Here is a 136,252-nt window from a genome sequence, read left to right on the forward strand (position 1 = left end):
ATCTGCCGCAGAAACCGCGCGCGATTTTTGATGCGGTGCCAGGAGGCGAGAAAAAACGCACACACCCACAGATCCACTCACGCACATTCGAGTATATAGCCACGATTTATAGTATACGTTATACGTTAGCTTGTTTGTGCAATGATTTGTTTGTTTTGATTTCCTGGGCCAGATGGCTTTGGAGTCGGAGCTCCATAAAAGTTAATACCAACACTCCGGTAAATTACAAATTGAAATCGCGTTGCTCCACGGAGGGGCGGACAAATCCACAGTTCCCGACGTTCAGATAACGACTGGTACACGGGATCTCGAATGGATTTCAGTCGCAGGCAGATGCGCCCGCCGGAAATGTTGAGAGCACTGGGCCAACGCGTTACATTGCCAACAAATGTTGCGATCCACAAGAGAGTATCACGTCTATTAGCAACATGTTGCCAGCAACATTTGGCGGAACCAAGAAAAAGGAAAATTATGACAAAATCTATTACCAATCCCGGCTGATCAGCCTGGAAATTCGTTAGCTTAACCAGTTTAAAGAGCAGAATTTAATTTCAGTTGGACATTGTGCATGTAGCATCATAAAATAAAATGTCAGCAATCTCCCACACAATCTTCTTCGGGAAAATTGTACACAGAGGGAAAAATTAGATAGAAATTAATAGGAAATAAAATTATTTTGAAATGATGATTATTTTTTACTGATTGCCAAGTATGAATTATAAAAATAAATAAGAAAAATAAACTTCAAACATAAAGGAAATAAAGTTTAAAATTGATTTTAGGATAAATTCAAGTTTAACCCCAACATTAAGTACTAAAGAAGTTTTTCTCCTAGTGTAACAATCATCTTCATCTCAAACCACATCAACAGCTTTGGCTTTACGCCCATGTCTGTTAGGTTCCTGCTGACTGGCTGAGAACTTCTTCTCAAGTTCTTAAAATCCCAAGATTGTTGTGCGTTGGCTGCTGAGTTTTGCCGCCCGTGTGGGCAGTGGCACCCAGACCTCAGACAGCCATTACACAATAATAATAACGAGACGGTGTTTTATTTCCACCTTCGAGACGCATCTTCTGTTTGTTTTACCGAACCACAGAATGTGCGATTTCCCGGAAAACTAGACAGACTTTAATATCCTTCAGAGCATCGGTAATTGAACAAATTTTCCAACTAATTGCCATTAAACGAAATGTATATAAAAAAAAAAAAAAACGAAAACGAAAAAGGTTTCCACCCGTGAGTCACCGCTTTTAGAAGAGGGAAAACTTCTTAGCATGATCATAAAAAAAGTGGCCCCTCCTAAGACTGATCGATGATAAAAGATAAACGGCGAAAGAAGGGTTGCGGCCCGAAATGAAGTCTTAAAGAACATTTTATTATTATTCTTCTAACCAATTTTTCTTTCCGGAAAATTGATTTTCCTTGCTGGGCGTGCAAATAGGATTTGTCAGGCGATCATTAAAAAAAAAAGATTTTCTAAGTTTCCCACTAAATCACAGATGCCTAAGATAGCTGATTATGGTGAATTATGGACAGCCTTAGTTAATTTCCTTCTATAACTTCTTTCTAAGAGTTCTCTTTAATATTATTAGCATTCCCTTCCTTTGTGATCTTTAGTTTTCCCCCTGCCTTTTTTTGTTATGGCCTTTCTTGTTTGATTTTCCTAAGCTCCAAGGCAAACAAGTTTCGTTTTCTTTCGTTTGAAGATTGTAAAGATTGTTATATCATTGCTGGGCCTGTGTGTGTGGGTCTTGGGGTGAGTTTCGGTAGGTGATAAGCTATAAAGCTAGATGTGCTGGCTGTGCTCATAAAAAGTATTATTATTATGTGTTGAATTTTACGCTCGATTTGAGTTTTCTTTTGGTTTGAAACACTTAAGAAATGCCAAAAAGGCAAGCTGACGTTTGTAGGCAAATGAAATTTCCTTTCTTATAAGACAAAGGGGTTTGAATCTGAGGAAAAACGAGGAAAAATATATGGAAAAATTACTAAAAAATCACAATTCCATCAAGTAGGAAAAACATAATCCATCGAACTCTTTCCTTAACCTGCTTGGATATTCATGAATTTTCCGTTAATCGTTTATATTTTTCATACGTACTTCAACTTCCTGCAACTTTTGCCACACAATTAAGTGGCCTATGAAACTCATATGCAATTATGCTAAAGATTTTCCGAAACATCCTCGGGCCACACGTAAGCCAGCGCTCATGGCCCCCCGTCCTCGGGCCAAAAACCCTAAGCCAAGTTAAGCCAACTAATTTGCAACATTCTCAACTTCTCAACAAGTTTTCAACGATGCCGCCCCAAAACCGAAATTCACGCTGCAGCAGGAGGCAATTTAATAATCATGAGGCAATTTACACTGCACTCCACTCCAGTTCAGACATTTCCCATTTTCCAACCCTTTTCCCAGGGCTAATGAAATCATTGCCAGTGCTCGATAAAGCGTTAAAAAATCATCAAGTTGCTAATTAGGTTGACTAAAACGCTTCAGCAAACGCGACACAAACTTTGTGGCGGGGCGTTAGCGGGTTAAGGCATTAAAAAGCCAACCTCTTTCCCCTTTAACCCAAGCAAAAGTTTCCTAACCCGGCAGCTTTTCCCAGTGTTTTCTTTTTAACTTTTCTTAATTGTTGCCCAAGAAGTTTTTCAAGCTGAAAAGGGAACAAAAAATATATTTTAAATTAATTTGACCGACATCGGGAAGGTAAATAAATAAATCACCAAGAACTGCAAAATAAATTAAATTAATTTAAGAACTAAAATATAATTTAAGTTGAGAGGATTAAATGAAAAGCTTTTATTGATAAACAAATGCTCTTTATTAATCAAATTATCATTAAATTCAATTTCAATAAAAAACGTCGTTCATTTGGCAAATCAATAAATTTTTTGATTTTTTGTCAGTAATTAATTTATTTTTGCCTTTTTATTGAATTTCATATAAAACTATAAATGAAAACAGAAATCTATTTCCCCAGCGGCAACTTTTCATTTGCACTTTTTAGCTAGCGACAAAATTATAAAAATTTAATCGCATTTTCCGCCAAAGGGAGAAAATTCATTGCCCTTTGGGGGCCAGACAGTAATTAGCATTTCCCGATCGACCTAATCAATCAGGCAGCGGGGCGGGGCTGCAGGTTAAATGCCAATAAAGTTCCTGGAAAAACAATAATAGAGCAAAAAAACAAAAAAAAAGACAGCAAAGTCAAGAGCGATAAACAAAGTGGAGCAAAGGCATGGGAAATGGCGGGGCTGTGTGGGTGTGGCAACTTTTGGCTCAAATTGTTTTTCCAGCTGTAGTTGCTGTTATCCTTGTTGTTGTTGTTGCTGTGATTGTAATGGATGAATTTCCTTGGCTTAGCTGCTGGGCAATCTATAAGATACAAAGATACAAAGCTGTGAGTCGGTCGGGCCATGGCGAACATGGAGTTATTTTCTTTTGGGGGCGTCGTGTGTTCGGGGGCGTGTCTCCAGCAATTTTCTAGTTGATATCTTCACCAAGTGGGCCAACGTGTGCAGGAATCCGGCAAAGGAGCGTCATGAACAAACAGACTAAGTAAGCGATTGCCAGGGGAATAAATGGCCAAGAAACTAAAAAGGCAACTAAATTGGGCCAAAACGGCAATAGCTAGGCAAAGGGGGGTAACAAAATACTTTGTGCTTCAGCTAACTGGGTAAACTAAAAAGGAATTTGTAAGTTAGAGTGGCCACCTAAATGACTTTAGTTTGGGTAGATGTTCTTGCTTTTTTTTGGGGTATTTTTTTAAGATATTTTTAGTGAGAAATACAAATAATAGAAATAGTATTATTAGTCATTTGATATTACTATCTCAAATCCTTCTTCCTCAAGACCTTAATTAAGCTTCAAAAATAGTTGACAGTCTTTGCTAGAGGCATGCAAAATGCTGCCTTAAATAACAACTGTTATGATTTATAGCAGCACTTTTTCGTTTTCCTCTTTTCACCTCATTCCGTCACCAAACCGCAATATAATTTGTTCTTGTTTCTTCCTGGATCATCCTCGAACTCCTTGCTATTCCACTAACACTTTTTCGTATTCAACTTTCCACCTCATTCCGTCACCAACCGCAATATAATTTGTTCTTGTTTCTTCCTGGATCATCCTCGAACTCCTTGCTATTCCCCTAAGACTTTTCGTGGTCCGTTTTCCGCCTCATTCCGTCGCCTTGTTTTTTCTTGTTTCTTCCTCGATCATCCTCGGACACTTGCACTGGAATTCATTCCTTATAACTTCTGTTTGCACTTTGAAGTTTCTTTCTTATTTGGCGAGTCAGTAAAATGATGAATGATGAATTGGTAAGCAAAAGAAAGAGTGCAAACCAACACCAAAAATGTCACTAAATATGTGCACGTTTTCTTTGTATTTCTGTTAGTAAATGCTCCGCCGTAAGACGAATTTGAGCTTCCCTGATTTAAAGAAAAACCCCATTCATTGTCTTAACTTCCTTAGCTTCCTTTCGTTCACTTTTAGTCGGCTATCAGTCTTCACCTGGCACACTTTGTAGCTACTTTTATGACAAATATAACCCCAAAAGAATGCCAAAGCGCACAAAGTTGCCTCAAACGAACAACAGCCACGCCCTTTAGCACCGCCCACATGCGTCAAGGAACTTGGTAAATATGTATGTATGTACATATGTACATATGTATGTATATATATGTATATTCCTACTAGGAGATAGCCCGAGACAAATGCCTTTGCCATTGAAGACGAGTTGCCATCATCGGCGGTGTCGGTGTCGGTGTCGGTGTCCCTCTTGTCTCCTTTTGCCTCGTTAAAATCTGTGAAAAAATATGTCTGGCTTTCCGTTATACAGGGCGATATCTGTAGGGTTACAATTTCCTTTCTTTTTTTAGTGCCACTGCTGCAGCGCCTTTAGTTGTTGTTCTCGACGTCGTCGTCGTTGTTGTTGTTGGCTTGTTAACAACACCAGGAGGCAGACACTTCCTTCAGCTTCCGCAGCTCCTTCTGAGACACTAAGAAAAATATGCAATTCTAAGAAATCAAACCTGAAAAGCCTGTTCAAAAATAAAATAAAAATGTTACCCAAACCACAAATTTTGTATTTCTCAATCATTAAAAGTTTAACAAAAGTTAATATGCATAAAAAAAAAGAATAAAGTCTGAAAAGGATTTAGAATCATTCCAGATTTTGTCTTACCAAAATTACCCTTAATTTCGAATATATACATAACATATTTAAAATCAAAGCTTAAAAGTTTATAAAATCAAATCTTGAGATAATTTTTCCTGATTACAAACTATTTTCCATGACCCATCGATTACAAATCCGTTCTTATCACGATTCCTTGCACTTGTTCTTGATTTTATCAGTAATTTTTCGCAGCGTAAGTTTAACGCGTTTTCCGTTTTTTCCCCATTGTCTTGTCGCGTGTTTTGACCCTATCCCCCTCCCCTGGCCATGTTCTATTACCATTCTTTTTTTTGCGTTACTTTCTGGGTTATAGGCCCCCCTTTTGTTTGGCCAGAAAAGAAGGCGCCGCTTTGTGTCTGCTAAAATGTTTTCCTCTTTTTATCCCCTGGCTTTAGCTGAAATGTTTAACGCTAGTGGAGGCGGCTAGAATAGAGAATAGACCGTACAATATGCTGCCATTGATGATGATGATGATGGGACCGATGAATGGAGATGAGGTAGGTGCTCTCTGAGCCGAGCGGAAATGCTGGCCACGAAGGCAAACATTTCTGCACTCTTTAAGCGGGTCTTGAAAGGGCCTAGTAACGGGCCCTGGGAAACCCAAAGAACAGCTCAAATATTATCTGTTGACCTCTGGCTATGAGTCATAAGGGTAGCCAGCCATAAAAATGGTTATTAAGAAGTGTAAATGTCCATGGGAAAAAAGGAAATACGAAGAAAAACCAAGACAAGGCAGGGATCTCTTTGAAATAAGCCATAAATTAACAATTTAAAGTAGTTAGAAATGCATTTCTTAGCTTAAAACTTTAACTAACTTAAAGTGTTTTTGAAACTTTTTCAACTCTCTGAAGAAACCCCTCAATGACAATTTCTGCCAAATCATACTTTGTAAGCTTTTAAGCCGAAAACTTTGGGAGGGCGTATCGCAGAGCCTTGAAGTGAATGCTCGAGACTTGCCATGGCAACTTTGAAGTTGGACTTGGACACACTTGTTGCCACATAAAGATAGTCAAAGTCAGGGGGGGGGGGCAGGCAATCAGGAGGCAGGCCTAGTCACGTAGGTGGCAACAAATAACCGCCAGCTATAAACGACCCAAAAAAGTGGAAGAACATAATAAAAACCGAAGAAATCGCTCGAATGGACTCAGAGTCCTCACATCTTAAAGGAATATTAAAACAATGGAGAGGTGGACGGAGAAGGAGAAGGAGGAAAAGGATAGAGCTCCGAAAAGTCAGGATGTTGCCTCAGCTGTTTGCCATAGCTCAAGGTCAGAATACATACAACCACCCATCCAATGGTTGGGCAGAAGGAGTCAAAGGTGGGTTATAAAAAAAAGAGGTGGATAACGGCAAGCCGGTTCGGCTTTTCCTGGCCTTTTCGCTTGTTTGTGCATGCAAATAAATATAAAAATTTTATGAATGAACACGTATGATGAAAGAGCAACGAAGCCCATGGACGACCCAGCACACTCGACCTACAATGGGAATAATAAACAGAGGCAACTGGTTGTTCGAAACTATTTTCGTACATCCAGGGCAATATTTTCCATGTTGCACAAACACCAAAAGAACTTAAAAGGAGATCAGAGAGACAGAGTCATACAGTTTCCCAATACTCACTTTGTATTTTGACTTATTGTTTATCGGAATTTTTTAGATTGAGGGCTTTGAATAGTTTTCCAATTGCTTCTGAATATTTTCTTCAATTTCCTTCAATTAAATATCCTTCGATTTCACCCACAGTACGTTATCCTGTTTTACAGGAAAGCCCCCCACAACACCCCTTTTGGCTGCCCAACAGCCCAACTGCCTCCCTGGAGGCCACCTCAGCACTGACATGGTTTCGTTTAACCAGGCCAGAACAGAAAATCTGTTAAAGGTAAAAGCCGAAACCAAACCAAGCCGAAACTGAAACTGAAACGAAAGCAGGGGCGGCGCCCAAAGGGGGTGAAAAGGCTATTGCAAATACTTGTACAAGTTGGCATGTTCTCTCGGTGCTCGCGTTTCCACAGTAAAATGTTTCTATTTTTATCACCATTACGAGATGGAAAACACCACCCCGACATTCCACCATCCCCAGCACCGATTTCCCAGCTCGATCTTCCCCCCGCCACTGCCTGTCCCGCCCTTTGACTGCATTTGCATGTGAAACAAGCAGATAAATTCAGACATGCAAACGCCATAAATTTCTGTGAGGCGAGCAGGCGAGTAGCAGAGTAGCAGAGTAGCAGTAGTAACACAGTAGCAGTAACACACTAAAGCGGTAGGGTACTCAAGAGAAAATTCCATAAATATGTTAGTCTCTTGAAAATTTAATAGATCTACATAAGCTAGCTAAGGAATAAATTGATAAAGTAGTAGCTGTAGTTTTTATAAATTTAAAAACGCAAATTCGTGTCAAGAACATAAAAATAACTTTAAAAATATACAGAAAAGTTATTTATAAAAAGTAAAAGTTGGGTAGTAAATCTGGAATTATGTAGAAACTAAAAATAATAACAAAATATTAATATATTTCCTATAAACTATGTTAAGTTTAGTTCAAAGAAATTAACATTTTAAGGCCTAAAAAGTGCTTTTTATAATTTTCGAATTTTAAACACCGTTTAATCATCTTAAGAAAATACAGACTAAGGCTTTTATGGTTTAATTTTGATACAAAAATCTTAATTTTTACCCCATGATTTTTTCCATACAGTTTTTCTGTCAGTGTAGCGGCAAGGCATGAGCAAGGGACCGCAGCAGCGTCGTCATTTAAAATCGAAAATTTCACATATTTTTGCATGAAATTTGCATGGCGCAGCGCCCGGAGGAAACAGGAAGAGGTTGGAGATGCGGCAGCCAAGATGCAGCTTCAGATGCATCCAAACCCATTTTTCGTGTCCACATTGCGATACAGTTTCAGATACATATAGAGTCGGCATTATGTAGATGGCAATGCCATACATCTTGTTTCTTAAAATGATGGCTTAAATTTTTGGCCAGCGAGAACTTTTCAACTTTTTGCCAGAAAATTGAAAAAGTTTCTGTGACCAAAAAAATGGGGGGCGTATGAAAACAAAATTCCTAGACGGGATAACAGCATGACAGCATGTGGCAAGGAAGGAGATAGCAGGCCAAAACCAAAAGGAAGGTGGTGCCCTGAGGGGCAGCTGATGCCTGTGATTAGACCCGAGGCACGTTCCCCTGGAAAATACAGCAGCAGACCGCCAACGTGGACAAGATTTATGGCCTGCGATTGGGTTCCAGTTATTAGCAAAAGAAGCTGTAGCTGTGGAAGTAGTTCAACTCCAAAGAGTTGCCGTTGCATAAATCAAATTCATTTGCCAACTGTTTTCTCGAAGCCGAATCTGCTGGATTGCAGCCACCGCTCAGAAGCCTTGGCAAATGGAGCAGTCAAGTGATTAGCAATCATCATCGTCGGCCAACAGGTACCAGGTAACCACTGCAACTGCAACTGCAACTGCCTTGATTGAAATGTCCAGCTGCCAACTGGTCGTCATGGTGATTCTCTCACTTTTCCCCCTTTTCTATTAGCCGCAGATACTGGACAGACAGTTTTGGCTGGCTGTTGAGTCTGGGTGTAAGCAGCTCATCAAGGAGTCTCCAAAGAGCAGGCATGGAGGTATGCAGATTTGGTTGCCTTCAAACTGTTGAATTTCTCTTTAAATTGACTTAAGCTTGTCAATGTCAGAACAGGAATATTATTTACGAATTTTAATGAGGGAATCAATAACATAGATTTTCTTAACGAGATGTGTGTTTGTCTAATGTCTAGTAACTTATTTGCAATTAAGTTTTATCATAAACTTCATCTTATATGATATTAAAGTAAGAGATAGCTTTGTCTTTATGTCCCCAAGTAAACCCTTCTACAGATCCATCATATAGTATTTCTTTCTTAAATAAAATCCTGACTCTTCCTAGGTCAGTTAACCAGATTGAGTCATCAAACAAGCAAGCCAAGAAAGACCATTAGCCACCATTAGACAAGAGTTTTATGTTACCAGTCGACGAGAGCTGAAAGCATTTCAATCTGGTTAAAATAGAAAAGCGAAGGAAAAGCCAAACTGAACCTGCCCCAATGCGGTGCTTGAGCGAAATGCAAATGAAACCACAAAGGAAGGAAAATATAAAAAAAGAAAACCAAGATGAAATTGAAAATGGAAATGAAAATGAAAATGAAAAGGCAAAAGGAAATGCGATTGAGATTTGCCATCTGGGAGGCGGTGGCCTATCGAAATCGGTAGGCATTTGAATAATTGAAGTGTTGGGCATAGCACAAAGGACCCACAAGATACCAGATACAAAGATACATTTCCAGATACTCAACAAGTTTTTCCCTCTTGTTTGGAGAATTGCCAATTGCCAATTGCCTTTGACATAGCCAGCCCATGGAAAAGCGTGACAAATTGTTTGTGTCTTTCGAAAAGGCAAGGGAACAAAAGACCGCAAGAAAAATAGAGCAGGGAAACTCAGCAGAATAGTCATAAATATCTAGGCAAAGAAATTTATCAGACTTAGCCCTGGCCAATTGATTTTATCACTGCCCTCTTTCGCCAAAACCAATTGACCAACAACAAGGCGGAAAACATATAAAAATTCCTATAGGAAATCGAATCAGAAACTTACGAAATTTGTTCTTTCTCCTCTCCTTTCCATTCTTACGGGAAAAGTTCCAGAAGACGATTTTCACAGCGGCCCTAACAAGGTAAATAAACAAGCGGCAGCTGCAAAACAAACAAACCTGCAAGTATCTAGAAAAAAGCTGCAGCCAAAGCGCATCCCACAGATACAATTCGCCTCCTCATCGCACCAGCACTTCCACTTGTTTGCTTATCTAAGGTAACTTTAAATACTCTCGACCGACTGACTGCCTGCCAAAAATAAGGTGAGAATTCTATGTTGCCACAAAATAGTTCCAAGCCGAAACTTTACTTTCTATCTGCCAGTTGCAACTCCAAGTTGTGCGAACTGTCGCACATCATTTCCCATTGCAGCATGGTGATGTGGAGGGATTAAAGGTAGGGAAAGATGCACTCGGAATACCCTTCATAACATTTTAGCTTTATAAATATAAAGTTTACTAATAGAAATAGTAATCTTAATAATACCAGCAGAATTTAAACCTTACTTATGGCACTTTGAGGTAAAAAGTTTATTCTCTTAAGAAGCTTTTGTTAAATCCTCTTTTATGAGGTACTAGGTGTAGGTGATTAACTGATCGTGCTGTTCGCTTCTTTTGCCCAAAACAAACTTTTCCTTCTTCCTTTATCTTATTCTATCCTTACCTATTTTCTACATGTGTTGGTGACATTTGCTGATCGTGCGAACAGGACGCACAGAGTGTTCGATAGCATGATCTTTATGCAAAAGTAAGGGAGAGGTATACATTGTACTTACAACTAACTGTGTATAGAAAGGTTAGTGTAACTGTTTTGTTACACATGCCAAAGTGACCGCCTGCTACATAAATACATATGTACATAGAAAGATGTTTTAAGCCAACGTTGGTATTAAATATGTTAGGTTTTTAGCTTTTTTAATAAACATATAAGAGTGAGATGCTTTAGTACTACCTAGGCCTTTATTACAACACATATTACACATATATAAATATTTAACTACTTATCCTAGTCAAACCAATAATTACACAAAGTTAATCATCAATTCACGTTACCCCAATGAAAATCGAACTCCTACAACGCTGAGTATTTTCCTTTATCGACAGCAAATAAAAAGAAAATCCAATGCTAATAAATCAAGCAAATATTTGGGTCACGCTTCCGCGGCTTTGTGGCATACTGTCGGGTCTGCAGAGTGCGCACTGTACTGCGGCGGGGGTTGGAGAGGTGCAAATGGACATGGACAGTGTCTAGTAAAAAGAAAAATATTTGCTTGAAAATTGCCTGTAAATATTTGAGTCGCTCGTGTGTGTGGGGCACAGATCAATGTGCCTCGAAATGATTTTGGTTCTCTTTTTCGGTTGATTTATGCGCGGTCAGCCACACTTGACCCACACTTGGGATGTGGCCAAGAGCCGGGGTTCTGTGGGCCAGACTGATTCCACATGCTTACGCACACATATCTTGGCCATAATTCAATGAAAGTGTCAACAGGGCAGCAAAAAAAGCTAAACGAATCAACTCCAACTCAATCAATTCCGGCCAAATAATAATAAACAATTTTCCAAGCCAAACAAATATCGCCCAAGTTTATCTTCTATTTTTGTCTCTTGCGAGACTACGTGACTTGTTTGGAGAGTGAAAAATATCACTGAAACTTTCGGTTGTTTAACTTTTGAAATGTAAAAACATATTTAAATCATGTTTTTGACTTAATTTATAAAATTACAGTCATCCAGTTCATTCTTTTAGGAGTAAGAAAGGAAAAAACTAATCTAAAATCCATCTAATATTCAGTTTTAGATTTTTAAATTAAAACTTTACCACTAACAAACCCTGCCACTTAAGTCTTACCTACTGAAGTATATATATTTAACCCTTTTAAACTTCATTTTAAAACTAAGTTAAACTTAATTAAGTAATTTCAAGCACAAAACTAGTTCCACTGCAGGCCAAAACTTAACCATTCCGTCCAAGCACACGTTAACCTGACTTTAAGCAGGCTTTTAAAGTCGCTGAATGTCAACTTGTGGGTGGCAAAATGGCGAAATGGGAAATGCACTTTTCCACAAACACACACACACAGAGAGAGAGAGAGAGAAAGAGAGACCAAGAGAGTGAGATAGGCAGATACATCCGGTGGCCATTTGTCGGAATGAACTGGCAGGATTGCGGGCAGGGTCACGACACATGGCGGCCCAAACCGATTTGACCGGGGCCAAGACCAAGCCGCCAGACAAACAACTGTGAAATGCATTTCGACATGTCCAAAGCAAAAGGAAAAAGCCAGGGAAAAACAACCTACCATCAAGGGGACCAAGGGAACTTTCCTTGCCCAGCACTGCCGTAAAACTAAATGGAACATGTACGAGTGTCTTTCTATACACCTAAAAACAAATGCACATGGGGAAATAAAGTTAAAATAAAGTATATTTTTATATTTAAAATTATGTTTTCTTTATAATTATGATTCACCTATCTCCATATCATGGGAGTATTTCAGTAAGTAAGTAAGATTCTCTTCTTCTCAGTTAAGTTTGCAAATTATCAATCAATAAACTTATCGATCGATGCTTAGTGTTAAGTTATAAATATATGTTGAAATATCAATAAATCTTTACACATTTTTAAAGAAATGCTGATAAATATTCAAACTTAAAAGTTATTTTCGTCTAAGAAAGAATTCCCAAAAGATCTGTTTCAAAAAGAGTTATTTTTACTTCTTTTTTCTTTACCAAACTTCCATTTAAATAAATTCTAAAAAAATCTAAAAAATTTCATATTTATTTTCCGGTGTACCAATAAGTGTGTATTTTTGAAATGGCCAACAACTGCTGCAAACTGTCAGCTGCTAACTTTAAAAGCTAAAATGTTTATAGAAAACTCGTTACACAAATCGAATAGAAATTTCCTCGTCTCTCCTTTGCAGCAACCTCATTTCACGAGGGGCAGTAGTACGTACCGATGACCCTGACAACCCTGGGGAAACTCACTAATTTCCCATCGTAAAAACTTCAATTTATGTTGTCGATGGAGGAGGTGTAATTTCAAAATTCCATAGTAGATGGGGTTAAGGGGCGAAGGAAAACGTTGTTGATGGACTTGCAACATAAAGAGGGAAGTTTAAGTCCAGCAGTTGCAACCTGTAGTTGCTGAACTTTAATTTCAAAACAGGAAAACATAAAATGGAGTTTGGGAAATATCTAACTAAGTATCATTTGTAAGCATTTCAATTTATTTTTTAAATATTTTTGCTAAACTCTGCACTTAACCAACTGTCTTAAAATTTTTTTTATGGAGATTATAAACTTTGCTTTTTACTCGTTAGGTAATTCATAAGGCTATGAATTTGATTTATGTCCCTAAAAATTATGAAACATTTCCTTAACTTTCTTACTTCCATCTTAACCTTATGTACTCATTGTGCGTCAAACCTTATCTAACTTTCTGTAAAAACCAAGTCCAAAATCCATCAAAAACCTCAAAAAGTTATCCAACGACTTTTTCCTTAAATCATAACCCTTTTGAACAAGTAAAAAACTTGCCAAACAATTTGGTTAAGCCTCTTAGCGATGGCCCCTTAAAGAGCCACCCAGAACCCAAATCATCTGCAATTTAACCGTCTTTAGCCCATCCATTTTCAGCAAGGCCTTGTCCAAAGTATTTACCACAATCCGTAAGCCATTTACCAGGAAAAGCAGACACTTCGACTTTGACTCCTCTCCTCTATTTGTCTAGCAATTAAAAAAGTATAAGACCAGCAAATTAAACGCGCCAACTGTTGGACAAAGTTGCTTTATTTTTTCCAAATTCTATTTTCAGAGCAAAATTTTTTTTTTTCAGCTTCCTTGGCCAACTTTTTGCTGGCTGAAAAACAAAAAAAAAACACACACAAAAAACAAACCAACAGGCGTCGCGTCGCCGCACTTAATTAAATTAGAAGGAGTTTTCCCTGTCCGCCGCACAGTGGCACCAAAACGATGCGAAAAGTCAACAATAATAGACCGGGGAACAAGAGGAAAATTGAGGAAAATGTTCGCCAAACAGACGGCGACAGTCGCGGGAAATCAGCAAAACTAATGCTGAAAGTTTTTTTTGGGAAGGGAAGGAGTTCGGAGGTTTTCCGCCCTAAAAAGAAGGCGGTGGCGGTAGTGGGTGGTGGCTGCCTTCGGTCGACGACCAAGTCGAGTGGGCGTGGCCCGTCACCGAGCTCACTGGGCCGTGAAATGGCCGACAACTTTCATCTGCCAAGCGGAATACAGTTTGTGGGATCTGTTCCGGTTTTCACATCCGGAGACGATTCAATATTTCCCTTCTAGGTTTAGAGGTTTAAAACGATTTTTAGTGGCTTTTATAAGAACAGTCGGATAGTATTTTATAACTACTTTAATCTACTATAAATCTAAAAATAAATAAATAATATGTTATAAATTTTTTGATCAAATTTCTTAACTAAGTGAAATTTTACAAAAAATATAAGAAATTTTCCTCTACTCAGCCATTCAAAGTACATCCTTAAATATCTTTACCTTACAACCCAATTAAAATTCGTAAAAAATTACAAATTGAAACCCGGAACTAAGCCTTGGATTTCCTTTAAAGCCAACGCTGCTTTTTTTTGCAAGTGGGCGGCGGAAAGTTTATCAACTTAATTAGAGGCTTGATTACGATGACTGTCGTCCATCTCCATGGGCATTAAAATTAAACGCGACGGGAATGGTTAAAGAGGCCAAAGGGGAGGACCGGAGACGCAGGCGGATATCCGGAGACAGAATCCGGATACGTTGGCTGGCACTTTGACATTTTAAAGCCGCCACCAGACGGCGTGGCTCTTATCGCAGCACCTACATAGCCACCCACCCTCTGCAAACCCCATTTCCACCCCCCCCACTCTTAACACAGTCTGTTATCAGCTTATGGCTCCCATTTGGTTAGCAGCCCTTTAACTGCTTGCCATTTATCGTAGATTTGATTTATGGCGCAATTAAAAACTGCCCCAGATGAAAAGTGGGGGGCGGGGGGTTTTACTGTGAGGCTGAAAAGGATGAAGGGTTTTGGGGCGGCAGAAGCTCACAGTTAAGGCGTGGCCAGTGGCTCACACGTCCTCCTTCTGCGGAACCTCGCCAACGGCAGCATCGAAGCGAAGCCAAATTTATGGCAACAAATTTATTGGCAAAAAGCAGCGACAAGCAAAAAGAAAACGAACACGAAAATTTAAATAGAATTTTCGCTTGCTTAAAAGTGACAAACGGTGAAGAGAAAAGCGGAAAATATCCGAGATGCTAAGTCCCACGAAGCCGCGATGCTAAAAATGGCAAGGCATGGGGGATCCTGAGAAGTTTTTGATAGTAAAATTCAGTTAAGAAGTTATAGAAGTTCGTTAAAAAATGATGCGTAAATAAAGTGTTAGTGTGATAAAAACTTTCTTTGAATTCGATAATGTTAAAAAGATATTTCTATAAAAGCCAAAAACTTGACCTAATAAACAATATTAGCTCCCCTCGCTCCCTGGCCGTGTCAACTGGAATGTGTCGACTTGTCCTCCTTCTCCTTGCAAGCTCAGCTTCCGTTTTCCATCATCCGCCTTGGTCTCCTGGCGTTTGCCTTCATCTACCAGCTGTTTGCCTGCACTTTCAGTTATGCATTGTCGGCCGATTTGGCCTTTTGGACTCGTGTCAAACATATATACCTAGACAATCCGAATACATATAGATAGAGTCTGGAATATGGGCAGAAGTCAGTGCAACATGTTGCCACTGCCATGAAATGTAAATAAATTTCTCATGCGGCCTGGCATGTCGTAAAACACGAGGTTAATGTGGTAAAAGCCGGCTAGACATCTGATTCATGGGAGTGGGTAGGAGGAAGAGGAGGGGGTGCTAAAAGGAGGGTATGAAAGGAGTTACCAACAGAGGGCAACATATTGTTGCCTAAGCAAACTATTAGGGACAGTAAGTGGCATTTAATGGGGTTTACTCGTGGATGGGAAATGCAGTCACATATTTCATTGCCAACTTTGGATGCGCACGAGAATTGTTATGGTTTCGAGGAAAGTGGAAAGAAAACAGGCCAGAGGAAGCTACAAATCTGGAAAAGTTAGACAGGAAAATACAGTAGAACTAGTCTAGGAAAAACCCTAATCAAGAGACTTAATAATAAATATTAAAAAAGAGGAATAAAAACACAAGGCAGACAGATTTTAACTTTGAAATATTTTTAAATTTAAGATTAGAAAATATTCTATTATCTCTCAGTTTGCCTTACATAAGCCATTTTGAACTTAAGTCCTAACTAAATTCCCTGCTTAAATCCAACGCGAGAATTATTTGCCCTCAAGGCGCCCTTAAGTATGCAGCATTTGTTGAGGATTACTGCGGTCGTGTCTGAGATTTACTTTTGGCACTCCCCAACCTCTTGACCTAACCCTTCACGCCACCCAGCCCAGCAGCAAAGAGCAGGTCACGCAGTCAATTATTATAAACTGACAAAACTGCTAAGGTAACAAATTTCGAAGTTCTGGATGAAAACCCCTTTTTCGCCTGTCTATTTAATTAACACGCACGCACACACAGACAGCCCAAAAAATTGAGTTAAAACTTTTTTTTGTTGCGGCCAAAAAAGGGTGGAGGTTGGTGGAAAATTAATTTGGCGCCCTCGTGCCCGCCGCTCTAACTCGCACATAAACTTCTAATTGGCAGCACATTCCGCATACGCCGCGTTGGCCCATGGAAAAAAACTTTTGCACCCAGCCTGCCCGGGGATGAGCCCTAAAAACGAGAGCCGAAAACTTTGACGTTTTGTGTGCGCAAAAGTTATAATAGATTTTTAGTTTCACTCATTTAGTCGAAATATTTTCAGAGGGCCCTAGAGGAGGAGGAGAATCCGCCCTCTAGACCAGAAAAACTAATCATTTGCAGTTATGGACCAAGTTGACTTTCCCCCCACAAAAATTCACAGATTGAATTGAATTGTTTTGTGGAAGGCAAAAAGGTCACTCGATTTGCCTTCAATGGGAGTTGAGTAAATAGTTGTCGAGTTTATTGTGGTCAAGTATCGAGTTAATGAGGAATGTCAAAAGCTTTTCAACAGGCAAATTGTTGGTTACTTTTCACTCAACAAATTCATTTAACTTTTTTGTATTATATAAATATAATAATAAGTTTTGCATACTATTTCAATTTCCTAAAAGAAATTTAAAGTTAAAAAAGCCTTAAATATCACAAACACAATCACATTCAATTGTAATTTAAATTTATTTTCCATCATTCATTTGCCTTATCACTATAATCTTCTTTGAGTTCCGGCGGCTAAAACTCAATTATATTTGTTTATTCATTCCCAAAACTAATCCCTCTGTTTAATGTGCTCAACTTGGCCAGCAAACGCATCTATCTTGGCCTAAACTCCAACCAAGAAAACTTTGTTGTTCTTCTTTGAGTCTTGGGTCTCTTGGCTTTTCCGCCCATTCCGCTTTTCTCGCCTCCTCGCCTGTCTCGGAAAACTTTCCCCTGGGCGTCATGCTGTCTGTGCTTGTGGCTTTACGCTGCCAGTTTTATGGTCAACATTTAACCACCCCCGCAGCTCTTGTGCTCTCTTGTCTCTTGTCTCTCTCTTTAATTTTTTATGCCCGCCGTTATGTCAGCACATTTGCCATAGCATACTTTTCAGCAGCCACAAAACTTGAGTTGCTGTCATTAGCGGGAAAGATTCTAAGGATGTTGCACTGTAAGAAAATAGGGGCCAGAAACTATACAAAATGCTTCTTAACTTATAAAGCTTTTATTTTTATTTTTAGGAAAATAGTTTTCTTCTAAGACTTTTTGACTTAAATTTGAAATTATGTAAATTATTTAAAAATTCTTGAAATTTCAAAATATTTTGAAAAGTCTAGCCTGCTCCAGGTGTAGTTTCTTGGCTTTTATTTGTTTGTGTTGACTGTTTTGTGGGCCATAACTGGGTCAACAATGGGAGCTCTTTGAGGTTCTTCCCTTCTCGAGGCTGCCTCCTCATCTCTCCTCGTCTATCCTCTTAGCCATCCTCCTCCTCCTTTGTGGTTATTCTGGTTTGTTGCTTTTGCCATTGTTGGGGCCATTGCCCGTTTGCAAGTCAAGTGGCACGCATAACACCAAAAAATTGTGTAACGAAAACAATTTATTTTGCTGTAGAACTTGACGTTTTACTGCTGCTTTCCCTGGCATTCACTCCCCCTCCTGTCATTGTCAGCTGGCCAGATTTGACAGCCAGATTCCCAATTTTTTATGTTTTATTCAACGCATTTTTGCATTGCTATTTTAAATTTATTTTGTCATTGCGGCATTTAAATGTCAATTTTCCTTTAGTTTATTTATATTTAATTTGATGGGTAAATTAAATTCAATTCAGTTTTCCCTGCTGTAGAAATATTAAAAAACTGATAGACAAGAAATATATGTAGACAGGCATTTAGTGTTTGACACTCCCATCAAAAGGCCAAAGTATTTGCTATTAAATATTTAGTTTATAGTGAAAATCAAATATTTACGGGTCACTGCTCCTTTTGAGTGAGCAATTTTCGTGGGGTTTGGGGTAAATTTTATATTTTGTGGCCCAACTCAAGGGTTTTAAAGAGAAAGTCCGTTAGATATTGATAATATATTTATTTTTAATGTTTATGTTTATGTTTAATGTTTATGTTTATGTTTAATGTCTCATAATTCATTTTTATTGTTAATAAGTTGATGTACAATATTGCATTTCTTAATAAATTTTATTAAGTATTTTTACTACCTAAAAGTATGGGATAAAAGCTTCTAAGCCTTTGATTAAAATCAGTAAAATTACAACAGCGGTGCTAAAAATCGTCTAACGGCAGAGTATTTACTAACACAAATACAAGAAAGCACGCATATTTTTAGTGTCGCTTTTGTGTTGGTTTGTAACTGTGCACTGAAAAAAAATACCCTTTCTTTTGCTAACCATTCATCACTCATTTTACTGACTCGCCAAATGCGAAAGAAACTTCAAAGTGCACACAGAAGTTATAAGGAATGAATTCCAGTGCAAGTGTCCGAGGATGATCAAGGAAGAAACAAGAAACAACAAGGCGACGGAATAAGGTGGAAAGAGGACAACGAAAAATTGTTAGTGGAATAGCAAGGAGTTTGAGGATGATCCAGAAAGAAGCAATAACAAATTGTATGGCAGATGGCGACGAAATGAGGCGGAAAGAGGAATTCAAAAAAGTGTTAGTGGAATAGCAAGGAGTCCGAGGGTGATCCAGGAAGAAACAATAACAAATTGTATGGCGGTTGGAGATGTATAGAGCAGAAAGAGGAAAACGAAAAATTGTTAGTGGAATAGCGCCGCGATTGCTCAAAGCTTATGGAAGAGCAGGGCCATATGCTTCGAGCATTTACAAAAACAAATGAGCAATCCAGGGCATAGGCGTTAAGCACTCCTGCTTTAAATTCATAATCTATAATCTGCTAAGACTTAAATTCTGTTGGACTTAAGTTCTGCTGGTATTTAACTTAGAAAAATCTAATAATTTGATTACAATAAGAATAACAAATGGTTTACATTTTAAATTTAATTTTTAAATAATTTATTTTTAAATTATTTTAATTTTAAATAATTCTTATATCCATATCCATAGAAATATATATTAATTTTCTCTTCTTTTCTTCTGTTCAATTTTCCCAAAAGTATTAATCTTAACTAGGACAAATACATACATCAAAAGGTTGAAAAATTCTTCAATCTTACATACAAACTCAAACTAGAGCTTTCCACATTTTTGTATTTGTGATATCCTACTATCCAACATCAAAAAATCCTAAAATTTCAAAAATATCAACGTACCCAACAAGTTTGAAAATTTAATAATTTCGTAAGAAAGCATAATTTTGAAAATGTAGAAAATTCGATAATTTATCTTTATTTTAAGCCTTACGTTAGTAAGTTTATAGATGCATTTACCGAAAGTTTATGAGCCTTAGACATGATGCCAAGTGCATCTGGCAAACATTTTACTCCAACGACCGCCTGACCCAAACGTGACAATTTTGGCCAAACGCCAAACGCAAAGGCAAACATTGCAGCCACTCAGAGTTGGCCAAAAGCACTTGGCCATGTGTGCGAAGCCAGCTGCTGCTGCTGCTGCTCACTTATTGTCATTGGGTTGGCTTACAACGGCTGATGCCGCAGCTTAGTATTTGCATAAAGATTCGATTCAGCGGAAAAATAGCGCAAAGCTGTTAGAAAAATCAAGAAAATGCAAACAAGTGCAAAGTGCCAAAGGCAGAATACATATTTAATTCCTAATCTCAACATAACCAAATATATTTGTAGAAAACTGTGGAGTTTGTATGGGAAAATGTGTTGGAAAAGGATAAAATATTATCTTATAACTTTGAGATAAACATAAGAAGATCTACTAATAATATAAACTAATAATAATAATATAGTTTTCAGGTTGATAGCTTGGAAAATGTAGATCAAAAGTGAAGTCTATAAAACATAACAAAAATGACAAATGTTTGACTAAAATGTTGATTTTTGGATAAAAAACAATAAAAACTAAATAATCAAATTTAAAAAAATTGACTTTTATATAACAAACACCTTTCGATTGTGCCAAGCACTTAGGGCAATTAAAAAGCCAACAAAATATGCAAACAGAAACTGCGGAAACTGCTCTGGCCAGACTAATGAAACTATGTGAAAAACTTGCTCGAATCAGCGTGGAAAACTGAAAGGCCAAATGAACTGAGTGCAAGAGATAAGCCTAATGAAGATTGCAATTGGCCAATTGTTGTTTCAGCCACAGCAGCTGAGATTTGAGTTTTTTTTGTGCCTTTTAGGCAATGCTGAGAATTAGCAGCAATTAAAGGAAATTTGCAACGAAATGCGATAAGTGCGGCCGAGATATAAATGTGTTTGAAGTTTCGCATTTTGGGGGTAAGGTGAAGTCAAAGTCGATTCCGACTTGGCTGTCGTTATGGTCTGGAAAATTGGCCAATGAAATGCCCAGCCATTGGTAAAAGTGGCCATAAGTGGGTCAAATTGATTCTGATAAATGGCCAAATGCCTGACTTAGCTGCTTAAAGAACTTTATGCCAATCTGTTTCCTTATTGGACTTTCTTTTAAATGCTTTTTCCATTGGTTTATTTGTGAGTTTGAATGCAATTTTCTTGGCTCTTACTTGCCACATTGCAATGGCTTGCATTCTTTTTGTGCATTTTGTGGTTTTCTATGTTTTTCCAGTGAATATTTTATGAAGAGAATATTTTCAGAAACATAATAAACAATTTCTATTAAAATATAAATACTTTATTGGCTCTTAACTTAGGCTGATTGATTTTTGTGGATTTTATTTAATAAGCTTAAAAATCTATACAAATTCTTGAAAACTGTCAATAGATAAGAAAATTTCTTAATATTTTTCCCTGAAAATCACATAAAGCAACCCCAATTAAAGTCCCATCATGCCCACACTCGCTCTATAAAGATGTACGTACATCATTTCAAAATATTTTGACAACTTGCTGTCAGGCCTGAGATAATCATGGGCCCCTAATGAGATGCAAGACGAATGGGGGCCGCGTTTTTTTGATAAATTGATAAGGTCTTCGGAAGGTACAAATTACAGGCCAGCAAAAGGTTGCCCTCCCTCCCCAGTACTCTGCCCAATTAAATCCGTATATGCCTATGCATAATCAGAAATCAAAAAATCTATAAAAAATCAGTAAAAAAATGTAAACTTGTTGTGCATCTTGTGAATGAGCATTCGATCCGAAGCTGAATCGAAGCAGAAAATTCAACAGAAGCAGTCGCATCTTCAAGGGCATTCGATACACGCTAAACTGGTTTCGAAACCATCTGGAAAAATGGGCTACCGAGGGGCGTAGTGGGTGTCAAAGGCATCTGCATTTCGATGAGTCAGTTTTGTTGTGGCTCTGCCTTGCCAGTCAATGGTCAAGGTCAATAAGCAGCGCACGATCTGACAAATTGAGTTAATTTAAATATTTGGAGTAAGGGTAGATAGAGGCTGCTATTAATGTTAGTCGCCCACATGACATGTTTTTCATTTTCATTCAAGCCACTTAAAAATAGCTACGGAAGTGGAGCATTTTTGGCTTATAAGGTTAAAAGACCTTTGTAGCACTTTAAAGTCAATCTAGATGGTTAGCAAGGGCCTCTAAGATTTTTTAATATAGTTTTTTTAAAGTATTTTTATACGACTTAGTAGACTATAAATCATAGTTACTATCAAAGAAATATATTTTAAGCATTAATAAATATTTTTTCAAATTATACCCCATTGAACTTTTCCTTTGGCCATCCTCAATTAAGCACTTTCCCTTGGCCAGCCCACATAAGTCCCCGCAAATGCATGTCAGCTCGTAAATATGAAAATAAATAAATTTAAAAAAATATGTACGATTTATAAAAAGTAAATGCATTAATTGCCATAATATTGTATATATAGGCGTACGCATTGTGTGCAATCTGCAACAATGTTGCAATTGCCATCAATTAAATGAAAAGCCTCAACAATTTGCATGGCCATGCAAATTATGCTCGGCAGGCGGGAAAAAAAAGCTGATGGCAATGGAGATGGAACCAGAGAGGAAAACCAAAATGAAAACATGTAAACCGAAATAAAATGAAAACTTTAGTTGCATAAAAATTGACGTAACTTGCATTTAATTTGCCGGCGAAAGGTTTTATGGAAAACAGACGTTCAGTCACTTTCTAAAAACGAAATGGAAAGTTGTCAGTGTGATAAAAAGGAAATCACTTCTCCTCCTTAATATGCAGTTCAAGTTTTTTTTTTATTAATTTAATAGTTCCTTTTAAAATTTGCACATCAAAATTTTTAAAAAAAAATTACTTTTTTAATCCTTTTTATTCAATTATATTAAATGCTATTTTTTATTTTTAGTAAAAGTTATAAAGTTTTTTAAGCCTTTCTTTGATATTATTTCATGGCTTGCCGACTAATTTATGTTTACATTTTTTTGCTAACTCACTTTAGTTAAACGTTTCCTAGTCTCTCTGTAAAATTTCGGTCACGAGGCTTTTTTATGGTAAAATAAATTTCTTTTCCACTCCGAAAGTTCTTCACCTGTTTGTAGTCCTTTTGTAGATTTGAATAGATTCAGAATGACATTTTTGCCGTAAATAGATTACCTTTGACTAAGGAATGATTTACCGCAAGCAACAACCTGTCAATACGAAGAATTTAATTCAGAACCTAACCTAACCTTCACAATTCAGAGCTTCTCAAAGCCTATGCTCTAGGTGCTCATTTATTTTTGTAAAAGTTATGTGGACTTGCTCGGTCATAAGCTTTGAGCGCTCGCGCCGTTATTCCCTTTCCTCTTTCCTCTTTCCACCTTATTCCGTCATCAACCGCAATATAATTTGTTCTTGTTTCTTCCTCGATCATCCTCAAACTCCTTTCTATTCCCCTAACACTTTTTCGTGTTCCGTTTTCCGCCTCATTCCGTCGCCTTGTTGTTTTTTGTTTCTTCCTCGATCATCCTCGGACACTGGCACTGGAATTCATTCCTTATTCATACAGTCGGCACATAATTTATTCGTACGCACATGAGTTGGAAGGTTATTCCTTAATATCTCGAAATTAAAATGTAATATCAAAAATGAAAGATATAAATATAAATAAAGATATATAATATAAATATATTCTCGAAATGTGTATCTTTCATTTGAGATATTACATTTTACTTTCCGTTACGTATTTCTCGAGATATTAGGCAATAAACTTGCAACTCATGGGTGTACGAATACATTATGTGCAGACTGTATGTAACTTCTGTTTGCACTTTGAAGTTACTTTTGCTGTGTTCCATCGCCGTGAGTGGTAAAATAAGTAATGAATGGCACAGCTACAAATCAACACAAAAGCTTCACTGAATATGTGGATGTTTTCTTGTATTTGTGGTAGTAAATGATCTGCCGTAAGACGAAACTGAGCCCTTCCTTACTAAATTCTAACCACTCTAATAAAATCTCTTACGGAATGACGGTATAACTTAAAAGACTGTCGTTTCGTAATGAAAAATAACCTTTAGTGAACATCCAGAAATTAACTTTTCCTACTTTTATCTACATATCTATATAAAGACCAGATGTATGTACATATAAAATAAACTTTACAGGGAGGTTCAGATTTTTCCTTACTTTAAAGTGGATTATGATCGCTAGACCTATAAAAACCTGCGAATTTAACGATTAGTGACCTTAAGCCTCACAGTTTTCATCCCAGAAAACTAAAAGAGAATGAAATATTAATGAAATCCCCAAACAGAAGAAGAAGAATACCTTGTTCCCTGGCTTAAAACAGACACCAAGGAGAGGAGAGTACTGCCCTGGGCCTGGTTCGCCAAGGGCAAGTAATCGCTTTCCAAAGAATAGCCCCCTCTGGCTCTGTTTTTCCCATTCACTCAACAACCGATTCATTGGGAGTCAAGTGCGTTCAATTTCCTTCGGCAGAACAACACAAGGGTTCAGCTTCAGGACGATCTCATCAATATAAATCACAACAAAGGGCTCTTGGCCAACTGGCTTTTGACATTGTTTACCTCATCAGTTCGGGAGAGCTCTGAAAGCCTGGAACCGTCACATCTTTTTTTGAGTGATGTTCACTGGCTTGTACTGTGGTTTGTACTGTATGTCTTGGCCAGGCTTTTGTTTTTTGGCCCAGTAGGAAAGCTTCTGTTCCTGCTTTTTGATGGATGCGTTGCAGCAGCTGTTTGTGGGCTAACAATGAAGCCGGATGGAGCGGAATATGGCCAGTGATGCATTATCTAAATGGACACTCAAGTTCATATTTCCGGGTTTTATCAAGTTGGCAAGTCAAGGAGTTTAAAGTTTATTGGTTAAGTCTAGTAGATTTATTTTACATGAACTTCTTACTTAATTATAGTCTAAAAACTTGTTCTATGTTGTAAAAATCTTTAATAATAATTGAATAAATTCTAAGATTAGATAAATGACTATATTGTTAATAATTAGTATAACTGCCAAATCTTGCCACACTTCACTCCACAGATCCGTTGCCGTGCGCTGTGACATTAAGCTCAATTTCTGATTTGAGCTTATCGGATTTTCTATATCTTGTTCGCAGCTCTGCATCGCGAGAATGGAAAATCCATTGAGGTTGGTCATTTGCATTGCAAAACGAATACGAAACTCGGGCTTATCTCAAAGCATTTATCTCGACAGTAGCGGACCATGCAAATATTGTCCAACCTATAAACACCATTTATCTATCAGTTTGTATCTGATTCAGTATCTACGTGGCTGTCTGACATCCATTCTCTGGCCAAAACAGCTGCAGGCTAAACACAAAAATATGCAATCTATGCTGCCGCAGCTTATAGTATTTGCAAATAATTATTGCATTATTACTCACAGATTGTTAATTGCCTGTGAGCTGATTGCAAATTTAAGAATCTTTTATTTTCTTTAATTTTCTTTGGAAATATAATTACGATATAAATTAAGCGATTGATTTACGTACGCTTTGGGGCTTAACACCATAAACATTATTTGGGAAGCAGATTAATTGGTTTGTAAAATTAGAAAGATATTCAGTTAAAGCATTAACTTAAAGTTAATGCAATAATATTATGTAATTATTATTATAGTGGAAATGGTTAATAAAAACATTCAAAAGTCCATTGACGGCGAATCACCAGAAACGGAGAGATAGAGAGCGGCCGCCATCTGACAAGGGAGATGGAAACGACGTGGACAATGAAGACGAAAACAAGAAGAAGATTGAAGCGAACGACGAGAGGAACGAGCAATGTTAGAGAAGAGTGGACGACGATAGAACGTGCTCAAGAGGAGCCAAAAAGACGCGACGACGATTCTAAACATAAATAAATAATGTAACATAAACATAAGTGTAATTTAAATAAAACCCCACATTATTAATAATTGGCTATATACAATTATAAAGAATTATGATATATATACTTTGTATAATCGGCTTCCTTCTCTGTTACTTACGTTACGTTACGTTACGTTACGTTATCTACGACTAACGGGTATACTCGTAAAGACCAAACACGAATTTAGAAAAAAATTCATTACCCAACTAGTAAAAGTTTCTTAAAATTTATTTTATAGAAAGGATAAGTGTTATACAACGCTTAAGCATATTAAAGATCTTAAGCCAACGCCAAACACTTTAAGAACCATTTTAAAGTCTCATTCAATATCAACAGCCTTAAATTTTACTTAAATCTTAAAGCGAACTTTATAAAATCTCTTTCCTTCCTTTGAAACACATGTTTTTTCTCACGAGTTCGTTTACCATCATCGATTTACAAATAATAGAGTGAGTTTTTCGTGGCGCGGCCAATGAAAGGACAATCAGGCAATAACCCGATGGGTTCCCTGATTTCCACCGTTTTCGCATTTTGTTTGACAGGAACAATGGCGTTGCTGCTGCACACACATTCCTTTAGTCATCATATAATTTTCAGTGCCCCCCCTCCCCACCCACCAGTGCAGTTAGCCTTTTTCTCTGCGCGCAAACCGTTTTCCTTTTATTGTTTTTGTTTTCTGATTTTTCATTCGACTTTTTCCCCCTCCATTTTTTTTAAGTCCCGCTCACTGAAACCAACAACAATGCCTGGGCAATCCAAAAGCGAGCATCCATTTTCGATTTTTCATCATCAATGGCGGAGCACTTCTTCTCTCTGCTGGCTTGACTTATTTCTTTGGCGCTCTTTTTTTATGTTTTTTATTCGGCTCTTTTCGTTATTGTTCGCTGCATTTTTATTGGAACGCTTTTGGCTGTTTTCGTGGGGAGGGGAAGCGGAAGGGGAAGAGGGAAACGTGGTCCTTTTTCGTTGGGTCGCCGGCCATTGTTAACTTCCGCTTCCGGTCAAAAAAAAAAACAGGGGACAGGCGTTGGAGTTTCAGGGGGTTTGGCATATGCAAATATTTTCAGCGTGATTGCATTTTTCTCTCTTTTGATTCCTTGCCTTTGAGAAATTTTATTGTTAATCGAATTGATAAAATTAAAAATATATAGATATTCCATCCAGGTCGTGGCAAAATTAAGGCTCAAAAGGGGAATTTGATTTAAAGGGGAAAACTTTACCCCGCTTATAGCACTTTCCCAAGGCACATGGCAGGGAAAAGATTTGCCTAAAAGTAATTAAATAAATTTGTTTGTTTTACAAAATGAGCTTGGCACTTTTCGCACGCTTTAAAAGCGAATTTCAAAATATTTTTTGTGCGCCGTTGCGTGGCCTAATTAAGTAAAAACATTTACCCAAGCCACATGTCCTCAAACCACCTTAACTTTGCCTTCTGCAACGCCCTCTAAATGCTCCTCCGCTCCTGCTCTCGGCTGATTTTCATTTAATATCGTGTAAATACAAATTAAAAAGCGCTCACTTTCTGCCTCCGCGTTTTTCTTTTTTGTTTGGGCAAAACTTTTAAGTGACTCTTTGCGGCGCGTGTTGAATTTTTAAAGACTTTGCCTTGGCGGTTTAGGCTTTGGGAGCTAATGGCTTGGAGAGTGTAAAGCTGTAAATTAATTTTATGTTTATGTTATTTACTTGCTTAGGAAATCTTTGTAAATGAGATATAAAACTTGAAGTTACAAGTTGCTTAAGGTATTTAAAGAGATATTAAAGATTTGTTATAACGAAAAGACTTATTTGAAGTGCTAAATGTGTGTAGCAGGCGGTCACACTAGCATGTGTAACAAACAGTTAGTTGTAAACACAATGTATTCCTCTCCCTTACTCTTCCATAAAGATAATGCTTACGAACACTCTGTGTGTCCTGTTCGCACGATCAGCAAATGTCACCAATACATGTAGCCATTAAGCTACGGTAGAATAAGATAAAGGAAGACCACAGAAGAGAACAGCACGTTCATTAAGATGCCTGCCTACATTTGTAAGAAATAAGTTTTAGTACTTACTAATTTATTACTAAATTAATGATTATTACTTTAAGGTTTTTTAGCTACTAAACTAAGAACGCCTCCCAATAAAAGTAAAATACTAACTCAGCCATAAAATTCTTACCCCCACCGATCAAATGTTGTTTGGCTGTCGAATAAAGTTGGATCATGCATCCGACTAAGTGACAGCTGCAAATCGCTACGAATTGGACATGAAACAAACTAATCATGTATGCCAGAGAAAAAAGAGCTTATAAATGGGAAAGCAAGCAATCAATAAATGCATGTGCAGGGAAAACTGCAAAAGTTGGAAATTTAACGGTAAAACAAGGACAAAGAACTGGCAGTAGTCAAGGTAAAGGTAAAGGCTAAAACCAATAATAAAGGGACAGGAGAGGACACTCGAACGAAAAGGGATAACTAGAGGGAATGGCCAGGTAAGTTGACTTACTCCCAATTGGTATTGGCATATTGGCCAAAGTTTTCAAACGCCAAAGTGGATTGGCTCTTGATTAATTAAAACCTCTTTGATGCTCCTCTTTCTGCGTGTGTGAGCGAGTGTGCACCTGAATATCCACTAGTATATATCCTCCTTTATCCCCTTTATATCAACCCCACTTCATGCCCTCCAATACTCATCCATTTTGCTCCTTTTTAGCTATGTGTGGGTGGGTCTGCTATTGACAAAAGTCTTAGCTGCAGTCAAGGACTGCTGATTTGAGTGACAATTGTGGTTAAGATAGTAATGCTGAAACTATGTATTCTATATCTATATTATATTACTGTTGATATCAAGGACTGCTGATTTGAGTGACAATTGTGGTTAAGATAGTAATGATGAAACTATGTATTCTATATCTATATTATATTACTTTATTTAGGTAACAATATTAATCAATTTTATAGTCTTGAATGTTAATAAATTAAAAGAGAAACTAAAGCGTAAACTGAATAATTTTAAAGGAATTACTATGCATACTCACTATCCCATCTTCTTATATTGTGAAATACTACCAGAAACGCCTACATTCTTGACCTCAGCTGTACACCTATAAGGCTGACGAACCCCCACAAAGTGTCCTCTAAGTCCTATGCAAAATGTGTGCCAATTTGTGTGTTTGTACTTGGAGTCCTTTGCTAATGGTTTGTCTGCTGTTTCTCCGCCCTTAGAACTTGCACAGCAAAGCGTAAATCAATTGCCTGCCAAAAGGAGCAAAGGATTGGGCCAAAAGATCGCTTTCAGCGCAGAAAAACAACTAAAGCTAATTGCTAAAACGTTATCCCACCAACTCGAGTTTTCATTTACTAAATGGGAAAATCAAGAAACTAACCTTTAACTAAATTCAAGCTTATAATGATCTTAAGGCCAAGAAAACCCGACCAAAATAAAGCAATAAAAATAAGGCCTACTTACTAACATATGCTATGAGATGGCGTGACTAAATCTTGCATTAGAATCTATATCAACACGAACATTAATGGAATCCAAAGTGGGCTTACAGCGAGCTTTGAACATGGATTGACCAACATGGTTGTAACGGTGGACGAGCAGAAACATAAACCAAACTCTGTTTATATCTTTATTTAAATCGACTTAACAAGCAAGAAAAGCAGAAATAAGTTTTGATAATAAGAAACAAATACTCTTTACTTGCTTTTTAGTTAATTTATCAAAAAAGAAACTACTTTTCTTACTAACTAATAGTAATAAGATTGAAATATTATTTTAAAGAATAATCTTAGATTTGACGCCTATTTACTCCCTTTTTACCTCTATTTAGCATTAAAATCGAAATAAAACAAAATCACTGGCGCATACAAAGTTCCTTTGGCCAACCCACTTAAAGTTCTAGGGAGACACTTTAAATGACCAACTCATTTCAGCCACTATCAACTCAAGACATTCCCCAACCAAAACAAAAGCCTCCACGCACAGTCCGCGCCATCATTAACATGAGCAAAGTCGACGACTAGATATAAAGACCTGTTGTCTGCTCGAAAAGCACTGAAAACGAATAAGTTCTAATTGTAAATATTTAATTTACATATTTATTTAAAACTCTTGGCTTAGAGTTTAAGTTAAAAGAAGGTGAAGGAGAATAGCTTTAGCTACATAGGCTTTAGGCCAGCTTAAAGTGCTCTTATAAGTTAAATATGTTTAACCCTTACTATTTTTATCTTACTAATATATTTAATTTAAATTTAGTTATTAAGTAATATATATTTTTATCTCAGTGTACTCTCACAGAATTGTGGAAATTGCAAACCGGTTAACAGGCTGGCAAAACTGGCCGCTAGGACTGGCAGATATCGAGGCCTAATGGCGCCAACGACGATTACTGAAAACATAGACATTAAATGCAGAGGAAGTGACATTAATTGCATTGATTTAGCAGGCCCTACAGACCGGCTAACTGATAAAAGTTGGCCCAGACTGGGTCTCCATTATTGGGATGCCTCCAAAGGACAATCGACAAACAATTTCCGGGCCATGGGATGTAGGGAAAGGAAGGCTGAGCTGGCTGGAAAATGAGCATCATTACGCACTCATTGCGTATGCACTTCCAATTATTTGAAATTGTTGCTAATGAGAAATTAATTTGCAAAATGCTAATCAAGCGGTGGCAGTTGGTTGTCGGTCGCTGGTCAGATCTCCATTCCAATTCCAACAAATTGCAAATGAAGCATGGCCAACGGATCGAAGTGATTCAATTAAGACGGCCAGCCAGTCGCACGAGTTTCGGAATTTTAGCATCGTTTCGATTCTGGCTCTAATGCTAATGCCAATTTAATTGTTTCAACTCGGACCGGGTAATTTAAAAATCGAATTGTAATTAAAGTGAATCAGAAAAAACCTTGACTGAGTTTTGCGCTTAAACCATAGAAATGGGCAATAAATACATAGCTAATAGAGTAATAAATAGTAATATGGTTAAAAGGCTTTAAAAATGTATATTTTACATTTTCAATTTTACCTAAATATAAACATAAAATATAATCAGCACCGATTAGAGATAAGCATCTTGTCTTTGATAAAGTCCCACGATAGAATTAAAGATGTTTAACATTTTTTTAAATGATCATTTTGAATTACTACTTTTAAAGTTTAGTTAATTTGGAATTTGGAATTTTCCTTTTTCGGTTCTTATTTTTGAAATATTGGCATATTATATGAATTTTTTTTTTAATATCAGGACGTAACAAATCTAACATTTTTTAACCATCCATAATCATTGCTTTTGAACATAAGAATACCCCTAACAGACTAGCATAAAGGAAGTTGCAGCATGTTGATACAAACATTATTACAATATACATAAATCTCTCAATAAATACGTCAGCGAATCAGACAATTGGGGCGTGTGGCACATTAATCAAAACTTCAGGTTAATGAAAACTCACCTGCTGCACTGAGCCACCACCCACTTTCTTCCGCCTTCTTTTCTTCTCCCCCTTTCACTTGTGTTGCATTCGGAATTTCAATTTTTCACTCCACGCGGCGGCCAATGCAACGGTACTCCTCACTCCCAGCAAGCGTGTGTGTAATTACATTGGCTGATTGATAAATTTTGATTGATTAATGGCGTTTAAAGTGCGTGCGTGCCGGCAATCAGCTGTCATTTAGCCGGTAAAATACGGAGGTGCGATTCTGTAAGATAAACATTGGCGGCGAATACAAAGCGCGAATTTTGTAAAGCAAACACTTTTCGCGCCTTTTCTTTTGGTGAGACAAACTATGAGTGACAGCTGGACAAAAGCATAATGTCACAGGACGTGCTCTTTTAAATGTGCCCAGCTGAGGTGCTTTTTAGCTGACAAAAGTTGTACGCATAAAATTGTTTAAGATAATGAAGATAATAACAAAATTATAAGTAAATCAATAATTAATTTATATACCAACTACAATAAATAAATTTGTTTTATCTTAATTTGTTGATAGCCTCATGAGGACAAGCTTGTAGCCTTTCATGAATGTTAAGGAACGGAAGGAGACCAACGGTAATTAAGACAAATCATTTCTATGCTGAGAAAAAGTTTTATTTTTCATAATTTTGTACCATCAAATTCCACATCCTCCACAATACATTTGAAATTAACGTTATTTACAACATGTGGACAAATGGTGCTTGCTATACAGCGTATACCGACAAAACACCAATTTATTTGACATTACATGAATTTTTGACATCATGGTTGGATATCCAAGGCTTGTACTACGAATTTATACCAAAAAGCTCTTCAATGTACTGAAAATCCACTGATTTCAAACATAAACAAAGTCTTTGAGCACCTGCCAATATTGGTATTATCGCAGTTTATGTATACGGTAACACTAAGAATTTTGGCCAAAAAATGCGCATGAAAACAAGTAAATCTTTTTGAGAACTTTAAAAACAAACGAAACAATATAACAAAAATGTCTGTGCTGCGATTCCTGGTGACCCGCCAGGCGTTGGCTGCCTTATCAAGGCCAAGGACTTTCAACATAGTCCCTAATCCAGCGCAAATCGCCTTGGCCTCCACTTTGTACAACCATAATACCAATAAAATTGCTCAGGATCTGACCAAATCGAGTGCCAATTTAAATTTGATGCAAACTAGGGGGCATAAGCGGTTTGGCCATCAAGAGGAAAAGACTCCCAATGTCACAAAATACTTCCACATGTTTATACTGAGTTTGTTCCTCATTTCGGTAATGGACTGGGGCAAGTGAGTAAAATAACCAACAAAGTAAAATTCGCCACTAATATAATTTTTTGGAATCTATTTATAGAGTAAAGCGTATGCTTTTGCCAAAAGTAGACGCCGATGCTGGACAACGTCCCTCTTCAGCGGCCGGCGTTAATGGCGGGGATAAATCATCGGAATCCGAATCGGAGGATAGCGAGGAGGAGGATGGAGGCTCTCAATCTGCACCTCCACGAGGGCAAGAAGATCCGGGAGAAAGTTGGTTTCCGCGAGAGGAAGGTATAAAGCTGATTGATGACGCTATCTAACTCTGCTTTTATAACTTTATAAAATTGTTATATTTTTCAAGTTTTTTTTCCGGTTTTCACAGTCTTAATATTAGCCAGAAATCTTTAAAGAAGAAGAAGAAATCTTTTTAAAGATGTTGAACATTTTTAAAGTCCCTTAACATATATACGAAACGATTTAGTTATACGTTTCAGGTTCAAGTTCCTAGTTTTTATTATAAAAAGGTTTTCTAAACAAAATTTAAATTCTTCAAAATGTTGGAAAGCCAAAGTAATCAACAATAATTTAAAGCTGTGAAAACTTGAGTAAAACTATTTAAACTTATTTTAATATAAATTTTAAATTTGTTATTTTACGTTGGACAAAAATCTTTGTTTCTTTTACTTTTATGTTTGTGCCGTCTTGTTTTTGACCCGCCATCAAACACGAAAAACACACAACATACAACTTCAAAGATCATTGAGTATGAGAACCGTATAAGGCAGTTTTCCACTCCGGACAAGATTTTCCGGTACTTTGCCACCGTGCGATTACAAGATGCCACTCAGACGATTGTCTGCATGACTCCCGAGGATTTCCTACGCTCCATATATCCGGGAATCAAACAGCCTGATGGTAATTCACTCATCCAGATGCCCATGTCAAGAATTATATTTAGTTTGTGGAGAAATTTGAGTTAGCTTTACTTTTTTATAAATTTCTTATCCTCAGTTTAGTGAAGTTAATTAGTTTTTCATATTCATTGCCTTTTTCGTAAGCTAAAGTCATGTCCTTTGCCTTAGATAATTGAGTACGAGAACCGTATCCGGCAGTTCTCCACGCCGGACAAAGTGTTCCGCTACTTTGCCACCATCCAGGTGCCCGTGGCCGATGATCGTCACGAAGTCTACATGACTCCGACAGATTTTTTAACCAGTATGACGCCTGGTATGAAGCAACCAGATGGTATGTGCCAGAAAAAAGTATAGGGAGATCTAGAGAGTTGTTAGTTGTCACTAACTTAGAATATGTTTTGAGAATTATAGGCCTTCACTAATGGTTATCTATTTCAGGCTTGGGTCTGGACCAGTATCGTCGCTATGATCCTAAGGTAAGACCTTTATTCGTCTTGTTGAAAACTTCTATGTAATCTTTAAAAAATATATTGATTTTTCAGTCTGTTGGCGAGCAGCTTAACCTCCACCTGGAGAAGAACAGCATTTTTTACAAGCTTGGCTCCTTTGGACTGATCACATTTTCCGATTACATTTTCCTGCTCACAGTGCTCTCAAGTAAGTGCAAAGTCTTACACATGGATGATAACTAATTACCACTTTTCTTTTGCAGTATCCCGCCGGCACTTTGAGATTGCCTTCCGCATGTTTGATTTGAATGGAGACGGTGATGTGGACTGCGAGGAATTCGAAATGGTGGCCACTTTGGTGAGACAGCAAACCAGCATGGGAACCCGGCATCGTGATCATGCCAATACAGGAAACACCTTCAAGGTAATAAGACTCAGTTTGCCTAGATAAATATAAGAAGAGAGTACCTCGAGCCGTACTAAAAACGATTCCTTTTTGTATATTTGTATATTCTCTGTCTTTTGGCTTTGTCCCTAATATATTGAACGCGTGTCTAAACTGTGTACATAACAAATCTTAACTTCCCTCTGTTTTTGACGTACTTACAGTCCTTGAAGGTACTTTGTGTGAAAATGCTTATTGACTTATTTTGCCTTTTCAAATATTTTTTGAAACATCTAAACACAATCTCGCACCTAACTATAACTAAATCACATTTTATGTAGGAAATTCACTGACGCACCTGCTGCCAAGCACACAAGTTAAATCTTTTGATGTTTAAAATACGTCAATCAATATGAAATATTAATTGCCTATTTTGTAAACTTTTCCCTAGGGAGTGAATTCGGCTTTAATTACATATTTCTTTGGGCCTAATATGGATGAAAAGCTGACCATTGAAAAGTTTCTGGACTTCCAAGAGCAACTGCAAAAGGAGATTTTGTCCCTCGAATTTGAAAGGAAGGAACCCAATGATGAGGGAAATATAACAGAAGCTGATTTCGCCGAACTCCTTCTGGCCTACGCAGGCTATCCTTTGAAGAAGAAGCAAAAGAAACTGAAGAGGGTAAAGAGAAGGTTTAGGGATCACGGCAAAGGTATCTCCAAACAGGACTATCTGGACTTCTTTCACTTTCTGAACAACATTAACGACGTGGATACTGCCCTGACTTTCTATCACATTGCCGGTGCCTCGATTGATCAGCAAACACTGCAGCACGTGGCCAAAACGGTAGCCATGGTCAACCTTTCAGATCATGTGGTGGATGTGGTCTTTACCATCTTTGACGAGAACAGTAAGTTTTTGATGTCAAATACTTAATATTATATTTCAAAATATTTTCTTTTTAGATGACAACCAGCTCAGCAACAAGGAGTTTATCTCGGTGATGAAGAATCGCGTGCAGCGTGGACTGGAGAAGCCCAAAGACACTGGCTTTCTGAAGATGATGCGATCTGTGTTCAAGTGCGCCAAAGAAACCAAGCCCGTGCTGTTGGACATCTAAGGAACGTTACTCTGTGGATTCTCCCGCTCCAAGCGCCCCAATCTTAGTCATTTTTTCCTACGCTTACGCTTCTACTATTTATTTTCTGTAGTTAACGTTTACATAAATCGATTTTAACTCAATCTCTTTAAATGTTTGACACCCAAGCAGGTTTTTCGAAAACAATAACTTGCTTTTGTATATTTCACCGACTTTTGTGCACTTAATACGTTTATTTTTTAATAAAAACATATATCATAATATTTATAAATAAATAAAATTGATATGGCCCTGTTTATTAGGAGCTTATCGTTCAGTTCTGTAAGTTTTTATAAAATTAAAAGTCGTATAATAACGCAGATTATTAAAGAAGATTGAAGAAATCAAATGCTTCGTTTACATAATTATTGTTAAAGCAGTTAAATAATTAATTTAAAAATGGTTGTGAATGGTTTAAAAGGTTTTTAAACGTGAAAATCACTTCCTTTAGTGACTACTTTTTAAGGAAGGTTTTTATGATGCTTAAAACTATATTTAGAATATGTTCAAAATAATATAAAATTCACACTTTCTTCATCGTCGGAATTCATAATTCTCACATAATTAAATCAATATACTGTTCCCTTATCTAAGCCACATCTACGTCATGCTCGTCGTCCGCCACATCGTCCACACTCATGCCGTACAATTCCAAGTCGTGCTTTTTGAGATGTGCCGTATAAGCATCTAACTCTGTAAATCTCTGCTGGCACTCGCAGCATTCCAGGCATTCTTCTACAGAACTCTCGCCATCATCGTCACTTTCGTAAGTGGACGACTTGTGACTACTAAGCAGGTCTAAATGAATGGATTTGTGATCAGTGTACTCCAGATAGTCTCTGAATTTGGAGGGACACCTAAGGCACTTATACCATCGGTCCCTGACATGAGTGACCATGTGTTTTTTGAGGGTGGAGCATTCCCTAAAGGGTTTCCTGCATTTGGAGCAACTGAAAGGCTTTTCTCCAGTGTGGATCATATAGTGGCGTTTAAGGTTATGACGAGTTCCGAAAGGGCGATGACATAAAGGACAGGGATAAGATCTGCGACTGCGGTTAATGGGCTTCCCAGATACATTTCCATCGTTGCTTAAGGACGATGAGGAGTTGGCACTGCTGCAACTGCGAGGAAGAGGCGGTCGACTTGGCTGGGTTTCTTGGGGAACCTTTTCTGGTGGAGATTGAATGGGTGGTATTAAGGTAACCAGCAGAGTGGATGGTCCAAATGAGTTGTGCCTGTTCATCCTCTTCAATTTCATCCTCTTCCTCCATTTCTTCCTCATCTTCTTCCATCTGCTCTTCTCGTTCCTCGACAATTTTATCACTTAATTCCTCCGGCTGAGGCTTTACCATGAGATTCTTGCTCTCACATTCCGCACACCTCGTAGAATCCTGCTCTAGAGGTTGTCCCAAGTGACAGATCATGCAGATGAATCGAGGATCATGCGAGTGCCTTCGACGATGCTTCTTAAGATCACTAAACTCCCGAAAACGACGTTCGCATAGATCACACGGGAATGGTCGTTCACCTAGAATAAACGAAATGATAATAGATTATTTGACATATTTAATCAGGTTATGGTATATTTATTACCTGTATGTATCATCATATGACGTCTTAGATTGTAATTGGATTGCACTTTCTTCCCGCAGTTCGGACATTCGTACAGGTGACGTCCTCTTCTGTTGACATACGGACGTCTTTTTGCTGATCTCCTCGAGTTAGAGAACTTCTTCCTGATTACATGTTCTTGCTGCTGTTCCTCTTCTAGGTCGGAGTTCAAAATGATCACCTGCACTTGAGGATTCTGATCCTCGTTCGCCTTCTGTTCCTGCCCGTTTAGGACGCAACGAACAGTATCTGAAGGAAGATTCACCTCTTCCTCTCCTTCGCTATCCTGATCACTATCGCTTAGCTCGATTTCTGCAACAATTCTGTGCTGTGGTTTGGGTATGAGTTCAATATCTGGGGATATTCTTTTTATGGAAGAATTCCAATGAGCTAAACTCCTCGCTGCGCTGATGATAAGACCCTTAGCTGAATGGACCTCATCTTCATCCAGTTCGATTACATTTTGGCAAATTCTTTCCTCAGCCTCCCTCCGTATCTTCTCCCTTTTCTCCTGATCCTTTTTCTTTTCCTTTCCTTTTCCAATTCTTGTTGCTGCTGGCCAATTCTCAAGAGGAATCCCTTGATTTTTGGATCATCTATTGAGACAAAGTTCTCCTCGGGTTCCTGGGTTTCGTATCTGACAGGATCGGGGGGAATTAATCCGCAGCTAGCCTTGCAGCTAGCGTCGCAGCAGGCAGCGGAAGAACAGCAGGGCAGAAGTGTGCAGTCGTTGCAACAGTCCACGCAGGACGATGACTTGTTCAGAGCCAGCTCCATCAGATCTGCAAGGTCGCTGTAATAATTTAAAATCTTTGTTAATATCGGGTTTCTTTCTAGTTGAAAAAATTTTTATATAGAGATAATCATATATGTACCTCGATAATCATATAGATTGTTACTCAACGATCATAATGCTACCACAAATAATTCGTGTTGCATATATCTAGGCGTAATAGACCTGCCTGGGTGAATCATCATTATACCATATATCTATAAACTTCTAACCTGATGGAAAGTTTCATATTGTCGATCGGAAATGACATATATGTACATACGTATACGTATGTAAATATATGGTAAGTGCCTTTAAAAGCAAAAAAGTTAAATAAATGCGAAATTTATTTCGACAATAGATTTTACCCATTAACCTTCATAAGCTCGAAAGATAAGATTGATTACTGCCCTTCCATAAGTACTCCACTATTCAAACAATGAGCTTACGTGATTTAGGAATATCATATTTGAAGAAAATCAACATGCCTTTATTATAAATCTTATTCAAATATCATAAAAAAGAAAATGTCAGATCATATTAATTTTTCCCTGTGTACTTTTAAGAAAGATTTAGTAAGCTTACTGATCGTTCGATCTAACGATCCTTTTAAGTCGCATACGCACCATATGATCAGCAAGGAGATTTCGATTGAATGAATTTTTCTACTAAACTGCAAGCTCCCCTCTTCCTGAAGCTTCACTCCTTTTCTTTTTTTATCCGCAATTTCTGCGCTCGGCGATGGCGATTGAGCTGCGTCTGCCGTGCGAAGAAGTGAAGAAGAAACTGGATTCGCGATTCGCGATTTGCGGCTTGCCGAGCAGCAACCTCTCGGCAAAAACAACAAATCGCCGCAAAAGTCGAGCTTCGGCCGCCGTCGACGCTGGCTGCGCTGCCGCAGCGCTGTTTGGGCTGTGAATCAGCGAAGCGAGCAGAGCACCAACAACAACGACAATTTGAGCTGCGCTTAAGGCATTTTTTCTGTACACGAGCGTGAGCCTTAAACCCCCCACTACCCTACCGACCATTTTTGCGTGTTAACTTGATTTTTCTTCGGGCCACGCAAAAGCGAAATACGAAAAACAAAGAAAATGCCCCAACAACAAAGGCCAAAAACAAAAACAATTACAGTCAGAGCAACAGGCGCAGCAACAACAACAGCAAAAGCTCACGATTTTCAAGATTGCTCAAAAAACCATGGACGTAGGGAGGATTTAATTGAGGGATTGAGGAGCCCAGGACTAATATCAAATTGGAATAAAAAGAATATTATTTAAAATTAAAAAATAAGACAAATATTTAAGAAACCAATTAAGTAATAATCTTTTTATCAACCTAATCTAAATTTAAGCAAAAAAACAATATGAAGGGGACCACTGACCCTTCACAAATGAAACTACCTACGCCTATTGAGAGGAGCGAAAAGAGAGCTAGCAAGGTTTAGGGAAAGGGGGTGGCAAAGAGAGGAGTAGGCGAGTGGGAGTACGGAAGCATGATGAGAGCGGGATGGTAGGGGTGGAGGAGCAGCGAAAAGGGAGCAGCGTGACCAAAGCGTAAAAGCAACAAAAATAGCAGCGACGCCAACGTTGACGTCGACGCAAAAAAAAAACATTTATTGACGTCCGAGCGGCAGCGCTAAAGTAAAACCGTGCGCCTTTATTTTTCGTTCGTTGTTACTTTTCTTCTTATATGTAGCTTTGTTATTGGTTTCCTTTTTATATATGTATGTATGCACATCCATACATATGTACATAATTTGTAGTAATTGACTTAATTATTGACCGTATTTTTGTTATTCTCCATTTTCACGCTGATCTTCGTAAAAGTATTGAGTGAATTTCCTAAGGGGTCTTATAATTGATTTTCCATGGAGTATTGGAAAGTTTTTCCATATTTTTGTTTTTACCATTTTCTTTTTTAAGTAAAAATTAATACATTTGTTTTTTTTTTAAAATTTTTGTTTTTTTTAGGGAGGTAAAGCAATTGAAAAAATATCACAATATTTGTTTTTCTTTTCCCATTAATCCTGTTTTTATTGAATTGGTGAAAGTTTAATTTATAAAAATTATTAAAGTTGAATTCATGGAACTATAAAAATTTAAAAACAAAAATTTTTTTTAATATTGAATGTAAAGTAATTGGTTTGAAACATAAAATATCCGTAAAGAAATTATATTTTTAAGCTGAGACAAGAGAAGAATGTGTTGTTATGAGGTCACGATGCCCTTTTATCAAGAATATGTAATTAAGAAGTTTAATTGTTTTTAGTGTAAACAATATGATATTTTTCAATATTTTTTTAATTAAAAATAAATACTGTATTTGAGAGACAACAAACTGAATCATCCTACTCCCTTTGTTCTTCCATGTGCATTAGTTCTCGTAGTATTTAAAAAACATTTCAACATTGTAATCAAAGTTTCTAGCAATAAACCCTGGACTTAAGTGTCACTTCGAGGGCTAGGATAGCGTGTTTTCAGCTAATTAGTATTCCATGGGCGTGGGCAGTTGCGTTCTGTCCCCCGTGCCAGCAAGCTATCAAGCCATTAAGCCAGATCCCCAGATCCGCTTGGAATGCTTGGCTAGGCTCCCGTTTGGTGTCTCCGTCTCGGTCTCGGAATATTGGCGATCGTGACTGCAGCGCACACACTTATCTTTTTGCTATAAAACTCGTTTGGATCGGATCCCCAGACACGTCCAGTCGCTTGGAGTCAACAGCAGACGCCCACTCGACTTGGTCCGTGTGGAATCGGTTTATCGGTCTCGGTCTCGGTATCTGGCTTTCGGACCTCGATGTCGGCCTGGGGGATTGGCGGCCGTGTTCGAGGTGCGAATGTCTACCCATGCACATTATATCCTCTCTCCAAGCATGGAACCAGTATGCTTGTATGTCTGCGATTGGGGAGCAATGCTCGGCACCTCGGCGCTGCCTCAGTCCCCAGGTGTTCGAACTTTTCAGTGCCTGTGTATGCACATGAGTATGAGTATGTACGAGTATATGTATATGGGATACCTACTCTTTACGGCAGGTGCTTTATATGGCTGGGATATGCTGACACGATATCGTGCTCGGTGAAGTTAATGTACAATTTATGGTCTCTTTTATTAGGCGATCGTTGCAATACAAAACTAGTGTCAATTTAGTTCGATTTGAAGAATGAGTGAATTTTCATATTCGTTATTGGTAGAGTAAGAAGGAACAAGGTATTCTTGGAAAAGTAATTGTAATAGATAGAAGGAAGCTTCTCCAACCTTATAGGAGTACATATACTCTCTTGACGTGTCCATGTGTCCGTACTATAAAGTTGGAAGCCTCCAAAAAGCTCAAAAGTTCAGTACCTAGCGACCTTCAAAACTGTTTTCCACAACACTCAGTCATTTCAGAAGTTTCCTGTTGACTGAGTTTGCGAGGTTGAGACATATGGCTTTGTAAAAGGGGTTACCAACAGATGCTGTAGCAGAAAAATAATATAATCATTTTAAAAAATTATTAACAGAATAAGATGTGTCGTGACACTCGTATGCAGCTTTTCTTTTAAATAAGTTTTATATTCCGTAATTGGGACATTACATTTGCAAGGAAAGGTGAAAAATCAATACTTTAAGAAACACTATAAAGGTAACTAAGTAAAACTTATTCCTCATAGTCGTTAGTTAAACAAAGATATCGACATACATTCTTCAAATCGGTTGTACATCGTAAACCATAGCCATGTTTTCATAAAAATCAATATCTGTAAATGATAATAATAGATAAAAACTGTTTGATCCCAGCAAGATTCTATACTTAAAACAGATTCAAATAATCAAAGTTTCCGCTTTCCGATTTTTTTTTTATTGATTATATAAATGAGTCAGTGTTGTGGATGATCAGCTTTTTGGTGTCGGTCTGTCGAGTGCCCTTGAATGACGACATTACTGACATCATATGCTTGTGTTGAAGGTTTCACGATCTGCCAAAATCATGTTTATTTCATGGCGTCATCAGTAAACTTTAAGAAAGTTTCCTTTTTTCTTACTTTTGCATTTTGGTTTTCCTTACAATATAGTGAAGACTTTCATTCCTGATCTCAGACACCGAAACTACAGTTATAAGCTAGAGTTATGAGCTACAATTTCCTACTCTTACCAGCTGCGAAAAGCCATCTGAAATAATAATAAAGTAGAGTTAATAATTTATCAGATTTTTGCGATTCTTTGTATGAGGCCTACTTTGGGCTTTTCAAGATATAAGTTTTTTCATTTCATTTTTCCGTATATTTACTTACTTTTTTATCAACAAATAAAATCAGAAGATTAAAATCTATTGAAAAATCTTTTAATAGGCATTTCTTTTGTTTTGGATCCTTTCTAAGTATAACTCATTCCTGAAACTACGTAAATTCGCTTACCATAATTAGAATCGAATGGTAACCTATATAATATGCGTATATATATATATATATCGATCAGTTTGTTTCTAGGGATACGCGCAGATATCCGCGATTAATTGGATCACATTATAGGCAATATAATGCTGGTTTACATTTAAGCATAGAGGAAACATATTTGGCAAAATTGGGGTTTTGGTAGCTTAATTCTAGGGTGAGGTGGCGACTACTAACGATACTACAGTAACGCTAGTTAAATAAACTTTTTAACTTAACTAAAAAAAAACGAGTGTTAAATTTAAACATTGGAAATGAAGAACACTACTATAACACAAAGATGGGGCAAAATAACTCTGGCTATATATATATATATAAAGATCTTATTCTAACATATTAAAAACGAATGTTTGCTAGTTATGAAAGGGTGTGCGAGTGTGTTTTGCGATAAATGATATGCAAGATGGTTTCGAACTTCAGACAAACAACTTAACTATGTACAACAAAGCTACGATCTAGTATTTAGCAAGTCAGGGGATCGCTTCTAAACCCCTTGACTAAAGCGTGTTATTGGTTATTATTTGGGTCGATTTCTGATCTCTGTTACAAACTTCAAAGTACCTCTAGTTTATCTTTGGTCTTTTAATGGAAATTTGCTTTGAATGTAAATAGAAGTTGAAATTTAAAATGTTTCTTTAATTAATTTATAAAAAGCAAGTTAAGTACCCTTTAGGGTTAGACATTTACAGTTTATATTACTTATGGGTTAAAATGAGCAAATTAAAAAGATGTTTTTAAGAAGTTTCTGGGAAGACAAGATAAACCTGGCTTTTTCTTTATAAAATTCTGAAAGAAATTCAAAGCAAATGACTTAAAATTAACCAAAGAATAATTTTTGGCGCCTGAGATTATTTAATTTAGCATTTAGCATCCCTAAAATCGACCCCTAAGCTAAGCTAATCTGAGTGTGATTCCACACGCTCCTCTTAAAGCTTTTGCGGCACATCTTTGCTGGCGGCGCCGGTTCTTTCTCGTGGTTAACGACAAACTTCTTGGCGCCGGACAATCCCTGCTTGTTGATATAAAAGCTCTTCTGGGCCAGAGGGGAACCACCGCCATCCGAATCCACCACGAGGCGGTTAAGGAAGGTGGCAGCTGTTTTGGCACCACTGTCGCAGGAGGATGACTCTATGCTAATGGTGGAGCACCCACCGATCGAGGAAGTCTCGCTTTTGGCATCGTCCATTAGAGTGGCATCGTCCACCAGATCGTTGACCAGCACCTGAGTGCTGGACGATGCAGTGGACAGTATGGAGGAGGTGCGACTGCGGCAAGAGCTGTGTGTCTCCGACTCAGGTATCGAGATGCCCTCGTCGATACTTTGGCTCTGGCTTCCGCCCGAAACGAGGCACATGGCAGCCTCTAGATTTGGCCCACTTCCCACTCCACCGGGCGAAGCGGAGACGGGAGACGGACAGCCCGAGCTGCTACTATTGTTATTTAAGCCACCTCCACTCATCGTATTGTTGGTGCACAGTTTCGAGATGAACAACTTGGGCGTAATCCGGCCATCAAAGGTTCCGGAATCAGGACTGGGACACACCGACGAGGGCGATTGGCACACCGGCGAGGAGCCGCGACTGTAAAATAGGGAAAAAACGAGATTAGTTTAAGTTTAGTTATAGATTTTCACAGATATTTGAAGGCATTTAAAAGGCTTAGATAACAGGGAAAGGGTTGAAGGTAAAGCATTATAAGTTCTCAGACATCACTTAATATATATCCGCATAGATTATTTGGCATTTCGCATATCATGTTAGCCGTGTAAATATTCAACAAGTTGCACATTTGCTCGAACATGCACTATTGCCTGTCTAAAATAAACTTAATTGGTGCTACTCGTGCAAAAAAAGAATGTATATAATTTATTTTTAGACTGTTTCGGCGTCACCCAAATTAAAAACAATGTAACTTAGCCGAAGAGAATCTAAATTTAGTTTCTACAAAAGGAGGGAGTTCCATTTAAGGCTTCTGAAAAAACTTCTAGGAGCTAAATATGTTATACTAACTTTATAGACCTTATAGAGAGACAATAACTATATCTGATATTTGGTGACATGGTATGGTAACATTGTTAAATGACAGAAGATATCAAAAATAAAATGTCCGATAAGGGTTCACTGACAAAGATTAAGTGATTATAGGGCCTCCCCAAAAATAAGTTGGAAAGAGTATTAACAGCTTTAACCCTTTGAAAGTATGAATCGAAAATAAAGTTGGTTATCTTATTTTTTATAGAAACCGGATCCGCAACTTTTGTAAAAAAATGATACAATTACCAAAAGTGAAACTATAAAATATTTTAGTAAATGAAAAGATTTAAAAAATACAAATAATATTAATGCAAAAAGGTTAGGCATTTGCTAGAGTACCAATTTGACTTACCTTTCCGTGAAGATTTTCTTCAATGGCGGAGGAGAGTACACGCTCCAGTTACTGCCCTGCATGGGATTATCGTCCAGCTCGAATTTCCTCTTTACGGGTCCCAGTTGAGATGGCCGCATGGCAATGGGAGACATCGATCTCCTGGTGGCAAAAGTGCGCCTTGTGGGCGACGGTGAATAAGGTAATCTCATGCCCGCACGATTATTTGTGGGACTGGGGCTGGAGCAACTGGTGGTGCCCGTTGGGGGCAGGCTGACCTGTAGGGGATTCGAGAACTCGTCTGATTTACAGGACCAGTTTTCGGCCACCAATGTCAGATCCTCCCAGCTCTGGGAGATCTGTATTTCCCGATGAACCTCCCGCTCATGATTCACCTCCCGGCTGTTCAAGTCTGCGCACTCCTCTTGCCTCAGCTGGGACACTCGGGGTGTTAGGCAAAGAGTGGCTCCATTGGCGGCCGTGGTCAGTGGGCTATAGCTAGCCGAATACCTTCTGGCTCGTGGAGTGAATATATTGAAGACGGGAGCTGGGGAAACCTCCCGGGAATTGGGCTGGGATCGTATGTGTATGTTCTTGCCGAAGCAATCGATGGATGGGACATTTGGCATCTGGATGTCCAGCACCTGTTGGCTCTTCTTAGGCGTCTGTTCGTGCTCCTTGGCCGCCAGAGCAGCTGCTGCGGCTGCGCGTGTCGTCATTGGAGTTTTTCCCGACTTTCCCGACGGCGGTGTCCGGATGATGGGCACGCTTAGACAGCGTTTAAGAGTCTTAGAGCTGGCACTCGGTGGTGGTGGGTCTAGAGTGTCCATGGGCACTGCACAGGGGTTTTCCTGCTGCTTCTCCTCCTCGCCGCTGGCTTTCGTCTCCGATTCCATTTCCGTCAATCTAAAAATAGCAAATGTTTACTTCTCTTAATTCCCAGGGTTATTTTTATACCCTTGCAGAGGGTATGGCTATATTGGGTAGCAGCTGTAATGCAGTATCAAGTGTTTACTTGGTGCCTCTGCCGTTGGATATCTTTGATCTTTTGCTATCCTACTTGAGCTAGGTTACTAGGAGATCTGACATATAAGGCATATGTGCTTTCTTTTTGATTTATATTGTCTTTATGTAGTCTCTACAGGTATCTAACTATAGTTATTAGTTAGAAGCTTAGAAATATCAAACTATGAATGTTTTTAGACATTTTCATTTATAGTTAAGTCTATTACTTCTAAAAATCAGTCTTTCATATATTATATCTGACGTACAAGCTGGCAGTTTCTTTCAAGAAAGTACTGTTCCCAACTTAGAAGACGACTTTATTAACCTTTATAACCCTTTACGAACTTGGTTTAATGAGACCATATGATGATGCGATATATTTACCTATTCTTCTATTCCATTATATTCCATCCATTTTGGGAATAATAATGTTTTGCTTTTGTGATAGTCCAAATTATGTTTTCGAAATTTGTTATAAGCATTATGATGTATGGCATTAATTTTAATATTATATCTGCCTGTTAAGTTAAAAAATTGAAACTCAAAAGGCGGTGATCAAATTATAACGTCACAGCTTGGTTGATTTTAAAGATAACTAAATCGAATATATTGAGTGTCTTTTTCAAAAGGTTTTCCAGTTATTCCTCAGATAAAATCTGAAATTGCCAAACTATATCCTTTAGCTTCTATAGAAACGATCGATTATCTTGCAGAACTCCAAGATCCGGCGTGACCAGACAACATTCCCTTTTCGTTTTACAGCCCATTTCTATGATTTTTCACCGACCATGGTGGCTGAGAATTTTCCGATTTTCCACAGGACTTCGGCTTGCAGTAGCAGCGCAGGCGGCGTCTATTTTTTCTCACGAACAAACTGCGTTTGCAACTTTTGACAGCCACTTTTCACGCCCTAAATGCCTTTAGCCCTTTGAAATAACTGCTGATTTAGCTTGGCCAAATCGTGAAGAACACTTGGCACTACCTTAAGTTGGCTCAAAACACGGGCAATTGCCCTAAAATACTTACAAAATTGTGTCCTGTGATTGTAATTTTTAGCTACCCGTTTAGTTTTTTTCTAGTGTTGGCAAGCGACTAAATGCGAGTGACCGCATACACGAGCAGGCCGTATGACGTACCGGGAATGGCTTAAAAAATAAGCAAAATTAGCTTTTATCTTAGTTTGGGGAAAAAAACACAGTAAACAGTAAATGTATTATTTAAAGAAAATTCAGTTTCACTATAATATAGCTTAAAATGACTGGCTTCTTCTGCAATCAGCTGATATTTTGCCTGCGGCATTTTTCTATCTCATGCGGCACACATCATGCAGCTCTGTGTGTAAAGGCTTACCAACACTATGGGCGCGAAATTCAATTTCACTCGCTGCTGAGGCAAATGTTTTTACATTTTAAAACTACATTTTTATAAAAACAACTTAATTTCACGGGAGAAATTGCTTGATGACAAGCTATTTATTGAGTAAATCAATTTTTATATGAATAATATTTAAGGGAACACACAAAATTGTTATATTTTAAAAACAAATCTATGAAGTGTTTGTTCCTATTTTTATAATTAAGAAAAATACACATACACTTTTAGATACAATTTTAAAAACAAGAAATTTAAAACAAAACATAAGTTTCTTCATAATCAGAGCTCCGAAGTGCGTTTCTTATCATGAATTATAACCCCATCAAAATAAAAATTATTAATTTATTTTTTCTTAAACTTTCTTAGAATTGGTGTCCCTGGGGGCTTTTTCAGAAATTGACGAAACTGTTTCGTTTTTTTTGGTGATGCTAACGTCTTAAAAAAAACTAGCTTGGGATTTCTGATAAGCAATAAAATAAAAATATATGAGTCACGAAAGAAATTGATTTATAAACAAAAGAAAATTTAAATACAAAAACCTAAAATACTAATCTTAGAATACCTTCATTTAAAATGCGATCATAGACACATGTTAAATTTATTTATTATGCGGAACCTAAGGAGAAATAGCAAATTATGAGGAACACACATGTTTACAAGCTGATTTTGTAATTTGGTTTCTTCATGGTTTGTTAAACTTTAACAAAAATCACAACAAATTATAATAACACAGTCGAATCAAAGATATCAGACCAATTGATTCTGTAAACCTTTCGTAAATTAAACTTAGGTGCTAGGCGAGTGAAAACGGTATTCGAAAATGGCTTTTCATCGTTCTTTTTTTTTTTTTTTTTTTAGTTCATCTCTGTTCAACTAATAATACTTAATTATCCAGTTTGTATTCGGCGAAATTTCCGTTTTACTGATGACTGACTACGATCTAGAGTTACACTTTAAGCTAATTTGTTGCTTGACGCGCGGGTTTTTTCTTTGTATCCTCCCTTCGATTTTCTTCTCGTTCCAAAACTTCCTTCCTGTTGCGTTTTTGGATGGTTTGCAATTGAAATCGTTCGTTACTTCACTAAGTAGATGAAACGCATCGAGAGATAGATGGTTAGGTGGTTTGATGGATTACTATGAGCGAGACTTTTGCTGGGTGGCTGAATATTAAATTGCATTGGTTGGTTGGGTTGGCAAACGCAGAGCATCTGAGCTGGGTTCCTTGTGCACCTTTTAACCATCAGACAGGGCGGGCGTCACCCATCCGTATTTCTCGTGCGTCTTCACCAGCGAACGGAACGACTCCTCAGCCTGGCGACTGCAGGAGAATATGATTAGTTCTTTCTTAAGTTACATACAAAATCAATCTTCTTACCGACTAAACTCCTTTGTACTCTTTGGCTTGCGCGTTATCCTGCCCTGACCCTTGACCACGCTGGCGGCAAACTGCATGATGACCGCCTCCACCGTATAGGCACTGGCCCAGCCGCGTGGCGTTAGCAGTTCCATGCAGATGGCGCCGCCCTCCATCACGTAGCCCTTCTCGATGCGCGGTTCCACCACGCGCATGAACGGCGGAGCAAAGGGAAAGTTGTCGGGGAAACTTAGATGCAACAGGATGGCCGACACACCCATCTCGACCATATCATCGGCCAGTGGCGAATCAGGATCAATCACGTGCAGGCGTACGTGCCATTCGAAAAGGCTGTCGTTGACGAGTTCCACCTGTAATAAAGATTAGAAAGCTATTAGTAATCAGTTGAATCATTCGATTCATTTAACTATCATTAGTGTAAACCGGTAATGTAGTTATTTGTTGAACAACTTCAAGAGTTCAACTTTTAATCCAGATAATCAGAGGTATTCAATTAGAAGTTCCATTTCAAAGAAGTCAACTTATAAGCCAACACTCACCGTGAAAACAGAATCGTTCTTGCACTGCAGTCGCTCCATTTCGCGGTACTCCTTCATGAGGCGGCGCGATCGAAGCGACTGATCCGGCGCCGCCATCAGCGGGCGTCCCTTAGTCGGCGCCACCCTGCAAGTTGGAAAGTTTGAGGATTAGCTTAGCTCTCCCACACAGATTGAAGGTGGTGTATGATTTTTACGGAGTTTGCCGAAAAAAATTTGATTTTTTTTTAGCTCATTTTAAATATAAATACTCACTTGTGATCTTGTCGTCGCCGCTTGCCTGGAGAGTCCCACACAGCCTGCTCGGCTGCCATTCGAACCACGGCGTTCTTGGCTGCAGCACTGGCAGATGATCCCGATGATCCACCGCCCACTGCTCCGCCCATTGCTCCTCCGGCTGCTGAAGAGGCGGCAGATGCTCCTGCCTCATGATTGTTATTATTATTGTTGTTGTTGTTTTTATTCGGACTGCTGCCAGTGGCGCCATCGACCTTGTCATTTTTGTTATTATTTATATTATTATTATGGTTATTGTTGCTATTGTTGTTGTTGTTGTTATTATTGCTAGACTTGTGGAAGATTTTGCGGAATGCAGTGACAACTCTCTCCTTGGAACGCGACGACATCTTGGCGTGGATTGGCTTTGGTCTCTTGGTCTCTGGCAAATGGATTACGTTTTTTTGTTTGTTTTTTTTTGTTTGGTATTTCTGAGTTATTTGAGCGGTGGCTTTTGATTTACTAGTTAACGAGTAGAGTGTGTGGGCGTGGTGGTTCAGTCTTCTTCTTTAAATTGTTCCTGGTGCAATGTGTGGGCGTGTGTAATGGTGCTGCAAATGTATGAAAGAAGAATGTTCTTGGTTAGAAATGGTATACATATATAAGCCTTTTTAGTGAAGATTTTTTAAAGTTATTTTGTATAGAAAACTTTTTCCAATGCAAGATTAAAGTCCATATGTAAATGAAAACCCAACGTTTGGCTGTAAAAAACGAAAGTTAAGCGAAATTAAACGCCCAACTGTAATTATTAAACATCAAAGTTTTTAATATTTTGCCCTCTTGTACATGGCATGTGTATTAAAACAAAAGAAAATGCCTACATTAACGTTTTTCGGGGTTCGGGGGCTTAAAAATTAACATACTTGTGCATGCTAAGGATGCCATTACTTGGAATTTGATTCTCTCCGAGCAATTTTCATATTTTAGTATAACCTACTCCACCCCTCTACCCCTCTACAGCAACAACACAATTATGCGACCTTGAACTAGCGCCCGCTTTTCAAAAGCAACACCACACAACAATAACCGGAGATACTTTACCATGTCTAGCAGTCATAAGCACAAACACACATCCTCTGAGGACTTTTCCAAGTGAATAACAAGACCGCCAGCGAAATATGTTAAACACTCGACCCAGCGTAAGCAAAACGACCCATAAAGACGGCTCCTCTAAAGGGGAACGACATAAAAACTTATTTCGTCGCAGCTAGAGGATTTCTTAGAGCTTGGAGGAGGACTGGCTTAAGGGAAGGTCAGATCAAGATACACTCGGGGAAAATATGGTTATGAGCTGGGATAGAAATCTTATTTGTGACATCATCAGTTAATAAGAAAACGAGATATTTATGCCGAAATGAAATTCTTTACTTTCTTTTTCGATATGACTCTTGAGTATAAAATGCTTTTAAATGCCTTAAAGAACTCCAAGTTTCTCTCATCCTCTCGAGAGGAGCTTCCTCGACACATTGCTTTTTCTCCGAACTCTCACCAAGGAAACATCGACTGCTCCACTTTTACCACCCTCTCGAGGTGTTGACCATGGTCTCGCCAAATTGTTTGCCTTTCGCATAATTAGCTTTGAACCCAGTGCTCGTGTCCTCAAAGGGGATTTTAGGGGTCACTCCCAGCCTTCTGGACAGAAGCCAAGACCTGAACTCGGTGGCCAAGGACAACAGTTGTGGGGGTGTTACGTTTTTATTGGATGTGGGCGGTCGGCCAAGGGACAACTGTTATTATAATAATGGCTCAGATAAGAGTGAGCTAAGCTGAGAGCCAGGAGATCAGATAAAACACCTACAAAAGAACATACGCTGAAAGTTGCCAAATGTTTGAAATTAATGCATTCAGGTTGTTTAGATGCAATGTATAACTTTATGGGTATTTATTTATCGAATTTTTCTATCATTTTTATTGAGTTAAGAAACTGTAAGTATAGGAAAAGAAATTTGATTATTTTTATTTTAGTTCCCGAGAATTTTATGAGAAATACTGATTTGTATAAAAAATCAATATCCATTAACTTGTATTGAATAATATAGGTCAATGGCTATTTATTTCCTTTACTGCTTACATTAATTTGGAAAAATGACCAATTTAATCATTACAATTACCATTAACTAATAAAGTATTACCAAAAATGATGCTACAAATTATGTTTTTTGGTATTTCAAAAACAGAAAAACAATGTTTTAAACTTTGGTTTGAATAGATACTTCCTTTTTGTTAACTTTTCAAAGTAAAAGCTTTATATTTCCTCGTAATTTTCTTCTCAAAGTGCTGCCTTCTTTCGGTGCTCATTTTTTATTCATATGCCAGTCAGAGGAAAGAACTTTCTTTACCAACAAATTTATTACACTTTTGTCTAGGCTTAATAACTTGTTTCATAACTCCAGTGAGCTTACAAAGTATGAATGATTGATTGAATAATGACCCTGACTTAATTCAGTCCCTGAAACTGACCCAAAGCCTCATTAAGAGTTCATCAAGGCTCAAACTAAAGATTCCATGTTTTCCCTTTTCCTTTCCCCTTTTCCACCAAATTATAAAGCATTTCCTTCCAGCAACTCTTGTGTGCCCAACTAAAAGTATTTTTAGAGAAAACTTTTTGCACTTTTCCTTTCAGCCAGGGACACTAAGAGGAAAAATAAAAACTGACCGAGGCCGAAACAAAGGCGCCACAGGAATCTTCCAAAAAAAAAAAAAGACCAATCCAAACAAGTTTCAAATATTTTTAGGGGAAGGGGAAAAAGGAGCGTTGAAGTCACGTTGATGGCCCAAAAGAGAATGTTATCTAGTTGCCCACGGCACACATTTCTGCAGTTCTTTCGCCGTTTATTTAACCAAATAAATGTCAACAATGTTTGACATATTTTTTTATCCTTAGGAACAGACACACTTTTTTAATACCCATAAAATTAGGGTAAATCAACTAGTCTGTAGATGCAGATTAAAGAACTAAGTTTGGCATATAATAAAGATAGATTACTGTAGAATATAAATATTGAATAATATTAAAGCATAAATATGAACAATACTAAGATTAAAATTATCTAAAAGTATAAAAATAAATTATAAAATTTTTTAAATAAATAAACAATTAAATGCAACTAATGTCCTCTCAACTATTACTATCTTATAAAAAATTAAATTGAAATTCCAATTTACACTTAGTGAAACACCCTAATATTATATACACAGATTGGGCGACAAATTGACTGCCCTCGTTGAAATTACAGTAGTCACACAAAAATATATCTTATCTGGCGCCATGAAAATCGATACGGAAAAGGCAAAGGCAAAGGCAATAACCCCCTCTATAAAACCGCTTTTCCTTCTTTTTTACCCCATTTTAACCCACTCTATAACTGACCTGCCCCACGCGGATATTTAATAATAGCTTTCGGACCGACTAGCTGACTGGCTATCTCAATCAATGCTATTTGCAGATCCCAAAATAGATAGCAGGGAAATGTCGTTAAATCAAGTGGACACTCTTTCTAGTTCGACTGATGGGTTTTTAATTGAGTTACCCAAAGGAGAAGGCAGGGGTTTCCCTTCTATTTAAGTTGAAAGTTCTTAATTTTCTGTAAAATAACTTAAATTCCCTATTTAAGGTTTTAAATCTTCAAGTCATTTCAATTATAGTTTTAAATGGAAATTCTATTTTCCTTTTCCAGTTATTACAGCTCAGCTTTAGCTGAAAGAGCGTGGGAAACTGCACAGAAGCCAAAAAGTTAATCAAACAAACTATACAAGCTGATTTTTCAGAATACCAAATAAATATATAAAAAGCTAAATACATATTTGGTAGGTGTATAAAACACAACTCGGCTCGTGTTTATTGTTGTTTCATGGCATGCAAATTTTCTCGCCTGTCGCATGCAAAATTTCTGTATGCAAAACACGAAAGTAAAAGGGGAAAACAATAACACGAGCTGGGAAAATGCAAATGCAAAAATGCTGAAATTAAGAAGAGAAATGAAAACTGTGTCACTTTTAAAACATTCTGAGGATGCTTTTGGCCGTTGCTCTCCTTTCGCGCTTATTTATTGATTTTGTTTCTTTCTGACGACATTTTTCCCGGACACTTTTAAAAGAAGGCAAAAAGTAAAACAGGAAAATATTTAAATGCGGCTTAAAATATATTTTGTAAGTAAATAATATAAGGGTATATAAACTTTTCTTCTATTTATTTTACCAACATATTTACGTTACTTGAATTTTCATGACTTGTTTTTACATTCGAGAAAGGTTTGCATAAGTTTTAGTCTGCTTATAAAATATAATACAAATTAATTCAATATTTAATTAACAAATAAGAAAGAAAAACGAGAACTGCCATACCTAAATATCCACTTTAATTAACCTTTTAATATCAGTTGATGTTACACTTTAAAAATCAAATTTAACACCATTTGATCGATTTCGCTAAGTGCATAAAACTTAAGAGAGAGGTCGTTAATCAACTGTTTGGCGCAGCGGCTGAACAATGCGGAAATATTTGCAGAGGGGAAAGGAAGTGCGGGACGTAGAGGGTAGAGACGAGGCGAGAGAGAGATGCTGACTAATGGCCCCTGCAACAGTTCTTTGTTCTCAGCCATTAGTGAACACCTACTAAGGCACACACCCACAGAGAATTAATCCCCCCGTTTCTTGACCATTGAGACTGGTTGCCATGGCATCCAGCTTCCTCTCCCTCTTCTCTTCATCCTTCTCCTTCCACAACATTCAGCTTTTGCACTTGCACTTATCCCATCAACAGTGATGACAGCTAGCTAATGAAATAGCTATATGAATCTAGCTAGCTAAATAATTCTCAAGTTATTAACAGTTAATTGCATATAAAATTTGGGAAATATTATATAGTCGGCACAAGCAATATTGGAAAAATACATTTTAAAAGCCTCTACAGAATATTATGTTCAGTTCTCTTTAGCCCAAAATAATAAGACAATGTTGTAGAAAATAAATAAATAAATCCCAGAATACGTATTGACAAATACAACATACAATACAAATATTGAAAAACCAATGAAATGAATTTAAGTTATTTTTTAGTTCAATTTCGTGGTAATTGGGATAAATCAGTTTTGTTTATAGCTAAATGCCCATCACTAACAGTCATCCTTTTGCCTCCCACTTTTGCACCTCTTACTCAGCTGCTGCACCGATGGGGTTGGCATTGTTCTAGATGGAAGTCCGAGGGTCACCGCTTGTTACGGCTTTGTTAATTTATTTATAAACAATTCCTCGCTCGGACTCTCGTGCACATGCAAATTGAATTAAGCACGGATTGCTTTTCCCCTTCTCGCTCTCCCCATTCTCCCTCGGCATAGGAAGCTTTTAAATGTGCATTCAGCATTAATCAAGGCCAGGCATCACCATCAGCATCGGTCACAATCGGTCTCCTTTATTTCCTGGTTGTTAATGCTAACCAAATCGAAATGCTTTGTCACTCGACAAGGTTCGTTGACTCCTTGCAGGGCCAATAATTCCCGTTAACTGACTAACGGGCAGTGACTGATGCTGATGTTTTGACCCCGTTATGGTCTTGAAAAAATAATGTATATGAACATATATGGAATATAGAAGTAAAGCTTCATCTCCGTCAGCTGACCTTGTAAATGTCTCTGTTAGTCTGTTCATCATCATGATGTGGCGCCACAACACATGGCTCATACAAAGCAAAAAAAGGCAACAAAAATATGGAGAATTTAAGACCTTACTCGAGTTCGGATTATACGTTACATACGTTAAAGGGAGAATGATATAAACAGAGGGCTCCTAGACAACCCACTCGGTAAGGAGTGTGAAATGGCCACGAGATGAAAAGCCTGGCCAGACCTTAAGCTCTGCGTTTTCCCTACTTCGCAGTATTTTTTCCCCGGCTCGCTGTTGGCGCGTGTTTCATTCAAACGGAAGCCATTTATGAAATTGCTTTCGACAGGAGAGCAATAACAAAAACAAATACAGCAAAAACATCAGAAGCCACAACAATGGCCAGATCTCACGGGTTAAAAGTAGACTCTGACATGGCCAGGGACATGGCTCACATATACGCGCCATTTGATGACGTTAGCGGGCGAATGTCCAAGGAAGTGCACAAAAAAAAATTAAATTGAGAAATTTTAATTTGAAATTTTAAGTAATAACTTTTCTTTTAACAAATTTCACTTCTTTATAAATAGTAAAGACTAAGAAAATAACAGCTTCTCATCCTCAAGAAATCGCCGTCTTCAGGCTGCTTATTTTTTTTAATACTTTACAAATCTAACAAATAGTTAAGATTGTTCATTATGACTTATTTTATTAAGTTTTTGTTCGAATACTTAAATTATTAAAAATATTATTAGAACTAATTGTAATTAAATAAGCTGGACTTCTTCTATGTAAGCATAAGAGCTTTTTGCAATTTATCGAATTGATAAAAGAAATTTCTTTCAGTGCACCTGCGTCTATGACGATAACTGGTGTGTGAAGCGACCTGTCAATTTGGCTTTTGTCGGGTGTCAAAGTTAAGCACTTTGGATAGCGGTTATTGCACACGAGATAAGCTTTAAGTGCTTAATTTCAAGTGCGTCTACTGGGTTATTGAATTTTTGGTAATTACCCATTAGCCATTCAACAAGTAGGCTTGTTATATACTATCACTAGTTTCGATAAAAATAATCCATATGTTGGCGTTTTCTTTACTACATAAAGCAAAATACTTGAAAATGTTATTATTAGATGTCCTATATTGAATCCATTTTGAGAATTTTTGTCTTTGTAATAAAAATATATGATCTTAACAACTTTAAAAAAAATTTAAAAACGAGTGCCCTTTTAATATAAATGTTTATTATATAATAATAGTAATTCTGATATTCTTATTTGTTTTTTTTTTCTCAGAGAAAATATAATTTAAATTTAATTATTATGCAGAATAAAGCATATTAATATCTGTTCTTTAAATTTCAATCAAAAATCCTTACAAACTCATTTGAAAAACAATATAATTAAAAAATAAATCAAAAACACATTACTGTTTATAAACAGATCTTTTGGAATTTTAATCTTGAGACTGCTATGACATGATATTTCCGTTTACAGCCCAAAGAGAACACCTCCTGCTGACGTCAATCGCTGACCTGGGGGCAAAATGAAATATCAACGGACGGACTGGGACCCACGAAGTAAGTGCTACCTGCCATATTGTTTATGCTCGGTGAAATTGTTTATCACCTACCAGAAGCACTCCCACTCATGTAAAATGCATAAACTCATGCGATAGCAGGAAAGTTCATCTAATTGCCGGTGACCCTTGGCTCTTTCGATCTATTTATAGGGTTACCCTTGGGATCCTTAGCTTCTCCTTCCCACACCTTACTCCTATTTCCATGGGTATGCATAATCAATTTATGCGTGTGCCGGGTTAAATCTATAAATTAAGTCAGCCGTAAAAATAAAATGCCTACTCGGCGGGTCCATAAAAAGTTGGTGTGCCAAAGTGCACACTCCGCCACACACCCACGCTAAGCTTCGTCGATCAAGTGCGATTTAAATGCACAACATGTCGGGAGGTCGTGCCAGGATAGCATTTACAGTGGGCACTCTTTAAAGATGGCCTTTGAGTATTTATATTAATTGAAACTTATACTTCAATCGAAACATATCAATTTTTTTAAAACCAAATTTGAGATTTTTTATTTATTTTTAATATTAAAATATATTTTTTGGTACCAACAAATCAACAGGATTTTTCATATTTTATAAAATTTATAATTGCAAAATTTATATTTTTCGGAAAATTATTATTAGTTTATAAAATTATTATTAATTTATATACCCAAATTAATTTTCTGATAACTAAAAATTGTTACGAAAAAATTCGTTTGCCTGAATCTTCAGTTTCTATGCTCCACTGTAGAAGGAAGAGGATGCAAAGCGCCGTGGCGCCATTCTAACTGTGCTTAAGCAGAAAGGGGCGATAAGGAAAGGGGGAAGATAAAGAAACAGAGTATAGAGATAAAATGGAGGAGGCAAGGAATATTATCTATCGTGGAAGCTTATCCTTTCTCCCTTCCTCTCATGCCAAAATGGGGCTCTGATTTCATTCATGAATACCAAATAATGTGGAGAAGCCTTTCCGACTTCTTAGCCTCTATATAAACACACACACATACACACATATACATACATATATATATATTTATATATATGTATGTAGATGTATGTACATAACTCCATGTGTATTGGTGGGCGTGAAAATGTCAGCAGTAAATACAATTTGAGCATTTTCCGTTGTTGAGCTTCCATTCATTTGCTTAGATTTATTTCCTCATCTCTCTTGGCTCTCCTTTTTTTGGCATTTCTTTTCATCTTCTCCTTAGTTGTCAAAGGCAATAACGGCAAATTCGTAAAAGAAACAACAAGTACAAACAAGAAATTGAATAGCCAACAAAATCCCAAAAGTTTTCTTTGTATTTTTTGGGGCCCTTTTTTCTTCCTTTTTGAACCAAATTTTCAGCTGGGATTTCTCATTTTTTTATTCTCTTTTACGGCTTGTTAAAGATTTAAGGGAATGTTGTGAAAATTTAAATGTTGAAGGCTTTATAAAGCCAGTCAATCACATTTTAAAGGAAAACACAGAGACCCTTATAATGAATCAATTTTAAATGTGTTTTTTATGCATATTAAAAATTGCAGTACCATAGTTTAGTAAATATAATTTCTTTAGTATTTATTAAAAGCCATCTTTAAATTTAGAAACTTGACCATGACTGCAGCCTTGGAAATGTGGCTTGCACTGCAAAAAAAAGAATAGTCGACCAAAAGAGTACTTGAAAATGTTCAGTATCAAGTTCAATGAAAAGCTGGCATTGAAAGAGCGAGACAAAGGCAGCATCCCCCCTTTTCGCACTTGGTAAAAGATACCAATACCAGGCAATGCCAAAAGCCAAAGTGCAATGAATAGGACAAGCACAAACATGTGGACAAACAACCGTTTATTTGACAGGCTTGTTTGTTACTGCCATGCTTCAATTGACAATCGAAGGGGTGAGACAGAGAAGGGTAGCTCGTGTAACACACAAAGTTCTATTTGTAAGAGTGGGAGGTCAAGAGCTTTTAATTGGCAAATTGTTGTGAGACGCCGAAAACAAATAGGGATAAGAAGTGAAAAAGGAGAAGAGGAGATAACAAAAGACGCAGCACTCACACACATACATGACCACACTTACCAAATGCAAAATGCAATTCGCTGTTTGGGTTGTTTTCTTTCCACGATTCGTGCTTATCAGAGTTTCGTTTTATTCTCGATTTTCTTTTCCTTTAGAACTCGGCACAGACAAACCAAACAATAAAGACGGGTAAATCAATCGAAATCTTCCCGCGAATTATTTTTTTTATTGCGCGCTAAGCGAAAAGTAATAAACATTAGCAGTTTCAATTCAACTTGGATTATTTCCTGAACACTGGAGCACCAACTTTTCGCTGCACTGCACTTTTTTTCGCCCGCGAGAGCGGATTCTGATAGAGGTGAAAGCAGCTGGTGTAATACAGCGATAGCACCATCGATGCATCTGTTAAATATCGAAAGAGCTTAACACGATTCTGTTGACTTACAGCAGGGCTGCTATAGTCTGCTTAGCTAATACACAAACCTAATCAGTTAAATGAAAAATATTTGAAAAATTTATAAGTGATTATTTAAGTTTAAAACAATATTAAAATATTAAATAAAAAAATGAAATAATAAATAATATACGTCTTAGCGTCAAAAGTGGCAGGGTTTCTGTGCAAAGGGTTTATACAATATCAGAGTTTTACGTTATACTTTTATTTTTTTGGATTTACCAAATAATCATTTTTAAGTTAAAAAAATTGTTTAAAAATTACCTTTATCCATGTATTTTCCTGTTAAAAATTTGTATCTGTTTTGGTAAATACCTTCTACCTTACATAGGTAATAAAGTTATAAATTTCCCTGTACTTATTATTTTCCAAAAATGTTACTGTTTATAGGAATTTTTTAACATTGTCGTCCAAAGATCCATTACTGGGGATTTTATTCATCGTTTCGACCCCGGTATTGATGGTGATTTAAATTATAACGTTATTTTCTAATTTATAAATATTTAACTAAAAATAAAGATAAATCAATAATTAAACAGGTAAAACCCTTTGAAATCCCTTAAAAACCTTCATCTCCATTTTGATCGCATAGTTTACGTTTATTTTGTAAGAGAAATGTCTAGAACACCAATAAAGTAAATTCTGTGGCAAACGAGTGGGATTATTGTTATTAAATGTCCACTTGTCGATTGCGTTTTATTGCTTTTGATGGCCTTTCTTGACTTAAGAATATGTTTATATAAATACCAGTAATATGAGTATATTAACCATTTCGGCTATGAAAAAAGATTCTACAATCGAAATGCCGTTCCTATAACAGTTGTAATTGATTATGAGTATTTGCCTCGATTTGTTTTTTTTTTTTTTTTTTTGGTAAGTAATTCGTTACAGTTGGATAATGGTTTCACAAAGAACATAATACTGCGCATTTGCAACAGATCGGTTATCGTTAGGATACTATATAACCCATATACCATATTCGTACAATAGGAAAACAATCGAAAATAGCTGCTACGTACTAATCAACAAATGTTATTCTCCTCGCCGTCGGTTATTTGTAATTTTTAAATATTTCTTAAATATTTTCAAGCACTTTGAATACATATTTACGTGGCTTAATAATTAAATTGAATTTTCGTATTTAAATTGTGTGTACGTTTTCAACGGAATCTCAAAATTGCAAGGAAGATGTTTGTCTGTTTAGTAGTTTTTATGCGTAACTCTAGAACAATATAGCTAAAGATCGGGAATTGTGCTATATAATAAGGCAAATCAAGTAAAAATAATAAAAAATAAAAACAAAAGGAAATCATAATTTTGCTGGGGTTTCGTTTATTTTTTCGTATCAATTCTTAGCTAATAAATTCTGCTAGAAAATTATAAAATTAAAAATTCTTTTAAGAATAATATCGAGATTAATGTTTGATTTTGTAGTTTTTGTTTTGGTATTTTACAAATCGAAATTACAGGACTACTAAAATGAATTTGACTAAGTTACGAAAAAAACAATGAAGATTTATTAAAGTTTAAATCTAAACAAGGTTCGAGGCCCGAGCTGAGGGAAGTTAACTTGGCTAGAAATTTGCACAAAGTGGATATGTCTTTGCGTGGATTTTGGAAAACTTAACTGGCTTTGTCAACTCTGGCTTGGTCCCTTCCCCAGCTGAAAGCCTTTTCTTTAAATTCACATAGTCCGAAACTAAACATTAGAAACTAGTTTACCTTTTTAAGCTAATCGTTTTGATGCATCTCACATAAAAAATAATGTACATTGGTTTTATGTTCTAATTTGTATAAACTATGTCTGCGCTTTTCTCCTTTCCTACTTTCTCTCTTCCTCTTGGTTTTTGTTACCCCCGAATAACAACAAATTGAACAGCTTTATGAATTTTGGTTTTTCGTCTAACCACTTCTAGGATCTCCACGAGTTTTGGTGTTACGTTCCCTTCCTACTAATGAACTTTACCCTTGACCCCTATACGGTTTCGCACTGTACAAAGGGCAAAGGCGTAGAGGTATGTTTGTATGAGTTATAAGATGATCTCCGTCGAGCTCTGCTGCAGTGGATCGCACTGATAGGTCTCGGAATTTGGTACGGGCGAGTACTTGGTGTTTCTCTGCTTGCTGCCCGGAGCTGAAGGATTCAAAGGTGCAGCCGTGGTGGTGGTGTAGCTATAGGTGGTTCCACATCCATTCAAACTGGTAACAGTGCTGACTAGTCCAGGTCCTGGATATTTGGCCACTGTCACCACACTGGCCGTTAGAGTGGCTGTTGAGGAGTCATTACTTCCCACGATTCCTGGACACTTTTTGGCAGTGGTTTTCCTGCGCACTGGCGTCTCCTGCAGCACAGCCGACTTCCTTATGGTCTGCTGCAGCAGGGCATTCACATCGATTGCTGGCCAGGCGACCAGCGAGACACTTCGTCATAAGGAATTGTCCACGGGAGAAGAGCCGCGTTTGTGTTTGCCATGGGGATTGCGATTCCAGTGCTTGCAGGACGGTGGCTCCACTTCCTTTTCCTTTACATTCTTCGCCTCTTTCTTCTCCAGCTTATCCTTTTTATCCTCTTCTTTGATGGGAAAAGAGTTGCCTCCTCCGGCGGTGGAAGACAGCGAAAAGTATTCCGCGGACTGGCTCAGGGAGGAGGCATCTGCATCGGTGAGGTTGCCTCCGCCGTTATCACTTCTCATGGTGTGATCTCCATGATCCTGCTCCATAAAGGAAGAACGATGCGTGCTGAGGGGCGTCAACGTACTACTGTGCATATCGTCACCCTCTTGCGATGGAGTTATGGTATGGTCGGCTGCTGTACAAAAACTTTCCCTTTGGCCCGTAGTTTCGTCGTCCTCGTCATCCGCTTCCTCCTCTTCCTCATCCTCCTGAGAACAGGAGCCACAACAGCAGCTGGAATTATGACAAGAGCAGAAACTGGCTCTACGGGTACCCGAAATGCATTGGTGACACTCCGCCGAAACGGTCATTTCATGGTGGGCCTCCAGATCCTCATCCAAACTGCTGCAGGAGCATGAACTCGAACAGCTGCTGCAATAATCCTGCCCAGCCTCAGCTATAAATCGTTTTCTCTTGATCCGTACACATTCATTTCGCGCTGGAGCGGAGGCAGGATTACCCCTTTTCGTGGAGCTACTGGAACTGTTCGTTACGCCTGGCTGAGTCAGTTGAGTTTCATCCTCGGGTATGTGAGATCCCATCCGCACATCGTCATCGTCATCGTCATGGGACAGTTCATCGGTTTCAATGGTGGTATTGGAATTCAACGAACCCCTCCTGTGATGACGATGTTGCTCACGTAGAGGAGCCATTATAATGGGTTTTCACGCCTTCGCTGGCCACCTTATATGGGAAATTGGAGGTGGCCGTGCTGCTGTTGTTCTCGTCACCATCCTCGCTCATCGTGGCCGCATCGATTTCTATGGCTATGGCCTGTTGATGCATCGCCTCCTCGCTGGAGTCCAAGGAAGACTTGTTGTTGTTTGATGGAAGCATTTGTTTGTGATTCGACTGTTTGACTTGCAGATGCTGCGGATTATGATGGTGGTGACTCCTCTTCTGGTGCAGCACAGCCCGCCTCTTTGTGCTCCTGTAGTGGCAATGATGATGATGGTGATGATGCCTGTGGGGATTGCAGTGGCAGTGGTGATGGTGAGTGGTGATCACACAACAGCAACTGCCGGCGCCCTCCAATCTAGTTTGGGTGGCGTTATTTCGCTTTCTGCGACAGCAGACGCTCGCCTCCTGACCGCCAATCAGTCTCTGCTCCTTGGAAGCCGGGGAATGGACAATGACGACCTCCAATGCAGCTGCCATGCTGCTATCATCCTTACTCTTGCCACTGCCTCCTGGTCTGGGCAACATCTTGTTATTATTGTGATATTGAAACGCACGATTATCGTGGCACTGACCAAAGTCCAGCACCTTGAAGTGCTCGTCATCCGCCCGAGCCGTGAGCAGATGATCGTCACCGCTGCTGCTCACTGTTACGGGCAACGAGAGCTGATGCTCTTCGGAATGGGATGTATGTAAGTCGTGGTGATGGTTATGCTGTGGCTGTTCTTCGGGGGCAAACTGCTAATCGCCGCGGCGCAGGTCTCGCGGCTTGGAATTCTTACGGTAGAACCATACCTGTGACAGGATCGCAATGTCCAAACTGACCTGAAAAGTAGAAAGCATTTATTTAGTATTTGTTTGGAAGAAACCGAGATGGGAAGACTTACCTGCAGTGTGCCACAGATCCAGAACTGCGATGGCGCTTTCCTAACAATAAAATAACCAGTCTTAAACATATCACCAAGCGTCCACATGATCACCATGTGTATGCTCATTCCATATGTTGATTTATTCTTAAAGTTGCGCAGAAATTGTGGCGCCCCTATAAAGAAAAAGATATTTATTAAAAGATGAATAGCATTAGATATTATGGATGACTCACCCAACATGGCCTCAGTGAAGACGGCCACAAAGCCCATGGATTCCATGAACCAATGCACGGACAGCATCAGATATGTTATGGCGGCTCCAACGGCCCACACGACGAGCATGAAGTCCAGATACGATTGGAAGTCTGTCCAGCTCCAAAAGTATTTAAAGTCCAGATCTGAAAGGAGAAATCAGCATAAGTTATAGGAACTAAATTCCAGTCAAGCAATGTTGATTTAAGAAAAGATATCCCTCACTCAAACACTGCCATTGGCATACGACCTGTTATACAAATCATTATCTTCATAAACTATCTAAAAAGTATCAAGAAAACTATTAAATTTATTCCAAAATATCAACCTTTTATGCTCTACTAAAAGGGCCCTACAATGAAATCCAGCCATTAAACAAACTGTTATTTAGCCACAATAAGGAAGCCAAAGGTCATGACCCAACCATTTTCAGTTCTATAAATTGCCAACGTACTAGACCCTATATCAGAGCAATGACTGAAGATGTGGCAAGCCATTTGGAAATCAATTTTCATTATCTTAGCCTACTTTTAGGCGCTGCACAATTTACGACAAGCCTTGTACACCAGTACAAAATCGAAAGAAGCCCAAGGCGTGCCAATATAATTAGCACAAGTCGTCGGTGTGGGCGTCCATTGGTTCTGCTCGCTGGTTCATTGATCAATTTGCCGCCCTGAAAGCTGCGCCTCCTAACCCAGTTTCTTGCCTCTTTTTTTCTGCTTACTGATAAGACGTAATGAAGGAGAAGAAATAAATGCGGACAGCAAACGAGCGAGTCGCTCCATAAAGATATAGTAAGATAAAAAGAACAGAAGGTGGAGCTTTGGTAATGGAATAGCAATCTTCTAACTTCTGTTTTTCCTTCTCCTACTTTATTTCAATCTATTTTGGAAGACTGGGCTACAGGAAATTGCCGTCAATTGGCTGAAAAGTTTGCAATACCTCGTAGTGATGGAGCATATTGGTTTACTCTTCTTAATACAAGCATCTAAACTACCTCACAAAACCATTCTTTCCCCCGTTGACTCACCATTGAGATAGTGCCGGGAGCGAACGCGCTTTAATACGCTTCCTCCCGCTTCAGTGGAAATAGAGGCGCCCGTATCCGTGTCCGTCATCACTTTGGGCAAATGCAGTTCATCGCCTGGAAAGAGGGGGGGTTACAGTTGACATGTTTATCCGCCGGTTGACAGTTTTATAATATACAACTGATATGGGACTCACCTCGTAGGGCGTGCTCGCGGTTATTGGCGTTAACCCGCTTCACCTTCACGCACAGATGGATCATCAGGAACATGGTCACGTTCATCACGACACTCTGCACCAGCAATGGAAGCTCATAGCGGCTGGAGAACCTAAAAAATCAGAACAGAACAGAAAATCGGGTAAAGGTCAATCGGAAAGGTCAACAGAAAATGACATTTTAATTGAGTTGCACTATCGAGATGTAAATGTGTCCTTGGATGGATTTCAGTGAATTTAGAGGGGAGTTTATAAATAGGAGGTTGATTAGGAAACCGAAAGCATTTGAATGGTACAGTAGTAATACCTTAATAGTAGAAAGTAAATAATAATTCTTTATAGCCAAAACCCATTAAAAAGGTATGTTTATTTATCACTTCTGAGTTGACAACTGCTCCTAATTTGATGCATAATGTAGCGTTAAGTACAGCTAATTGACAGGTGCTTGGAAGGCGCCCAACAAGTGATTGATGTGCCGCCCAGCCGAACAGCATAATTCACTTCGGTACCGAATCGATTATGTGGCCCTAATGTAGATATTTTCCACATGAAGGGATGAGGAAATCCCCAGGACTGTGTCAAGCGACACTGTCATAAATCCGACAGATGCCAAGTGGGTGCAAAAAGGGTCCCCGAGAGCTGCACAAACAACAAACAATGAAGGGAACGTGTTGAGCGGCTGGCAAGGCCCCAAACAAAAGCCGAACAAACCAAAAGGCAAGTCCACAGATTTGCTGGGGATTTGTTGGGATGAAAGTCCTCAATGTCCAACAGAAACTCATTCCCAAGTGTTATTAAAAAAATGCGACAATTTGTTTGGCATTTCGCTGCTGACGATTTGTGCGTCCAACTGGGTTATACTGAAAGCCACAGCTGTCGTTCGAAATCACTTCAGATAGCATACATTTCCGCGTTGCTTTCGATTACCAGATAGTAAAATGGGGCCCAGTAGCACCCACCTCTTTTGGCATTTGGCTCTGGCATGTCAGGGAAATCGAATTACCAGTTGGGCCAAGTCAATGCCATTCCATGGCTTCAAGCGAATCACCACATAAATCGACTTTAAACGACATGCAAAACACATTTTCATTTCACTTTCGTTAGCGGAATTGTAAAAGTATTAGATTTCCAGGCAGTTGATTAAAGGTTAAGGGCATAATTTATAGGTTTTATTGCATTTAAGAGTTAACTTTAACATGAAGTAGCATCTTATGAGTTCTCTTTGATCTTGGAATCAGATTGGAATGCCTTTTCAAGAAGCGTCAAGCTTAAAAATAGTTTCCAAACTAAACTCTCAACTAGAGTTCCCAGAAAGCCACTTCAACTTCTGTTAAACTTAACAAACCTCATTTATAAACTACTTTAGCTTCGACTCATTTTGCTGGCTTTTGAGAGTCATAAGGACTAAGCATGCTTTCTGAGTTTGTATAACAACTGCAATTTTCAGCAATGTTAACATTTTCACTGCAAACATTCCAATTTGTAGCCATGAAAGGAGAAAACTAACAGTCCAAACGTTTGGCTTTACCTTTTTAAATTGGCAAAAACACCTGGCACCTCCCGCCCCCCCACTGGCCTAACATTTTGCACGCTTCAACGTGTAAAATATGTCGTAAAAAATCGATAAAATTCTATACGTGCCTTACAAACATACAGACAGTCAGTCGTGCATACATAGACCCTGCCACATTTGGCGGCGTGCCTGCGAGAGCCCGAAATGTAAACAAAAATTTTCCAACTACCTAACCACTTTTCCCGTTTTTCACCTGCATAGGTTCAGGGGGCTCACTTTCACTGGCAATTTGCTCGAATAGCCGCAGCAATTTCACTAAATAGGTGAGCCCCAAAAATGTCACTTAGGCTTGATGAAACTTTTATTGATAGAATTTGTCGGCGGGGCTGGCAAATTAAGTCACCAAAATGGAGCCAAGCAATTTGCAGGCTGTCGTACATATGTGTGAAGGAAGGGCTTTGTTCGGTGCTAACCTTTAGTGTCTGTTCTAGACATAATTAAAATTCCGTGTTGCCTTTAGAGAATTGTTTACTCAAGTGTGAGTGGGTCGGTGGTTTTTGTCTGCCTGAAGTACAGTGGTTATCATAATAATAATAATATTAATAAATTTTAGTTTAATTAAAGAATTTAAAAGCCATGCATACTGATTAAAAGCAAGAAATATTGCTTCATTGTCAACAAAATGTTAAGTTTTAAAACCAATTTAAATTTAGCCTAAAAGTATGCTTTAAAATGCTAAAACAAAGTAATTTAAAGCCTCTAGAGACATATATGACACCTCCCCTTACAGTTTCGACCCCAACTGTATGTGATTTCGTTTAAGCCAAGGCTAGCACCATTGCGCTTAACACAAATTTCATTTGGCTTAACGTTGGCATGGAAGGGGAAGCCTGTAAGTAGGCTACACTCGGCGTGGACAAAAGTCCTCATCATTGTCTCACTGCTGAAGGGCTCCTAACTAACGGAACCGAAAGCACTCAAGTCCGTACATTCCGCTTATTTCGGAACCCCATTCTGAGAGAGAGTGTTGACCATGTTCGAGGACTGCCTGCCTCGAAACTGAGACCGAGACTCGTGTAAACACACAAGTTGACGCCTGATGAGCCGAGGGACAAACGGAACCTACAACCAAAGCATAATTTTTCCCACAACCCATTCAGTTCAGTGAATGAATGAATGGATGGAATGGATTGCCCGCCACTGATGATGATGAATGCCCATAACTGGGTCGATCTAAAACCTAGATGGATTTTTGTTGTGCGCCGAGCTAAGCTGCTCGGAATGACCTTGTCGGGGATAAAGGATAAAGTGACGATGAACTAAAGAACAAACCTACAATGGACTGAATAATAAGTGTTCTACTCGAGATTGTTTTAAATTACCTAAAAATTTGGATATTTTAATATAGATATATAAAAGTATTGACATCCGAATGAGGCTCAATTTAACTTCCAAACAAAAAAATGTGCGGTAAAAACCTAAAATAAAGCAAAGAACATGAAAACTGTTATACGAGCACCAAAGATGGCATCTGAAACTGTTGTATCCCGAGAAAATCACCATGAAAATTGAACAATAAATATTTTATTATATCATTTGATTTGCTCAATGAAAATTAATGCGAGCCGAGAACACCCACATGGCGATAAGCCCATAAAACCCCAAAACCGAAACACAAACAATAGATGCCAGCTATCTATGAGTGTGTATGTGAGAGTTTAGCCGGGGAAACACTTCTATTTACGCCCCCAGAAAAGCCACAGCCAGAAGCGCTGGCGGAAATAGAGTCTGGAGCCCAGATGGCAAACAAAGTCATGGATAAAAGCCACCAGGCGAGGCCGCAATCGAAAAAGGAAAACAAATGGAAACCAAGTGGAGAAAAACAATTCGCTGATTTGCATATGAGCATGAAAATTGTAGCCAGTTCACTGGCAGATATGTAATATCGAAATATTTATTCCCCTTCAGATGGAAAGTTCAACTTTTGAGCTAACTCAGTTACTTGCCGATTTGCATATCATTTCTTTCACTGACCTACCACACTTTCTTATATCCGGCAATGCAGTAGTCATTCCGCTTATCGAATGAAAAAATTGAAAGTCATGCGCCTTAAAGGCTCAACGAAATGTGTCAATGACGTTTTGGGGGCCACATCTGCTTCTCGAAGTCAAACCAAGCGTGATAATGCTGTTTAAAACTTTTCTGTAGCGTTTTTTTAACTGAGCATGGGATTAAATGGGGTAGAGCTTGTGGATCGAGCGCAGTGCAGAGCCAACTTATGCGTGAAAAATAATCGATATGCGGTTGAAAACTTTTGTATGCAAGTTTCGGTTGGCTGGGGGATTATTGGGATAGTCTCAGGTGTTGTGAATAACTTGTGTTGATTACTGTTTGGATTTCTAAGCCTTTTTCTAGGAGACAGAATTCCATAAAATACACATTTGAATATCAAGTTTTGTTATCTGTTTACTAAATGTAAAAATTTCGATCATTAAAAGCTAAAATTGACTGTTATACAAACTGTTATACTCTTTACGACTGTTATACAAACTGTTATAATATACAAATGTTCTTGTTTTTGAAAACAAGCATTAAAACAAAAAGCTTTGGCTTATAATACAAAAATAAATACGACTGTTATACAAACTGTTATAATATAAAGTATTTGTTTAAAACTTTACGTATTACAATAATAATACTTTGTTATTACTGTTATATAAATGACTGTTAACAAATATTCTTTATTATAAAGAAATTTACAACTTTCCTCCAAACAACCTTATTTAATATGCACATAAGTCAGCAAATTCTCAATGGAGCTTAAAAGCCGATGAGCGGCCACACGAAACTGGCCAAAAGTTATAAAAGCCTCTTATTTAGCCAGCCGCCCATGCCAACAAAATCAATGAACTTAGCTTTCTGGGACCATTAAACATTAAAGCAATGTTGCTGCGATGAAATTGAATATTCCTTAAGTTTGTCAGCCCCACGCAGATAATCTCCGTTTCTGGCTGGCAGAAATCTATTCTAATTGAGAAATTTAAATCTCTGGGCGTCGACTTTGAGCAAACATTTGCGTCAGCCAACGTCGCACATTTCTCGCATGCAAAGAAGCCGCATGATTGTTCATTCAGCTGGCCAAAGCCGTAAACATTGACGGCACTGTTTAGACTTTTCGATTAGTTGTGCTTCCTCTCTGAAATTTTACGCCAACGCCAGCATGTTTTGAGTCTTGTAAGAGCTGAGATTCATTGCAAAATGCCAAGTAAGAACCTTCAGGAACGGCACCTGACTTTGGCTTGGCATTAAAATTCAATTAGGGCAACGTCTCCGGCCATAAAGCACAACAAAGGCAAAAGATTAACGTTGTGGAGTGTCTTTTAATTGTCCGTCCTTTCAGCACCTGTGACGCAAGCATTTAGGGATTGTCCCACAGCACGAAATGTGTCGTGGACGGCTTTTGGGGCAGCTCTCTTTTTAATTTCGTAAAAATCTTCAACCACAAATACATTTAATTTCAAGATAAGACCGCGTTGCTTGACCTTTGACTCCAACCGCACCCAGGTTATCAGAGCTTTGCCCCTGCAAAACTTTCGCCTGAAATGGAACCTAACCGATTGAGATAATGCCAATCGATTGAAGATGGAGGGAAGAGGCCTCTCTACGGCCATCAAGCCTCTAAAACTATGAAATGTAATGCCAGAGATAACCCCTGGGTTCATTCATTCGAATGGGAGAGGCCATCCAAACTGATAATTGCCACAATTAAGTAGCTAGTTTCGGGAGAAGGGCTGAGCTCACAATTAGAACGATTAATTGCTAAAGTGGTATACTGCTATATGCCAGTTGAGGGTTTTTTTACAAAACAAAAAAGCCCTACAAAGAAATTATCTCTGCTTAGTTACTGCTTAAAACTGAGTGTTTATGCAAGCCAATAAACGGATTTGCTAATTCCAAGGCAAATTATATTCGCCTCGTTTGTATAACAGAAAGATAATATTTAATATAAACTGTACTAAAGAGGGAATATAAGTTATTCTCTAGGGTGTTTTCAGTGGTTTTTAACCTTTTTTTTTATTATTATTATAAAAAATATTAATGATAAGCTGATAACACATTAATGAGCCTTTCAAAAGTATCGAATATTTTGATTGTTTTATCGAAAACATCGATTGTTTTTCTGAACTAGACGCTTGTAAAGCCTAGTATTTCTTCAAGCACTATAAAAATATACTAAGATAAGCTAGTAAATCATCAATCTCTCCAAAGTATCGATGATTTCGTTGTTTTTCTGAACTAGCCGTTCCAGTAGGTTGCAAAGTTTAGTATTTCCCTAAAAACCATATTTAGTTTGAAGCTAAAAACCCCTTTCAGCAAAAGATTGCGTAAGCTTTGTTGCTCCCCAACAAGTTTACACGAAATTCAACTTGAATTTCAAGTGCTCTTAAAAGTTGACAGGCGAACTCGTGCCGAGACGACTTCCCCATCGAAATTATAAATCTTTAGCGGTTGCTATAAATACGATCAAGTTGCCAACCGAAGTGACAAGTGCTTTGTCGTTTTTATAAAAAATAAAAGATATAAAATACGTATTATATTGTTGATAAAAACGAGAGCCCAGCTCGGGCAACATCATTATCAACCGTAACCGGTTCACAAATTCAAAAACACAAAACAAAAAACTAATTTGCATGCGATGCGAAAACAAGCGGCAACGACGACAGACCAAAAACCGTAAACATTTATGGGCCATAAGCGAGGTTTGTTGGTCAGCAAATATGTAGAAAATCCTACCACCCTCCGAAAAGGAAAACCTACCAAAAGTTAATTTGTATTGTCCTTCCACCACAAAACCCCAAACTTTCCACCCACAAACCTTGACCTTCGGCGTGAAAACGCCAAGTTTTTCGCCTTTGGAAAATTTTTTTTTAATTTTTCCTCCCATTCAGTGGGCATCGTATGTACTCTTATTAATAATAAATAAACATGGAAAGTGGGCCAAAGCTGGTATAAATAAATGTGAATGAAAGTTGGGCCTGCTTAATAAATAATTAAAAGTGTTTGATTAGATTTTAGAATGTCTTCATTTCGTTGCCTTTGTTTTTTAACCATTTTATTGATAAGCAAATTATAAATTAGCAAATAATTGTAGATAAACACAATCGTATCTATTTTATGGCCTTATCTCTAAGGCATGGCATTAGGTTACGTATTAGGGAGCGACTAAGACTCTTTGATAAGTGTTTACGTAAATAAATTAATTGGTTGAAGTAGACACAATCATCGCCTGATGGCGGGACCCGCCTTATCTTTGTACAACGCTGATAAGAGTGGGCTCTTTCTTTAAAGAGCTTCAAGTAACACAAACACCATAAACATTTACTGGGCATGGTGTACTCTTCTAGTAACTAGATTGTTGGGAAAGTGTCAGCAGGCCCTATAAAGAATCTATGATCAAATGGCTTATCAATAGGGGAAGTCTTGTCTGATTCGCTGAACAATATACTTCTGTAAATGTTTTTAAACTATAAAATATAATGAAAATTTTGCTTTAACTTTTAAATTTTAACAATAATTTTCCTTCATAATATCTGAGTAACGCGAAAACTTAAGAACTCAATTAGTCAGCAACTTTGCAGGTTATTACGTTTCCTTCTTAATTGCTGAACTTTTGAAGTATTTTAACCCGAAACTTGATTCTCATATAATTGCTGGAATAAGTTCAACGAACCCCCAAAAGTTCCCACTCTTAACCCTTCACTTTCCCCCCTTAGATCGAGTTTTATAATACAAATTGTTGGCAACAATTTGTAAAGCCATTTGTCCTGCCGCAAGTTTTGCAACATTTTAACAAATTTGAAAACTAAATTCTTTAAGTGAATATTCAAATTTACAGCTAAACTATATAGCATTTTAATTACAGTCTCGAGCGTTGCCTTAATTTTTGTTAATTTGTTAAGGGCGAACACGTCGTGTACTCCAAGCGAGCTGACAAATTGTGTAAATATTTGAGCAAATGTTGGCATGAAAATTGCAAATATAGAAATGACTGTGCTTGAGCCTTAGCTGAGCTACAGTTATATATACTGTATATATATACATCTATTGTTATATGCCCGTAATGAAAGTGTAAATTATAATTCAGACTTGTATAGTCACGCCCCACTGACCTGACCAACTTATTGAGTCATAACTTTAGCGTTTTTTTTATGCGAGGAAACCTTTTTGCGAAATTTGACTCCGCTTTGTTGACTCTGCCAATTAAATCAACTCTTGTTGGGTTAATATATCGGTTTATATATGTATAGACATTCTACTATATATAAGCAGTGCTTTCAAGCTAATAGTAAGTCTGATTCATTGGTTAGAAACTAGATATGACGCCTACATTTGGTCTAAACTATACCGAAAGTCGAATGAATCAATATCAGATCGCTTTTGTGCTTGAGAAACTTTTAATATATAATATTTAAATTTATCAAATTGAATGTTTATATACCTGTGTGTTTATAGTTTGGCATTGATTAAACAAAACATAGTTACGATATCAACATATCAATCTTAAAGTCGTTTACTTCCTATATTAACCTTTCGTAGGTCCTTGGGAAAATTCCAACCTTCTTATCTCAAGAGTAAACCCTATTCGTATCAAAAAAAACTGATTAATAAGCTATAATTTCAAGACATGATCTCATACAAAAAACCTAAGTTTTGGATTTCTGTATTTACCCGATGGGTAGAACTTTCAGTTCACTTTTATTCATATCTCCTTCTGAGCGTTAATCATACGATTAATTCTTTGTTAAATATGTTTATTTTACAATCAACCACAAAGGCTGCCACAAAGTCGATTATTATTTCCAACAATGACTTCAGATATATCATTTTCTTTGTTCCAATCACTATATGTGTTGTGGAAAGTTTTCCCCTGGGAGGAATCCCACATATACTTATCAGTAATTTATATTTCTGGCACATTAAATAAATAATTGTAATTGCCGGCAATTCATTGCGAAAGCACGAAAAGAACGTAAAATAGTTTAAGAGTTTCGTGCATTTTCACAAATTGCCAGCTGCATTTAACTATATGTGGAATGTGATGTGGCGGTACATCCATATCGCACCGATTAGTCAGAATAATAACAATTATATGTCTCGGGGGAAAAGCGAAAGGAAAAACACTAATTACCGAATGCACTGCCAAAAGTCAGGCAAAAATTAAAAACTACTTCCTATCATTGTTCTAGTCTCAGGAAAGAAAAAAAAAAGGTTTCCCAATGCATTACTCAACCTCCAAGTTGGTTTTTTATTCATAAAACCCATTGAAAACTCATCGCGTGTCAGGCCAGAACACCTACACCCACCAAGAACATCTATATACAAAGTATATTTTATTGGGATTATTCCGGGCAAAGCAAGCCTCGTTCGCTGCACAGCTGATTCGCTTTGCTCGCCGGCAACAGTTTTTTAGCTAAATAATTAATTTATTGATTGCCACCCAGGCCAGACAATTCGACGGCGTCGATGAGGGCCACCAGTTGCTCCACTCGCCTTGTTAATAATTTATTTATAGGAAGCTCGGGCTCTTCAAAAAAACGGCTTTAAACGGGGCAAACACAAACAAGCTGAAATCATACACAGAAACCAGCTGGGCAAAAGTAGTTGACCCTGATATTGCCTAGCCACAATATAAGAAACTGAATTCTGTTGAAAAAATATCAAAGTTTATTCCCAAAAAAACAATAACTTTTAGTTAATTCAATTACAATTTTTTTGGTTTTGATTGTCACAAGTCAGTTTTCTCTGGTTTAAATTGCTTTGTCACATTTTGAAAGCTATTTTGCACACTCATTCAAATTGAATTAAAAATTCATTTTGATTTATACCTCTCCCTGTCCCAAAGCGATGAATCTTATTGTGGGAGGTAGACGAATCCCTTGCTGAAGCGGGAGATCAATTCAGAGTTCTGATACATGTATATCACTTGTTATGATGAAAAAAAAGTACACATTTATGTTATGAAATTAGTCTTAAGGGTAATGCTCTTATCAATCCTCTCACTCAACATCAAGTTGTTCGAAATCATTCCCAACAATCAGCATGAAAGCTGATAAATCTACCAATAATTGTCATAAAACCCCAGCGAAAATAGCGATTATCGATGACATTGTGCCAAAAACCATATCGCAGCGTAATAAAGATAAAACCAGTTCGATAGTCCTTGGACAAATTTTCGGAATTCTATGGTCTGCAAAATCGGCCAGAAATCATGACAAAGCTATACACAGATAGGGGGTCTCAAGAGGTGGAGACCGTAAACGTCGCGACGGACCGCGAGCGAATTCCGGACGATAAGCACTTTGAATTACCCCTAGATAAGCCGAGATACTAGGTATTTGGCTGGATTAGTCACCCTATCATAGACAAGATAACAATGGGAGGGCGTTTACTTAGAGAGTTTGTGGTTATCAAACGGTAGAACAGCATTCGGAATTTTACAGATTTTAATATAAATCTTAGCTGCATATATATTTTCAAACTTAAAACTTCACTAGCACATCAGGTATTGGATTTTTCAACAATTCTAGGGTAAAATAGATTTGACAGAGGCTTTGAAAAATGTTTCCCAATATACGAAATTCTAGAAAACCTCGCAGGTGTTTATTTTCATTCGATTTTTGGATGCTGTACAGTCAAAGGGAAATAAGCATTTACACTAAGAACGCGTCTTTTCTTTCATGATTGATTTATAGCTCATAAACTGTATTATTTTGGCCCGAAATGCAAATCATCATCAGTTGGAAATCATTAGAAATGAATTTAGACATTTGATGTCTTTAAATTAAAAATTTACAAATAAATTCCTCTTGATTTTTGAGTTTAAAAGTTAGGATCAGGTATTTTACTAGTTTTTCTGTATTTTAGAAATTGGATTACTAAATTCTAATCCTAGGAAAATGTAAATACAGCAATATTATAAATAATTTTCCATCCACTTACCAGAAAAGTATTCTCAGCGAATTTGCGACCAGCAGGGCTAGGCATACGTATAGGGAGAAACCCTCCGCGTCCTGCGTCTTCTTGATCTCGATGTACTGCGGAACGTAGGGGATAACGCCGCCGATCACCATGGCAGAGGCGGCGGCCCAACCCACCACATGACCCACCGTGAGGCCCATCTCATCGTTGATGATCCAATCCATTGTGATTTATTTATGTTAATATATCCGGTTACTCGATTACTAAGTTTAGTATATAACTTTCTTGATTACAGTTGTAGTAATTATGGCTATTCTTTCGATTTTTGGATATGTGTGTATTTTTTGAATTGATTTGAATTTGAAGATTTTGTTGACTAGTTTAAAAGCCGGCGATTGGAAGTAGTCGTTGCTATTGCAGTTGCTGATTTTCGCATTTAACGCTTTTTTTTTTTTTTGGACAGTGTATGCAGGAAGGTAAGAGAGGAAGTCAGCTGAGTGTGTTGTTTTGGTTTTTCTGTCGTTTCGCTTTGATCTTCTCCTTTTGCACACGCACACACTAACGCACACCCACACAAACGATATTTATTTTCTTTCACTCTCTCGCTCTCTTTTATTTTTCTTGTGTTTTTGTTTTCCGCGTTTTTGTACGTTTTTTTTTTTTTTTTTGTTTTCTTGTATTGAATTTTCTCCGAATTTTCTCTTCCCCTTTCTCACAAATTGTCAGCGATTTTCCTGCGCACACTTTTCTGGCAGCGGAAAACACTAGACAAGAAGCAAAACGGTGCAATCACAAATCGCTCCATTTCCACGCAAACACATCAGAGCACTTCATAAATGTTCTTTGCATTTCAATTGCATTTTCCCATGTTGCCTTTTCTTTTAATTGAGTTAAATTTTTGTTGTGGTTGCAGCAGCAGCAGATGTTGTTGTTGTTATTATTATTGGTTCGGGGTATTCAACGATATTTATTCGCTTGCTAATTGTTGTCGCTTGTCGTTTTTTCCTAGGCCTTTCTATCGCTTCGTTAACACTTTCGGCACTTGGCGGTGGGCAGTTTTCCTTTTATCTCGCCTCAGTTGGCATTTTTTCTGCGAGTTTTCTGGGAAAACTATCCGCGGATCAACCGCACGCAAGCAAAAACAAAACGCAACAACAAAAACCAAAACCGACTGTCCTAGACATGGGACAAAATTGATTGACTAGTTGAGACTATCGATTTCTCAAACAATCGATTACTGTGTTATAGCCTTAACAGACCGGTAAATATTGCATGATGATGGTAGTGTTCACACTGCATTCTTGGTTTTCTCAGTTATGTTCGGCGAAGATTATGATTATGATATTATATACATATGTTTTTTAACACATCCTTTAGGATTGAAAAAAAACACTTCTGTAAATTTTCCATTAGTCTGATGCAAGGAATGCCATTAAAAATTCAAATTGTAGATTACGAACAATGGGAAACATTTTTAAACATCGATATACAATCGATATTTGAATTTTTCGTTTCACCATACTTGAAATGAAAAGGCCAATTTTAAAAACATTAATTTTTATTCTTTATGTGCAAAAATCTTTTATGAAAACATTTCAGGGAATAAGTTGAAAATTATATGTCGTATTAATTTAACTTTTTTTTCTCGTCTTCTTTTATTATACATAAAAACTGTACACGTCTCGTTTATCACAGTGAAAACTGAAAATTGTTGTATGAAATAAAATTTAACTAAGCAAAAATATAGATGACACAATAACATTTCGATTTAGTAGAGATGATAGTTAGAACTATGTAAAAAATCTAGTTTAGTTCTTTTTTTTCTTCTTGTCGGGCTGAGCCAATCCCTGGGACTCCTGGTATTGGCGCACAATCTGCTCTTGGACATCTGGAAGACAGGGCGAGTACCTGGAGTACTCCATGGTGAACTCACCCTTGCCCTGGGTACTAGATCTATAAATAGAAAAATAATTTTAGATACATTCCATCGGCTCTAAACAGCAGATTAAACCTACCTCAGCTCTCCCGCATAGCCGAACATGTCGTTTAGGGGAACCTCCGCGTAGACAGTGAACCAACCCTCGGTTCCCTCAGTTCCGGTGATAATACCATGACGTTTGCTCAGGTGACCCATTACAGCGCCCTGGAATTCCTCGGGTGCCGTAACCTCAACAAGCATAATGGGCTCTAGGATTTGCCAGTTCCCGTTCTGGAAGACTTCTTTGATGGCACCATGGGAAGCCAGCATGAAGGCCAGCTCACTGGAATCTACAATGTGATGACCACCATCTTGCAGGCGGAATCGAATGCCGGATAACTTATGCCCGGAGAGCATTCCCTTCTCAGCCATTTCTCTGAAACCTGAACGTAAAAAAAAATTTTTCAATATTTTTACATTTTGGTTAAAGTTTTGTCATACCTTTTTCGACTCCAGGAATAAATTGCTTTGGTACATTGGTACCCACTGTTTCGTCTACGAACTCCAGCAGGGTATTTTGATTGGGTGGCAGTGGTTCCATGATTCCAATAATTCTGGCATATTGACCCGATCCTCCCGACTGTTTCTTATGCAGATAATCGAACTCACAGGGTCCAACCAGAGTTTCTCTAAATGCTACTTTCGGCTTTCCCAAGCGTCACGGGGCAGCCATATTCCCTTTCCATTCTCTGGGCGTAGATCTCCAAATGCAGTTCACCCATTCCCGAAACAAGGGTTTCCTTCACATCGTTGTCGAAGAAGAAGTGGAATGTGGGATCCTCCTTCGTAAACCTGGCAATGGCCTTTGAGAAATTATCTCTATCCTTGGTGTTATTTGGCTTGATGGCCATCGAAACAACGGGTTCGGGTACAAAGATAGATTCCATGGCCAGATTGTTCTTGGGATTGGTGGTGAAAGTGTCTCCAGAGGCGCAGTCAACTCCGAACAAAGCGAAAATATCGCCGGCATAGACCTCGTTGACATCCTCCATTTGATTCGAGTGCAGGCGAACCAAGCGAGCGATTCTCACTTTTTTATTGGTACGGGCATTGAAGATGTTGTCACCTTTCCGGAGAACACCTTGGTAGCACCTGAGATAGGTTAATTGACCAAAACGCCCAGCTTCCAGTTTGAAGGCCAAGCCCACAAACGGATCCTTGCCATCTCGGGCGGGGTTCAAGACTATTTTTTCTGGATCTTGTCCTTCTTTCTCTATGAAGCCTAGGTTCTCCACCTCCCCGGGATTGGGCAGGTACTCAATTACAGCATCTAGCAAAGGCTGGATACCCTTGTTCTTCAACGCTGTTCCAACTAAAACAGGTGTGAAGGTTCTATTGATGCAGGTTCTCCTTAAGGCAGCCTTGATATCGTCTTCTGTGAAGGGTTTTTCTTCTAGGAAAAGTTCGCCAAATTTTTCGTCTGCGTTGGACAAGTGTTCGATAAGTTCCTGCCTTCTCTCCTGGCTTTCCACTCGCATATCCTGAGGGATTTCGTCTAGCCTGAGATCCATTCCATGTTCTCCCTCGAAGTAAATGGCTCTTTCGCGCACTAAATCTATAATGCCTTTGCAATTGCTCTCGACACCAATGGGCAGCTGAATGAAGGCAGCATTGTGGTTCATTTTTGACCTCATTTGTGAAAGTACTCGGTAGGGATTTGAACCCAATCGATCCAGCTTATTGATAAAGGCCAGACAAGGCACATTATATCGCTTCATCTGCCGGTTGACAGTCAAGGTCTGACTCTGTACTCCACCCACGGCGCATAAAACCAGAACGGCTCCGTCCAGAACTCGAAGGGCACGCTCAACCTCCACGGTGAAGTCCACATGCCCCGGGGTGTCGATAATATTGATGTTGGTGTCCTTCCACAGAGTATAGGTAGCTGCCGATTGGATGGTAATTCCTCGCTGTCTTTCCAGTTCCATGCTGTCCATGGTAGCTCCCACATTATCTTTTCCTCGAACCTCGTGCATTTCCGCAATCCTTCCGGTGTAGAAGAGAATTCTCTCCGTCAATGTCGTCTTTCCACTGTCTATATGCGCCGAGATTCCTATGTTCCGGATCTTCTCGATGGGCTTGTGCTCCGAGAACTTGGCATGCGAACTGTAGCCGGCCTGAAAAAGTTATAGTATTATCAATTAAATTGCATTTCTTACAACAATTACATAACTAGCCGATAATCTTTCAGGTATTTTTGAGTTTTTAACTTACTCTGCCCAAAGTTTCCAGTGCCCGTTGGCGCAGGGCATTGTTACCACTCAGCAAACGGGTTATTAGCGACATCCTGGCCAGGTTTTAATTAATAATTATGAATTTAAGCGAAAAACACGCGCTCGTGAAAGCCCAACAACCAAACCAGTGTGACCGTTGAGAGCCCGCTAAAATATACCATCCGTACCGGAAAATATACTAAGCCAAAACAAAAACAAATATAAAAACATATCAGTAATGTTCTAAAATACTTTTAAACAGAGAGCTAAAAAAAAAACCGTTATATTTTTAAGAAGTCCTTTAAATTTAATTATTACAAAATTTAATTAGGTTCATATATTGCTATAGCCCTCTCCAAGAAAGAACTATTTTGTAATATTTTAATTAAAAGTTGTTGAAATTTTATGTTGAAAAGTTAAAATAAAACATTGTAATTTCGAAAGATTTTGATGGAAAACTGGTAAACTTCTATCAGTAAGCCATTTCTAAGAGAATGCACTATTTCCCTATACACTTTTGTTTTTTTCAAATATTAAATATATTGTTTTCTTTTTAAATTTGATAATAATATTATCTCCATATCTCAAAAGTAATTAAAATGAAAATGTAAAAAAGTGCCATACAAAATGTGTTGTATTTCTAACATTGCCCAAAAATATGAAACTAAAATGTGTAATCTCCTCCTCCCATAATCGCAACAATATAAACTGTCAAATTTCCCATTCAAAATAAATGAACTTTATTTTACACATTTATTTCAACAAATTCCTTTAGACTGTAGTGTATAAGATTGGTTTTCGAGTTGCCGCTTGATATGTTGCCAGACAATTAATTTGTGCCATCGCACTTTGGGGCATTAAATACGCAAAAGGGACGGTAGGTCAAGGTGGTTTTACATTCAACATACTCGTACATCGTGGATCATAAGTATATAGACAGATTATAGACACAGATAATTGTTATACAGGTACACGGATTACACGCTAAAATGGAGTTAAATCATTGACTCAAACGGATGTTTCTGTTGGTGTAAGATATCCACGCCACAATTGCTTCGACGTATTAAATTTTGGGTTCTGCAATAATGAAATTTGGGATTAATAACCGTGATCTAAGTGTGATGATAGTACCAGATATAGCCTAAGTCTGACTAATCTATATACGTACACATTTAATATTAGAGGGTATGTATAGAAGTATATAGAAGATGCACATACAGACATCGAACACGATGCTAATGGAGCTTTGATGGTTTGATTTTAGGAAACAGAGTTTGAAGATTATTAAATAAAAAAAGAAGTAACGTTTTAGTTTTATATTCTACAAACTCTGATTCGTAATATTCATGAAAGTTTGATTTGATAGAGACAGGCAGAACCCGATCAGGTGCTAATGGATGAATGTTCAGAGATATAGATTTTGGGAGCAGAAGGTGCCACACTCAAGACTCACAACTATGCACAAAATACACTGAAAACGAACGATGATGCATACCAAAAGTAATGAAAGGAAAGATACATTTCTGTTGTCGCAGTTTGCTTGTGGCTAGTTAATGGTTCGCCACTTTTATTCAATATTTATATTTATACTTGTCTATATATTATATATTGTATATATAAATGGGTTTTCGGGTGTGTCAAATAGGATGTGTATGTTGTGTTAAACTTAGTTTTGAGGCGTTAAAATATAATACAATTGTTTACAGCTTTGTCTTGGCTAGGCTAAATTATACGATTTCTGAAACCAACAACCCGCCCCCAAGATATACCCATCAGATCACAGTTCGATAAATAAGCCCCATATATAACACACAATTCGCTTTAGCTAACCAAGTCAAAGTGGAGAAGATATAGTTGGGAAATTGAAGAGACATCGGAGCACCGATGGCCTAAGTTTCTGTTCTATGGCTTTGGTTTTTGGCTTTCTAACATCCTTGGAATTGACTGGTTCTATATAAAATTCGTTTCAAAAGTGTTCTTAACTGCCTACGGATTATCTTTTAGTTTTAATTAATACTTGTATATCATGTACCTGAGCCCCAAATCAAAGATTTACCTCTCTACTGGCACAGCTAAAAATTGTTACCAAAAAACTACTACGATATATGGTAAATAGAGATTATGATTATGGCCAACTAGTAATACATAGATGTGCGTGTGTGTTTGGGTTCTTTGTGCTTTGTTCGATTTAAATCCAAGTAGCTTTCGGGATCTTCAGCTCTCTAGACGGGTGTTATGTTGGCCGGAATGATCTGGCTGTTGCCCAAGGCGGATCCCTCGAGCTTGGCAGTTGCCTCCTTGCAGTTGCTCATCGGTTGCTGTGGTTGCTGTTGTTGTTGCTGCTGTTGAGTCCCTGCTGGATGCCCCGGACTGTTGGCCGGGGCTTCACTGTATTCATCCGCCTCGTGCATGGGCGATAGGCGTGGCGAGAGGGCACCAGTTGAAGGAGCACTGTAGAGAGGGGTAGGCACATGGGGAATGCGAAGACGAGCATGAATGATTTAATAGTCGATACACTCAAAGAAAAGTCGCCCTGAATTAGCCAAGATTTTGTTTATAGTTTCTTATTTCTTATTCTTCTTATTCTTTACTAGCATTTGTTCTGTATGATAAGCATTGCGAAAGCAAGACCAAAGCAGGAAAATCAAACAAATTCCCAGAAATTTGCTTATCAAGAATGTCAAAATTTTTTGTGATTTTAAAAAGACTAACAAATTCCAATTACCTAAATTTGAAATATTCAAAACTTTCAAATTTATAATTATCTTCATTGCCACTTAGGCAAAAATTTCTTAAAAGATCTTTCAAAATATTTCTTAATGTTTTTTCAAACAATCATTTTGAATCTTAAAGAAAACATTCATAATTTCCATTATTTTGTTTTGGAAAAAGTTCGACTTCTTATATTAAAATGAATTAGTATGAAAAAATAATAATAAGTTACAGTATATAATTAAAAAATGTAACTTTAAACAAGCCATGTGAACTCTTATAAAAGACTAACCCTAATCTTCTTTCTGACAAAAATACTTTTCTTGCAAAATAAAAATTAAATTCTAAAACTTTTATTTTAAGGGCGATTTCTGGAACTTTTTTTATGAAGCGCAGAAGAGGAAAGATAACTAGCTTATGTACAGAAGACCTAGCAAAAGATCTAGCAGTTCATGAGAGGATTAGAGTGTGGCCTGAACTGATAGCTGAATGTGGATCCTAATGGGAGCACTTACTGGTTGCCATTGATCTGACGGACTTTCAGGGTAACCGGGATGATTAGCTGCTCCGAGATGCCATTGCCTTCCTTGTTGATCTGCTGCCAGACGGTGGTGCGATTGACGGCATCCTGGGGAATGGTCACAGAGGGTCCATTGCTGTTGGGCTTGTTCCCCGACAGGGGAATGTGTATAGTGGTGGGACCCGACTTATCGGCATTATAGTTGACCCCGGAACCAGAGCCCGGGTGATGCTGATGATGGTTGTCCTTCAATATAAAATTTGCACATTTTGCATAGTTTTTGGGACCAAAGAAAAGGATCTCTCGGGAAGGTATCAAAGGGTGGAAATAGAAGAAGAAGAAAAGCATATCTGGTCTAATGTTGCATAAGTGAGAGGCGAAGAAGTGGAAAGAGGTCTTAAATTGAAGGGTCTAAGTAGGTGATCTGGTGTCTAAGCCAATTCGGTGAAGTGTGTGTTCAATTTTAGATTTATGCCAAATTTTATGTTTTATTTTCAATTTTTATGTTATTTTTAGTGTGTAATTTTGTGTTTGCAATTTCGGATTTAGCCCATTAAATTTTTACATTAATTTTCACTACAATTACGTGTGGGTTTATGTCGCTGGTTAGTTACTGGAACTCTCGACCCGATGACTATAAAATAACATAACAGGTTCCATTTAATACATTTAGGTACTTGTTGTACAGTGTAAACGTTTGACTAATTATGACTTAGGCTACAATTTCATTTACATTTATAAATATCATATTTGTATGTATATATATATATATATAGGGTAGAGTAGTTTTTTTTAGAGTAGTTTCGGGTAGATAACACATTTTTGCACTACGAAAAACCACATAATTTTTTTTTTTTTTCTTGAATGTTTGGCATTTACAGGTGGTTTAGAAGCGTTCTTTTTAGCATTAAGATCAAAAAGAAGTTGAAACATATTTATAAAAAAAATGATCGTATATATAAAAACAAAATGCAAAAGCAGCTGCATGCCATAAACTTTTTAAATTAAAATGGGGTAGGGGGAAAACATTTACAAAATACTGTTAAAGACATGATAAAAACGTATATAACAGAGAATAATGCAGTTCTATAGGTAGTTGAATAAGATTTATCAAGACCGGCAAAATGCAAATTAATCAAAAATCTATAAATAATTTAGTTTATCGGTATCGAAACCATCCAACTAATCGCTGGTTGTGCGCGGCGGCCTGGGCAGCACTGCAAACGCAAATGAAATGGGCAGCACTGGTCTTTTGGATTCTTTTTCCTTCCATGTAGGTGTATTTGTTGCTGTAGGTGTAGGTGTAGGTGTAGGTGTAGGTGTAGGTGTAGGTGTAGGTTTTGGTGTAGGTTTTGGTGTGGGTGTGAGCATGTTCTTGGCTAAGTGGGTGTGCGTCTGTGCTTGGAAGATTTTCGGTGTCTTTTTCTTCTACTTTTTGAGCAGACTACTCTGTGCTTCGAACTCCTTCTCATTTGCATTTGAGGTGGTGCAGCTGATGAGCCCAGCGCCAACGGCACTGCCCGCACCGCCAGACCCAGCCAGGCCTCCGTCGAGACCCTGCGGCTTGGTCACCACCCTGCCCCGACTACCTTTTCCCCACGGGAAAATTCGCGCCAATAAGCCCACCTCAGCGTCCAGTTTATGCAGATCATCGGCCGCTGCCCGCTTCGTCATCTCCGGCATTATGTCGTCCAGAATCTTTAGCTCGCGGCGAGTAAATACCAGATCCAAGGCCTTCCTTATACCGATCATCACCACCAGCATCAGCGGAAACAGGATGGAGGTCTGTGAGAAGGACTTAATCAGCCAGAGGATAATGAGACAGGCCAGCTGAATAGCGGTGAACAGATGAACTCGTTTGATGGGAACCTGGAATACAAATTAATTAAAAGATTTAAAAAAAGATTTCAACAGAAGCCTAATATGGTTATTTTTATATGACTAATCCTAAGTTAGCTTGGATTTTGTAAATTGCTAACTTCTGCTGAAATATATTTATTCTTGTACATGCGGAATTTTCCTGAGATTAAGCCTTGAATTATAAGAATCGCTCTCTTGTTGTTGCGTACAGCGGCTCTATCGTGCATCCGGCGGATGTAGTGTTGATAAAAACGAGTGACTAAAGCTCAGCTGAACTGCAGAGTTTTGTGCAAAAAATGCTCGCCCATTGCAAATACATTTCAGTTTTAAGTTAACTTTCCTCGGTGACAGTTCTTAGCCGCGGATAAAATGCAAAAAATCATTTTAACTTTCCTATTTGGGATAGCCCTACAAACGACCACTGCGGCTAGTTTAAGTGTGAGTTATCAGTTTGGTCAGTACAGAGCAAGATAGTTAAATATTTTCATTCTAGTATGCTACGTGCGATATTGAGCAAATATCAAATATTCTGGAGAAAAGCCTAAATTCGTTTAAAAAGGTTTTGGAAGAGAAATTGAATTACTTTGAAGATCGACTAATACAATCGGATAACCAGCTGGACTTTTTTGGCGGAGCTTTGAGCAGGAGATTTGAGAGCGTGGAAAATCGACTAGCACAATTGGAATGCTTGAAAAAGTCATCAGAACTCAATGAAAAATCCGAAACATTTGATTATGGATCCCGTGTTAGGAGCATACTTGATGGACTTTTCGAAATGTACAATGCAAGGATCAGGGAAAGGGAAATGAATCCATTATACACTCGTGCTGAGCGCAGTGGCTTAGAAGGATCTAGACATCTTGCGATTCCGGAGATCACTGAAAATCCACACAATCTAAATATGAATTCCAGGACAGAAGAACGAGTGAGGGATATCGCAAAGGATCTGGAAATACTTCAAAAAATTTACATTGGTCAGGATAGCATCAATTCTGCAGACTCGGAGAAGGAAATTAGTGATTGGAAAAGAATGCTAGAAATGTTGAATGCTAATACGGCTTACGGGTCTAAAAACGATCTAAATTGGGAAGAGTTTCTACAGTATCTGATACAGCAATATGATAAAAATTATAAAATTGATAACGGAAGTAAGCAGGAAGTTACAACGGAACTAATTAACGGAGAAGACACAAGTACAGAGAGCCAAGCGCATTTGGATGGAGAAGAAGTAAGCTTTAATTGGGAAAAGCTCTTAAAAGAACTGTCAGAATTGGCGAATAATAAAAACAATACAGAACCAGAACAAGAATCACGTAAAACTGAACCCGAATTAAAGGAAAATGAAACTACTACGGAAACTAGTTTTGATGACAGTACCACCATAGAAGAGTTCTATGAAACTACCACTGATATAATCGAATCGGAAACAACAGAATCTCGTAGAAATAAAACCGAATTAATAGAAAATGAAAATACTACAGAAGTTAATTCTGATGAAAGTACTACCATAGATGAGTTATATGACGAAACTACCACTGATATCATCGAATCGGATACAACGGAAGATTCAATAGAAGAGCGGTTCGATTTTGAAACTATACTGAAGAAATATATTAGCCTGAAAAAACTTGGCTTGATTAATTATAATCAAACTACAACTACCCCTTCACCGTATTCTTTCGAAAATCTAATGGAGATCTATAAAAAACAGAAGACAGCCCCAGAAGAGAAGGTAAGACTCGTTTGAGCAAAAGATGGTTTCCAACTCTTACCACAAGATTTTCAAAAATAATTAACATTTTTAGGATTAGAAATATGTTAAATAATAAATTCTCTATTGACGTATGAAGTTGTCGAAAGATTATACGAAATTAAAAAAAAATGTTATATATGTATCTCTTTATCTAGATCAGGGGTGCTCAACGCCTATGTTCTTAGTTCTCATTTGCTTTTGTAAATGATCTCTGTATGTGGGCTTGCTCGCCCATAAGCTTTGAGTGCACGCGGAGCTATTCCACAAAAAAATTTTTGTGCTTTTCTTTCCGCCTCATTTCGTCACCAATTCCAATACAATTTGTTTTTGTTTCTTCCTGGATCATCCTCGAACTCCTTGCTATTCCCACTGACAATTTTCGTTTTCCTCTTTCCGCCTTATTCCTTCACCTACAATTTGTTCTTGTTTCTTTCTGGATAATCTTCGAACTTCTTGCTATTCCACTGACAATTTTTCGTTTTCCTCTTTCCGCCTTGTTCCACGGCTAACTGTAACACAATTTGTTTTTGTTTTTTCCTGGATCATCCTCGAACACTTGCACTGCAATTCATTCTGTATAACTTCTGTTTGCATTTTGGAGTTTCTTTCGCATCACTAAAATGAGTGATGAATTGGTTAGCAGAAAAAATGATTCTTTCTCTCAGTGCACAGCTGCAAACCAACACAAAAACGTGACCCTGATCTAGATAGTACTCCATAGACTGGAATTACGATTTATGCATTAAATATATATATCGATATAAATGATTTTCAAATATCATTAAATTTTATACATAGTTTGGGATTAAAATGATGTAAGTATGTATATAGCTCACCTGCCGCAGGAACATATAGTCCGGCTGGTACTTGGCCGGCATGAACATGATGAGAATGCGATCGAAGAACTGCAGACCCTTGAGCGAGGCCACACCCATGTAAAGGAAGACGCCGAACAGGACCGGCATAGGGATGTGACCGAGCAGCGGGGTTAGCAGCACGGAGACACCGATGGTAAGGAAGATCAGGATGTGGGTTACCCGCTGCTCGCGCACTCCCAGGAACTGTGGCTTCTCGCCAGGGGCCGAGCACTCCGATTCCAGCTTCAGCGAGTTGACATGGTTGATGCTCAAAACGGTGGCAGCCACGAACCTGGAGATTTAGTTTGAATATTTCGATAAATAAAAAAATAATCTAAAGATAAACCCTTGATTTAAACTCACCAAGGCAGACCCATCATACTGCAAATGGCAATCAGAATGGAAAGGATGAACAGATCCAGATGGTAGCCACAGCCCTTCTTCAGTTTGTTCTCCTTTGCGATTCACAATAACGGCCGTGATCTGCTGGTCCATGAAGATCAGAATGGTTCCGAGTAGGGCGGGGAATACAGCAATGATCGGCGACCACCAAGGATTCTTCTCAGAGAAGGGCGGAATGAGCCAACCCCTAGTGCTGAGCGTGGGTTTCAGTTCGTTGGGGACCTCCAGTTTCTGGGTGGGAACTCCCAGGGAGTAGTCAAAGAAACTCATGGCGAAAATAGCGATCAGCACTGAGAAGTCGCTAATGTACTGGCGAACGATCGAGGGGAAGAAAAGGGCGTTCTTGAAATCCTTAAGCACGGTCGAGATGAGGAAGGTGCCGGCACAGAGGACCACCGACATGAGGAAAACGTTCTCGGTGGGCGGGGATCCGCAATCTCCACCAACCAAAGTGCCATTGTAGGTCTACGAAATCGGAAATTGGTTATCGAAATGTTATCGTTTAACAGGAGTAATCCAATATCCCTACCTCACAATAATCCCAGTTGTACTTGGCATACTCGACAACACTGGCATTGCTCCCGATCGGCGGGGTACAGACACAGTCGTATATCCCTTGATTGACTGGGAAGTTCTTTCCAATGACCACCACATTCTCAATGGCCTTGTAGATGAAGATAAAGGCGATCAGGGTGGCGAAATTCTCCTCGGTGAACCGGGTTATGTAGCAGACGAGGGCACTGGCATCAATCGCGGTCAGAACGATACAAATGCCGGCGACCCACATGCCGATCCAGAAACGGAACGTCATATAATCCCAGCCCATTTTCAGGCAGAACTCGTAGATAATTGACTCAAAGACCAGAACTGGACCGGTGGACCCGAGAATTGTCAGCGGCTGACCCGAAAAGAAGCCATAGCCCATGCCACAAACGAACCCGGACACCAGAGACTCCATCGCAGCCATATGCTTGCCAGTGGCCTCGGCCAAAAGACCGCCAAAGGTGATGATCGGCGACAGGCAGGCGAAGTACAAGAAGATCCAAGAGGCCACACACTGCATGGACAGGGCGTCCTTGTAGTCGCTAATGTACCAAGGAGCCTTCCTCTTCACATCGTTTATGAGACCTCCGAAGAGTCGTCCTGTCCTGGACAGTCCGTTCTCCTCCCTTAGCCGCGCCTCCTCCTCTTCCTCGTCCACCTCCTCCTTGGGCAACTCTGGAGGACGCTTACGAACTTCTTGCGATGGAATTGCCGCGGGTGGTTCAATCCGAATGGTGGGATCCCATTCGCCTGGCGGCAGAACGGTGACTGCATCCAGGAACTCATCCACTCCAGACAGCAGGTGATCACGCTTACGGGCTCGGTAGGCCACCTCGTGGAAGATCTCATCCGACATCAGCGTGGCCATTGCCCGGCCAATCTCGTGGAAGTTACTCTGGCTGCCAGGCGGTCCAAGCAGGATGAAGACAAATCTGGATGGAATAGGAAGTGGGTTAGCAGTCAGGAAAATTAGTGGGAAAAAATTGAGCTTACCTTGTTGGCACTGGCACCTCAGTGAGATCGCCCAGGACGACCGCCTGACTCAGACGGATGAAGCAGGACAAGGTGCGCTCCAGGAAGTCCACCTCGCCCACAAGGATATTGCTGGCCTCGGCTCCTCGGGGGTATTTTCCGCATGAAATGGGTGTTGCCCTTGTGCTGCTGCTCGCTCAGCTCAGTGCCACTTCCTGGCCTGGCCATTGACTGGTTGCTGGGACTCTTGACCATGTCCTCTGTGATCGACGGCAGGTTTTGTGCGGGCCGCGAATGTTTAGAATTAGATTTTTTCTCTGCATTAGTCGCGGGTTTTCATTCGGGTCACGGGGTGCAGGTTTTTGGTGTTGTGTTAAATTTTTTTTTTTTTTTATATTTTTTAAGATACGTGCGTTGATAGGTATTACAATAATAATAATAACAACAACAACAAGTAGGTCAACACACACGTTACAACGGTACAACATAAAAAACAAACGAAAAAAAAGAAGTGCAAAGAAAGATATTGGATTAAATTCGGATTCTTCTAAGTGTGCTGGAAGAGATTTCAGATTGAGTTCAGATACAGATAATGAAGCATGCAAAATATATAGTATATATCGGAAAATAGTTAGTTCTGAAAGATGGTGATTAGCGTGCAGATGTGTGTGTGGTTTATTTTTGATTTCTTCCAGTTTTTCTTCTACGTAGATTCTTCTTCCTGTTTTTCCAATTCTGCTCTTTCATAACCTTCATGCAAATTTCGCCAAATTTCTTCTCATAGATCCTTCGATCAACCAATTCTATTTACAAAACTGCATTCTACCAAAGGAAATTTATTTTTCATTTTCATTTCAACAATTAACAGACACGCAAAATCAAACGGAAAACGATAACGATAACGATAAAACGGTCAGTTCTTGAGTTGGTTTTAGGTTTGGTTATAGATTTCTTCAAGTTGAGTTCTTTACCGAGCGTCTTGTTGCTGGGCTTTCCACTGGGCACCGTTAGAAAACGCCCCATGCCACCGGCAGCGGTGCTTAGATTTGAATTTCCATTGGATCCGGGTGGGCCCGGTTCGCTGGCCGTTAGGGAAATTGGCGTTGTGGCCCCCAACATGTTGCCCGAGTGCTCTTCAACTGGAAAATGTTTTTGTTTTTTTTTTTGTTTTTTATGTTATCAATGGGTTAGGGGGGTTGTTCTCTAAGTAGCTCCAGCTGGTCTATACTCCTCCCGAATGTTAGTTGTTATCATTGAAAAAGTTCCCAATATAAGTTCTTAACAGACCTATGAACTTTTCCTGTTCTTTGTGGACTTTCAAGGATTGCAAGTTGACAGTTCTTACCAAGGGTGTGTGAATATTAAAGTTAGCAAAGAAACGGTGTTGATAGTCAAATAAACTTCTTGGTTACAGAACAGGGCTAAAACTGGCTTAAAAGTTAAACAAAAAATCATATATAAAGAAGGGGCTTTAAAGTCGGTAGAGTAGTGAATAGATTTCAAGAGAGAAATAGGGGAAAATGGATATAAAACGTAGTATATAGTTGATCTTTAAGTTCCTTATAATTCGATATTGATTAAATATAAAGTTAAATCGTTCAAATAGACAACACAACAAGTTGGGTATATCATCATAGAAAGAGAGGGACTAACGAGCTCTTGGAAGTTATAGTTGAATATATAGATATAGATTAGATTAATAAGTTCGAGGAGTAGAGAAAATAGAAAAGATAATCATCGAAAAACACAGCGTGCTCTTGATAGGTACAGCAAAGTACAGTGAAAACCATTGATGGGCTATTACTTGGCATTGTTTGTCCTTGCCCAGACTGGGCCTGATGTTGGGGCGATGCCCCGGCATGGAACCAGGTGGTGACCCCAATGGCCCCCAGATGTTGAAGTGTCAGCTTATTGGGCAAACGAATAACTCAAGTTTATTTTATGATTCTTAAGCAGCTAATGCATTTTAAAAGCTAATGGATGTGAGTTAGTGATGAGTGAATGATCAAGACTTCTGGGTGGCGGCAAGAGAGGGAGAAATCTTCTTCGATTTCTATGGGGTCTTCTTAGTCAGGATAGCTCCTTGGGAGTTGGTAACTTTCTTTTAAAGTCCTTACTACGGATATCTATAAGGAATGACATTGCCAGGTCAAGAGATCACAATCTTCTTGATATAAACTTTAGCTTTTACTTCCGATTGACTTGTTTTCTTTGGGTGCTTTTTGTATGTGCAAGGCAACTGAAAAGGTTATACTTTGGCTTTGGCTTTGGCTTTCAGCTTTACAGAGATCGCTTAAGGTAGTAAGTGGAATGGATTTGGCTAGTTCTAGGGCTATACCTGTGGGAACAGCGAGATAACAACCACGCTGATCCTTACTCGACACATAGAGGGGTGTCTGGTAATTTCCGGTCGGATCCAGGCCAGCCGCTGAGCCATGCAGTGAGTGCAGTGGAGTGCTCTTGCCCAGGTCTGAGTTATTAGTATTAGTTCGGATCGGATGAGAGTTTTTAGACACTTGAGACATTGTGATATCCTAAATGAGCTGATCTGAGTGATGGCTTTTGGGCTCGCAGATGGATCGATCAGAGACTCACACCAAACGAACGAGATGAGCTTAGAGTTAGGCTAATGATCGTGACAACCCCATACTTACTTTTCGATGACGAATGATTACGCATATCGGCCAGTGATCGAATAATCGGCAGTCGCGTCTTTTTGGCATACTCGTGCTGATGGCGATGGCGTCGCAGCAGGGCATCCTTGACCTTGTCCTTAACTCCTGGTGGCAAGGTTCCAGCACTGACCATATGATCGCAGACCAGATCGGCCATCACCTCCAGATTGTGGGCCTCCATGTCCAGCATTACGCTGCCATTGACCAGCAGGCGACGCAGCTCGAACAGGGAGTGCAGGGAGAGGGTGGCCACGTGGGGCTTCGACCAACGATTGCCACCCTCTTCCACATCCTCCTCGAATTTGATCCATCTAGCCGTCTCCTTCCACTCGATCTCGTCGCCCTCTTTAACCAGCATCCCCATTTCGGAGAACAGGGGATGGGATACATGTGTGCCGTCGTCCACATCTTCGCCGAGTATGAACTGAACTCGCTGGGCTGGGGGAGTCACTATAATTCGAAGGATACAGTGTGAGAAAAATGTGGTTTTTTTTCAGAGGAAAAAAATGTTTGGGGAACTTAAAAAAAGTTGATTAAAACCTTAAATAAATAAATATAAAAATGTAAAGAAAATATAAAGGCATTCATAAAAGGTTAAATAATAATCTTAAATCTTCAAAGAAATACTTTTTAAAGTTTCTTTCAGTGCAGACCCTCATTAGCTTAATCAACATTTATGACTTGGCTGCAACATCTTCCTGCCATTGCCACCCCGTTCATAACAATCACGAGTGTCCTTGGGCTCTGCCGGCTGCGTGCTAAAGTTAATTGGCGTAATAATTTGGCCCTGATCTGTGCTGGGAATTGGCCACTGACCATTGCCAGCCATATGTCCTGTTTAGTCCCAACCCAATTTGTTTCTGTTTCATTTCGGGATTGCTTAAAATGATGTATGGAATGTGACTAAGGATGCTTTCTAAATGCTTGTTTATGAAACTAAACTATGCTCATTTTTTCATAGAGTTTATAATGTAGATAAAAAACAGGTAAAAATGTTCATATGTAAGTTTTAAAAGCTAAAATGAGGAAGGGATAATGAGAGGCAAATTCACATTGTTATTAAACATAAAAAATTAAGTTTAAACCCAACATTAAATTTAATATATAATGAAAACATAAATTTAAACAAAGAATAATGAGTTAATGCAGCTTAACAACAAAATAAATGGCTAGGTCAGGAGATGTATGCCAAGAAGCTTAGTCGTGGGTGTTGGGATAGGTTGGGTAAAACTGTATGAAAAGCGGGAAAACTAGTTTTCAGATGTTTAATGTTAGAGATAAGCCTGCATGAATTAATGATTTGGTTTGCTAACTTAAGATTAAAACGAAATAATGTTAGTTAGTTTGCAGTAAAGTAACTTCTCCTCCTTTTGAAAATTGCCTATATTTCTGTCTTAAGGTAATTTCATTTTCCTAATTCAATGTCACCCATTAGCCTGCTTGGCCCCCCACATTACAATCAAAACTTCTTGTTGACAGCAAACTGTAAGCCAATCATCTGTCATTTTCATTATCCGCCTGATGAGTGAGATATCCCAGTAGAGGACTGTAATTTCCCCCTCCCATCCCCTGCAATTTGCCACATTTCTCGGCCTGGCCGAAACTGATTGGCCAAATTTACTGGCATTTCCTTCTAGCCTCTTCCAAATATCAAAATTACTTATATGTGCAAAAAGGAAACCCGAGGAGAGACACCTGGACGCACCTGGTCGCTCCACTTCCTGTTGCTTCTCGCTGATGTTGTCCTTGCCCGCACCGCCGCCCACACTTCCGGATCCGCCGAGGGAGCCACCGCCGGCACTGCCCCCCGTGCCACCCCCTCCGGGGCCACTGTGGTGGTGCTTGCGCCGGCGCTGCGAGTGCCGCCGTCCTCCTGGCACATGGACACCCACATAGACGGTGTGAGCCCGATGTCCTGCAGGAAAAATGCGGGTAAAATGTCAAAAGGAGACCGGTTTGGGGAGGGCGGGTAGTTTGGGATCCAGGGTAAGAGTCCAAATTGAGTGCGACGTTGTTTATTAATTGCAATTGAGTTACATAATTCTATTAGCTTAAAATGCTTTATTTTTGCTACAATTTGCTTTCTTTATTGCGGCATTTGCCGTGCTGCCTGCTAAAATTTGTTTTATTTTTGCCTTTTTTTGATTAAACGAGCTATTAATAAAGACAATGGCTTTGTTAATAATTTTTAAAGGTTTTTAATTGAATGTTTGGATTAATATTAATTGAGAATATAATTCCCTTTTGTTTCATTTTGAAGGATTTTCTAAAAGGAATTTCACAGAATTTTTTCATTCCAGAAACACAAATTTATAAATGTGGTTATAAATTAGATGATTAAATATTATTAGTTTCTTTCTAATCTGGTAATAAAAACATGATAATTAAAATGTTTCTTAAGAGAAACATCTTTTATAAATATTCAAAAATATTTAATGTTTTATAGCTTGATTAACCTTAAGAAAGATTCCACTAAGCTTTCAAGCCTCTCAGCCCTTACAGACACTCTCATTTGTTTTATTTCGAAACGTAATTCTCATAGGACAACATTCTAAGTCTTAATCAGCAGCTCAAAGTTCACTTTAATATTATGTTTTCACTAAACAGATAAGATTTCGTGAATAACTCTGGCCAGACATCAAATTTGGATTTCTTTTCTATACCAGCCTGCACTCTATTACGTATACGCAATGTTAAACTGTCTACAAACTAAAAACTAAATCAAAACCCATCTTAGATTCTGTCTCGTTTCAATCCAATTCCCGGCTTAGTTAGCTGACATCTTAGTAACTACAAATAAATTTATGTTAATTACTATTTCCCTGACTTGCAGAGCTCTTTCCCAGTTTCAAATTTTCAAAGCTTTTGTTCGACTTGCGCTCAGTCAGTTGACTAATTGTGATATCATCTGCCTTGTACTTGCTTCAGTAGTTTTTCATAAATTTAAATTAATTATACAGGGCAAATCTTCCAGCTGAAATTTATCAACTTTTCGCCAAGTCACGCGATTGGATCTTAAAAGTTATAAATTTGTGGGCGTTTCTGTAAATGGCAACTCAACAACAAGTTTTTGTTGTTTAATGCATTTTTCTTCTTGCAGTAAATAATCGAAAATATTTATATTAATAAAATTTCTATTAGGCATGAAAATGTAATATATATTCAATGAGAATGAAAGACCACAAACCGGAAGCAATGTAAGATGAGGCTAATTGTTTTATTAAACTAATTCATATGACCCCTAACTTAGTTTAAAGTTTCCAGTTAAATCTAGTTTTCCCACTCGAAATCTGATTTCCATTAAGAATTCGTAGACCATCTCGGCCATTTTAGCTTTTAGTTGGGCCTCAAAAGCTGTCAACCTGCAATTAACACGACGCAAATTTCTTGTTTGCCTATCGACTTGTCACTTGGCTGGTTTTACAAGTCGTCTTTGATTTTGGGCCATGCGTGGACCCAATATTTTTCTATTCAGGTTTTGCTTATCAGTATTCAGTTAGCGATTAATTTTTTGTGCTTTAAACTAATAATTAGAACGCGACTTACCCTCGAAATCGTTCTCTGTAAATTGTTGCGTAAAATCCTCGCCGCCAGTCCGCGGGTCCTTCGGCGCCTCGTCATCGCCGCTGGAGGAGTTCATGGTCCAAGGTCTGAAATGAATACAAAAAAAAAATCGAAATTTAATAAACATTTATTTTTCGAGATGATTAAGCCTGGCTCAGGTTCAAGGAAACTCCCAGCCTATCTCTGCTCTTATAAAATGGGCCAACTTAACCCTTTGCTTTATTTTTATAACATTTTTAAATTGAGTTTCTTATCGCTTTTGTGGTTACCTCAGCTAAATCAGCCTTAGCGTCAGTGGCAGGCCTAGAAATATTAACTCGGACCTGATCAGCATTAGCAAGTGCGCTATGAATCGTCTAATTAAAATGCGCTTTTGCTATAGAAACAGCAACACCCACACAAACTGCTCAGCTAACTGATCGGTATGTAGAAAATCGACATAAATTAGGGGATATACTGGGTGTTATTAGAGGAGGAGAGTGTATACTCTACTTTTTGATATAAATAGTTGTAGTAATCTGAGGAATATTACATACGTAGATTTCTATACTCCTTCCTTGATAGATTATATTTGATTTTAGTAAATTTCTCTGCTCCAGTTTTCTAAATACAATCGTTCTTATTTGGTTTCCCTCCCAACTTGTTCAAGTTTATTAACCTTAAAAGCAGTTTGGATTCCCAAATGTTTGTAAACAAACCGAAAGGCTGGCAAAATGCCAATGATCGAGTTTCATTAACAAACTCATTGCCGCATGGTTGTCGTGACTTTCATAGTCATTATTAAAATCAATAAATTATCATCCACAGACTGAGACTGAGACTGTTAGCTAAACTTCCCTGTTAATGGTTAGTTTTAGTCTACTGATGGGTTTCCATTTCATGGAAATTTTCAACTTTTATGGACCTTAAACAGTGAGTTGGTTTCACTTTTAATAGATTTCCCGCTGCACTTCCATTGCCTTGCTGTATTAAATGCAATCTCTTAATTGCCTTATAAATTTGGAAGCACTTACGACCATTTGACCAACATTCATGGCAACACGAATTCATTAATAGTTATTGTTATTCTCAGTTTGCCTTTGGATTTAGTTTGCTTTGTAAGGGAATTGCTTTTTAATTTGTGTTTGCTTTGTAATCTTGGGTGTGGCTTTAGTTTATTTGCGATTTATTTTGGGATAAGCTGGCTAATATTTATTTCTTACATTAGTAATCAGATGGGTTTTGAGGTGAGAATCAAGAACGTTAAAGAAGAATATTTATAGGGAATTAATAAAGTTGTTTATAAACTAAAATATGCAAGCTAAAATCTTGTTATTTAGCTAAAGATTTACTGATTTTAAACTTTAATATATGTTCTAGTCTTACATTAGTCTTAGGTAACCTTTTTGTGTATAAAGTATAAGATTTATTTTTATGTTTGAAAATTACAGTGTTGTAGGTAATAATTACTACTACTAAAGTAGCTTCTTTTAATAATGTTTTAGTATCAGAAATGATGTTTTATCTAAAAAAAACCAAGACTTGTTTACACAAACTGGGTAATTTTGGTTATTCCTCAGATCAGACAGTATTATGATGGAAAAATTTGCATCACATAAAGGTTTATTTCTATATAGCCTATCATCTCGATTCGCTGTCGCCGTGCTTGGTCTTATCAGCCAGCAAAATGTATAATCTTCATATATGGCACTTGAATGTATATACAATATATGACATTTGGACAGGCGGACACTCCAGGCTGTCTGCCAATTGCCGGTCTAAACTGGGTCTAGCCAGGCTTTACTAAATATAGCATTTCTCTTCTACCTTCCCTTCCTCACCTTCAAGCACCTAGATTGTCTTATCAGCATCTGAGTCACAACAACAAACACTAATTTAGGCACCGATATTAAGTTAATAACCCGATGTTGTATAAAGTGTCAACAAGACAACGAATTGCTAGACAACTTGCACTTGGCCTTGTTTAATTTGGCAATTGTTCGGCGTTAAAGCAAAGAAACGAGGTGGCTCGTTCTGGCTCTGGAGCCCGAAATTCCCGTCGACCTGAAGGCTTATCTGGTTGATTTAGCAGGTTTTTTTCTGTTTATTTCTTTAATAAATTTATTGTCGTTGTACTGGGAACAGGGCAAGAAATATTTATAGCTAAAGTCTTGCAGAAACAGGCAGTGTTTTTTTTTAATATTTATATTTAAGATATTTTCTTAACATTTCAGTCATTCGTACTTATTTTTTTAAAGAATTATTAAAATGGCTTGGCTTGCCTTTGGTATTCTTGTTTATGTGAGTTAAATAATATTTTTTTTTAATATTTAAATAAATAGCTTTAAACTTTTGTTGCATAATCCTTAGAGCCTTTAAGTTTGGGATCAACGCAGTTTCGGTTTTCGGACTTGATAGGCAATTTTTTATTAAGTTTGAGTAAGCTGAGATCACAGATACTAACTATAGGTATATTTTGAACAATATTTAAGAAACGGCTTTATAGAAATTATAAAATAATATATTTTATCTTTATTGTTTCCCAAGAACCACTCTATTGACTGCTTAGATTGTACACTTTGACGACTTTTCTCCCCCTCTTTGGCTTGCCCTTGTACTAGGAAGATAAACCCCACCGACAAAAACAGTTTGCAGAGTTGAAACAAAGTCCGAGTGATAAGCCCAGCTGAAAAGTGGGACTCAAACCTCGGACAGTTGATATCTTCTGGGCTGTTTTCCTGTGACGCTTTTCAGCAATCGTAAGTGATGAATCACTGACTGACTGGGGCGGCTACTTACAGTTCTATGTACTCATTATTTTTGGCCATCACCTTATCACCGAAAATAGCGATCGAAAAAACGTGAGCTTTTTTTTCCTGTTTGTACAAAAATTTCACACACGCACCTCGCGATTATCAAACGAAAAGCGAATTTTGCGATAGCCGACGAATATTGGGACACAATAAAAGGCGAACGTGTGGTTCCGTTTTATTATTTGATTTTAATCTGTTTAGATCTCGGAATCGCGCTAGGGTTTCTATATATATATATATATTTATGTTTCTTTTTTTTTTTTTTAGTATGAAAACGCGACCCGACGACTCGACTGCGAGTCCCGGCGATTGCAGACTAACTAACTTTGCCGATCTTTAAACTGAAGCAGCTGCGCTCGCTTAACCCTCTGCCTCTGCCGAGCGTTTCTGCCAGCTGCTCTGCCAGCGTCGCCGCCTACGTCGGGAATTAATAAGTACGAGAGAGATAGAGAGACACTTGTGGGAGAACTTTACAAAATGTGTTTTTAAACGCCAATTTTGTCTACTTAACTTTATCGATAGTTTCGCCTTTGAATGGGCTTCCTTATCGCCTTGGGTCTGTTATCAGAGAGGCATGGAAAAAGACTGTTTACTTAGCCGAAAGTGCATTTTAATGGTCCGTTACAAGATCGGGCGATAGCTCATATACGACTATTGGCAAATCCGGTTAGAACTGATTTTGTAGATTATTATTGTATTATATTATATAACTGAAAAGTGTTTTTAAACTGTTTTAAGTCAAATCAACAAGTGTTCTTTATTTAATTTTTAGATTTTTTAGATTTTTCTTTTCTATTCCCACTTAATGAATTTCCACAAACAATTTTTTATCAAAACACATTTTTGTCTTGCCCGCGTGTCTAGATATATATGCAGGTTTTTTTTTATTATGTCTCTATAATTTGTTGTCTTTTGTTTTCGCTTTTCACGATGACGAAAATAAACAACAACAGAAATACCTTAAGCTGGAGCCCTTGAAAAAAAAACGAATGTGGGCCACTTGGTGTCAAGCTAAACAAAATATTTCTTTGTGATCAAATGGTAGGAAGTAATTCCACTCGGAATGTTTTTTCGAAAGGCTGTCGGGCTACTTTTGTATACATATTTAGATTTTATGTTATTATTGTGGCTTTTTAGAAAAAAAAAGATTTTGTTGCTATAAAATTTAGAAGGTATTTCTTATCTGCTTATATTTATTGATAACAATTCGTATTCAAATTATTGTCTAATTTAGCCAATTGCTTTACTGGAATTTTATCATGTTCATTATATAGTCTGAAATAAACCTAATAAAGATTAGATAATTATGTATACTCAGTTTATTGATTGAAATTTACATATATTTTTATTCAAGTTTTTTTAGGTTTCAAGTAGTTTGGAAAAACTTATCAACAGTTTGAAAACTTAAAAGTTGGTTGAATTTACCGTTTAAAATACCAAAATAATGAATACCAACTACTCTGTTAAGTAAATACAAAAAATACTAGCAGCTTAGAATTTGTTGGCGCCACCTGTTGTTATAACCGTGGCTAGGACATTAGGTCATCTGCCCATGTAAGGCCCTATAATACTAATTCCTTTATAACTTCTTAATAAATTCTTTGATTTAAACAAGATTTGTTGATTAATAGCTATGAACAACATATAATTCTGTTCAAAAACAAAAATAAGAACATTAGTATCGCTGCCACTTGTAGATGTTGTTAGAAGAGGCCAACTTTCCGGCTCTTATAGTTCCCTACGTCTTATCATTCCTAGGGACAGATGGACGCAAATGGCCTTATTGACTGGCTATTGATTCTGATCAAGGGTATACACCGCCTATATATGATCGAAAATGCGTTCTTCTACCTCAATCTTACTTTTCAATGAAACTTCTTAATACCCTTAACCTTAATGGGTATGCTTAAAACGAGTTACTTCTCAAAACCCAAACAATACCCCTTGCAAGAATGTATAAATCCAATTGATATTTTGTTTGTATCAACAGCCTCAAAGGCTCTTAAAAACCCAATTAAAAAGCCAAAAGAAAAGTTCAACTCAACAAGTTTTTGAAGTATGTTTGTTTTGCTTTAGAAGCCTAGGCCGAGCGTCACTTCTAGCTTCTCCGAATTTCTGAATTTGGTATTCAAATTTATTCAGTGACCGAGCAAACAAAACTGTTTTGGACAAAGCACAAAATCAAAACAAATATCGAAAAAATACTGAGAAAATAAGCCAATGATATTAAGACGTCTTTCGTGCCTGTAAAACTAGAAATTATTTTAATTCACTTTGCAGTGACTCGTTGTTTATGTGCTGTGCGAGTCTTGTTGTTGTTGTTGTTGTTGTTGAGTTGTTTGTTGGTAGTGGAAGTGTGGTAACAACTGCGATGCAAGGTGAATCGTACCGGTTATAACCGGTACAAAGCAAACGGTTCAGGTACAGGTTTCGATGTCAGCGAAATCAGAATGAGATATAGCGATACTGGGAGAGAGATGTTTCATATGAAAGGGAATTTTTTAATAATATTTTTCTTCATCTTCGATGTGATCTTCCTGTTAAAAAAACAAGTGACGTAAAAACCCAAAACTCATCCCGAATAATTATTTTGTTTTTTGTTTGCCCGATTGTTAAGATTTGAATGCGAATTCTGGCGAATCGAATTGACTCAAACCGAGTCTGGCCGATTCGATTCGGATTTCATTGTTAATAAATCTATTTTCCAGTCTTAGCCATAATTAATGGCAATTAGCGCGATAAGCCAACTTCAGTTTGAATGAATCAAGAATCGGGTTTACGTTGGTTCCATTGACAAGGCCAGGAACCACATAAACCAGCTGAGATCGGCTTAACTTCTGATTGGACGTCACGATTTCTTTGATTTCTCTTGACTGGTACGTCTATTTTCGGGTACACGTTTCCAGCTAATCTTATTTTCCTCGACCTGCACTTGAAAAAACCGAATTAATCATCGTCAACGGAACGGAACGGAGCGTCATGGACAAGATTTGGTCTTATTTTTCATGGCCCATTCTTATCGCGGCCCACTCGAACCACCCTGACAACCAAATTGTTTAATAAACGTAACTCTTGTTGATAACTTTCGATTCTTATCGACAACGCAAGCCAGTCACCGCGTCACTTTAGCCACTTGAAGAGCCACTCGATGGGTGCTCGGTTCCAGGTTTAATTGGCAAAAACACCTTATCGCCGCTAAGATTCTTGTCATATACATAGCCCAGTCTTATTTACTTGATGGGTTTATGATCAGCCGAATTTCAGTTGACACCTTTCCGCCAAGATTTTTATGATCACTCAAAACGATTTTAAATATCGTACTCTTGAAAACAATCCCAAATTAACACGTCTAGATTGTTTAACTTTGGAAGCTATTTGTTTGCTTTCTTTATTAGCCCATTTAAAGCGGCTGAATAAATTTCTTATAAATTCGATATGGCCGAAACTTATAAAAGTTGGTAGGGCAAAGGAAGTCTAGCGATTGGCTATAAATTCAGCTTAAAAGTAAATATTTGTTAGTTTAAATTGCAAGGCATAGTTAGTCTTGATAGTCTTTTAGGCATCATTTCAACACAATCCTTCCCAAATCCTTTCCTTTTTTCTGTAATCTACATGCTTTCCTTATATCCCTTTTCACCACACTTGTTACCCTTTCACCCTTGACCTTCTATGAGCTCATCCTCTAACCCCGAAAACCCAGAAGCCAACAAATCAAGGCCATCCGAGTTATAAATTACTTCTGAGTGAAATATTTCCCATTCCCAGTTCTCATTCAACTTTAGCCAGCAGTGTCACTCTTTTAGTGCCGCATCTTATTTTACTGCCCCACCAATTAGAGCAAAGAATAGGGTTCTCGGATGGCCATGGCTTGTGTGAAAATGCTCTGGCTTTTGGTCTGATGTCATTCTTGGCCATTTGATTCCGTTTTTATTGTCTTCCATGGATAAGTTGGAAGTGAGGAAAAAGATGACTACAAAGCGAGTTATTGCTGGAATCTATATATGTAGAAAGATACATGGAGAAAGAAGGGTTGTGCATGATGGAAAATATTATATATTTACAAAGGAAGTAGCAAATATTAAAGTAAGAAGAGTTTTAACACCTTTTAATGAACCTAAGTTGGGAGGAAAATAAAGAAATTAATGATAAATAAACTTGTAAACTTATTATTTAAACTTTCTTTGAGTGCAAACTAGAAACCTGAAAAGGTCTGCCTTGGCTGGGCATTTCCAATTTAATTACTTCAACTTGCCAAACTTTTAATTAAAAACTTGCAATTTAATAAAACTAAAAATCATAATAAAAACTAAATCCCAGCACTTTTCTCTCTCTGCCCTCTGCCAAACGTTTTCTCAAACAAATACGAGCTGTGATATTTGCCAAAGAAATTTGCAATTAGTCGCTGCAGAGAGGTGCAACCCAAATGAGGCGGGGCACAGGTGCGATTTGGTGCCAGAGGCGGTATGGCGGCATGGCGTGTGCCATTTTGAGAGATATCCGTTGCATGCGGAAGTGACACACATAACAAAGGGGAGGGAGAAGGGAAAAGGGTTTAAAGGGTGTGGGAAATTGGGATCAATGTCCCTCAATGAAGCGAGAATAAGGCAAGCAAAACAGAGAACCGGGAGCGGGAAATGTCATAGAGAGACATGTACGGCTTAACAGAGCCCAAGAGAGTGGCAACTTCTCAGATTCTCTTCTGCATTCTCACCGCCCTCTTTCTCCACTTCTCTTTGTTGTTTGTTGTTTGTATATTGTTTGCTTATCGAACGCCGCCCTCTCGCTTATCAAAACAGACAAAGAAAATACACAAGCCCAAGCACCACAAAGAGGGGGAGTATCTTCAGCATATATGTATGTATGACCTCCTCACTTGTCCCCTCTTTACTCTTCCCTCACCTCTTTCCCTTCTCTATGCCATCCTCCTCTCCCTCCCTCTGTGCACTTGACATGTTGTTGACCCAGTCTCTAGAAAAAGACAGACTAGGCATCATCAACAAACCGCAACAAACAGTATGGAAAGTATCTATATCAGTCAGATACCAAAGTTCTTTGGTTAGTTAAGTAAACTAACTAACTGATTCTTATAACAGTGATCGTAAAACAAACATTTAAATATGTCCAAAAGCCACATCTCATGAACAACAATAAGTTTTTTAACCATAACTTGAAGAACTATCTAATATAGACTTACACCCTCAGATGTAGTTAAAAGTAAGTCAAAGGCCATCCAAATCTCTTAAAGTTACCTTACAAGATAACCTTCTGCTTTCAAATTTAAAAATAATCTTGACTCATGTCCATACTAGTCATTTCTGCAACGATATAACTGATAAACAAATAGGTTTTCGTGATTTACCAACGACCCTATCAACGATCTAAACAATTTGTTGACTCTGCTCAGCGATTAGATATTTGGATTTGATTCTATCTATAGCTCAGAGATGTGCGTGTATGGAGATTATATGGAATGGAGTATACGGAACTGAAATTGCTTGTGTCCCATTCCCTATTGTCACTTAATTGGGGGCAGTAATACTGTCTTTAAGTTGATTTTCCTAGCCATTACAGGTCTTGATTGTAGCCTGTATTGTGATTTTATTTGAGATATCTTTATTGGCGTTTGAGTGTTATAGCAGTCTTTCTTCAGATAAAAGTTACTAACATTTGCTAAAATTAAAAATGTTTTTTTTTAGATTTTTTAATCTTTCGAATGACTTTTAGTTTAATCTTTTGCTGTTTTTGTTGTTGTTTTATGGCAAGAATTTACTACATTTTTCAATGAGAACTTAAATACATCCTTTCCCTGTTAAAATAGATTATTTCTTTGTCTTTTGTCCAAAGAAAATCAAATTTGGTTGGAATTCCTCCTAGCAATCATTTCTTTGTTCCTTTGTTGGTTAGCATTCATACGCCCTGTTGTCCGTCAACCCTTTCGAATATTCATTCAATTTCCCCTGCTTTAAACTGGACTTCAACCAAACCGTTGGATGCTTATTTAAGAGCAAGTTGTGCCTCCCAGTTACCTGCTGCTATCTGTGGCTATCACTCTGGGCAATCGGCCATGTCCGTGGATATGTTTCAGCTGCGCCTGCTGTGGCATCCTGGATCCTTGATTTCAGCTTTGATTTCCTCTCTGGAAACTACACCCGAAAATCCTGCCAAAGTGCTTTGTTTTTGTTATTTTTGGAGTGGTGAATGGGGTTGGGGAAAATCCAAGACACAGCGGGAAAAGGGTTATTGACACCGAAAATCAAAACAACAAGCGAAACGACGGGGGATCTATCGAAATCCTTTTACTTCACTATTGAAAATTAACTTTGAGGCAGCACTGGGGGGATATGTATAGATTTTCAGGAATGTATTTTGGTGTATTTAAATTTTTCTGGAATATTTTCCGGGAATTTGTAGAGATACCCGCTGCCGTTTGAGTCGCACGGCAGACTAATCCGGCCGGCTGGTTTTCGAGAAGTTGAGAGCTCTGCGACCGAGGTTTTCCCGCTGCATCTTCGGAATTTTCACTCTCTCGATTTGCCTCTCTAAAACGCTCTTTTCGCTGCACTTTCCGGCTGAAGAGTGCATTCTCTTTCGACCCGGTTCTCTTCTTTCTCCGCAAAGCTTAACACGTTTGCATTTGCGGCTTTTCTTGTTATTATCTCATTATGAGCACGTTGATGGCGGGCTATGATTGAAAGAACGATGCTGCGGTGGGGTGGAAATTTTGAGGGGCGGGACCTTGGTCATGTCAATTTAATTCTGTGGAAATTCACTTTCGACGCACTGAATCAAGTTAATGTGTAGAGGCTTTCCGTTGACAGCGGAAAGGCGGAACTACCAACCAGAAGAGTGCGGATTTTATTTTTGGTTTTCGCCAGACTGCAATTCAATTAATACTGAATGGTGCATGTCCTTCGTTGGCTAAATGACAGGTTGCTATTGAATTCAATTACCTTAATGCGAAGGTTTATTTACTGCTGTTTTAAAAGTTGGTAAAGGGGAGGGGAGGGGGAAATTTCGCATTAAGTCACAGCAATGTGTTTTTTCAAAGTTCGTAGAAGTCCTTATAGTTATTTATTTCCAAGAAATAGTTAATGAATAGCAAAAGTAAACGCAAAGACCGATTGAGAAAGCAATTTTTAACCATAAATTATTTATAAAAAAGTTAGTTTCATGTTTAGGTTGTAGCAATGAATATTAAAACTATTTCAGATATTTATTTGGAAGTTTTGAATAAGAAAAATAAGAAATATATATATCATGTTAAACGATTTTTTCAGGAGTTTACGTTTGAAGTTAATTTTTATTTATATTTCTTTTTAATTGCAAGGCAAACGAATTCATTTCCGGAAACCTGATTTATTTTTGGCGAGAATTTAAAAGCTTTTAGTGATTTAAAAACATCATTTAATGCCTGACCATGTCGGACATTAATGGATGAGTGATTTACCGCCTGTCATAATTTGCACTCATTTGGCCTGACCTTTTCGAATTCATGAAGGGCTTTCAGGATGTTTTCCCATTTAAGCCCACTCATTTATTCTCCGCCATTAACATTTTTCCACATTTTGGTGAAAATTCTCGCGCGCCTAGCGGATATGGAAAACTGTTACTGTTTTGTAACCAAACACGTGTGTTCTTCTTATGAGAGGAAAATGACATGAAAGGGGAAAATAGTGGGTGGTGATGGGGGGAAATGGGATAAAAGAGGAAGAGGAGACTCGTGTCAAGTGTAAATGAAATTTCCAATTTTGCCGTGTGGGCAAAAATCAGCAAAATGTAGTCGTCGTTGTTGGTATTGATTTTTTGTTTTCCCGCTTATGTGGTTAAATAGTGTCAGGCGAGAGGAGGTTTTCCGAAATGGGGGGCTGGGGTGTGGAGCATTTTGTGGGGAAGGTCGCGATGAAAGCGTTGCGAAATGGATGTCAACAGACGAGCGTGAAACTTGGCCAGGTTGCCTGTTTAACAATATTTTAAACTAACTTTTAAAGAACATTTTTAATACCTTTCTTTGAATTTTAATATGGTTTTAGAAAAGTAACAAAGAAGGTTAGTTCATGTTCATTAGACGCGAAGTAGAAGTTCTAAACAATTTAGAAGTTTAGTCTTAAGAACTTTATAACAGTTTAAATTTAGTTTAACTACTCAAACTATGTTGTTTTAAGAACTTAAATCACAGCTATATAATAAACCTTTCCACGCTTAGAAGCTCTCGACAGCCACCGTGGACCCTTAAAGCCGACTCTGGCTAAAAATACCCAAGGACTTTGGCCCCCTGCAGAAGAAATAGTTTGACTGGAAAGGTGGGTGGATGCAGGCCAATGTAATATGCATATGTATGTATCCCTGTCGATGAGTGCTTTTTATGGCCCTTCCCCAACACTGCCCATCTTGAAATTGCCATTCGTCTGGTTTCCTTTTACGGCCACTGTACGCACACATTGATTGGGTTTCAATGGGGAAAAACAGGTGGCCTAAAAGTGAAATGCAAATATAATTCTGCTCGACATGCTCGAAAATCCTCTGTGACATATGGCAATTCGATTGAATTTACATTTTCATGTCAGCAGGCAAACAAATGTAAATTGCATTGGCCATATGGAAAAGTAAGGAAGAGTCAGGTGGAAATCTGAATATATGAGTGGCTGGGGGTCATGTTTAACAAATTTATGGGTTACTTTTCTATATATTGTTAAAAAGCTTATAAAATTAAGAGTAACAGTAAGTTAAGACACCAAAAACATGCATAACAAGTCTAACTTTTCTGTGTTAAAAAACATCAAACAAGAAATTTGATTGCGTAGATTATCCTTTATGACTACCAGGCCCAAAAAGTTAGGCACATTTTCATGTTTTCGTTAGGAAAAGTTTCTTAACGAGTTCTAGTTAAGGAAAAACATAAATAAGTTGATCGGATATTTTATTACATTTACTAAGACATATGGTTACATGTTAATGGTTAATCCATCAAGCTGGTAAACGTAATATTAAAACGAAAAACAAGACCAGGTATAGGAAAATGGCCTGGTGTATGCCAAGGTAAGTATTTATTTTTTCCCTTTTGCGTACATTTTATTGGACATAAAACTTCTCTACCTCTCCGCGTTTTCTCCATGGGATTTCCATATCCCTTCGCCATCAGCAGGATGTACTTAAGGACACACGCTGTCACTTGACATACCTGTCCCGCGTGTAATTATCCTCATTCCTGGGCTCTGTTTTTAGCTGAGTATCCAATAGCCAGCCACGTACTCATGCTAATTATAAGCCTGGGGTTCGTTGGCTCAAGGTGGCTTAAATCTTAAACGAAATAGGATTAGCTGGCTGCATCTTGTGGATCTCGTTTCAGCAATCGATTCCCGTGAAGGTTGTTTCAGATACAAGATACATAGATAGGAACAAACTTGATGTGGGTACCGGCCATGAATATATTCATCGATTATGTGACAACATTTGGGGCTTTTATTTAACGGCAATGTTCTCTGGGCTTTCCTTTGCCCTTCGATTCCCTTTGTTTGTAATCTACAGAACATTCCTCGCTATTTTCCATTATTTTTCTCTATATCGTTCTATTTGCTATTATGTAAAATAGCTGTGGAAACGCCAGACAGGTGGGGATAGAGAAAGAGGCCCAGCTAATGGTCATTAGCTCACATGTTTGGTTTGCCAGTCGGTGGCGATTCAACTTTGGCAGTGACTTGTTTGCCTAGTTGGCCGGCAGAAGTAGTTAAACATTTGGCTATATAATATCGAAGGGGTGTGCTGGGACAATCCGATATTGGTATAGTGGCTAATTTAATGGCTTTCGATTGTCTGGAATAAGCCCTGAGTCACTTGCCAAGTAGCTTGATATCTTTTTTTTTTCGTTCTCTATTTGTTGATCAATATTTGTAGATAGCATTGTCGGGGAATTGATCAATCATTTCCATTCGTGAAAATTGTGTTTTTATTTGTTCTAACACATGTTTTCGCTGTATGACGAAGCTATGGAATGTTGTTTGGAAAGTTGTTAACTTGTTTTTTGAGTTCACTTTCAGTTTCGTTAGCAAAGATATTTTTTGTATTCCTGATTGATTTTTTGGTAAATATTTATATTATTATTTTGAATATTGAAACTTTTTCTAGGAATTCCATTTCTCTTTAACTTAGGCTAAGACTTTTTTACCTTTTTAGTAGCATAAAAATGATTAAGTTTGAGTTACAAATTTCACAGTCAGATTGACGGACTACAGCAGACAGTTTCGGTTTTTTTTGGATGTTAAATGTTTAATAAATTTGTATTTATGAGAAAGTTTGTGTATCTAACGGATGAAAGAGATTTTAAGAGTTATTTTTTAAGCCTATATATCTTATAACTCATTAAGCCAACCACAGAGAATGTAAGGGATTTATTTAGGATTAAAATCTATGAAAATAAAACAGCTTCGAATAGAAAAATGATTTGGAAATTCAGGGTTTTAAACTGTTGTTATACCCTTCATTAGTAGCTTCAAATTGTACACAAATTTTGAGCTCTTTTTCCCTAAAAATTTCCAGGAATATCCCTTAAATCCTGGCACATTTTCCTTCCCTATCAAAATGCCGAAAAAACCCCATTTAAGCGACCTAAAAGTACAACTTGGACAACCCACTGACCCGTTTAATATCTCAGCACTTGAAGGACTAACAATAGGCCATGGGCTAGCTCAAGCTAATCACAGCCAAGTTACAGCTTGCCCCAGGTTTCCCATCACTTCATTTCGATCAGAATTCAAATTGGCTTTAAAGTCCCTGCTCTAAGCCAAGTTAGAGACTGTGTGGTATCAGCTTAAGGGATTCGGTGAGAGTCTAAGTCTAACAACTAGGGGGTGTAAAGAATGGGTTACTTACCACACTGAAGAGATGGGGGCGCAGGAGGTTGAAGAAGGTGGATGAAGAAGCCCTCGATGAGGGGGCGTTACTTGGGCTCTGCCTACTGACCCAGTTACCGTTAGTTACTGTTACAGTTTCAGTTGCAAGTACGCTGGTGACCTCTTAAATGCTCGTTTAAGCTAGTTTTCGGTTATCTTCAGGCAGGTTATTCTCTTTTTTTTTTTTTAGTAGATGGGTTCACATTGGCAGTGTTTGGTTGTAGAAAATTCACGGAGATTGATTGATTTATTTTTAAATTCTTTATCGATTTACTCTTAAAGGGTTAGCGTTAAAGGTTATTAGCGTTAGGTAAAAACAAGATTTTCTCTATAAACTGGACTTAGCCAAATCGTAGATTATACGAGTAAGTTAAATATATATACTTTCTTGGGTAATTTATGACTTAAATGCACTTTTAGAGTGTTTAACTAATTTTCACTAATTATTCGTTTTTTGGTGGTTTAACAATTGATCTCGTTCTGTTGGTTTAATTGGCTTGGTTTTGCTTTCGGTTTGAGGTTTTTTTTTTACTATTTTCTATTTCAAATTTTTTTTGTTGGATTTTTCCGTTTTGCAGTTTTTGGCCGCACAGCGCGTGAAATGCGAAGGAAAGCGAGAAAAACACGTCCGCACTGGGCGAAGAGCCAGGAGAACCTGAAAATCAGTACCCAACAAGCGGGCGAATTCCGTATCACCCCCGCTCTCTCTTCCTCTTACCATCGCCTGCCATTCGCTCTCGCCGCATGCTTTCACACTCTCGCCGCACCTCTCTCACCCGCTCTCTCTCTGAGCGCCGCCGCCTTTGGAGTCCTGCCTGTGACATTTACAAAGTCAGCCTCCGAATGCGGATCCAAATTCGCCGCGGCGAAGAGAGACTGAGAGAGAGAGAGAGTCGGAGCGTGAAAAGCGGTGCTTGGGGCGAACAAATTTGTTTTCGGCTTTATTGTTTTTTTCGCCGGGAAACTCCTGTGGGCCCAAAAACGCTCTTTTGATTTTGCATTTTGTCGTGTTGGGCTTTTTCCGGCAGTCATATGTTAGCCACTCACCTACGATTTCGAGTGCAGGGCATTTAAGTGGCAATCGAAGGTTTCAAAATAATTATTATTTAATTATTAATAAATTGAATATGATAAGAAGCTATGCTATATACTTTCAAACGCCTAAAATGGCGTAGTATAAATTAAAAAATTATCTTCTGATTTTTATTCCGTGCTCACTACTCTGAAATGCCATTGAAATGAAGTACTTTGTAAATCAGATTCATTGAATGAGGAAATGTAATAAATAAAATATTATAAAGGCAAGTTCTTATAAAGTTTTATAAGTTTTATAAACAAAACTAGAAAAACAACTCTTGATTTGATTTAATCCAAAGGTTTCTTTAGCTAATAGTCTAAAAAATAATCAATATTTTCTATTATTCTCAATTTTAATAATATAGTTTGAACCATTTTCCTGGAATTCATAAAGCATGTATTACCTTTCTTTTGTGTTTTGGAAAGCTTTTGAACTGTTTTCTGTTCAACCGCAACAATTAAAAGCTTCTTCCTCTCAATCCATTCATGTGTGAGCTGGGAAAAACGATTCTGGCACTGAGGAAAACGTTATTATAATAGGTGTAAATTAGTATCCTACATAAGAAGATCTTTCATCTTAACAAATTTCTTCCTAAGCTGTTATTCTAGGAGAAAATATAAGCTGAACTTTGTCTTTGATGTATACAGTTTCTAGCTTTCCCGAAACTATTCTTCATTTTAGAAAAGAGAAACTTTGTATTAAGACAGTTTAATATTTTAACTTTCCCTAACTTCAGAGACATTTTCAACAGTGTCTTAATTACATCCCAAAACAGCGGGAAATAATAGACGAAATAGGATACCAATAGGAGGCCCACTAGCCCCCATCACGATATGGCCGAGTGGATGGCCACCGCAAAGCACCCTTTCGCGGTCATCAGGTGGTGGCCATGGCCCGCTCATGGGTTTGTCATTACGGGCGCGTGCCTTTTGGCCAGCGATTTGAGCCGAGGCTATGGACTGATAAGTGGCTATTCACCCAGCAGGGCCCCTTGCCCCTTCTCTTTCCCAACAAGTGTAAGGCAATTGCTTTATAATTCAATTGCTGACGTCGTCCCTCCGCCAAGATCAAAGAGCTTCCCTAATTATCTAGTTGGACTCCACTTGATTGATGGTCTGGTTTGGCGTTTGCTTGGTGGTGCACTTATTTATTTTTGGTGGCTAACTGGTTACTGGGTGCTTTGTGTGTTACTTGGCTAAGTTGCGGGTAAGGCTAATTAGGTGAAAAAGTGCGAGGAAGTGGGTGGTTGGGGGTAGTCTACGAGATGCTCCGTTTGCTGGCGATGTGGTCGCTGACTGTAGAGTATATGATCGTGCTCCTGCTGACAGGGATCCAAGTTCGGTGTGGGTGTGGCCGGTGGCATTGACCTTTCTTCTTGGAGTACTTCATCCTCGGGAAAATGGTGATATTGTGGTCTCGGGTCAGGATGCCTTTCCCTCTGGTACTGCCTTTCCATCATTTCCTCTGAGCTTCTTGGATACGAAGGATTTCGCCTTATAGGTGTTGGTGCGAAACTTCTCATATTTCTCTCAGGTCTTATTTTTCTCAAGCTCTGACTCCGCGGAATCAAGCCTCCATCCCAACTCATTTGTGGCTGATTAGGAGTCTGACTCACTTCATCACTGCAGTCCATGCCCCTTACAATGTTGTTCATATAGATAGAGGGAGGGATGCGTTTCCTGTACTTGGGTCTTGGTCTGGGAACTATCTGTTTGTTGGTCACAAAGTAGTCCCTTTGCTGGGGTCCCATTGGAGGCATTCGCTGAAGCGGCTTGGCGAAGTTACCCTCATACAGAATGGGTTCGACATAGTTTTTCACGGGCTTGCGGAATCGGTATGGTGGAGGGGGTCTTGGCGGTGCTGAAGGATAATAGAAGAATTTGATTTCAGTTTAATCTGCGATTTAATCTAGATTTTTTTTTGAGAATTTTGAAGCGATTTTAGCTATACAAGAGTTTATATAATTTTCAAACTATGCTCCTTTTAGTTATTCTTGATAACTTGAGCTAACCCCTTTCACCGCCTTTAGTAGATTTAATTCTACTTACCAGCTCCTTGTGTTGGCATAAACTGCGGACACAGATTGGTATCCTGCTCATCGGTGTCCTCACAGGGTTCTTCTGTGGTGTTATTAAGTTTATTTTCAGACTGATCAGAAGCTGCAAGGATAAAACGTAAAGTTACTCTGTAATATTATTATACAACTTTCCCAAACTAACCATCACCTTCGTCATCTTCACATCCTGAGTTTTCCGGCACCTTGATGGTTTCCACTTCATCTTCGCAGCTCTCTACGGTTGTGGTTTCCGGCTTGGAAGTGCTGGTAGAAACAGTCGTTGTAGGCACGACCGTAGTGGTGGTGTTAACTTCCGGCTTAAGTTTCAGTTCGGCAGCTTCGGTGGTCATTATGACCTGGATGACCTCGCTGGGTTGGCTGACATTATCTAGCTTGATCTGCGGGGGATCGGGCACATTCGGAGACTTTCTCCTGGAACTCTTTTGTCTTTCCCTAAAGGTCTTCAAACGTTTTAATTGGTTGGCGGTGAAAGCTGGTTGGGTTGTGGTAGTTGTTGAGGTGGTGCTAGGTGGTGTTGTGGTGATTTCCAGCTCAGTGGTGGTTTCTAGTGGTTCTTCAGTGGTTTCTTCCTTTGGTGTTGTAGTTTCCTCTACAGTTGTAGTTTCCAAAGTGGTTGTTGTGCTTGTTGTTGTACTGGTGGTATTGGGTTTGACCCTTGGAACTAATTTTCTTATGTTTATAATTTTAGAATTCGGTTCTGTTGTTGTTGTTGAGATGATGGGAGCATTTGTGGTGGAATTCAGTGTCCGATTATTGGGTAATCCCAGCAACACATTTTCTTTCCCACTCTTCTTAGCTTTGCGCCTTGGATTGCATTTCTTGCTTTTAGGTTTCACTGTGGTGGTGATTGGGTTTTCAGCTATCAAAGAGAAATTGGCACAAGGATCCTGTTTCAGCAGCGGAGTTCTTAGTAGGAGTAATTTAACGAAACAGGGATGATCGATGGGCAGTCCATCCTGGAAAGATGGTTCACAGGGAGGCAGAAACTCCAGGCAATCCTCTTTGCTCTCCTCATAATCATCAAATAGGTTGCTAAATTCCTCCTGGGAGCCACTATCATCGCAACCAATGGAGGCAGCTGGCAATACGTCTATATCCCTCTGACTCCGACCATTGCTGGGATAACCCTCAGCCTCTCGCAGCATCAGGTCCAGAAGTTGAATTTCCAAAGGAGATCTAAAACTTGATCAAGTTCTTATCTTTCTAATCTCCTCCTCCACAGCTCTTGTCAACTCACCCAAAAGCTGAAGGTCCCCAAAGTAGCACCCACAGTAGCAGCAGCAGCATCTTCAATCGAGTGTTTGGTCCGACGGTTTCCATGGAAATGTTGCCCCAACCCGATCGACATTTGGCTTTTGTTGAGTTCACGTATCTGTCGGATGCAGAACGCTGCACTCTCACTTTCTGCCAATTGAGACATCGGTCTTTCCGATCTGTAAGCCACCACCCACCACCCATCACTCCCCTCTGCCGAAATAAAATCATAGTTTTGCGGTCAGCTTTCTCATTAGACTTTTCTGCCATCCGTCTGGGCGGCGTCTTTTTCGCTCTGCTCTTGTTTTCACTTTCGTTCTCTACGTGACCTGTGCTGAGCTCGGCACTTTTTGGCTTTTGTTTACCATTTCGTTCATACTCTGTTCTAGTCTGGAGATACCCTAAAAAGAGAAGGGTGTGTTAGAATAAATAGGTATTTGGTAACATGAAGTGAAATGGTGCTTTTCAATTTGTGATTAAAATAAAAATGAAATAATTAAAATCAAATTAAGACTTAATAAACAGTCTTACATATTTTGAGATATTTAAGAAGACTAAAAATCTTATGGTACTCAAACTATTCATACCCATTATACCTTCTAATAACTCATTAGTATCATTATTAAAGGGTATTCTCTAGCCTACATACTAACCATTTTTTAACTTTTCTCTTTTGGTTTTACTTTTTATTTACTTAATTTATTTAACTTCTTTTTGTTAGCGTTTGATCCCACGTCTCGATTGCCTTGTTTCCGTTTAATGCTAATTACTTTTATTGTCACTATCGCGTGGGCGTAAACCAGAAGCACGGCAAAGGGGGTTGGGAAACGGAGGCTCCATGGGGTCTACGGCCAAGTAATTAATACGCATCGACTGCTTGTGGTTGGCTCACGAAGCAAAAACAATTGGCAGCATTTCTTGGCCAGCTTGGCATTCCGAAAACAACTGAACAATTAGAAAAGCAGTTGCAGAAAGAATAATACAATTTTTTAAGAAGAGAGTGGAAAATATTTATTCTTATCCGAGTTCTACCTCAGATTTTGTCTGTTCAATTTTCCCTATTGAATTTCCATTTGTTTAAGCAGTTCGTGACAATTGTTAGGTGGAAATGGGGAGAGAGTCTATCGCAGCAGTGAGATGCAAATATAACTTTCACTTGCTGATGTCATTTACAAACTTATAAGGAAATGGTTCTTTCTGTTTTTATGATAGGGTGAAGAAGATAACTTCTTATAAGTAATAAAATGATTAAATAAAGCAATTATTATCACATATAATCATTATGCAGGTGGCAGATGAAATTATTTAAATGTTGTCAAGACCGAAAAGGCTCTATAAATAACTTTAGCTGAGCCTACAAAATATTTACAACCGACCAACATTCCCTTTTGGGAGCACTCGAAATGAATGTGAAAAATCTGCCCTTTGACCTTGACTCTGTCACATTCTGAAATGTCAGCTGGCGAAAAGTACGTGTTTGGGAAACGAGCTTAGGGCGAGTTTTCATCCTGTCATTACCAAATGGCATTCGCGTGTAATTTGTCTTGTCTCTTCTGCAGGAATCTTCCCGATTTCCCAGCTGTTCTATGTAAAAATCTCCACTCGCTCGGGGCGTTCGTTCTCAATCAATATTTGCCTGCCAGCCAAATATTTTCCAATCAAATGGAGGCCACGAGGACTCCGGTTTACTAAGCAAATATTGTGTTTAAGTCGCATATTAAATGAAAACCGTTTGGCTGGTATCTGAACAAGGTTTGCCCTTTTTTCCTCGGCTATCTGTGGTATCCTTGTTATGCGGAACATGCAACAGTTTTTCGGCACCCGACACGCAACACTCGTTGAATAATGTTGACAGAAGCGTATCAATGTCACCTAAAGGGGAAGGGGAAAGTGTGTGAGGTCACGGGACATGAGACATGACAGATGGCTCAACAGCCTTTGAGGCGACAAAATAACACGCCAATAAAACACAGTTTGAACTCCTTAACTTGAATAATATGTAAGGGAAAAGTAAACGTTGTGAATGAAAAGTGTTTTCTGGATTTCTGATTGGGACGGAAAATATTTAAAGTAATCTAAAGATATATATGTAGGTTTGTCTTAAGCAAGCTTAACTGTCCGTTGAAGAACCCCCGTGAGCAGAGCTCAACCGAAGTTAACCCGAGCCTTTCATTGGGGTTAGGTGAGACTTTGGGCTCTGTCTCGTGTTAAGCAAAGTCGCGTGGACATCGTGAGGAGTCAATTAAACAATTGATAAAACCAGTTATCTAACACTTAAGGTTTGCGATTTCTTCACTTCGGTTTTGACGAGTTTGAAGCTGTTGAAACGGCCTCAGGTGGGACACTGACACTGCTATCTGCGATCAATGTAACCGGCCGAAAGTTGATAAGAGTTTGCCACTTCGTCATTGGCCAAGTCGGCTACAGCAAGGTGATGGATCGAATTTTTTTTATAGCGGCAGTACGTTAATTGCTCAAATGTTTGCATGGCTGCACATCACTGTTGGGAACCGAGCGAAAAGTTTACTAATTTGTTATTTTTAAATAACTTGATTTGCTTAGGAAGACATGTTCTCGTGAATGGGATCTTGTATGCAATTACAATGGATATTGAGGGATTTTTATAGGCAGATTTTGTTAAAAGAATCTTATTTAATACTTCCAATACTGGATTCGATACATAATTAAGGTGGAGAATGTAATATATGTACGAGGATACCAAAGCGTTTCCTGTTACTTTCAATGACCATTTTCATCTCTATCTAATGTCCTGTCCAATATCTTCGCTTTCAAACTGAATACTTAGTTTAGGCTTCTAATTTATTTTCCAAGAAAGACTTTTTGAACCACTAAGGTAATATTATAAACCATGTTTAGAGATTTGAAAATAAAGAATTGAAGACGCAAAAGTGACAGTGTCGCATATATCAGCTAGGAGGTGAGTATTCTCATTCCGTAAATACAAAGAATTTCATCAGTAAATTTTTCTAAGAAGTGTGCAATATATAGTTATTTCAGTTTATTTTAATATCGTTTTTAATCGTCTTTTCAATTTACCGCCCAAAATATCAGTATTTTCCTCATTACGAAGCCAAAAGTGATCGTAACATGGAATGCCATACCTCGTTGAATTCGTAATTAAATTCCCCGTCGAACTGTGTACCACACTCAAAAAGTGATTTTTTTTGAGAATTTTCGTGAATTTTTATGATGTTACCCCTTTCTCAAAATCCGAAAATCAGTCTGTGCCGATTTACCGCCCAAAATATCAGTATTTTCCTCATTACGAAGCCAAAAATGATCGTAACATGGAATGCCATACCTCGTTGAATTCGTAATTAAATTCCCCGTCGAACTGTGTACCACACTCAAAAAGTGATTTTTTTGAGAATTTTCGTGAATTTTTATGATGTTACCCCTTTCCAAAAATCCGAAAATCAGTCTGTGCCGATTTACCGCCCAAAATATCAGTATTTTCCTCATTACGAAGCCAAAAATGATCGTAGCATGGAATGTCATACCTCGTTGAATTCGTAATTAAATTCCCCGTCGAACTGTGTACCACACTCAAAAAGTGATTTTTTTGAGAATTTTCGTGAATTTTTATGATGTTACCCCTTTCCAAAAATCCGAAAATCAGTCTGTGCCGATTTACCGCCCAAAATATCAGTATTTTCCTCATTACGAAGCCAAAAATGATCGTAGCATGGAATGTCATACCTCGTTGAATTCGTAATTAAATTCCCCGTCGAACTGTGTACCACACTCAAAAAGTGATTTTTTTGAAAATCCGATTTACCGCCCATAATATCAGTATTTTCCTCATTACGAAGTCAAAAATGATCGTAACATGGAATGCCATACCTCGATGTATTCGTCAACATGCGTCCACAGTTATGGAGACTATAAGCAGTGACTCCATCCACCTTTTATTTTCGTAACATAGTCTGTAAACTCACCTTAAGCAGTTTATCAAAGTTCTCCACCATGATTTAAGAAATCGCTATAAAAACGCGCCGAAAATGCGCATGATCAACAAGGGCGATTTAAGACGCCCCAAATGTATATTTTAAAATTTTAAGATTAAAAACTTAAAAAGTTTCTGTTAAATTCGGTACTTAAAATTGTTAAGGTTAGTGAAATTTTAAAGATTTTTGCGGAAAATATATTTTATTTTAATTTCCAAGTTTTGCATTTAAAAGCAACTTTGCAACTTTGCAACTTAAACATGAATTGTTTGGAAAAACTGAAGGATTCTTCGTGATTTAAAAAATTTCCCTATGAGAATGATTTTACATGATATCTGTTTATGATGTAACCTTTCCTTTTCATTTTGGAAACCTTAGACTCCCCCTTAGACTCTCCTTAAAACCCAAGCCCAACGCATAACAAATTTGATTATTATTTTTATGTGAAACTTTTTATTTCATTTCAGTTTTGTATTTTTTTTTGGTTTGTTTTGTATGTTTAGATACTTATTAAAATTGTTTTTGTTTTTGTTTTTGTTTTTCGTTTTTGTTTTTGTTGCTGTGTGTTGTTAGCGTCTGTTTTTCTGTTGTTCTTTGTGTGTGTGTGTGTGTGTTCGTGTTTGCGTGTTTTTTTTTGTGGGTTTTCCGTTTTGCTAAATGAAGTTTTGCGATTTTTTTGAGATTTTTTCTTTGCGGCGGTAGCTAATGTTTACTATATAGTAATTATATAGATAAATGCATGTATGCGCTCGTGTGTGTGCCTGTGTGAGTGTATGAAGGTGAGTATGTGTATGAGTCCGGCCCTTAGGCCTTAGCTTTCTGATCGTTCTCTGTCGTTCGGCGTATCCTTTCGTTCTTTTTGCTTATCATTTCAGTAATATTTGTTAGGAATGGAAAAAAATTACAAGCCCATAAAGGTAGAAAAAAACTTTACAAATTACATTTTCAAAGAGCGCAAGGATAGATAGAGGTAGGGGGGTGGGGGGAGGTGGGAGAGTGAAAGAAAGTTAAGGGGAAAGACGGGCGGCAATCCCGTCTATTTACAAAAGTATTTATCCTCGAAACGCTGGCAGTAGTCGCAGATCAGCTGGCAGCATCGCCCGTTGTTGAACCGACACCGGCACTTCTCGACCTGTTTCACCACCTGCGTGGTGTAGCCACGCCCACAGCACAGGGTGCCACAGTTGTCCGGGTGCAGGCACTGGCGGTCCTTGGTGACCGCGCAGTAGGAGGGCGAGGTCTCCAGATAGTACAGCGTCGTGTATTGCGATTGTTGGGGCTGCAAGTGGAGAGTTTTGAGTTTGAGATGTTTATAGTTAATAGTTTATAGATATTAAATGAACACGAGATTGCAAAGATGACCTAGAATGCTAAGCCTTCCAACCTATTTTTCAGATTTCTATAACATTTAATTTACTTTCCCTGAACTCAAACTGAAACTCACTTTCTTGCGTCGCTGCTTTGGCTTTTTCATGCGACTCGAGGAGACCTGGCGCATAGATCGCTGGTTGGGCGCCTTTCTAATGGCCTCGTTGTACTTCTGCCTCAACAGCGTGGCTGTGGCATTGAAGTCGGCCATCTTCTTCCAGCAGGTCTTCATCGAACAGGAGCCGGAAACGCCGTGGCACTTGCACTTGTCCATCATCTGCGAGGAGACAGCCTCTATGCCGACCTGCAATAAAAGTTTGATTAATAAATAAGTTCATAGATAAGATCAGACTGCCATTTACCTCTGAGTCATGTCGCAATATCTCGCTGACCTCGTCTCCCTCACCGCCACGCAAGTCCAGAAAGCTGCGGGTCACCCGCTTGCCATGCTTCAGGTTGTCGTTACAGCCGCCCCACTGGAAGTCCTGCGCCTCCCGATTGTGCTTCTTGGGACCGCAGCTGCATTTGGTCATCCGTCCCTCGGCACAGGCCCTGGCTATGGAGTGGGTCATGGCGGCAGCTGTGAGGGCGTGGACGAAGGCCGTCTCCTTGTAGAGTTTCTTGAAGATGTTCCGCTTGCCACGCGTCTCGATCGAGCAGTTCCAGCGGTCGTAGCGGAACTGTTCCTCGCAGTGGGTGGTGGCCAGTCGACGGGCTTCGCTGAGTGTTCCCGGGAGACCAGTCTCCTTGCGACACTGGTGGTTCTGCCGCCGCGTGGCAGGCATGTATCGACAAGGTCCACCCACTTGACCCTGCGAGGTGAACACAGCCATCACTGTGTGCTCGGAGATAAAGTGTTCGCTGAAGGAGATAGAAATGGTTGAGATTTGTGAGAAAAAGGCCAAGAAAGCATTATACCACTAAAAACTTTAAGTGAAGAAAATATTACTTAAAAAAAAGATGTCCCCAAATGCTATGGTTTAGAGTGGCTCAATTTTCAGGCAATACAGCGACACCTACCGCTGGTTTACTGAACCCTTAATTTTACGTATATTTTACATACGAGCATTGGACGCCATCTAGCGCTTGGTGGACTCACTTCTAAACACAACAAGTTGGCGGTTAAGTTACCTTTTCATTGTAAATTTGAATTCATATGACTTTCAGGCTTTTATCTACCAATAAATAATCGGATTTCTAATCAATTTACCAACAAATAACCCTAATATGAAACACGAAAGATATTTCGAGCACTCTTAACTTTACTGCCAATAATAAACGGCCAAATGAGAGACTTTTATTTGATTTACCAAAAGTTACAACATAGGCGAGTGCGCTTTTTCTTATCAGTTTTTCACAGATTCGGCTTCTAGGAATGCCGGAAAGAATTTCCCTCGAATCGCCTTCACATGGGCAACTGCAAGCTATATCTATTTTCCAGTTATTTGAGAGCTCATTATGGAAAGGCAGTCTTTCTTTTTTAATAACAATTTCAAAAAGAAGCCGCCGCTTCACCTCGCTTCGCACTCGCTTCCTGTCCAGCTTCGGTTATCATTTGACGGCACCCACTCCCTTGGGGCTGTGTGTCGGGAGTATGCTGATTTGCAGGAAATCTTAAATTCTCATAAAACTTAAGTGCATCGTAAATTGGCGTATGAGTAACGAGCTCAGCATATCTGTGGCTATGCGGCTATCTGGGTATCAGCCTTTCGGACTATCTGACTATTTCCGTCTCCGTCTGCGCCTCGCGGCCACGATTTCCCACTTTTATTCTCCGGTCCATCTGCCCTCCATAGCGATCCCAACTTTCGCCACCGAAAGTCTGTTAATAATATTCCATTCCGATGCCGATTTGTGCTACATTCTGGGCGTGCTCACTCTTTATGGGAAATTAATTTGCCACATTTTCGCAATTAATTAATTAATTGAATGTTGGAAATGTTTACAAGTAGTTTGCCTCGGCTTTTGGCTACACTTGCGGGATTTGTTTGGATCTGCGAATGGATCTCTGCTCCTGGCCAACTTTTATCTATTTATCTCCCGCTGTTTTATTTCGATATTTGACGTAGTTTTCGGCTTGATTAAAATATCATTTGCCGATGGATGGAAAACTAGTATGGATTGGAAATTAATTGGCAGGTCTAGAGGAGTGGATTGCTCTTTATTTTGTTGGGGAAATGTGGTCATGAATATTGATATGAACTAATATTATGAACTTATTAACTTGTGCTCATTCTAGTTTGTGAGAAAGAGTGACAAAAATCTTAAAAATTCATTAGGAATAAGTTCCTATATAGGTTAAACATTGGTTATATTTTTGAACTGTTCTTGTTTTCTGGCTAAAAGTCATAAGAACTTTTGAATAGATTTACAGAAACTAAAAGCAATTTGAATTGACATATGTCGATCTCCATGATCTCCCAGCCCTGAGCTTTGTTATGACACAGCCAACACCCTCGGGGTCTTCAATTACAGCTCAAAGCCCATGTAAGTCGTCATGTAAGCTGTGCATTGTTATCACATCCGATTGGGTTGCTGTTGCTGTTGCTGTTGCATCGGCAAGTGCAATGCAAAGCGCATTAGGGCAAAGCCCACGGCCCCTGACTCCGTCTCCCCTTTCACCCGTTTCAAGTTTGGATAATGCACGTCGCCTTAGCCATTGAAAACATTGAGGAATTACAAGCCGTAAGCTTAGTCCATGGATGATAGGTAGAGGGAGACCTGAAGATAATCCTTTTGACAAAACGTTTTTCGGGTGGGGGAGCCAGACAATTGGCCAGGCAAATGGCTAAAACAATTAGCCAGGCGAAAGCAGAAGCCACTCTCTTCTTTGGGGCCAGCACTTTAATATCACAAATTTCTGGCCGCCAGCTAAACAGGCGAGTGCAGGAGATATAGATTTGTATCTTTCAGATACAAAGTAGTCGAGAGCTATTAAAATGGCCACAAAGCAAAATAAACTGTGAAGAGTTGGTGGTTAGGCCAAACAACGAATTGATGGACAGACGGACGGACGGATGTGTGCCAGCAAACATGGGAGGGGGGAGTGGATCGGAGAAAAAGATAGCGCCGTAAAACAAAAGTGTTGATGGATATTTTCCTCGTGCGATGATGACGCTGAAGTTGTGTGTTTCTGCTCCTGCTTTGAGTGCTCTTTTTCCACCAGCTTTTCCCTCATTTTCCCTCTGCATTTGTGGAGATTCATCAAATTTTCAGAAACGTAAAATATTCAACAAAAACACACACACAGGTACCCGGGCATATATAAATCCCTTTGTGCTGCGGCAAAAGCATTTTATGGACTTTACAGTTTTTAGTTGCTGCTGCTGCTGCTGCTGCTTCTGCTGTTGATGTTGATGTTGCTGCTGGCCCCAAACAGCATAGCAAATGTGCAACAGCAACAGGAGGCAGAGGCGGCAAGTGCAGCAGCCAGCGATTGAAGGCAGTTCGAGAAACACGAAAAGTACACAGAAAGATTAAAGCAACTCTCCAAAGTGTTTCATATTTGTTAATGCTTCTGGGTGTGTGGGGAAAATGTTTGATTACTAAAAGCAACTTTGTACTTTGTACAGGAATTACCTAAGAAGTCATTTAATATTTATCAAATTTAATGAAAGAAAGATCTAGACCCAATTTTCTCTGTGTATTTGAGGATGAAAAACTGAAATCAACCCAGGCAGGCACCCATAAAATCTTTTTTAAAGTAGCATAAGCATATCGAAAGCTGAAAATGCTCTTCCGACTTGAACTTTTTTATGGACGTTTTTACCATTTGCATTTTATTGCCAAAACATAAATGCAGCTGCTCGCTTTCCCTCCTCCTCCTCCTCCTCTGTACGTTCCAAAACGCATTGCTTATTTTTAAAACTTGCATTGACTTGCATTGGGCTACCAACTCTCCTCCAGTCGATTTCTTTTCTGGGTGGCGAGCAAATGTTTGTTTGTTTGCCGGTCGCCTTTTGTTTTGGTTTCCTCTGTTTGCTTTTGGCGTAGCTGTCGCATAATTCAACCCGCCGCCCCTCCTCCCCCCTGAGAGAGCATTCAATTAAAAGGCAAGTGCAAATACTGTAACCCAATCGGATCGGAAAATTGATGAACTTAAGCAAAACGCGACGCGGTCGGCTGGCTTTAATTGATGGCTGGCAAATGAAGCAGAAGGCGCTGCTTTTGGGACTCTCAGTTTCTCAGATTTTCTGTTCTTTTAGCTTTTTGGTTTTCTGCTTTTCCTGCTTGCTTGCTTAGCAAGAATGGGGCCAATGAGGCGTCATTTCTATGGGCAATTTGCTGAGAGACAAGCAGTTTTCTCAAATACTATATGGGCACAGCCAGTCGTTAATAGAGGCGATCATTAAGCCGATTCGGCTCGTGAATATTCGAGAAATATCTGTTTTTATACACAGAAAGAACTGCATAAAATTTGAGTAAGTCAGGCAGAAAATGTATTTGAAATGTGAAATAAAACATGGAAAACCAACTCATAACTTTTAAGCATCAAAACAACCTTAAAAAGAGATCTCAATTTTGTATTTTCATAACTACTGAATAGTCTTAACTCATTAGTATTAGCCAAAAAGATAGAGATCTCTTCCTCCTGTGCAGCGCATTGTGAAACTCCGCTAAAGGTTTAAGCCTTTGCTGTACCCATTAATTGCCATAACTCTTTTTCAATAATTCATGCGGAGCCCCATTTGTTTGGCTTAACAGCTTAGCAGTGTCCTCTCCTTTTGTCATTCGCTGGATCTCTCTTAAAATCTTCCGCTGACTACGCTTCCTGCACCTGTCAGCTTATTTATTCATTCGTTTTATGGCACACGGAACACACTTCGAAATGCGTTGTAAATATTGCGCTTAAGCCGCTAAATTGCAAGCGGTAAAGGCGGTAAAGGCGACAGCAGCAGCAACAATTGCTGTCAGCAAAAAAGTACTGGGAAAAAGGGTAGCAAATTGCAAGCGCGAAAACCGCAAGACAAACGTCCGCCCCTTGGGGAGAAATCTCCCGGCTACGGTTATGTTTCCAGGACGAGGGCTCTCTAAATGCTGATGTATGAGATGTTGTTGTTGTTGCTGCCCAATTTCGGCAGCGTTAAAACATAAAATATGCTTCCACTACCGCTTCCTGCGAATCCCCCCTCGATGAATAATGTCGTTGCAACAGGGAAAGGGAAATCTCAGGCACTGAGAGAAAATTGTTGGTAACAGATCTGGGACTATGAGAAATAGTACTCTTATGACAAAATTATAAGAACATTTTAGCTATGGAAAACAGGCCAAGAATGTATTGCCAAGAGGTTATTAGCTTTGAAACTTAAAGTAAAAGTTAAGCCAAATTTAATATTAAAACAAATTGCTTAAAAGTGTTAAAAAAGTATAAGGTTTTCAAGTTGAGAGTAAAAAGACATTGCATTTAAATTGAACTGCTGCTTGCTAGAGCTTAAAAATGATGATTACACTTCCTACTAAACATTCCTTCAGTTTTTTGTTAAGTAATACTGTAATCTTAGATCTTACTCTAATCTCCTTATTAAGTATTGCTATATAATGACTTAAAACCAAAGTTAACATCTAAGAAATCAGATTTTTAAATGTTAGTCTAACTTAACTTTTATGTTGTCCTTCTAACTACGTATTTATGTTCAATTTTAAATGATATTTTCTTATTAAATCTAACCCTTACACATCACAAACCCACAACTGAGTAAGAAATTGTTTTTAATTTTTACCAGTATTTTCTCCCAGTGCTGGTGGGTGGTTGTTAGTGTGGGGCAGGAATAGTCGGTGGTTGTTTTTCGGCTGCAACTCGGCGCTTCATCATAAAAAGCGCATCCTTTTGCCCAGCTCCCTGTGCCGAAGATTATGGTCATCAATTTTGGCATCATCCAGCAGCAGCAGCAGCAGCAGCAGCAGAAGCAGTAACGGCGACAAACAGTTGTAACCGTAAACAATGTCGCTCCCCCTTCGGCAACTTCGAGGCAACAGCAACAGCAACAAATGTGCCCCCCGAGAGTTTGGCACAAAATTAAAAAAAGTGAAAAAAAAAGAAAACCCCCAAAACCAAAAAAACAAAAACAAAAACAGAGAACGGTAAAAGGCATTTTTATGGGCTGGCTCATAAAATTTGTGCATGGGATTTTGGACTTGGACTCGGTAAGTAGACAATAAAATGACGTCGCTACTTTTTGGATTTTTAATAAAACGTTGCGGCGAATGATTAAAAACAAAAAAGCCAACAAACTGCGCAGTAGCAACAGCAGCAGCAGCAGCAGCGGCAGCGGCAGCGGCAGCGGCAGCAGCAGCGGCAATCAATTTATTCGGCCACCCAGAAAGCGAGGGTCGCTCGGCCACTTGCTCTTCCGCACTGGATCGCTATTTTAGTTTTAAAAGCATTTTAACGGCTTACTTAGGCTCACGTTGCCGACGATGTTGCTGCTGCTGATGCTGCTGCTGCTGCGGTTTATTTACTCAAAAATGATTTCTGTGGCAAACAACGGAATCGGAAAATGCAAAAGCAGCGTTAAAGTTTATCATTAAGCAGCCCAAGCCGACCAAAAATGCCATGTTGCTGCTGCTGTTGCTGCCAGCGGAAGCTGATGTTGCTGCTGCTGCTGCTGATGCTGCGCTGCGTGTGCGCCATAAAAATGCAATAAAAATCTTTACGACACATTTCGCTTGCAACCCTCACATTAGGGCACACATCTATATACATTTTCCACACACACACACATATATATAATAAATATATATATATATATATATAGATTTGGCCGTGCGCTGGGCACACTTCACACCTAGCGGCAGCTCGCTGCTTCCTTTCTGGCCCCCATGTTGCTGCCGTGCAGCGAGGTTGCTACCTTAGAGCAACGGCTGCAAGTAATTTTTATGCCCAAGCAGTTAACGCCATTACCTGGGCCACGCCCCCAGCCCCGCACTCGCCTCGTCCCGGAAGTTGCAGCTGGGAATTGCTGTTGCAGTTGTGCGGTTGCTGCTGCCGCCCGCTGTTTGTGTCATCAGCAACGTTTAGCTGGTTTCTTCTCCCCGATTTTTATTGGGCTTTCCCTGCAGTTGACAGCTTCATTGTGTTGCATAAAACTTGAATTGTAATTGCCAGTTGCAATTTGTCCAGCAGCAATTTTGCAACATCATTAGCAGCATCAGCAAATTGGCTTTCTGTGTGGCAACTTCTATGAGATTGAGAAATGTTTCTGTGGAACTTTCAAGATTGCTGATAAGACTTTAGGGCTGGGTCAAATGCTGCTTTCACATTGGAAAACTGAGGTTCGGTCATGCCAATTTAAGCCTGCCAGCAGCAACATGGGTGTGCTGCTTAGGAAACAGCAGCAATTCTGAAGAAAAAATCCTCTGAGCTTGCAGTTACACTCCAGTTGCCGCTGCCAAGCCTTTGTTTCTGCCACTGAACCCAGCAATAGCAGCAACATATTAGCCCAAGCATTGCATTTGACATTTATCATCCTTCAAGAACGCAGAATCCATCCCATTAACCATCCAAAAAACTCCACCTTCTTGCACTCAATCTTCCACTGGTTGGGATTGCTGCTTCCGCTTGTTGTTGCCACTGTTGCTGGTGTTGCTGCTGCTGCACAACAGCAACATCCATTGCATGCGGCTCTCCCTTTCATTGAATACATTGCCAAACTATTTTTCAGCTAATATTAGATGGTGTTGCTGCTGCTGGTGTTGCCGCTTTTGTGGCTGGCATTTTCTCGTTTATGCTTCAGCGGCATTCCAGCAATTTGTCTGCATTTCTCTTGGCCGCTATAATTTCCCACAGCATTTTACAGCCATTTGTTGTTTTTGCGCCAGTGCTTTCCTGCCCTCGAGAATTTATCAGGTAATTTCATGAATAGGCCGAAAGTCTTCCTCCGAGCATAGAGATTCTGTGACTAATTTATGGGCTAGCCCTAACCATTCCACAAATGAACTTCCAATTCCCTTCAAATTGAGACTTATTTATGGAATTGTCATAATATTATCTCCTCTCCGCTGGGCAATTAAAATTAATTGCTGGCATTTCGGTCTTCGTTTCTTTTTTCAGGCTCTTCTCCGAAGTTTTCCCATAAAAATTGCTAGCGAATAGATTTAAATTAATTTTCTTGGCAATTTTCCTTTCAGCTCCAAGGCAACGACCACCAGCCGGGAAACAAAGCTTAAGCTTAGCTATTAATGATTAATTTTGCGACTCAGCTTGACTGGTTTTTCTACACAACAATGGAAATGTCTATGAAATGTGGCAGCTATAAAGATTTTCCTAAAGATTGTGAAGATAACTTACTTAAAGGAAAGAAATCAAGTTTTTTTAGCTAACTTTTCTTTTCATAAACTAAATTTTCTTAGTTCTGAAAGCACAAAACCATTTCTCAAAGTGTAATTTAAACGAGGTGGTGGAGTAAGAGAGCTTTGAATAAAAGACTCGCATAAAAATTAAACATCAACGCGAAACGCAATCAACATTAAAAGTTTGCGAGGGAGCTCTTGGCTTACATTTTATTTACTTTCCCATAAAAGAGAAACGTACGGGAATAAACCGATAAGAACCCACATCCCCCCCCCCCACATCCATCAGAATTCTCTGACTCAAACTGAGAACTCCAGACTCCATACTCCATACTACGGGATCCACTCAAATGCGTTTCGCATAAAATGCGTTTTTATGACCATGACGAAAAAACGATCCTGATATCACACCCCGAACAGGCCCAGACCCAAAAACCCAGCTTTACTTTCCACGCCATCATCAGCTCATTTCCCCTGGAAAAGCGAGAAAAGTTTAAGGGGGGTTAAGGGGGCAGAAGCGTGGCTAACATTGCCGCAATGATGTATTAATGGACGGTCACGTAAAGCTCATAAGATTTTTACAAGCAACCCTCGCTGCTTGGCTCGGCTCACAAAATGGCCTTGGAGGTGGTGTTTTCCTATATGCAGCCTAGGTTGTGTATGGATGGGATTGAAGTGCCACAGCGCACATTCCTCTACTCTTTCCCAGCTCTCCAAGTTGTTCATTGAGTGCTAATTAAGCAAAAATCCCGCCCCACAAACGAGGCCAAGTTGGCGCCATATATACCGAAAAAAAAAGTAGGAAGAAAGATGCCACAGCCAACGGGCAACATCCACGCAGAGATTCATATACAGATACAGATACACATATACACTGATACAGATACAGATACATTTACATATAGCAGATAGAGATACAGAAAGGTCTGTGCTTAATTCTCTAAACAAATCAAATGCTGCCACGAAGGCATTCAATCAGTCGAGTTCACTCGCTGGCAATGTTGTTGTTATGAGGTGATAAAACAAGTTCATGTTGCACGGATCTCCTGACTTCTGGCATCTTCTGGTCTGGCCAGCTATGGCCTGCTCTGGTTTTGTTTTGTAAACTTTACAAATTCGATTATTGGCCCATTAATCGAGAGTAGTTGGCTGCATAGCTCGGAAACTTTCGTCTTGAAATTTATCATTCTGGGTAATGAGTATTAATGCCAGAACAGAGCAAAGAGCCCAAAAAATGGGAAACAAATATGAGGCCACAAATCAAATGCATTTTAAAACATTAATGCAAATGGAGGAAATGTGTTAGGAGAGTGGTTGAGTCTCTCAGGGAATGTCGCACACTGTTGAGATTCTCTAAAAATACTGCTAAGACAATATTTTCTTTAAGCTCATGCTCTGCCACTCCATATTCGGCTGCCAGCCCAATTTGTTGGCTGCTTCCGTTCGTTGTTTTCCACTTCAGCATCCTAACAACTAAAGCCAAATAAATGACCAAAAACACAGCCAAAAAATGCGGTAGTGGAGCTACACAGAGGGAAATAGTCTTCAATGGGAAATGGCTTGTGAAATGGATGAAATTGCAAAGGAAGGAATAAATACTGAGTTGGAAATTCAACTTTTCTGAAACGTAAATCGTCTATCATGGGTTAATTTTATAAAATCTAAAATCCTTAATAAAGATCTTTTAAGATCATAGGCCATAAGCTAAGTTTGATAGCCATAAGATAAAAACTTAGCCATTTCATTTTTTTAAAACCTTTTAGGCCATTTAATATCAGCAATTCTCTTTCATAACTATTAATTCCTTTCTAAGACATTTTTTCCCCAAGTGCATTCTTCTTAGACAACCCCAAAGAGCCTGCAGATTTCCGAATTGGACAAAACTATTGCTGTGACCACACAAAATTCGCTGATTTGCTCGCCGCATTTCGCCGGCCGCCTGTCAACGCCAAGCAGCGCTTAAGCATTATTAATCGCTTTCGAAATGAACTGTGCGCCATGATAATGAGCAGCGGAATATGCAATGCAAATGCACTTGCTGCGAGAAAAAGAGTTTGACAAACCGATGGACGGACGGATGGATGGGAGGGGAACCAGTCACATCCATTGGCATCTGCTATCCGCTATACGGCTGCTGCTCTGTTGGCCAGAAAGGCAATTTTGCATAATTTCCGAAACACATGTTGCCTTCAATCAAGCGAGAAAGAGCAGCATCGGAGTGGCAAAGGGGATGGGCTAGGGAGTATATACATATATGAGATATGGTAAAGCGCCCTGAGGGCAAATAGACAAATTGACTGACTGACTGACTAACTGGCTGGCTGCTTGACTGCATCTGAATGCTGAATACGGCATACGGTGTACTGAATGTTGCCTGTTGAGTTTTACCCGGGAATCGGGTGAGACACTGCCACTGCCACTGCCAGTCGGGAAGCAAGTGAAAACGTAGCGGAAAGCATTTTAATACTAATTACAAAGAATTTGTGCCGCCGCCACTTTTTCTTGTTGCCCTCCTTTGCCCAGATACCCTTCCTAACTGAAAAAAGAAGCTAAAAGCCCATTGAGGAATTTTGATTAGCTTTGAGTTTTAGTAATTTGGACCCATTAATATGATTATTATATGAAAAGGTTTAAGAAACGAAAAGGGTTCTTAAATTTTAAAAGAGTTTTATTAGTTATGAAAGCAAGAAATGTCCCCTCTTTGGATTTAAAATTCCTTAAAGAATATGAAAACTTCTTCCTTAGTATCCCTTTTATCATACATAACCCCTTCATAACTCTTATTCCCTAAGATTAAACCCCCCTTTTAAGCCCCAAAAAAAGTGCATTAACTATTCGCTGATTAACTGCGTTTTTCCCACAGCTCACTCTCACTTTCCAGGCCACCGCTCGTGGCCCGACTCCAGCTTTTGGCTCCTTGGAACGGGTTGCCCCTGCGCATTTTTTCGATTTCCGAAAATAAATGTTAGCGCATCGCCCGCGGCACAGGACTGCGTTTTAATTGGAAAACACAGAGAGCAGAGAGTGGAGTTCCCAGCTCTACAGTACAGCTCCAGCTGTTGGCTGTCGTATCTTTATTTCGTTTTTGAGACCTCGAAGGCGGCGGTGAAATCGCTTTAATCAAATCGTTTTATGACAGCCCGCTCACTCGTTGCGGAAAAGCGGAAAAAGTCAGAAAGGCCGACAAATGACACACACACACACACCACACACACACACAGAGACAGTCACAAAAGACACATGAACGTCATTAAGTAAACAATTGCATGGGAAATTGTGAGCAGGCGGGGGTGGCAGGTGAGTTTTCCCAGTTTGACATTAAACGCGTGTTAATTTCATTTAATTTGGGCCGCGATTCGCCCCAAAAGGGGTAAACGAGGGAAAAGGGGCGCGGCTCAGACATCCACGGTAAACGACCCGTCCGTATCTCTGTTCATCCATCAACGCCCCGATCGCTCAACTCGCTGTGAATTTTCCCCCCGCCAACTGCATTTGTCAATCAGCGTTTCTGGGCAGAGATTTTCCTCTCAGTCTGCGGCATTTCTTCCCCTGCTTTTCTTCTTCCCTAGACTGACATTCAAGGTCCATCATCTCTCTGTCTCTGCCTGTTGCCTTTGCTCTGCTATTTTGCTCTTGAATTTCGCCTGTGCAAAGTGAAACATTTTTGGAGGCACCAAAGGGAGGTATATAGGAGGCTATATACAGACCATATCTGGCCGATCACACAACGCTTTGTCAAGTGGATATTTATGTTTCGGTCTATGGTCTAGAAAACTTGAGATGTCAAGTGGGTGGTGCGGCCTAATGATTTGTGGATGGGGCCAAAAGAGTGATACCAGCTAATAGGAAAGTTCTTGTGGTCTGAGTGGGTTGTCGGTTGTCGGGGGAATGGGTGGACTGATTTAGGGCCCTATCAGGTTCTTTGGGATATTAGCCTGGTTAATTTGTTCACTTTATAAATACTTTTGACATCTATTCAGTTGCGAAAGAATGTTGAATGGTGGCATTTAGAAGATCTTAGTTTTCTTTATGTTTAAATTTGATTTTTAAAATGAGGGGAAAGTTTGGATTTTTTGGTATAATATTTTGACTTGAAACTAAAATGGGAATTATATATATGTTATACTATATTAACACTGAAATATAGTTAGATGGAAGGTTAAGAAACGCCTTCCGAGTTCAGTCTTCTGTCTTCTATCTGGAAGATAGGATGGCTGATCGAGTTGGGACTTCTGATGTTGATTGCTGAACTCAGTCACTACTTCGTGGTTGTGTGTAGAATGCAATAGAACTCGCTTAAGCTTGGGGTAAGAAGCTTCAAGTTTAAGCTTAACTATGTATAGAACTTTTACTAATAAGTGAGGGTATGTATGGGTATGCATGACTATCTTTAAGCTATTAAGTCTGTTAATCACTTCTGTCTCCTATTAGGCAGCTTAAAGAGGATTTAATAAGTAAGTTTTAAATACCCAAAACCTGAAATCTGTTTTCCCAGTTCTGCTTACCAATTTCCCGCTTTTCTTGCCTTCTTGCTGACTAAACATCTTCCTTCTCCAGATTCCTCTCAATTTACCCCTCAAACCCCAAGCTCGGTATATCCATTTCGCTTCACCCCTCGAAGAGACCTCTAAATTGAATTAAAATACCAAACATGTTTGTTTTTTTTTTCGGGGCAGCACTCAATGATGATGTCGGCAGCTTCTTTACTTGGCTCCTGTTTTTTTTTATTCTCATTCCAGATACTCCTCATTTCCATAACTGTTTTCGGCTGTCTGATTGGCTTGGAAAAGGCGAAGCTGCTTCGGTTTAGTTGGCTTTCATTTCGTTTTTATGTCGCCGCCTTTGTCGCCTTGTCGTCTTTTGTTCAGGGTCAAAGTGGCAATTTATATCGATCCGGGGAACGACTCCACCCCGGAGTGGAGTCACATTAACACCTACAACACTCGACGACAAGTGCATCAAGCGGTTGCATCTTGGTCACACCTCTCAAGCATCCGGGGAGGCAGGGTGAGATGAAAGCCAAGAGAGATCTGGGGAGGCAGACGGGCGCGCTTAGACCATTAGGCTTCAAGCCCGGGCATCAATTAGGCTTAAAGACCCCGCCAACGATGTTTGACGGCATGCCATGACTCTTGTCGCTAATTTGCGCAAATTATGTGCCGGGCCTCTTAAAGTACCGCAAAGTGAGTGCCAACAGCCCAGCCAACAGCCCAGCCAACCCGGCAATCCCAGCCAGGAACCAACCATCCAAAACTCCAATTATGTCAACAGCAACCGCAGCAGGCGCAACATCAAAGCCCAGTCAGCCGGCTTGTCTTACGACTCCTCACCTCTCTGAGACACCAGTAAGCCGGAAAAACGTGGCAAGTGGGGAAGTAGAGGAAAAGTGCATGGGATGCCGCCACGCCATGGACAACATGTTGCTCTGGGACAGGTTGCAGCAACATTTTTTCGGTGACAATCCGAAGGGGAGACAAGATCTATTGTCCCGCGAAAGGGCGGCAAATTTTAGATACCCTAAGAGTTAATAAATATGGAACGTAATCTTTATTCTCAGCTATAAAAGATATATTGCTTGATCCTTTTGGAAACTATAACTTCTATAACTAAAAACCTTACTGCCTTGCAACTCCTAAACATTCCTTTAGAAAAACGTTTCTTTTTCTTTAGTTTCTTTGATATCTAAGAAACCCCTAAGAAAAGTATAGAAAAAATCAATTTAATAAGCATTTGAACCGCAACATAAATGTTTGCTTACATAACTATCCCCCATCCTGGCCATTCCATGATCAAATAAATATTTCCCTATCAAAGCAGAAGTACCCGGAGCTCTCCAATCGCTTGCGAAAGTTAGCATAACCCGAGCAAAGGGTTAAGTAAACAGAAACGCCAACGCTTTATAGGTTAAACCGTTTAGCCAGGATGTACGAGTATGTGGCAAGTGGAAGGTGGAGCAGGAGGAGGGGGAGAGGGGTTTTTGGGAACTTGTGACTGCAATTGGGAGTCGCAAACTGCGTGTGGCAAAACGCTTAGGCCCCTCTTTGATCTCTCCCTCTGAGGCTTTGATGTGCGGTGCGTGCCTCAAGGTCCACAAAAACTTCAAGGTCCCAACTCCGGGTGTGTGTATCCGCATCTGTGCCCATGGATTGTATCTGTATCCGCACATCTCTGTGTGTGTGGAAATTCGTTGTTTGTCTTTGATGCAACTTCCTCAATGCGCTGCCAAACGGTGAATAAAGGAGGGGAGTAGAGGGGTGTAGGGTGGGTGAAAATGTGGAAAACTTTGGTCCAGAGACGGAGACAGTTAAAAAGATGGATAAATCGGGGGTGGGAGAGAGAGACCTGCTTGGTGCGCGGCAGATGAGATCAAAGGCAACTCGAAAAGCCATCACGCTTTTAGACACACGACCAAAACACGGCAAACTCCGGGAATCGAAATAAAACTGAATCAACCGCATCGTGCACTTGGCTGCCATTTAAAGCAGCATTTGTACTGTGCACTGCGAGAAAAGGGGGTGCATAATCTCTTTACCAATTTCAGATTGGAACATTAAATTCTGGGTTTCCTTTCAGTGAAGAAAGAATAAATACTACAACGGACATTTTCCTAGATAAAAGCAGATTTTAAGTACCTAACATACAATATTTTTTTCCAGTGCACATCTAAAATCTGTAACTGCATCTGCTCCTCGAAGTTTGTCTTACATTTTACACCTTCAAAGATGTGTTTTGTTGTTTGATTTTAGGCTTCACGCTTGAATCGCTCCGGAATTCGGCTCTGAGCTGCCTGATTTGTTTAAGTCATTTGGGCGATTTTCTTTACGCACTTTCCGTTGATTACATGAAAATGCATTTTTATGTCATGGGAACATCAGAGGAAAGCGGCAGGGCATCACCATCACCGGAGCCCTCAAAGCGATTCTATTGTTGCGGCAGTTGCAACCCTCCGATGGATATGCAGTTCCCATCTCGAATCTCTTGAGTTGTTCATCATCACCAGCATCGACACGGATTCATTGGGATCTGAATCTGGGCTGGCATTTTTATTGGGTTCCATCATGGCCAATTTATGACTCCGACCGATCCCGCTTTTGTGCTCTCTCTCTTTCTGGTCTGGCAGCTGCTTTTTGTTTAAACTTTTATGGCGCAGCTTTGGCTTTTCCTTTTGCCCGCCTTTCATTTCAACAAAAGGACATTCGGCATAAGGGAATTTAACCAAAACCGGGGGAAAACTTATTCAAGACGAAGCTGAAGCTGAACCCCAGTTTATCATTAAGAGACAAAAACCACAGCAACGGAAATGCCATCAGGAGTCGGAGGAATAAAAAGATGTCGAGGAGCCGTGGCAGTCCAAGTTGAGAGACAACGGCCTCGTAAAACGCAGCCATCAAAAACGACAAAATTAAAAAGTTCAAATGGCAAATGGCAGGCAAATTGTTAGCCGTAAAATTACTAGAAAAAACCCAAGGAAAAATCTGATACAAAAGCAACGAATTGGCAATACTTTAACTTGGGGGAAAAGTGGAAAAGTTCAATATCTTTTTAAGATTATTCAATGAACATTTTAAAGTCGTTTTAAGAGTTGTTTATGGGCATAATAATTGGAAATTCCTAGCATGTTTGATCTTCAATTCGATTGCTAATATATGGTCTCATATCGATCGAATGGAAATTTTTGAAATAAAAATTTCTGCCTGATTTCTGTCTGGTATATAGACTTCTAGAATTTATAATAGCAGCAGGTTTGGGTTAGACTATGGAGGATAGCAAAATATGTTAATTAGGGCAATGAAGGTGTAAGAAATTAATCTTTAGAAGGGTTTTAATGACCTCAATCTCAAGTATTAACAACAAAAATTCTCAAACAAAAGTTCTTAGCTATCCCTAGTTGGCTTGTCAGTCAGAATATCATTTTAAATCCTAACTTATAGATAATTTCCTAAACGAAAGAGTATCTGTGAAGGCCCTTTCATTTTTATTCCCAATCCAAATACTTAATAAAATGTAAACAAATCTTACAACTACAGAAAATTAAGCAATACAAGAAAACATAAGTACAAGAATCAGAATTCGTCCAGCTGCTGTTCCTCAACCTACCAAATCTGAACCTCAAGAGCCGCCGACGTTTTCATTGTCGTCTTATTGAGGCAAATAAATTTCGGTTGGTGCCACATGGCGATGCCAACTGCAGTCCCTGAGGATTTTTAATTTTGCGGCAAGAATAAAAAACAAAACTTTGCACATAATCGTTATCGTCGATGCTGAGCAGAAAGGCAGGGCTCCCCCCTGGAAAAACCCCTCGACTTGACCATAATTTGCGGCGGAAACAAAGGCTTTTCTTGGGTCTTGGAAATTAGCATTTTTATGCTTCCGCCAGGGTTACCAAACAACTTCAACTCCCTGTTAACTCCAACTCAAGTCAGTTGATATAGTTGGAAAGTTTTTATCCACAACAATGGAAATGGCAACTTGCACTCGTTGTTGGCATAAAGACAGTCCAATGAAGTAAGGACATGAAAGGACACCGAGGACACAAAGGCCGGGTGAGGCAACCAAGGAAACGGTAAGTAAGTTTTAATTACTCTTTGACAAATATTTAACTTCGGGAGTTGGGAGCTCGGAGCGAGAAGAGAGACGGAAGGGACTTTGTCTTACGCACAATTAAACAGATTTTTGCCGCTTGTAAGGCAAATGAAATCACAGAGGGGACAAAGCCAGTCTGGGTTCACCATTCACATTCAGTTTCAGTTTCCGGTGGGGTTGTAACAACATAATTCTGCGCCGTATAATGTCATAAATGTCTGTTAACAAAACAACAGACGACGGAGTAAGGAGACGCAGACTGTCAAACATTATTACATTATTTGCCTTTTGCCTTTGGGTTCTGAAATCGAAACCAACCCCGTGGCTTCCATTTCTGGTTCTTGGATTACCAACTCTCATGGCCAGATCAACCCTGACATGGGAGATTAATTGCGCCAGTCTTTTTCCTTCTTTGAGTCTCAGGCAATCCGGCTAACCGAAGAACAGAACCTCATCATCGAGTGCCCTCTGCCTCCTGCCCCCTGTCAGCAATTATTAAATTTTCATTACATCCCCTAATCAGCATTTTGTGCATATTGATTGAGTAAACAGGCGTCGCTTAGTCGCTCTAGTCTCGTTCGCATTTCGATTTTGATTTGGTTTTCGACATCGCGAAACGGGGAACTCTATTCGAGATGTCGGTGAAGGGTTTGTGATGTGATTTGGCTGTCTGGCAAAATGGTTCAGGCAGGTGTTGAAGTGGCTGGCTTAAGGGGAATGGCTTTTTAATGGCTTTAATTGATTGAAGGCCTAATTGAATGGGTTATGAAATCGATTAGGGGGATATCGAAGGGGTTTTCTATGGGTTTCAGAGATGCATATTTAGTTTAAGGTAATAAACCTTAACATCCATACACAGCAGTCTTTGGTCTATCTAAAAAATCAGCATTTAGGTAAAAATTAGTTAAATATATCTTTTGTTTTATATGATGCTTTGATAATATAGTTATCTTTTCATAATCTTGAAGAAATGGTGAATTAAGTTTAGCTAAATATTATCTTTGATTGGGACTTTCAGGTCCTTAAAGGGAACTT

The 136,252-nt window shown here is 38.8% G+C and overlaps 10 protein-coding genes across 10 annotated transcripts; 2 read left to right on the forward strand and 8 right to left on the reverse strand.

Annotated features, from left to right (window-relative positions):
• Positions 1 to 32,059: 32,059 nt before the first annotated feature.
• On the forward strand, positions 32,060 to 35,577 carry LOC108107128 (calcium uptake protein 1 homolog, mitochondrial). Its single transcript, XM_017214524.2, is given in 9 exon segments — positions 32,060 to 32,458; positions 32,523 to 32,655; positions 32,657 to 32,716; positions 33,508 to 33,670; positions 33,778 to 33,815; positions 33,882 to 33,996; positions 34,052 to 34,212; positions 34,625 to 35,084; positions 35,140 to 35,577. Coding segments are annotated over 9 exon segments (1,578 nt in total). The 5' UTR covers positions 32,060 to 32,165; the 3' UTR covers positions 35,295 to 35,577.
• Positions 35,578 to 35,841: 264 nt separating this feature from the next.
• Positions 35,842 to 37,700, reverse strand: LOC108107127 (zinc finger protein 2). Its single transcript, XM_017214521.2, is given in 4 exon segments — positions 35,842 to 36,535; positions 36,537 to 36,840; positions 36,906 to 37,445; positions 37,448 to 37,700. Coding segments are annotated over 4 exon segments (1,731 nt in total). The 3' UTR covers positions 35,842 to 35,901.
• Positions 37,701 to 41,997: 4,297 nt separating this feature from the next.
• Positions 41,998 to 46,602, reverse strand: LOC108107157. Its single transcript, XM_017214564.2, is given in 4 exon segments — positions 41,998 to 43,093; positions 43,096 to 43,702; positions 44,508 to 45,392; positions 46,518 to 46,602. Coding segments are annotated over 3 exon segments (1,527 nt in total). The 5' UTR covers positions 45,383 to 45,392; positions 46,518 to 46,602; the 3' UTR covers positions 41,998 to 43,048.
• Positions 46,603 to 47,449: 847 nt separating this feature from the next.
• LOC108107142 (ubiquitin-conjugating enzyme E2Q-like protein CG4502) lies at positions 47,450 to 58,583 on the reverse strand. The gene is made up of 5 exons (XM_017214546.2): positions 58,274 to 58,583; positions 49,032 to 49,603; positions 48,780 to 48,903; positions 48,241 to 48,590; positions 47,450 to 48,183 (listed from the first exon to the last, which is right to left on the reverse strand). Exons 2-5 carry the CDS (start codon positions 49,400 to 49,402, stop codon positions 48,099 to 48,101), a joined length of 930 nt encoding a protein of 309 aa, XP_017070035.2. The 5' UTR covers positions 49,403 to 49,603; positions 58,274 to 58,583; the 3' UTR covers positions 47,450 to 48,098.
• Positions 58,584 to 59,241: 658 nt separating this feature from the next.
• LOC108107028 lies at positions 59,242 to 76,029 on the reverse strand. The gene is given in 7 exon segments (XM_017214376.2): positions 59,242 to 62,005; positions 62,007 to 62,843; positions 62,906 to 63,060; positions 63,121 to 63,285; positions 64,170 to 64,283; positions 64,364 to 64,494; positions 74,895 to 76,029. Coding segments are annotated over 7 exon segments (2,913 nt in total). The 5' UTR covers positions 75,098 to 76,029; the 3' UTR covers positions 59,242 to 60,697.
• A 474-nt stretch (positions 76,030 to 76,503) lies between these two features.
• On the reverse strand, positions 76,504 to 79,232 carry LOC108107148 (elongation factor G, mitochondrial). Its single transcript, XM_017214551.2, is given in 5 exon segments — positions 76,504 to 76,826; positions 76,889 to 77,234; positions 77,293 to 77,506; positions 77,508 to 78,968; positions 79,066 to 79,232. Coding segments are annotated over 5 exon segments (2,238 nt in total). The 5' UTR covers positions 79,138 to 79,232; the 3' UTR covers positions 76,504 to 76,681.
• Positions 79,233 to 80,584: 1,352 nt separating this feature from the next.
• On the reverse strand, positions 80,585 to 98,018 carry LOC108106960 (electroneutral sodium bicarbonate exchanger 1). The gene is given in 13 exon segments (XM_017214248.2): positions 80,585 to 81,515; positions 82,292 to 82,542; positions 83,923 to 84,165; positions 86,746 to 87,058; positions 87,130 to 87,224; positions 87,226 to 87,633; positions 87,698 to 88,643; positions 88,705 to 88,829; positions 88,831 to 89,000; positions 91,338 to 91,808; positions 93,064 to 93,273; positions 94,905 to 95,008; positions 97,701 to 98,018. Coding segments are annotated over 13 exon segments (3,594 nt in total). The 5' UTR covers positions 97,730 to 98,018; the 3' UTR covers positions 80,585 to 81,286.
• On the forward strand, positions 84,174 to 86,235 carry LOC108106961. The gene is made up of 2 exons (XM_017214260.2): positions 84,174 to 84,594; positions 84,650 to 86,235. Exons 1-2 carry the CDS (start codon positions 84,526 to 84,528, stop codon positions 85,901 to 85,903), a joined length of 1,323 nt encoding a protein of 440 aa, XP_017069749.2. The 5' UTR covers positions 84,174 to 84,525; the 3' UTR covers positions 85,904 to 86,235.
• Positions 98,019 to 110,894: 12,876 nt separating the features above from the next.
• Positions 110,895 to 113,075, reverse strand: LOC121530452 (eukaryotic translation initiation factor 4 gamma). The gene is made up of 4 exons (XM_041819576.1): positions 112,993 to 113,075; positions 111,904 to 112,931; positions 111,727 to 111,837; positions 110,895 to 111,538 (listed from the first exon to the last, which is right to left on the reverse strand). Exons 1-4 carry the CDS (start codon positions 113,073 to 113,075, stop codon positions 110,895 to 110,897), a joined length of 1,866 nt encoding a protein of 621 aa, XP_041675510.1.
• Positions 113,076 to 117,964: 4,889 nt separating this feature from the next.
• Positions 117,965 to 134,766, reverse strand: LOC121530445 (protein Wnt-4-like). The gene is made up of 4 exons (XM_041819562.1): positions 134,732 to 134,766; positions 118,708 to 119,206; positions 118,422 to 118,649; positions 117,965 to 118,256 (listed from the first exon to the last, which is right to left on the reverse strand). The coding sequence occupies exons 1-4, from the start codon at positions 134,764 to 134,766 to the stop codon at positions 118,014 to 118,016; spliced, it is 1,005 nt and encodes a 334-aa protein (XP_041675496.1). The 3' UTR covers positions 117,965 to 118,013.
• Between the last annotated feature and the right edge of the window lie 1,486 nt (positions 134,767 to 136,252).

The sequence above is a fragment of the Drosophila eugracilis genome, unplaced genomic scaffold, assembly GCF_018153835.1.
Source record: "Drosophila eugracilis isolate 14026-0451.02 unplaced genomic scaffold, ASM1815383v1 contig_764, whole genome shotgun sequence".
In the NCBI taxonomy this organism is placed as follows: domain Eukaryota; kingdom Metazoa; phylum Arthropoda; class Insecta; order Diptera; family Drosophilidae; genus Drosophila; species Drosophila eugracilis.

Bases quoted from the DNA above. Each gene is read 5' to 3' on its own strand.
- LOC121530445 (XM_041819562.1), bottom strand. From the start codon at position 134,766: ATGAAAACGTCGGCGGCTCTTGAGGTTCAGATTTG. The intron at 119,207-134,731 runs GTAGGTTGAGGA...TATCTCCTTCAG, and splicing joins GCTCTTGAGGTTCAGATTTG to CGAACACTTTATCTCCGAGC. The intron at 118,650-118,707 runs GTAAATGGCAGT...CTTTTATTGCAG, and splicing joins TATTGCGACATGACTCAGAG to GTCGGCATAGAGGCTGTCTC.
- LOC121530452 (XM_041819576.1), bottom strand. From the start codon at position 113,075: ATGGAAACCGTCGGACCAAACACTCGATTGAAGATGCTGCTGCTGCTA. The intron at 112,932-112,992 runs GTGAGTTGACAA...ATCAAGTTTTAG, and splicing joins TGGGGACCTTCAGCTTTTGG to ATCTCCTTTGGAAATTCAAC. The intron at 111,539-111,726 runs GTAAGTAGAATT...ATTATCCTTCAG, and splicing joins TATGCCAACACAAGGAGCTG to CACCGCCAAGACCCCCTCCA.
- LOC108106961 (XM_017214260.2), top strand. From the start codon at position 84,526: ATGCAAAAAATCATTTTAACTTTCCTATTTGGGATAGCCCTACAAACG. The intron at 84,595-84,649 runs GTGAGTTATCAG...TTTTCATTCTAG, and splicing joins CCACTGCGGCTAGTTTAAGT to TATGCTACGTGCGATATTGA.
- LOC108107142 (XM_017214546.2), bottom strand. From the start codon at position 49,402: ATGTCGTCGCGTTCCAAGGAGAGAGTTGTCACTGCATTCCGCAAAATC. The intron at 48,904-49,031 runs GTGAGTATTTAT...TCCAACTTGCAG, and splicing joins CGGCGACGACAAGATCACAA to GGTGGCGCCGACTAAGGGAC. The intron at 48,591-48,779 runs GTGAGTGTTGGC...TCTTTATTACAG, and splicing joins AGAACGATTCTGTTTTCACG to GTGGAACTCGTCAACGACAG.